Here is a 107,461-nt window from a genome sequence, read left to right on the forward strand (position 1 = left end):
CCATCTACCCCAATAAGACATTCCCTCAACCTAGAGACCATCTGTGTCCTTCACCACCATCAGGACCCCCGGGCAGTACTCAGCTTCTCTTGAGTGTTTCACTGAATATCTCCAGAGACTACTGTTCGTAACTTCCTGATTTTTCTCCTTATGTTTTTTTCCCTCTTCTCTAGCCCTCAGAGGTAGTGTTTAAGGATTATTTAAATGTCTAAAGTAGCACTGTTTGGAATGGAGAATAGTACTAGGCAAGGAAAGGAACCCTGGGTTCTGTTCTCATTCACTGCTCATTTTACGCAATTTACTTGCATACATCACTTCCCCTCTCTAAGCCAAATTCTGGGATCAAGGAAGATGACCTTTGCCATTATCTAGGCCCTTCCAGCTCTGATGTTCTGTGATGCCAAAAGAGGATGAAGCTAACTGAGCATCACAGCCTGGTATAGTTCAGGATTCATGGCAAACCTTAAAACATAAATCCTGTTTATCAAGGAGAAAAGATTGAGAGCTTGAAGAGGGTAGGAGGGCCACAACATTCCCAGGGACCCACAAATGTCCAGATGCTTCTTGCAGTCACAGCATTGTATAAGAAGACCCACTTAGGAACAGCAGCCCTGGAGCTAGTGTAGCGTTCCTACACTACAGGAATGGGGTCAGGGTGGTTTTTCAGTTCCTAGATCGTTGGGTAAGCCTTGGGGGTTGTCTAGTCCCAATTAGTCCCCTCCACTCCCAGATGTCCTCAAGCAGATTGGGACTTCTAAGGTTAGATTGGGCGCATTGGGATGCCTTGGCCTCTCAGTTGCTTCACTCACTGAAGCCATGTATACCTGTGGCCTGTGCCCCAAACTACCTGCCATTAGAGTTTACCAACTGCACCCCAGGTCTGGCTTGTGACAAGTCACTCTGCCTTCCTTTCCAGGTGCGGGTGCTTCCATATCCATTTACCCACCATCAGCAATTTGAAAGGACCATCCAGACCCCTATAGGATCTACATGGAACACCCAGAGGGCCTTCCAAAAGCTGACTATGCCCAAAGTTGTCACCAAGCCAGGGCACATCATTAAGCCTATAAAAGCAGAGGATGTGGGCTACCGGTCTTCCTCAAGGTCGGACCTCTCTGTTGTACAGAGAAATCCAAAACAACTCACTGTACGTCACAAAAAACAGCTGAAGAAAAACTCTATAGATTGAGTTCCTGGAGGAATGATGTCTTGGTGCCCAGAACTAGGAGCCCCAACTGCTCCTCCATTATCCCAGTTTTACTCCAAGCTGCAGGATCAATTCCAAGACTGGCTTAGCACACTGTGAGTGTAGTTGAGCTGTATTTTAGAAATAAATGCATTTTTATCTATTTAACTGGAGTGTATTCTGTGTTGTCACACGTCAGACAAGACACCTTTGGGTGCTCCCCATTGCATTTTTCCAGCCACACTTGTTAGGGAAGCCTCATTTTCTCACCAAGGATTATATAGTTAGTCCTAAAACAAAGTGGAGAGAAGTTACCATAGCCTATGACCTTAAATATATTATCAGACACAATCCACTATAAATAACCAATTGGAAGACTCAGGGGTAGTAAATACTGTATACTCTTAACCTCTGAACCTAAATACAGCATGCACAAACCGTCCGATGGGATTGTGTCCTGCACTGGCCCTAGGGTGGTGCTGAAGCTGGCTTCAACTTTAGTCACTACTATTGTTTCTTTCCATGAAAGAGCCTCCAGGCTTGCAGGGGTTGCGTCTAGAGTAGTTTGCACTTTTGCCATTCTTAAGATGGTGAGTCTTTACCTTACCCTACAGATGAGGTAGATGAGCTTCCAGAAATAAAGCTCTATTCCTTTACTTCCTAAGACCAACCTCTCACTGCAACTGCTATATGGCAATTCACATGGGCTTCTCAAGTCTGAGGAGGCTGCCTGTCTTTAGTTGACAAATACATACATGGCAAGAGTCCCTGCAAACAAGATTGCTAACAAGGAATTGGAGAAAACTTTCTCTGATTCCAAAAGGACATAACCACTACTGTGCTACACCTCCCAGCTTGGATGTGGGTCTCCCCTGCCCTTTTAGAGCAAGATGGGGGTGAATTTTTGCATGTCTACAGACCCCTCCGAGAATTTGATGGGAGTTATGAACTCACCTCAGAAAAATGCACACACATGTATACCATTTTACATACAATTTGAGGAACTTTACAGACATTTGGAATCCCTGGGCTAATAGTTCTGCAACTCCACCGGTTTTACAATCCTCCCCCAAACCGGCATGACCCTGTCGTCCAAGCACACAACTCTCCAGATCAGTTCCAAAATGTTTAGACCTCAAAGGTAACTAATCCCGGGGCGCCTGGGTGGCGCAGTCGGTTAAGCGTCCGACTTCAGCCAGGTCACGATCTCGCAGTCCGGGAGTTCGAGCCCCGCGTCAGGCTCTGGGCTGATGGCTCAGAGCCTGGAGCCTGTTTCTGATTCTGTGTCTCCCTCTCTCTCTGCCCCTCCCCCGTTCATGCTCTGTCTCTCTCTGTCCCAAAAATGAATAAACGTTGAAAAAAAAAAAAAAAGGTAACTAATCCCAGTGCCTTTATTTTATAGTGTGAAAGAATGCAGAGTATCCGGTGTTTCACATTAATGACTGAGTAGGCAGTAGGAACCTAGGCTAACTTAGAAGCCAAAAGCCACACCATAAATTTCTATGAAATGTCCAGGGGTAGCTGTGGGCCGTCACTTCCATTGCTTATCCCCTCAAGGGCCAGCCTGGGGCTGGGAAGGGAAATGAATACGTCGATCGGGTTTAGAGCCCAGGGGGATATTTTTAAGTTAGTTATCCATTGGTTTGAGATTATCTGTGATCCACTTGCTGGTTGACGCTTAAGTAGCCAGTGGGGGCATGAGGGACCTGTGCCCACTCCTGCCTCCGTTTACGAGACCATAACCCTACGTTCACTCTTTTGCACACAAAGCTACCACCTCTGTCCCAGCCACCCCCCAAATTGAAGCGCCCAATCAAGTGCCCCCCAGTAAACGGCCAATCCTCATCTACTTTCCCGGGACCCTCCTCAGTTCCGTGTACGGCCCGCGGCCCGGGAGTGATGCAAGCGACCCCATCGTTGAAAGGGGACGGCAGGCGCTGGAACGTGCTATAAACGACGCCCACTCCCAGCCTTTCAAGCCCCCAAACGGATTCGATTGTTGTTTCGTGGGGCTTTTTTTTTTCTTTTCTTCCTCCGAACCTCCGAAGTGTTCTCCCTTCCCATTGGCCAAAGCTGCCCCTTGACGCCACCCTGGCCTTGTTCGCTGATTGGTCCATTCTGGATGTGCCCAAGCCTTTTTCCCAGGGTGTGGCGCCCCCCCCCCGCCCCCAACAGGGTTCTGACCCCTGGCTCCTCCCTTTCCCCCCCCAAGCCCCCCTCTCCGTTCCGAATGGTACCGCCCTGGCTCGGCTCCGCCACGGCCCAGGCCGCTGCCCTTAGGGCCCCCGGACGGGGCGGGGCACGCTGGGGACGGGCAGAGGGCGGTGGTGGCGCCTTCCTGCCGAGCCCGAGGCCGCCCCCGCCACCCTTCTCCTGCCCTCGTACGTCCCACTTTCCCCTGGGCAGTTTTCGTCCTGCCTTGGGAGCCCCGTCCCGTCTGTGCGGGTCCCCCACCGTGGTCTTTTGGTCATCCCTATCAGCAGCGTTAAATCCCTGCCCTCCGCGCTCCACACACGCCCATCCGCCTCCACCCTCGGGTTCTCGCAGCACTCCCTTTCCCTGCGTCTTCTCACCCTTCCCCTCCTGAGCCTGCCGAAGACACGGCCCCCCTTCCTCGAGGACTGTCCATCCCCAGGATCCCCCTCCCTGTGTGTGGCCGTTCCTCCCAACGGCCTCCCCTTCGTGGCCTCCCCTCCCCTTCGTGGCCAGCGTGGTGGAGCACTCCCAGCCCACCCCCCTTTCTCCGTACCCCCGCACTCCCTTCTTATGTTGTCCCTTCACGTCCCCCTCTAAGTCCCTCCCACACCATGCCCACCCCGCAGTCGTACCCCTCCCTGCGAGGCGTCCCCCGGCGCCCCTCCCCTATCCCCGCTTGTCTATGCCCCTCCCACCCTCCCCGTCCTTTTGTCTCCTCTTTGGTCTCTAAGTCCCCCGCCCCTCCCTCACTCCCGCCCTCGCTCCCCGCGAGCACGCTCTTATCTTCCCCAGGTCCCAGCGCCCCGCCCCCTGGCCGCGCCCCGCCGGCCCCCTCCCTCCCGCGGCCCCATCTCCGCCCTCCGCGCTCCGCCCTCCCCCCCGCGGCTCTGGCCCGCCAGCCCGGCCGACCTCCCGGGTTCCCGGCTCGCTCCTCCCGCCACCGCCGCTCCCCGACCCACCCTTCCCGGGCCGGCGGCTCGCGCTCCCGCGCGCTCCCCCCCTCCCGCACACGCGCTCCCTCCGTCCCGCCCCGCCTCGCTCGCTCGCTCGCCCAGGCCGTGCAGCGGCCCCGGCCCGGAGCTGCACGCAGCCCGCCCTCGGGGGAGCCTCGGCGCTCCGGGACCACGGGCACCTCAGGGGGAGGCGCATGACCCAGGAGTGCGGACCCGGGCCGGGTCGCCCCTGCCCAACCCGGCCCTCGGAAGCCGCCAGGGACGCAGGCGCCCGTCGGAAGTGTTTGGGCGACGGGCGGGCCGCGGCGCCTCCCGCAGCCCAGGCCTGGCTGGAGCGCCAGGGGAGACACCACGACCGGACCGCCCGGGATGGCCTTACCCGAGCCTGTTCCCGGCTCCCTCCTCCCTAAACCTGTGTCATCCACGCGCCGCACGCGCACCTGGGACTCGAAGCTAGAGGGACGGGGGTGGGGGAGCCACCCCGAAAATTCCACGAGGCACCCAAGCTGCGGGCTGTGAGGCCCGGCGAGGCAAGGGCCAGTGACACGCCAGGCCACCCAGGCAGAAAGGGCGCCTCGGCCCTCGCCTCCTGGCCCGGGTCTCCCCACCACGACGCACAGAGCGACGTGGCCTCTGGCCCTTTGTACTGACCGGTGCGTGGACGACTGGAATAAACCCTCAATACGGGGTTGGGGACACGGCTCAGGTGCACAGAAAACCCAGCCATATGCCGATAGGCACTTTTAAAAAATGTCTGTTCGATGATGTCCTAGTTGACCATGTTTCCTCGCCTGAGCCTCTTCTCCCCAGCCCTCACTTACTCTTAGCTATTTACCCACCAGACTAGAAGCTCTTTGAAGGGGGCCCTGTTAGTGGCTGGGGCTCAATCAATGGATCCCTTGTGATGGGCGGACAAGTGTATGTATTTGTTAACCCGCCCGCCTTTGGGATCTGTGTCATTATTGTGTGCCTTAAGGTTGTAAACTTGGGAGGGCCTGAACCGGGTAGGGATTACTAGCTCGTGCCAGGCACAGCATGATGCCCAAAGAGATGGGCCATGAATGTTTTTTGACTGATGGAGTTAATTATGCAGGAGGCAGATGCTTACCTCCTCCTGGTCCCCAGAACTCCCGGTTCCAGAGCTGGATGTCCTGAGCAGGGAAGAAACTAAGGAGCTTCCTTAGCTCATTCCCAATCTGACACTGATTTGCTGGGGCCAGATCCGGTTGCACTCACCATCAGAACACACTAGGTGATGTGACTTTCCAGTACTTAGGAATGAGTTTTCAGGGAGCCATGAAGTCTCCACTTTAACCCCCATCAGTTTGCAACTGGATCTGGGAGGAAGAAAGTAGCGCGTTTTTTCTCAGTGTGAAGCTAGCTGTCTCATATAAGGATCAAACCTGTAGCTCTTCATCCATTTACCGCAAGGTCAAGCTGAACCCCAATCTGCCAGAGGAAGAAGGCTGCAAACAACTGGACACGATCAACAGCATTTCGCTGCAGGGGAGGAAGGACAGTGGAAGTGCTCCTTCCTCCCGTTTGTGGATGCAAGATCCAGCCTGTACTTTCCAGTGACTCATTTGTAACCTGGTCACTTCATTCAGTGAAGCTCCCTGCCCGCCTCACACCCTGTCCCCAGACAGACAGGTCCTCTCTTTCCTCGGCCCTACACTGTCTTCACCCAAGCCAGCCTGCTCTGAATGGACATGGTCAGTGATCCAAGCAGAAACTGAAACAGTAACAATTGGACAGTGTCAAGAGACTCGGGCAGAGATGCCTCTGAGCGCCCGGCCTCCTCCTCTGCCTTGGCACAGATGTTCTTATTGTCCTGGAAAGGAATAGGAAATTCCCTCCCCAAGCGTGGAAAGGGGGGGGTGCTCCAGGGTTTAGTCCCCAAGAACAGACTTGACCGCCCCAGCCCAGCCTCTCTGCCTCCTAATTATTCAGAATAGGACTGTCACCATTGCTCTTCCTCATCCTAGTCAAGGCTGGCTCCCTGGGCCATTTGTCCCCCTCACCAAGGAGATTAAGGGGAGTGGGACTAGAGCTGCCGGAGGAGATTACTAAAATCTCCGTGGCTCTCTTTAGGGACCGTTAGCACATCAAAATACATATTTGGAAAATGCTCACAATTAACACTGGGAAAAAAACCAGTAAACACAGTGTCACTTTGCCAGGCTTAACAGTTTTGTTTTGTTTTGTTTTGTTTAAATGCTAATGGCCTCAAATGGGGAGCAGCATCCATCAGTTAAATAAACAAGCCATTAGACTGAGCCTAGAAGTGTCAACACATGACTAATCTACTAATTGTGAGCTAGTGAGGAGTGAGGCAGCAAAGCATGCTGGAGACTGTGGAGTAGGCAGCTGAAACACACAGTATGCGGCTTTTAGAGCCAATGAGACCTGAGTTTGAATCCTACCTCCACCACTTGTTAGCTGTGTGGCCTTCTGTTTCTTACTCTGTACAGTGGGGACAATAGCAATACCTACATCATAGGGCTGTTGGGGGGATGAACTGAGATACTAACAATCTAAGTTCTTGGTACTAAGCCTGCCACATTGTAAGTGTCCAATACCTGTTAGCTATTATTGATAATAATAAAGCACCTAGCAAATGGTAGACATTTAAAAAAATGTCGGCAATAAAGATGAAAAAGAAATCACTTATGGTTGCTAGATATTAGCCATAAAAGGTGAACGAGGACCCCCAGTGGGAACCCTGGTGTCTGTCCCCACACTCTCCCAAATATACCTGGCAAAGGGATACTTTTGGTTGGTTAATTCCAACTTTCAAGGCCATCCCTTTAACCTGGGAATAGCCCCAGCCTTAAAGATCACTGTCCTCTCCCAGGTTTGCTGAATTCTGGGGACTTCTCTCCTGACATCTGCCAAAGAAGCCTGGGTTAGGCTGGCCCTTGCAGGTGAAGACCAGCCTGACAGCATCCTGGGCATCCTTCCCCAGCCAGACAGACCTGTCCTGTAAAGAGTATTCTAGATCATTCTTGCTTGTCTCTGTCCTGTTGTGTGTGGCGACAGGTGCAATTCACAGTATTGAGAGGGGCCATAGTGAGGAGGAAGGAGGGCAGACAGGGGTACACAAGGCCCCCAAGAAAAATAACTGTGACCTAGACAAAGATGTTGGTCTTTGCTTCCTTGCCCCACCCTCTCCTTTTGAAGCCCATTGTCTTCCCTGTCACCAGCCAAGAAGGTCTGTCCTCAGCCAAATGGAGTTTCCCTCTTCACTGATGCTCCCCTCTCCCCTCATCCCTTAGTTTCTTCTGGAGAGTCTTGCTCTCCATCTGAAAGATTGGTAAGTACTAGTTTAGGTAATTCTCTCTACACAGGTAGAGAGTTAAGCTAACAGTGACTTAACATGCCACCTCCTCCCCAGGTCCTCTAGTTACATAGCGCCCTCTTTAACTTAAAAAAAAAAAAAAAAGTCCTCAAGGTGCCTAGAAAAAAATGAAAACAGATCACAGGGGATTTCTAGGCCTTAGACAGGCTGAGGTGGCATGGGAAGGAGAAAGCTTTCACCCTTCACTGTCCATTATGCTGTTTTGCCTGCTTGTATGGTCTTTTTTTTTTAAAGATTTCTTGTAATTTTAATTTTAATTTTTTAAGTTTATTTATTTTTGAGAGAGCACTCACCTGAGCGAGGGAGGGGCAGACAAAGAGGGAGACAGAGAATCCCAAGCAGGCTCTGCACTGTCAGCGGAGAGCCTGATGTGGGGCTTGAACCCACAAACCTTTGTGATTATGATGAGCAGAAATCAAGTCTGACACTTAGCTGACTGACCCCCGCCCCCCCGCCTGCTTGTTATGTTCTACCTTGAACTCAGGCCACCAAGCAGACTAACCAGACCCCACCAGGCACTTTTCTCCCCAGGTCTCCACCTGGAGCACCCCCCACCCAACCCCAGCAACACCGTTAGTTCTCCAGCTCCATTCTCCATCATCCACATCTCCCAGCTGAGGCCTGAACGAGGCCCCTTCCCTGCTCTGCACTTAACTAGCAAGGAGCAGATTAACTTGATCAGTTAAGCCCTCTCCACGACTGCTAATTGAGTGCTAAGGAGTTAAATGTGTTCTCCCTCCTGCCACACCCAACCGGACCCCATTTCTCAACGCACACCAGTCACGTTCTGTTCCAGAGTCTGTGCTATTGGCAACTGTTCTCTGAGCCTGGGCCACTGTAACCAGGCCCCCCACCCTGTTCTCAGCAAATCCAATTCTCTCTCTCAGAGGACCGACTGCACTGCCCCTGCCGCCAGGAAGTGGCCCACAATGCTGCAGGTGAGGTCACCTTGCCCTCCAGCCTGGGTTTACTGTACTTCATAGTCCTCTTTGAGGGCCTCCTTGCACATTCTGCCTGACCTAAAAATTAGGTGCTGGCTTGCTTCTCTCCTATGAGATAAATGTAACCTTCTCATGGACAAGAAGTACTTCTGTTACCTTTTATAGTTTGTTTGGATTTCAGACCTACACTAAGAAATGGGTCCTCCAATGAACCCCCATCACCTGGATTCCACAGCTGTCAAGCTTTTGCCACATTTGCTTCTGCTTCATGTCTGTGTCCCCCTCCCATCCAAACAGTGCCTAGCACTGCCTTGAACAGCACTTTCAACAAAGGAGCTGGGACTTGTGTGGAGGTGGAGATTGAGGCTTGCAGGGCAGGCTCCTGGGGATGACATGGGCTGGGGGAGAGGGCAACGAAGTTAAAAAGCTGTCCATGCTCCAGTACCCGTAATGAGCCAGGCGCTCTACAGTTTATCTCATTTCACCCTCTCCACAACCTTATGGGGTAGGTACTACTATCCCCATTTTACAGATGAGGAAAGGAGGCTCAAAGAGGTGAAGGGGCCCCCCAGATGCGCAGTGACAGAGCTGGGATTTGAATCCAAGTCCTGTGCCATCCTCACTGTGCCATGCAGTCTGCCTCAAAGAGTGCCAAATGGGCTGCCACCTGCTCTGCTTCAGTTGTACAGAGTACAAGACATGCTTTGTGTGTGCCCTTACAGAGTAGTGTGCATGCACACACGCACGCAAACCCACGCAGCGGGCATGTTCACAGTAACATTGTAAAATAAAATAACACACTGAGTTTTATCTGTGAGATCAGTCTGCTCATTTTAGAAGTTACCCCTTAGCCCTGCAAGTATGGAGGGGGAAGTGGGAGGGGGCAGAGGGCTGAGCCGTGTGTGTGTGTGTGTGTGTGTGTGTGTGTGTGTGTGTGTGTGTTTAGCCCAGGGGCTGAGGGAATTGGGGAAACCTCCCCCACAGTCTCAGTCTCCTGGGGCCATATCATTCTGAAAAGGGAAACAAAGTCTCTTTCCTCTCTCCCACCAGTACAGTACATTCTCTTCAGATCTCCACAATGACCTTGCAACCAACACCCTCCTCTTCACCCATGCTGCCTCCCTCAACAAACATTGCTCTTTGCAGCCTTTGTTCTTTTGCACAACCCCTCACCCCACACGGATGGCTTCACGGTGTTCCTCCAGCCTGGGCTACCCTCCCCACCACTCTCCAAACCTAAATTCTCCAAGTCAAGATTCAATACTCACCTCCTCCTAGAAGCCTTCCCTGATTCCAACCACCTCTCATCAACTTTTTCATCTGATCTTTTTACCTGAATCTCGAAGTTCTGCGCTCCAGCCTTGTTCTCTAGTTGTTTCTTGTCAGCTGTTTCCTTGACCACACTGTAAGCCCTCTAAGCTCACAGTTTCAGCTACAGAAAAATAAAGTCTTTCAAGAAAGACATGTGGTCAGCTTCCTTTTTCTTCCCATGGTCTTCTTGCTTCCTCCATGTTGTTGCTTGGGTTTCCCGCTTTGCTGCCACTGGCATCTCTTCTACAAAGATAATGAGGTAAAAAGGAGATTCAGATGTTTACCCTGATCTTTCCTTTTTATTTTTTCATTCTTGTCTTTCATTTGCTCAGGTGGGCAGAGGGCTAACTGCGGTCTGAAAAGCCTTAAGCCACAGAAAATTCACCCTGAAGCTACTAAGTTTGCAGGTCTTTTTTTCTAAGCATTTGTGGGAGGGAAAACAAAATCTATTGGGCATGTTAATGCCTGCAACACTACCTCCCACTTCCCTCCTCTATATCTACTTCACCTTCCCCTGTCTCCATTTCCTTACCCCCTTCCTGCAAAAACAAAAACAAAAATACAAAAAACCACAGACAAAACAAAACAAAAACAACCTCCACCACACAGACACTATTACAGCTAGAAAGAGACAGCACACTTTCCAGATTTTAGGAGAACAGCGCATGGAGGTATTGGAGGACAACGTTCTACAGGCTCTGCGATGGGGCCACCTCATGCCACCAAAGGAATGCTTTCCACTTAGCAAATTGCTGGGCACTGAGGGGTCACCTCAATCTTTGAGCAGTGACTGTTGGGATAGGCTCTCCTGCCAGGCCAGGGAGGATTGAGAGGCAAGGATTGAGCCCCCTTCCCCCCACCAATTTAAGCAGGGGGCTGAGCAGTGTCCTGGCCCTTAAAAAGGTCTAGGCTAAATGCCCAGCCTTCCAGTGCCTGTCAGTAAAGTCACCAAAACTTACTGTAACTCTCTTATAGTTACCTCTGCTTCCCTCCCAGCTGAGCCTGGAACCAGAGATGCTGCAGGAACATTGTGCTCACTTCTGTCTTGTGCATTCTCATATATCCCAAAGTTATGCTGCCCCATTGTACAGATGCGGGGGGGTGGAGGGGGCTGAGGCACTGAGGGAGAGACATGACTGGTCCAATTATCTCGCAGGAAGGGAAATTCCTTTCTAGCTTTGCTGACCTCTTTATCCCTGGGGGAGTCTCTGTCACCTCCGCTAGGGTTCCTAGCACTGAGGAGTTATGACAGAGCTTCCCGGAATGGAGGTGAAGAGGGATGGTCCATTCCTTTCTGTCACTCCAGTTCCTTTAACCGGGCGTCCTGGGTCGCATCTTCTTTTCCCTCGATCTTTTCTGGCGCTCCTCCATGGCTCTCAACACGCCCCGCCCCTGCGCCCCCGCCCGTTTCCCAAAGGCCTTTCAAGAACCGCCCAGTGCAAGGCCACTCCCTCCCTCGGCTAAGTTGGGGACCCAGCGAAAGGCCTCTGGGCTTTGCCCTTCTGATCCAGCCTGTTGAGAGCCCCAAATAGCCACATGGACTAGTGAGAGAGCTATTCTCAAGAGAAGCCAGTCTCTCCTCAAGTTAGAATGCAAGCTCTAAGCATCCTCCCTTGGAGCCACGGACTTGCCCTTGCCCTTCTAGTTGAAAGGTACCTACCTGCCTGCCTATAAGCAAGTGCCTTCCTTGACCCTTCGGGGGAGGAGCTTGTACTGATTCACATATATTCTGCATATGTCCCCCTTTGGAACATACAGATTTGTATGATCGAGGATGGAGGGGTAAGGTGGGGGAAAGGCTCATTGTACAACACAGATGAGAATTCATGCTCTGGACTGTGTGTGGAGTTAAGGAGTGTGTTGGATTAACCCCGAGAGGGTTCAGCCTGTGGCCAGGGTGAGAACCAGGATTAGAAGTCAGGGCAGTTGTCTCATCTTTGAGGCATCCTTTTCAAGAATGTCCAGTCCTTGTCAGGAGCTGGATTTAACTGGGATCCCTTGTTCTAAGAGGCAGTGAAAGGTCCCTAGAGTTGGCGTGGTGTCAAGCAAGTCACTTCCCCTCTTTGATCCTCAATCAGTTTTAATCTCCAAGGTTCCATCTACTTCTGAGAATGTACTACTCTGGGTCTGTGGGAACATTTAAAAAGTTGTTCTGTTGGTCTTGTAGTGTTAAAAATAAGACAATGTAAAGGAAAGGAATGTGAAAACATGCAAAGTACAAAAAGAAATGAAATACTACTTTTTCTCCATTAAAAATATCAAAGTATCACATGCTCATTGTAGAAATTTTAAAAATACAGAAAACTATAAAGATCATAAAAATCATTTGTAATCCCACCACATAATTTACCATCATTAACATTCCAGTCTTTTATTTGTATTTATTATATATTTTAAATAAGAATGGAAGTATGCTGTATATAACTGATCTGTAAATTGCATTTTCCAAATAACATGTATATTTCATTTTTAAATGTCAGTAAATATCTTTGAAAACATGATTTTTTGGGAGCACCTGGGTGGCTCAGTCAGTTGAGCGGCTGAATTTTTTTCGTTTAATGTTTATCTATTTTTGAGAGGGGGAGAGAGAGAGAGAGAGAGAGAGAGAAAGTGAGAGGTGGGGAGGGGCAGAGAGAGAGGGAGACCTAGAATTCGAAGCAGGCTCCAGGCTCTGAGCTGTCAGCACAGAGCCCATCACGGGGCTTGAACTCACAAACCGTGAGATTATGACCTGTGCTGAAGTCAGATGCTTAACCGACTGAGCCAACCAGTAGCCCTGTGACTAACTCTTGATTTTGGTTCAGGTCGTGATCTTCAGGTTCGGTTCATGGGATTGAGCCCCATGATGGGCTCTGTGCTGTCAGTGTGGAGCCCGCTTGGGATTCTCTTTCCCTCTCTCTCTCTCTCTCTCTCTGCTCCTCTCCTCTCCCAAAATAAATAAATAAAAACTTTAAAAAAAAACATGATTTTTAGAGACTCCATACTATTATTCCATTCAACAAATGTGCCATAATTTATTGCCCTATCATTTGTTGGGTATTTAGATTGTTTACCCTTTTTCTGTTATTATAAATGTATAAATGTAATTCCTTGTGAACACCCTTTGTGAATATCTGATTTTAGGAATAACTGGATCAAGATGTATGCATATTAAAATTTTATGATGGAAACTTTTAAACATACACAAAAATAGAATAGTATAACAGACTCCCATATACCCATCTCTTAGTTTCAATAATTATCAACTAATGGCTAATCTTGTTTCACATACACCCTTACTCATTTCTTCATACCAATGGATTATTTTTGAAGCAAATCCTGGACATCATGTAATTTTAGTATATGTATTTTAAATATTTTGACATAGTGCAAATTGACTTATTAAAATCTTTTTTAATGTTTATTTTTAAGAGAGAGAGAGAGTGTGTGTGTGTGTGTGTGTGTGTGTGTGTGAGCGCATGCAAGGGGCAGAGAGAGAGGGAGACACAGAATCCAAAGCAGGCTCCAGGCTCTGAGCTGTCAGCACAGAGCCTGTCACGGGGCTCAAACCCACGAACCATGAGATCATGACCTGACCCAAAGTCGGACGCTTAACCGACTGAGCCACCCAGGCGCCCCTGACCTATTAAAAGATTTTACTAGTCTGCACTCCAACCAGAGTATTCACACCAGCTTTATCCATAATATACCAGTCACCACACACTGGAAACAACCCAAATGATTATCACCAGGTGAATGAATTTTTAAATATGGTATATTTATTACAACAGAACACCCCCCAGTTGTGGAAAGGAACAAACTACTGATACACGCAACAATATGGATAAATCTCAAAAACGTGATGCTAAGTGAGAGAAAGCAGACCAAAATACTACATAGTGTATAGCCCTATTATATTAACGTCTAGAAGATACAAATGAAACCATAATGACAGAAAGCAGATCAATGGTTACCTGGGGACAAAGGTGGAAGAAGAGATGGACTATACAAGAGAATGAGCATAGTTTTGGGGGTGATAGGTATGTTCTATATCTTAATTGTGGTAGTGGTTTCATGGCAGTATTTATATATCAAAACTCATTAAATTGTACCATTTAAATGAATGTGGCTAATTATCCCTCAATAAAGCTGATTCCCTAAACTGACAGAATATTGCTGAAATAAATAAATAAATAAATAAATAAATAAATAAATAAATAAATATTATTAAAATAAGTAAAAATGTATGCATATATTTGCCACCTTGATGAGTAAAAAAAGTACATGTTGAGGGCACTTGGCTGACTCAGTCAGTAGAGCATGTGACTCTTGATCTTGCGGTTGGGAGTTTGAGCCCTACATGGGGTATAGAGATTATTTAAGAAATTGTATCTTGGTATCTCAATATTTGATTTGTGCTTCTTTAGTGATATTGAATATTTTTCCTAGTTCAATGGCCATTAGTATTTCTTGTTTTGTGAATTGCCAATTTCTGTCCATTGCCTAGTTTTCTTTTTTTTTTTTTTCCAACGGTTTTTATTTATTTTTTGGGACAGAGAGAGACAGAGCATGAACGGGGGAGGGGCAGAGAGAGAGGGAGACACAGAATCGGAAACAGGCTCCAGGCTCTGAGCCATCAGCCCAGAGCCCGACGCGGGGCTCGAACTCACGGACCGCGAGATCGTGACCTGGCTGAAGTCGGACGCTTAACCGACTGCGCCGCCCAGGCGCCCCTTCTTTTTTTTTTAAAAAAATTTTTTTTTCATTGCCTAGTTTTCTAATGAGATTTTGTTCTTTATCTTGTGGATATGTAAGACTACTTTGTATATCAAAGCTACTACAATTTTGTCATATATTGCAAATACTCCTTGTCATTAGTCCTTGTAATTTTCCTTAGGGTGTTTTTTTTTAATAAACGGAAGTTTAGGAGCACTTGGGTGACTCAGTCGGTTAAGCATCCGACTTTGGCTCATGATCTCGCAGTTTGTGGGTTTGAGCCCCACGTTGGGCTCTGTGCTGACAGTTCAGAGCCTGGAGCCTGCTTCAGATTCTGTCTCCCTCTCTCTCTGCCCCCCCCCCCCCCCCACTGACACTCTGTCTCTCTTTCTCTCAAAAATAAATAAATATTTAAATTTTTTTTTAAAACTTAAAAAAAAATAGAAGTGTTTCTTTCTTAAGCCAAATAGGGAAAGGCAAATATCATATGATCTCTCTTATATGTGGAATCTAAAAACAAAACAAAACAGGCTTGTAGATACCAAGATCAGTGGGTGCCAGAGGTGGGGAGTCAGGGGTAGGAAAAATGAGTGAAAGGGATTAAAATGCAGAAGTTTTACACTTTTACATAGCCAAATCTATATTTTTGTGTCCTTTATTGTTTATTTTTTTAATGTTTATTTATTTATTTTGAGAAAGAGAGAGCAGGCACACATGTGCCTGCAAAAGCCGGGTAGGGACAAAGAGAGAGAATCCCAAGCAGGCTCCAGGCTGTCAGCACTGAGCCTGATGTGGGGCTCGGGACTCAATCTCACAAACCGAACCATGAGATCATGATCTGGGCCGAAATCAAGAGTCGGATGCTTAACCAACTGAGCCCCTGAGGCACCTCTGTTTCTTGATTTATCTTTATGCCTAGAAAGACTTTCCCTGCTCTCAAGATCACAGAAATATTCACTTATTTTCTTGTAGGTTGCTTATGGTCTTACTGTTTGTCATTCTTGACCACTCTGGAGCATAGTGGATAAACCAAGTTCCCACCCTGGGACCACATCTCAGCTCTACCCCTTATTTACTAGCTGTGTGACCAAGGGCGTCTTCAGATTCCTTCTGTATAAAGTGGAGACAAATAATAGTTTCCAACTTGCAGCATTGTTTTCAGGATTAAATGAAATAATGTATGCAAAGCAGTTGGCCCAACATCTAGCACATAGCTAGTATTCAAGAAACATTAGCGACTGTAATTGGACATTTTTGGTTTGGGTTGCTCAGTATCCAAACAGCCTGATGATTTGAAGCAAATCTCCAGAGACACAGAAGGTAGATAGATATTCCCTCTCCCTATCTGCTGGCGGCTAAGGTAGTGGGGATGTGGCCTGTCAGATGCTGTCACTCCCTTTGCATTTTGGTACTTCAGCATTATAGCACTGCAGGGGAGAGCAGCAATGATTCCTGAAGGTCTCAGCAGCCAGGCCTCCAGAAGAGCAGCGGCAGGTCTCTGGAGGGGACCACACACTTTCAGCATCCTGAGCAAGGCAGTCCTGTGGCAAGATCCTGACTGTGCCTGCTTCCCTTGGTTCCTACCATTTTCCTGAGGCTGGTTCTTTACACTTCCACTCACAGTGAAATCTCCAATAGCCTTCCAACAAAGTCCTTTTCTGCTTCAGTTGCAATTGGATTCTATGGTTTGCAACCAAGAACCTGATTAGGTTACTAGGATTTAGCTCTGGAATTTACTTTGGCGGATGGCATGAGGTGCTAACTTTTCCCCCAAATAATCAGCTATCCACAAATCATTCATTAAATAACCCCTTCCTTCCCCACTGATCTGAAAGGGGTGATATTTTCTATTGAATGAGCTCTTGCCCTCAGGACTGTCCTATTAACTAGAATCCACACCTCTCCTAGAACCCCAAAGGGTTTTCTATTCTTTTCTCCCCAAGAAAAGTGTTATGTTCTAGAACCCCAGACTGCCTGCTTGATACTGAACCCTCTGGACACATAAAGATCTCCCTGTCTTGAAGCTGGAGGGCTGTGTTTGGAAACATGGTTGCTGACTTTAGGTCTCCCCACAGCAAGCCATGTATTTGACAAGTTTGGCTCAGATTTGGAGAAACTCAAAAGGGTTAGAGGGATTTCCCTAATGAAAAAAAAATGGCCCAAGACAAACACCCATTCTCCCCCAACCCCCCCTCCCTGGCTCACTGTTCTGTAATTATTCACACCTGCAGCAAGACTGAGGCAAGAAGGGGACCTATCAACCTTCCTCCAGACACTGGAGCTTGATCTAGCCCTCTGGAGGCCCTGCAGTGGCTACAGTGTTTGCCTTCTAGCCTACTTTCTTTGTGACATCAAAACTGAATTTGCAGGGCAGTGGCGGTGCCACCTCTGGCCTGAAAGGTAGAAACAGGACTGGCATCCAGAGAGTCCTTGAGGAACCTCCAGCCCAGGCTTAGGGGGCAGGGTAGGGAGTAGGGAGAGGCAAAGATGCTGAAGGGAGAGAGGAGGAGTCCTCTGAGGCAGTGGTTGTGTCATTACAACAGGGTACCTACCACAAGGTCTGAGAACGTCTTGGCTGCCAATGAGTGTATGGTAGGGCACAAATGCCCAAGTGAAAGGACCAAGGCCAAGCAATGTCTCAGGAAATAACTGGATCTGAATGGGAGTGGATCTGAATGGGAGGGGGATGGGAAACGTGTGGTTCCATGATGAATTATATTCAGTAAATACCTAGTATTTCAAGGGTGGTGATATGTAAAGGATAAAGGAGACAGTAGGCTGGAAAGCTCTGGTTCTTTATTTGTTGTCCAGCTTTACCGAGACACAACTGACAACCTGGGAGCTTTTAGAAAGGAGCAGGAATCTACACAAAGAACTATTATGTGACCACTAAAATGACGTTTTCAGGGAACTTTTTTAATAATATGAGAAAATTCTTGTTATAATTTTAAGTAAAACTGCAAAGCCAAGGTATAAAATGGTATATACTGAGTTGAATCGCAAACTGCATGGAAAAAAATATGCGTTTAAAAAAACCCGGAGGGAAATGCACCCAAAGTGTTAGCAGCATTTGATTGTGTTTTTTAAAGTTTATTTATTTACTTTGAGAGAGAGAGAGAGAGAGAGAGAGAGAGAGAGAAAGAGAGAGAGAGAGAACATGAGCAGGAGAGGGGCAGAGAGAGAATCCCAAGCAGGATCAGTACTATCGGTGCTGAGCCCGACGTGGGGCTTGATCCCACAAACCGTGAGATCATGACCTGAGCCAAAATCAAGATTTAGATGCTTAACTGACTGAGCCACCCAGGTGCCCCAGTATTTGATTGTTTTAGATGGTAGTTATGTAACACTACTAGATACCAGCAAAATATTAAGAGCCTATTATGTACCAGCTTCTGTCTTGGCATTTTACTTACTTAAATTATCACACACCTCTGCACAAGAACCCTGTGTAGCAACTCCTTCCACTTTACAGGGTAGAAAAGTGAGGCTTCCAGAGGCCAACTAGCTAAAATCCACACAGCTCAGAAGTCGCATAATTAAAAATTATTGATTAAAAATTATGTTTCTGCTCTTCTCTGTTTTCCAAAGTTTTGACAATGAACATTTGATTTCTACCTTTTCCCAACTGTCCCTTTCTTCATTTAATTAATCCTTCTTAGATCAGGAATAAAAGGTAGCATTCTCACCTGCTCCTCAGAATTTGTGATCTCTTTCTCAGTAGAGCAGGAGCTCCTGGTGGGGAGGGTCTCAGTCCCCAGCCCTGAGTTGGGAGGGGCACCTGGTCGTGCCCAATAGATATTTGTGGAATAAAAGACTGAATAAAGAAGTAAATGCGTAACAGTCACAAACAAGTTAATTGTGATGATGTTAATTCCTTGTATATACAGGGTGCCTGGGGAGGGTTCAGCCTTTTCACTAGAATGTTAAGGAGGGTGTCATTATGTCTACAGTCTTCTTATGAGGCTTGGGTCCCCTTGCCTTGAGAAGCCCAGCCAGCCATATCTCAAGTGATATCCCTAGCCTTGGGGACTCCACATACTGTGCCTGCCATCCAAGGCTTATTGCTATCATGTCCCTCCCCACACTAAAATACTCCTTTGTTTGCGGGACCCCAACTCCTAGCAGGCTGGAGGGGAGAGAGATTTAAGGTCAGGGAGATCCTGGAATCTTAGAGCACCCTGGTAACCCTTGTAGATAACAGAGAGTTGACTGTGTTTTGCAAGCTAAAAAGGGTAACAGACAAAGGAATTCGCATGATTAATATGCCAATAAGAAAGGACCAGGATGGCCAAACACCTGATGGGCTTCCGGGGACTTGGAATCTAGATTCAGAATCCCTGCTCAGTGACACCAATGGTGAGGCCTAGCACATGATGAGAGGGAAGGGTAGGACTAAGGCAAATCTCTGGGTGCCCCTGTTCTATACTCACCAAGTCGATGGCCATCTCCTATCCCTGTGGGGCAGGGGGACAGAGAACAGGATAATGACTTCATTTCCTCCTGGCCTGAGCTTCCCCAGTGGAAAAAGTGTACTGAGGAAAGTTTTCATTGAACTGGTAGCACTTTGGAAAATTATAGCCAATTCCCAGTAATCAGCACCAACAAGGGGCCAGCAGTAGAGCCTGCAACTAGATAAAGAAAAATAGCAATGTTTACAATTCAATTTGTTTTAAAACAACAGATTTACCTTTATAATTATGAACCAGTGCACGTTCCTGCTAGAAGGCACTGACTGGCCTGTGTTCCAGCCTTTCTGCTCAGAATAATGCCTCCACCTGCACCTCTATCCCCCAGAATCAAGAGCTCTCCTCAGCCCTCCAGGCCTTGTTCAAATCCCACTTCCTCCAAGAGGCCTTGGAGTTCTTCAGTCATTTCTCTTTCCTCCATACTCCCTCTAGCACTTTCCTAGCACTGGATAGAGCCCCTTTCACAGCCATTTCTGTCTGTGACCTTCTCTCCCTCCAGAACAGAAGCTTTCAGATGTGCTGTCCATCTCAGCAGCCCCCTGGACCTAGCACAGTGTCTGGCACAGTGGGCTCCTAGCCTTTGCCACATTTGTTCCTATCCAATGGAATGGACTCACCGACTTGGGGGTTGGGGCAACTCTAAGGTCTGGGAGAATCCGGATTCCCAGGGCCCTAGGGAGCCCCTGCAGCTAACAGGGAGTTGTCCTTATTTTGTAAGCTAGAAAGGAGTGTGCACCAGGCCTAATTATAGCTGGTTTTGTCGTTCCAGGAGTGGGTTAGCGTCAAACCTAGCTGCATGGGTAGAGTGAGCCCAGCAACAAGGGGCCCCTTTGCCTGGAGCACAGGGTCTCCGGTCCCTATTCAGTCACTGGGCCCCCAAGTGTGTGACCAGAGAGTTGAGGCTGGGGAGGAGAGGGGAAAGGGGGGTGGTGGCTGGGCCGCACCGCCCTCCTCCCTCCCGCTCCTCCTTTCTCTCACGTTCCCCACCGGCCTCCCTCTCAGGCTCTTTGTCTGTCGGTCGGTCTGTCTGTCAGCTTTCACTAGCGCTGGCTCTCCGGAGCGCTCTCTCTCGCTCTCGCTCTCTCGCTCTCTCTCCTCGGTTCACGTGACCGCCTGTTCTCAACGGCTCCGATCACCTCTTCCTGAGGCTGCACCTTTCGGTTGGTAACAGGAGACACTCGGGTGTTGGGGGCAGGATGGGTTTCCTTCCTCCGCTTTTTCCTCCTCGCCTTCTCCGGCAGCTCCGGCCGCTCCTCTTGGCTCGGCCTCTGGCCCGCCACCCCTCCACCCCTCCAGCCTCTCCCAGCCCCCACAGTGCTCGCTCCCTGTCCCCTCCCCGCCCCCCCGCGCGGGGCCTCCCTCCTCCCCCACTGCCAGCCCTCTTTGGGGAGGGGGCTTCGGCGCGGGGGACAGACAAAAGGGCCCAGACGGACTTGGGGGCACCCTACTGCAGCTCCCCACCACGTGGCCCCCTCCCTCCGGGGACGGGTGCATCTCCCCCTTCCCCTCTCCAACCAGAGGTCGGGGAGTTCGCACCCCCCCCCACGCCCGCCCCGCACCATCCTTTCCAGGCCTGGTTCGCGCCAATCTCTCGGCCGGCCGCCGGTGCTGAGCCTCCGGGCGCCTCGGATACCAAGGAATGCGCCGGTCGCGGATTGGGGAGACGCTCAAAGGACGGAGGCAGCTCTCTCGGTTCCCAGGCTAGGGAACGGGCAGCCTGAGCGGGGAGACTCGGGCCCCGCCGTTGGCAGGTTCCTGGCCTGTGAGGATGCTGAGGTCTCCCAACCTAAGGGAGCTTGAGTTTCATGGGAGAAACAAACTCTTCGCAGTATAAACTCAATAAAAAAGGACGAATCTAAAAGTGTGACAAAAATGCCATGCAAGAGCAGGGCTGGACCGTCATCTCCGTGAACTTCTGGCGAACTACATCGTGTTTCCCTGCCCATCTTGTTCAGCATTTAGCACTTAGCACTTAGCCCAGCACTGTTGCTCCCCATCCTACCAACCCCCACTGCCAAAATTTGGATTTAAAAGCGAACTCTCTCGCATCCCACACCAGGATAAAAATTTAAACAAAGGCCATTTAACATGGAAGTTATCTAGTAAATCAGACAAAACATTTTCAAAGCTGTCTCACTGTAAATGCACACTTAGCTAGCGGCTTGAGCCATGGTACTAGCCTGGCCCTAAATACCATGAGTGTGCATTTTAGACCCTCTGGAGGGATAGTTGTCCTGAGCCTTCCAGTTGACCACTTAAAACCAGTTTAGTCAATAAAACTAAATCCCCTTGGGGATATTGCCTGTGGGCAGAGCCCCACTTGCTGCACTTTAGGCATATCCTAAGTCAATCCCAATAACAAATTACCCAAATGCTGGGAGAGGATGGGTGCCAGAAGGAATTCTATCTTTCCAGGATTTTAGGGACAGACTTGAGCTGAGAAATGCCCCAGGCTTGATTGGTACCAAGCAGAATGGTACTTGCTTGCAATAAAACCTACTAAGAATGGTCACCACAGCTACAATTTATTGAGCACTTACAAAGTGCCAAGTACATGGTAGGCATCATATTTAATCCCAATAACAGTCTCATGTGGTAGACAGTATAATTATCCCAGTTTAACAGATAAGGAAACTATGGCTCAGAGAAGGTAACTTGAAGAGATCACACACTTAGTGGCAGAGTTGGATTTGGAATCCAGGTCTGGCCGATGCTCAAGTCGAGGCCCTTAACCACTAGACTGTCCCACCTCTTTCCCAGAAGGAGTGATTCTCAAACTCTCCCAAAAGGGACAAGGACAATTAGTGGCCAGGGCACAATCTCACTGAAATTCACTATTTGCCAAAATGCAGGTCAACAGGGGCCCAAAGTCATCCTGCTGGAATTGTAAATGCCACAGCCTCCCAAATACAAGTCTATATCCTAGATTTCTATCAGAGAATCCCAAGGACCTGTCCTATCTGCCCATCCCACAGAAATCCTCCCACTTCCGGTTTCTGTCTTTCCTGGGTAGTGGTGAGATTTGCAGGATGCCAGGCTAAGAGTGATCTTCTTGGAGGCAGTGTTATGCGGGGTGGGGGTGGGCTGGATAATGGACTCCCACTGCCCTACCCCCAGTCCTCCCTGGAGGGAGGACAAATAGGCCCATTGATTCGAAACTCTCCCAGAGGGCATTAGAGTAATGACTCTGGACTGTGTGATGCCTACACCCCCGTTGACCTCCTGACTGACCCCTGCCCTGGGAGGTTCCAAAGGCCACAAATCTCTGTTGCTTGTGGGCCATGTGGTTTGTGGCTGTTTGTAGTTTGGGAAGGGAGGGGGAAATGACAGGGGTAGGGGACACTGCTTCTCACTGTGCTGGGCTTCCCAAGAGAACTAGCAAGGGGCGGGCAGGGCCCCTTCCAAACCCTGCCAAGACACACTGCAACTACTGATACGGCTCCATCATTTATTTTTGAAAGCAGCAGGGCTCTTGGCTCATTTGCATAAATGTTTGCACTGCCTGCTATATTTTGGTTCAGGAGAAGGGCACCAGGGCACAGAACATCACATACATAACAGCTTTGTAACTGAGCCGCTTGAGCCTGCCCTGGCTAGGTGAGCTAACAAGCCAGCCCAGGATGGCCCTTCACCTTCTGTGCCCACTTTTGAAAGCCCCTCTAACTGCAGAATCCAGCACCACTGGTATGTAGCAATAGAAAGATCTTGCCCCAAAGGGGTATTTCTAAACCAGGTGTCTAACTAAGTGCATGGGTGGATAAGGAAAATTTTGACTTGAAAAGGGCCAGAGTCTGGACTCCTGATTTTTATTATTCAGCAAACACACACACACACACACACACACACACACACACACACAAACCTTATTGAGTGTCTCCTATGTGCCAGGCACTTTACTAGGCACTGAGATAACATGTATTAAGACCCTGTCTCCATCACTGACGTACTCATAGTCTAGCATGGGTGACAGAAATATTAACAGCCTGGTTTGGTGTACCATCAGAGGGAGGATAAGAGAAGGCTGCTAAGGTACCACTCAGCTAGCAGTGGGAAGGGAGTCTGCAGGGCCTTGGTGGGGGGTGTGAGTGCTTAATCAGAGTTTTAAGCATCAATCCCACCACCAACCACCACCACCATCTCCAAACTGTGTTTTAACCTCTATTACTAACTCCATGTGTGAGCTCAGCAAATGTTTAAGCTCTCTGGGCTGCCTCGGTTTCTTCATCTTCAAAATGGGAGCCATAATATGAAGCCAGCCCCTGTGTGTCCTGTGTGCCCTACTATCCACCTTGCTTGGTCCTATATCAAACATCGACCCCAGAGTGAGGACGTAACTGTCTCCTCAAGACGCATGCAAACTTGTGGCAGAGCCGGGAAGAGTGGGGAATATTGAGAGGTGGTGGGAATGAGAGATGCGGTTGCGTAAAGGGGATGAGGCCCCAGTGGAAGATGCGGGTAGAGGTGGGGGTTGACCTTCTATTCTGAGGTAACCATCTTTATTTATCCAACCGTCTTTCCACACCCGCTCCTCTCCCCTGCCGTCTTGAAGTGGGAACAGCACTGGGGGAGGAAGCGGGCTGTTGGGGAGAAGGCACCTCAGGAATCGGAGTCAGGTGTCACCTGCTCGCCCCCCCCTCTCCGCCCCATGTAGTCCATCTTGAGGACGGAGGCACTGAGGGACCCGTTGTCCGTCCCGATCTCCACCCCTCAGGGATTGGGATCGCCTTAGTTTCTCTCTGGAGTCGAGCATTTGCCCGCACTTTTTTTTTTTTTTTTTAATCCTCAACGTGGCCCACCTTTGCGGTGGAGGTCACCAGTTTCGTTAAGTTTTCTCCCCGCTGAGTGAAGAAGGGCTTCCTTCTAACTCATCCTAAAAGACTCCCTTAGAGCTTCAGGAGGGCGCAAGAGCTCGGGGCCGGCCGGGGCCGCGCCGGCCGCGCTGCCCCTCCAGGACTTCCTGCACTCCGCGCCGCGAGGTCGGCTAGAACTTCGGCCTCCGACGAAGGCAACTCCGCTTCCCTTGAAAATGCAGAAACTCCCGGCCCACACCCCCGCCCCTCGGGCCGCCTCCTCCCTCTTCCCCCGCCGCCCCCGCCCCGGCGAAGGCTCCGCCCCGAGCCCTCGGCGTGGGGGCCTCCCTGCCACCTGCCCGCTGCCCATCCCACATGCAAAGCGTGACCGCCGGGGAAGGAAGCCGAGCGCGCGCCCACACTGGCCCTGAGCCGCCGCGGCGACAGCGAACAGCTCTCGCCTACTCCGTCCGTCTGCGCTTACCCAGCATGCACTTCCAGGCCCCGAGCTATCTCGGAGCTGCAGCCCCGGGGTCAGAGCGGCCGGAAGAAACAGGAAGTTTGGGACGGTCCTAGTCGTGGGGCCGGGAGTCCTAAACGGCAGGCCCTTAACTCCGCGCAGCCTCTCCCTTCCCCCGCCCCTCCCTCTGGCGCACTTCCCTGGGGTCCGTTTCGGGGGCTGGCCTGAACTCCAAAAATCCAGATGTGTTTGGGGGTCATTCAAGGCACACTCCCAGGGTTCCCTTCGCTGTAGCATCTCCGGGCTTTATGGATCCAGGGGTGGGACGGAGGGAGTGCTCCCGCCCTGGTGGGGTGGTAGGCCCCGAGGGTGGTTCGCCTTCTGCCCGAGGAGAGGGAGAAAGACGCTAGATTGGGTAGAGGTGGAGGTCTGGAGGTTAGACACCCCTGGCCATCTCTTGGGCAGGTAGGGCAGAGGGAGAACCTGGTGCCCAGCCCGGGGTTATTGTCTCCCCTGCCTCTGCTAGAACTGCCCTCTGCTCTAATCTGCTCTCCACACTGACTAAGGCTACCCCATTATCCTCAGCAACCCTCTCATTACCGGGCACTGCTGTTCACCAGGGGCGCCCGGCAAGGGAGAACGAGTGTGTAATGCAGCCCCTACCGGGGGCAGAAAACGCAAAGGGCATGCCCTGCAGAAGGTGATCTCCTTCCTTACTCCCCTTTGGCCAGGTAGGAAGGACTGAATTCTCAGTTCTCTTGACCTCCCTCTTGCTGTCCATCCCCACCCCAACAGGAGCTAAACCCGTGCCACAGGCAACCTCAGCTAGCCCAATCAAGCCTCTCTTGGCCTATAGCTGATAAGGGTATAGGTCAGGGTGGATTCCAGTGGGCCATGTGGATCTTAGTATGTCAGGTTGTGCAGACATCTTCCTAGATTTCCTGAGAGAAAGGGGTAGAGGAGAACAGGCTGAATATTTTGGAAGTAGGAAGGTGAAGGGGAAAGCTCACAAGCTGTGGAGCGTGCAACTGTCCCAGACAGTTTTACCCCCAGGCAGAATTAATTGGCCTTTCTTCTACTCTCCCACAGCACAGTACGATTCATACCTCTATTATCACATTGCATTGTAATTACTTGTTTACATGTTTCTCCCCCTTGCTAGATGGTGAGCTCCTGGAGGGCAGAAACTATGCCTTATTTATCTCTGCAGCTCCCTGCACAGATCCTAGCTCACAAAAGGGCTGTTGAATAAATGAACTAGAAATGGAAGAGATTCAATTAGATGACCTCCAGGATCTCGTTCAGCTCTAATATTCTGTGATGCAATTTAAACATGCACCCATAGATGCACTTGCACATGTGTAAACACACACACAGAGCAAGCAGACAAACACCATCATACCACAGTCCCAGTGTCAGTGTAAGACCACTCCTTGGAAAGCGAACAGATGTTACATGATGCCAAGTAACTGGCCTTTTGAAAATTGAATCTCCAAACCTAAACATCTGAAGTGTCGACAGCCAACGTCACAACTGGTTTGGCTGATTTTTTTTTCACTGCCCTGACTTTTTAGGCGGCCACAACCCTGCGTGTAGAAACAGTGAACACTCGGGCTGAGAGGGCCCTCCAAGATGCTCTGGTACAACGCTCTTCATTTTACAGATGAGAAGGTCCAATGTCACACAGGAGCAAAAATGTCAGTCCCGCATTCTCGCCACTTGGAGCATGCACATGTATGACACATGTTTGTATGCAGACAACTGACTGGATCTGCACAAGTGGCTGCTGACATGCATAGACGTGGGTGCATGTGCCACGAAACTATACCCGGGCACACCCTCCCCCAACATTCACCTAGCAAATGCGGATGGCCCCACCCCCATGAGGCTGCCGGTCTGGGAAGGGAGGGCAGGGGTCACCCTGGGCCTGGGCAGCCCTTGCCAGAGCAGGAAAGGGATGGAGAAGCCTACAGGTTTGCAGCTGTCATTTAACGTGCTCAACTCGCCCAGCTCCCCTCGGCTCTCCTCCGTCTGCAGAGGGCGAGGAGAGGAGACATTCCGGGCTCATTCCAGCGAGCCGTGTGCATGCTGCAGGCGTGGTATGTGAGTAAGCGGCTCGCTTCCAGCTGCTGCCTTACACTTCGAGGGCTGACAGGCAACCCCCTCCCCCCAAACAAAACTCGTTACCCACCGCTGGCCTCTCTTCACATGGGCATGATTAAGGCAACCGGGACCGTTCAAGCTCTTCTCAAAAGGAGAGAAATTATGGCTTTTTCTCCACCTCGCCTGGCCGCCTTTCCCCAGGGACTCTCCTCTCAGACCCACCTCTAACTAGAAGCCGAGGCAGACTTAACCCCCCACCTGCCTCTGATAGCCTCATTACAGCATGCTACTTTACCACTCTCCTGGAGAGTTTGCACCCTAATCATTGGTGCCTACTCGTTTTTCACCCATCAGGGTCCTCCCTCCCACCTCCACCCCACTTAACAAGAGCATCATCCCTCCCTTGCCTTCATAGAGTGTTTCATAGCTTTCAAAGCGCTTTCCCATATGTGTCTTACTTTACCTTTACCACAACCTTGTAAGTCAAGTATTAGTAGCTTCATTTTACACACCAGGAGACTGAAGCTCAGAGAAGATAAACAAGCTGACCAAGGTCACACAGCTAATACCACAATCTCCATCTTTGACTACAGAGTGCACACTTTGACTCGCCCAGTTGATGTGTGACTCGCCAAAGGGAGGGAGCCACCTGTCTGCTTCTTTTGTACCTCCATTCTACCTGCTGGAGGACTGGCTCTGTACACAATGGGCACTCCAAGACCTGGGTAGACAGACCAATGATACAAACAGCAAATCTTGGGATCTCCAGGAAGGGAGAGGCATTTACAAATTCTGGTGTTGTGTACCACCAGAGTCTTTTCAGCAGCTCCCACCCCTAATGTCTTCTCTCCGTCCTAACTTGCTCAGAGAGAGCAGTGCCAAGCCAAAAGAGGAGATCGTCCCTATGGGTGTAGACCCCAACTCTCCCCTCCCCCTCTCCTTTGGGGCTTGGGAGTGTTCAGATCTCATGAATAAAGCTAATATTGGAACTAGTCATATAACAGTCAGAGAGGGACTGTTCTCTGGATCCTCCTTTGCAGGGACGCACTGTGCCAATAGAATGCCCTGAGGCCCCGGCCCTTTCGGGCTGGCTGGCTCGAACTGAAGGCACCCCCCTTCCTTTATGAGTCTCAGCTGATTTCCCTTGAGAGCCGCCCTGCTCCGCAACCCCCCCCCCACCACCAATCGGACTCCCTCACTGTACCTGGGCCCCGCCCCTACTGTCCTCAAGGGGCGTGGCCGGCCCTAGGGCAAGCTGGGGCAGGAAGTGGTTGCAATTACATACTCCCGACCCCGCACTGGCTGCCACTGCCTGAGCGACAGTGCTAATTCGACTTGCCCCAAATGTCAGTGTAAGGGCTGGAAGAGGGCTCAGCCAGGGGCTCCTGGGCTGGAATGAAGCTCCTTTCCTGATGCAAAGAGGTTTCCAAGGCTGGACAAAGCTGGAAGATTCAACTGTCTGCGGTCACAACCAGGGATACAGGGAGGAGGGGGTCGTGGGTCTTCATCCCCAGCCCAGCATGGCAGCCACTCAGCACCACCATCCCCTTTTAACCTGGCCACTAGCTAAAAGCAGCTTTTCCCTGCTGTTTGCCTCCCCTCAGCCCCTGCTCAAGATTGCCAGGACAGACAGCCCTGACCCTTCCTACCAAAGAGGACAGGCTTTGATCTACTGCTGCAAACCACCAGAACACAGTGGCTTTATACCCACTATTACTCCTGAGTTTCTCAGGCGCTCTCATCTGGGGCCAGCACTGGGCCAGGCGGAGGGTGTGACTGGTGTGGCCATCGCTATGGACGAAGTACCTAGTAGAAAAAGGGATAGGGGAGTTTGAGAATGTTAGGCTGGGGTGGCTTGAGAATCTCTGGGGTGGCCTTTCACGGAAAGCATCTTCAGCTCAGAAAATTGGGGCTACACTAGAGGAATGGGGTAGATGGGGGTTCAGTGAATAGGCTGGAGGAATGAAGAGTATATGGAGGTACAGAGGGTAATGGGGATGAGTGAAGTAGTTAGGTTAAAAAAAAAAAAAAGGCCTACAGACCCAGTGGATACGACCCAGTGGGCTCCTCTTGCCCTTCACTAGGATCTTCTCCCACAAGCACCAGGTTCCTTTGGTATGTCTACACTCTGCAAAGCCCGTACTTAGCAGTTGCCTCCCCTGCTTCAAAGCCCCATTTCACATCGTACTAAAAGCTCCACTCCTTTCCTTATTCTATTAAAAGTCTCCCCTTCTGCAGGGCCTGCCCAATCTGCTGAGGTGGGTTGGTGCTCACTTTGGGGTTGCCCAAAGAGGAAAGTCTTCTCTCCTCAGGGCACCAATTCTGGCAGAAGTCAAAGGCTTGGGAGACTACTGATCGGTAGCCCTTTTCCCTGGGTTTCCAGGTTCTCAGGAGTCTGGGAAGCTGAGTCATAGGCAACTTCAGGCTCCACAGACAGCACAGCAAGAGAAAGAGGGAGGAGAAAAAGAAAAAAGGTGCAAAAAACAAACCAGGGGGCAGGACTCTTAGCCCTGCCTTTGTCTTGTTTCACTCACAGCTGGTGATCACAATCAGAAGATGGTCTTTGGATATGAGATGATGACAGGACATAGGATCAAATCAAGGAATAGGGATGGAAGTGTTTTGTAAACTATTAAGTTTTATACAGATGTGATTACCATTATTATTACTATGGGATATACCATTATTATTACTATGTATTACAAATTTTTATTTTGCTCTCGTGGATCTGGTTTATTCAATACTCTCCTTAATAGAGGTATGTGACACAGACCGGTTAACCTTGGAGCTTTTGAGGCCCTGAGTAAAGCATCGTGTGTGTGTGTGTGTGTGTGTGAGAGAGAGAGAGAGAGAGAGAGGGAGAAAGGGAAATGGACAGGAGTGATTAGGTGGAACCCCTTCCCTCAACATTTGTCCCTTGGCTATAATGAACAAGAAGAGACTGGAAGGGGAGTCCTCATGAATCATATGGCCAGAGAGGTCTAGGAGACAAGTCTTGTTTGTTTCTGTACCCTCAATACTCAGAACAAGCGGGGGGGGGGGGGAGGAGCTCAAGCATCCAACATCTGCTCATCTAATGACTGATGGAAGGAAATGAGGGAGGGGTGATCCAAACCTTCTGCCTCCTTTGCTGCCACAACAGTGCCAACCACGTGCAAATGCATCTCAGCTTCTTTCAGCCGCAGGAGTCCCATCCCACCAGCCGTGTCCCCTAAGTGCTGGTAAATCCTTGCAAGTCTGTAGCAGCAAGTCACTGTACCCTTGATGTCTCTGCCACAACAACAGAGTGTTGTGGCCTGGTGTTCAGAGACCCAGCACACAGCCAAGGCCACTCGCACCACATGTGTCATTGCTATTTGCTTCTTCACAAGGCCTCCCAGACTCTTGCAAAGCCTCAGGACTATTCTGAACATCAATCAACAAACAAATGGGGTCGTGGATGGGGAGGCACTTTGTGACCTGCAAAGCCCCACATGAATGTAAGGGATTATTGCACTGTATTGCAAAAAGAACATTCTGATTCTCTGATGGTTGTGGTTATTTGGATTCTGGCAAACAGAGTTTGCTGCATTATAAAAAGTGTGTATTGGGGGTGGGGGTATCTGCACATGTTCGTGTTCAGTGATAAGACTCATAGGTAGAAAGCTACCTGGCCAAATGGCACAAAGGGTCATTTAGATCATGTGAAGCCAGTATGGCTAAGTTAATAAGAATTTTCTGGCTCTCTATCTTTTTCAATATGCTTTTATATAGGTGTTCTCATCAGATTCTCCCTACAACACTATGCCACTGTTAAGTTCCTCTGACTTGAGTTCAGTAGAATAAAGCACACAGTGAGCTCAGAGGAATCTACTTTTGAGACTTGCAGGCTCTGAGAACTTTGCCTGAGAGAAATTTTCAGGCAGAGAAAAACACGGTCTGTGTAGGTTCTGGCAGGCCACTCCAGACACATGCCAACCTCGCTCCATTCTCTGTCCCCACACACAGCAGCTCTACAATGCCTCCATAATGACCTCCAGACCAACAAGAAGGTTCTCTTTCAGTCATTCACTCAACAAACATGTTTTGAGTGCTTTCTCATCTGTGCCAGGCCTTCTGCTAGGCCCTGGGGCTACAAAAATGAAGAAGCCTTCATCTCTCACCATTCCTCTCTCACCTCTCTAGCAACATGTTTTGTGGAATCTTTTTCCCTTCAAGGTTCTCCTTGATGTTCATTTTACTCTGCCGAGAGAAATCAGGGCTAATGGTTTTGAATCTAGTCTGGTTGTTTAATCTCTGATGGGTTAATGAAGGACGCCTTTAGAGGGGGAGGTGCTCAGGACATCAAATGAGGCTCTCAGACATGGAGCAAAGGTGTCACAAACTCCAGAAAAGACACGAACCTAATCGCACCCCCCCCCCCCCCCGCCACACACACACACTCAAAAAGTCAGGAGAAAAATCCTGCAATCAGTGTTGTGTGGGAATAGCATTCTTACCTCAGGTTCTGTCAGAGCAGATGCTTTGGATCTAGAAGGCCTCCCTGGCAAGTCCAACTTATGCTGTCACTTTGCAGGGGGCAGCTAAAGGGTTGTCTGTGTTTTTAATGTTTGTTTTTGAGAGAGAGACAGAGAGACAGAGTGGGGGAGGGGCAGAGAGGAGAGGGAGACACAGAATTCGAAGCAGGCTCCAGGCTCTGAGCTGTCAGCACCGAGCCCTACGAGATCTACGCGGAGATCAAACCCACAAACCGTGAGATCATGACCTGAGCCGAAGTCGGACACTCAACCGGCTGAGCCACCCAGGCGCTCTGCTATAGGGCTGTCTTACTTGTCCTCGGTATATGGCCTGGCCCTGTGTATCCTTGCTGGGAAAACCCTGGTTAGTTAACTAGTACATTCAAGTAGAATGACTTCCTGGATTTTGGAATTTTCTAGTTTACTGAAAGGTTAAGCTCCAGCTCCTTTCTTATTTAGCTTGTTGGTGTGGAAAAACTTTCTAACATGCATGAGCCCGCTTTCTAGATTGTCAGTAGAGTCCTCTGAGCAACTTGATGGAATCTCTCTGTTGACTGGGGCACCTTGCAAGGATTTATCATCGATGGATCCCAAACCAGGGTCTCCAAACCCATAAAAGCCTGGGAGAGAGTCTATGAATTGTGTATTTCATAAAGTTAAGTGAAACATACATCACAAAGCTGCAGAGGTTAACTACAACATGAAGTGTTTTTGGCTTTAGCTGGAATTGAATGACTTCAGTATGACTATCTCGGGCTGATCAGAAGTTCTGGCAAAGTTTTATTTGTCTCTGATACATTTTTAATTTTTTAAGTTTATTAATTTAAGTAATCTCTACACCTAACATGGGGCTAGAACTCATGATCCTGAGATCAAGAGTTGCATGCCCTTCCGACTGAGCCAGCCAGGCACCCCATAACTGATATATTTTCAAATGACAAATTATTACTTGAAAATACATCTTGTTTAAGCAGATAAGTGTTTTGAACACAGAGGGTTAAGAGCACCAACTCTGGAACCAGACTGCCTGGATTCAGATACTAACTTCAAAAATTATTAGCTAAGAATGTATAAACAAATTGTGGTATATCCATATGATGGAATATTATTCAGCCATAAAAAGGAATGAACTACTGATACATGTTATAATGTGGATGAACCTCAAAAACATTATGTCGGGGTGCCTGGCTGACTCAAGGAAGTACAGCATGTGACTCTTGTTCTCAGGGTTATGAGTTGAAGCTCTGTGTTGGGTGTGGAGCCTACTTAAAAACAAACAAACAAACAAACAAACAAAAACATTGTGCTAAGTGAAAGAAGCCAGAAACAAAAAGCTACAGATCATATGATTTCACTTAAATGAAATATCTGGAATAGGTGAATCCATAGAAACAGAAAGCAGATAGGAATTTTCTCTGGCAAGAGGCTGGGTAGGGAGGAAAGAGGAGCAGCTGCTTAACAGGTATGGAGTTTCATTTTCGGGTGATGAAAATGTTTTAGAACCAGGTAGAGGTGGTGTTTGCACCCAGCTTTGAATGTACTAAATGAGAGTGAAGTTTACACTTTAAAATGCTTAATTTATATTACCTGAACCTGACCTCAATTAAAGAAACTTAGTTGCTGGGCAACTTTGGGCAAGTCACTGAACCTCTCTGTACCTCAATTTCTTCATCTGTGAAAGGGGAAAATAATAGTAATTACCTTATGATATTGTTATGAGTATTACATGAGTTACTATTTGTAAAATCCTCAGAACAATGTCTGGTACATTCTAAGCAATGTATAACTATGTTTAATGGGGTCCATGAGGGGAAAGAAATAATAAAACCCTTGGTAGCAAAAAGTTTGGGGATCTCTGGTGAAGATGAAAATGGAAAAGTGCTCAATGTATTTCAAGGTGTAGCCCAAGAGCCCTCTAGTTTCTAATTCTCAGTAGACATTGTTAGAAATTCAGAGTATGAGGCACCACCCCAGACCTATTCAGTAAGACCCTGGGTGGGAGGGTGCTTTGAAATTTGAATTTTAAACAAGCTCCCCCCAGTGATTCTTATGTATATTAAACTTTGAGAAAATTTGGTGTGAGAGGTTAGGCCGAATGGGTATGGAAGGTGGAACACTGTTCCCTGGATTTTTTAAAAATCTAAATCCCATGTCTCTATTTTTAAATCATCTTGTGACTTTCTTCCCAAGATGGACAATTCTTCCCCTAGAGCCCCTTGCACTTTAATAAGCAAGAACAGACACACAAGGATACATATAAACACACAATAACAATGTATTTTTACCAAGTTATCTATAGCAGCAAAACTATGTTGGAAGTGCTATGCTGGGCTGTGTGGAGGACACAGTAAAATGTGGCCCTTGGCTTCCAGATGCTGACGAATTCTAAGAGACAAGATGGCTCCTCAAAAGGCTGGGGCATCATGTGAGTGGTGGGTCTGAGAAGTGGTGAGTATGTGGGGACTGGGGGGTTGGGAAACTGAATGCTGGGCTGTACTTGAGGGGATTCATGCCCCCATTGAATGCCTACTGTCAATCAATCCCAAAGTCTTCATGGAGTGCTGTCTGCTTTAACACTGCCAGGCATTGTGGGAGATTCTGCTTTCTATGGCAAAGTGCCTGCCCTCAGATGGGGAGGTACTAAGTCACAGAGCACAGAAAATCACTAAGTGCTAAGCAGTACTTACCTGCGGGGCCAAGAATTCACAGGCAAAGGATTCAGAGAAAGCTTTGTGGAGCAGGGCTTGAAGGCTTTAGCAGGTGGAACAGGACTCAGGTGTAAGCTCATGGAGAAGAGGGAGCATAGTGATGTGTAAATTAGGTAGGGCATCTCAGTCCCATGCCAACATCTTTAAGCCTACACAGAGGTACCACCACAGCCAGAGGATGAGAAATTGGGTGAGCACCCACTGAATGTGGGCCACTGAACTGGGCACCATTCTCAATACTCTTTAGCCTCTTTGGGGGAAGAGATAACAGTTTTGCTTAAAGGTCTTGCTAAATTTTATTCTTTTCCCCTTGCCAAAAATACACCTTTCTTTTCATTATGTTTGAGTTGTGCTTTTATTCCCATGCTTGAATTAAGCAGGTGTTCCCAAGTTATGAACTCTAAAAACTCCTCACGCTAAAAAAACAAAAACAAAAACAAAAACAAAAACAAAAAAAACAGCAATGGGGCACCTGGGTGGTTCAGTGGGTTAGGGTCATGATCTCACAGTTTATGGGTTCTAGCCCCGCGTTGGGCTCTGTGCTGACAGCTCAGAACCTGGAGCCTGATTCGGATTCTGTATCTCCCTCTGTCTCTCTATGCCCCTCCCCTGCTTGTGCTCTGTCTCTCTCTCTCAAAAATAAATAAACATTAAAAAAAAAAACCAGCAACTACTATGGGGCATCTACTAGGTGCCAGGCACTGTTCTAAGTGCTTAACATACAAGAACTCCATTGATGTTTGTAACATTTTCAGGAAGTATTTATTAGTCTCCATTTTACAAATGAGAAAAGTGAGGCTCAGACAAAAATCAAGGATCTAAGTTGATATCGCTAGTAAGTGAAGGAGCCAGGATTGAAACCATGTCTGTATAACTTTAGAGACAGTGTATATCCATCCACTAAGCGGGAAGACAAAGACTAAAGGAGGCTAAAACTTAAAACCAAGTCTTTAATTGGCAGGAAGGGAAGCCAGGTATGGGCTTCAATTTCCCCACTATGAGATAAAGGGATTAGATTATTAGATCATCCATTCATTCATTTACTTAACAAATACTTGTAGAGGGGAATCTGGGTGGTTCAGTTGGTTAAGCATCTGACTCTTGATTTTGGCTCAGGTCATGATCTCAGGGTTCATGGGATTGTGGGATCGAGCTCCATATGGGGCTCTGTGCTGACAGTGTGGAGCCTACTTGGAATTCTCTCTCTCCTTCTTCCTCTACCCCTCCCCTGCTTGGTCGATCTCTCTCTCTCTCTCAAAAATAAATAAACATAAAAAAACCCAAATACTTGTAGAAAGCCTACTCCATGCCATGGTAGGGGATATTGCCGGGGGGGGGCACAGAGAGAAAGGAGGCTGTAATACACAGTTGGGAAATACTGGGTTCCTTCATCCAAGGAAGTGGACATCCAGTTGGAGAGACAGGCAGGGTGTGGAAGTGCTAAACAAAGGGCCAAGCTCAGTGTGGTGGGGGAAACCTCTGAGGAGCTGTTAACTTCAATGGGGAGGGAGTGGGGGTTCAGGGAAAGTGGCATGAAAGAGCCAGCTTGAGTAATGGTTGAGTGGGATTTCAACAAGCCCAGAAGGGCCTAGAAAATGCTGAAGGAGCAGTGGAGGAAGCGCTTGTCTTGTCCCAAGAATGGTAGAGGTCTGGTTTGGTGAGAACAGAGGCTTTGTGAGGGACCTGGAAGGGAAGGAGGCTGGAACCAGTTCATGGAGGACCCTGGAAGCTAGGTGAAGGCTTATACACTTGATTTTGTTGGCAGTGGACCGCGACAGCCAGTTTTTCAGGAGGGCAGATGATTTCTTAGAGTTTCTTCCACCTCTAACACTGTCTGTATGATTAAGAACCTTGTTAAGTGCCTGGGGGTCTTAGGGAAGCAAGGAGGCTTGACCTCGAAAGGCCTCTGGGGTGATTTTAGCCCCCTTCCTCATTTTGCCCCTTTGGCTATAAAATCCAGAAAGGCTGTTAGTTGTTTACAGAGTTAAGTTTAACCAGACACACTGTCTCCCCAAGTAGACCCAGGGCTCTTAGAGGGCAGAGAACAGGCCTTCCTCAGCATGCAGTGGGCTGTGGGAATGCATCTCCAGCAGTAACCTGCTGTAATAGGTTTTGTGTGCTTGAGATATATGAAGAGCAAACAGGAGCAATGAATTCTCCCCCATGGCCCCTCCCAGAACGTAAAGGGAAACATTGTAGAGCACATAGTGTATGTAACTCATGGTCAGCCCTGTCAGCCTTAGTACCAGCCTCACTCTTTCCCAAATTTGCAAGGCTCTTTCGGTACCCTTCTCTCCCCTAGTCTGCTTTCAACTGAGGTGGCTTAAAATGAATGCTTTGGCAGTCCTGAGATTCTGACTTCCAAACCTGGCTTCACCTTCAACTGACTGGGGGTCAGGGGATGGAGGGAGGACTGGAAGCCTCAAATTTGCTTCACTCTGACACTCTGAAGATCTAAAGCACTGAAATGGTTGTCCTTGTTGTTGTCATTGCTGTCGTAGTCTTTGTTGTCACAAGAGTGGGCTGTTTTACCAGAGAGATAAGGAAGGCCTCTGATTTTGGAACAAAGCAGAAAATTGAAGCAATTATCCTCTGAATTAAGTCAGAGGTTGGTTTAAGGCTTCAATTAGCTGGGGAGCCCCAAATGCCCTATTTTGTCCGGTCAGCTTCAGGAGGGCAGAGCCCAGGCAGATGTCACCCCTAGGTCTCTGTGCTTGGGAGGCTGGTGATGCTGACACTGATGATGGTAACACTTGCCTGAGTCCAGTAGTTTATGGTGCACAAAATTCTTTCCCATCCATCATCTCATTTGATACTCTGGGGTGTGCTTGTGAGAGAGTAAGACAGGTGCACTGATTTCTATAGTTTGGAGTTGGAAGGAAGACCCAAAACACAGTACCTGGAATTGGGCTGGCACTACTTGAATGTTAGGGCTCTCCTGAGGTCCCCCTGCTAGCCATCGACAAGACAGAACTAGGATCTGGTTCTTAGAACTCTCCAAACAATCCTCTTTCCAATACACCAAGCTGGCTCTCTGAGAGTCCAGGCCTAGGCCAGGAGCTGTTATTGATGGAAGAAACAATTATTTAAAACTCTGCCTGAAAAGGAACATTTTGGCATTAAAGGGAGGTGCTATATACTATATTGAAAAGAACTCTAGGGGCGCCTGGGTGGCGCAGTCGGTTAAGCGTCCGACTTCAGCCAGGTCACGATCTCGCGGTCCGTGAGTTCGAGCCCCGCGTCAGGCTCTGGGCTGATGGCTCAGAGCCTGGAGCCTGTTTCGGATTCTGTGTCTCCCTCTCTCTCTGCCCCTCCCCCGTTCATGCTCTGTCTCTCTCTGTCCCAAAAATAAATAAACGTTGAAAAAAAAAATTTAGAAAAGAACTCTGGACGTGGAGTCAGGATTACTGGAGTTGAGTCCTGGTTCAGGAATTCACTAGCCATGTGACCTTGAGCAAGTCACTCATAGATGCCCATAGACTCAGTTTCCTCAATTACAAAATCGAGGGTTGTAGTGAGAAACAAATGAAATAACACAAGTGAAAGGTCTTGGTAGACACTCTGACATTGTACAAAGGTATTATTATTATTATGATTATGTTGTGGTTCTAGCCTCATATAAAATAATCATTAATCTCTACATTCTTTACAAGGTTTCCCACAGCTCTCTCTACCCTGCTCCTTGATTTCCCATCACCTCCTGTAGGGCAGGAAGCGTGGCCCCCAACAGGAAAGGGCTCAGAGAAGCTAGAGCTGCAGCCAGGAAATAACCATCTTGCCCCAACCTTCATTTCACCAGATAAATGATGCAGCCAAATGGTGAGATACAGACGAGTGGGAACAGAGGTGTCCAGAATCCATTTCAGCCTCTGACCAAAGAGCAAAGTAGCCCCAAGGCCCTAAGGCCCTTAATAGAAGTGGAAATCTAGTAATTACCAGATAAATTAAAATCAGTGAAGACAGCCAATTTAAATCAAAGCAGAATTGGTGGAGCCTGCTTTATCAGGCCCAATAGAGGTGATCCCCCACAACTTAATAAAGCCTTTTGAATTCATAGGTTGATTAGTTTAAAGAAATCATTTCCAAATTTTCACTTTCCCTTGGTGCAACTTCGGCCAAACACTTTTTAAAATGTGTGTGTGTGTGGGGGGGATGCACAGGAGGATGGGAATGGCCAAATAAAACAGCTAGTGAAGAAGTTCCCAAAGCAAAGTAAAATGGCAAGTGTTATGTCCACACTGCTGGCAGTAGATTTTGAGGTCGGTGAGGACAAGCAGGAGGGGTCATAGAACACCAGGCCTCAGACAACAGCAAAGCCACTGCTACCTTAGTTGCTTGTCCTCCTCCGCAATAGTCCTCCTTTAAACCAGGTGAGGGAGACATACCAGGCAAGTCTCACCTGCCATCTCTAAAGTCTTTCCACTGGAGAGAAGACACCCCATAGCTTAGAGATGGAACCTCTGGGCCTGGGACAAAGAAGGGGGGCAGGGAGGAGGAAGACATTAATCCCTCAGGGCTTCCTTCTAGTTCAAATGACTCTCTGGCTTCCTTAGTATGGATAAATATATAATAAATAATATCAATACATCTGAACATAAAGATTTTTTTTTTCAAATTCCTGCTATTCATTTCACATTCCGTGTTTACAAAGCCCTGAACCCTCCAGGAACTGCTGGGCACCTCCCCTAATACCCTTTAGGCTGAGGCGATGCCTTTGAAGTCCCAACCGCGGGCTCAGGGTTGGAGCTGCTAAGAAACACCCTAAGACTGAAAGCAAGTCTGCCGGCAGCTTCAGCTTCTTCGCAAGCTGCTCTCCTCGGAGTTAATGTAAAGTCATCAGAGTTCCAATGTGGACCGCAGGCTTCTCAGCCCTTCAGTTCTGGGGATGGCCTGGGATGTAAACACATACGAGGACTTATTCCTTTGGCCAGGCGGGGAGTCGTTAGGGTAAAGGGTAAGGGTCAAGGGGATTCGGTTTGGTGACTGAGGGGCCCGGGAAGTGGGGGGGGGCGGGGGCGGGCAGAAACGGAGTTTTCCTCGAGCCAGGTTTTCAGCCCCAAGTTGTGCAGGCTTCCCTCTTTACAGATCTTTCGTCCCCCTCCTCCTTCCTCCCTAGGGCCTCTCGCTCCTTCTACCCCCCCCACCCCCGCCCCAGGATGCCTCCACTCCCGGGCTAGGGGCTGCCTTTTGAGGGTGGTCTCGGGGATGTGCGGCACGGGCGGTTGCCACGAAGGGTGGGCCGCCCAGGAGACGCGAGGCGAGGCTGCGAGCCCCGGCATTTTCCCTTCCCAGCACCTGTCCCATTTGGGCGCCCGGGCTAGGGCTGGGGCTGGGGCTGCGCCCGCGGGCGGCCTCGGTGCCCGAGCGTCAGAGCCTTGCACCGAGGTCGCCTGGGTTAGGGAAGTGGGGGGCCGGGAAAGGGGCGGGGCGTTTGGCGAGGGCGTCCCCCCCCCGCATGTAAGACCCCACGCCCCCCCTCCCAACACGGAGGCTAAACGGAGAGAGAGAGAGTCATACATAAAGCACGAGTGAAAACGCTCACTCTCCGACCCCGAGCGGCGTTGCTCGCCCCCCCTTCCTGGAGCCGGGGGCTGGCCGGGGAAGGTGGCTCCGTTCTTCCCCCGTGGCCAGTGCGGGGTCTGCGGCTGCCGGGAGAGGTTCCGGCTTCCCCGGGGCTGGCAGGGGGAGCCCCGAGAACTGCAGGCCCGCCCCCCCTTCCTCCTCCTCCTTCCCCTCCTCCCCCACGTGTCCTCCCGGAGCCCAGCGGCCTGATCCCAGCACCCCCCCCCCCCCGCCACCTCCCTCCTCCTCTAGCTTCGCCCGCTTCCCCGGCGGCGTGGAGAAGAGCAAAGTTGCGACAGCGGCCGAGGGGCTCTGCCCAGGTGAAGGGGGCGCCGCGGGGGGTGGGGGATGGCGCGGCCCTGCGGCGGGGGCGGAGGGAAGATAAAGAAACTTGCTTTCCGCGGCCCCCACCCCGCGCGGGTTCGGATCTTGCGTGGACTGAGCCCTCGTGGCGAGACGCGGCAACACCGCTGGGACCGAGGCCGGCACCGGGACCCAGACCCGGACCTCGCGCCTGGGCCGGCTCGGCGGGCACAGGCAGCGGGCCAGGCCGGCACCCAGGCAAGGGCGGGGTGGGTGGCTGTACACCGGACCGAACCGGAGACTCTGGTGGCCTGGGCGCGGGCCGAACCCGGACCGGGCCGAGTTGGGTGGCGAAGTAGGACGTGGATTCGGGGGCGGGGCGCGGCAGGAGGGGGAAACCAGGCCCCGCCGGACTGGCCTGGGCGTGGGGGCGGGGGGCGAGTTCGGGGCACTTGCTGGGCTCGGGACCGAGCGGTAGGGCGGGGCGGCGCTAGGGGCTGGGCCGGACCCGCGGGGAGAGGGTGAGGGGGGGAACCGGGGGTGGAGTAGGGGCGTGGAGTTGCGAGCGGGGTCTGGCCTCGGCCGGGGGCGAAGGTAGATCGGCGGGGCCGCCAGCGGAGGGAGGGAGGCCGCGGCAGCGCGGCGGCGGCGAAGGCCAGCTTCCGCGGAGTTTGTGCCCCGGCTTCCCGGGCTCCGGCCGCCTCACGCGCACAAATGGGGCTAGGGGACGGACTGGTAAGCAACTGCGAGTGTTAGACGGTGTTCGGCGGCGATTCCGGGAAAAGCTAGGAAAGGCACCTTCTGCAATTATGCCGCACCCCCCACCCACCTCTTAGCATCTGGATTTTGCTCTCAGGGGGCCGCGGACCCTCCCCGCCACAACCCTTTCACTCTCCAGCACTCCCACCGCCTCCCCCCCTTCCTAGGCCATCTGACTCTCCTAGGGGTATGTGTTTGGGGGCTGGAGGACGGTGAGGGGGGCGGCGGTATACTCTCCCTCCCACGGCAGAAGCCTAGTTCGTATCTTATTCTTACATGTAGCGTTGCTTCGAGTCATGTGGACATTGGGGTTTAGATAATCTAACTCCATTCTTCCACCCCAAGCGATTTGATGGCTTTTAAGGAAAGGGAGGAATCCCTGGATTTCCACGCCTAGGACGAGGTTTGAGGATTGAGATTCACCCCCAGCTCACTTCCACTCCCAACCCCTCTTTCCTTGTAAGCCATTTCCACGGGGATCCGAACTTTGGGGGGCGGTATTAACGTGCTTCTCTATCTCTACACAGGGTCGGCGTGGCCAAGGACGGCTAGTCTCTGAGGGAAAGTAGCCACCAGTCCAACTCGGGTCGCCCCCACTATTACTTCGGTGAAGGGGGCAACGCTAAGGAGATACTGGTGGGCAGGGACCCAGTATAAGGGAGGGGGCTGGGTAGTCGCCCCCGGAGGGACTCCATTTCTAGTAAGGTAGGGAGAAGCGAGCTCGGGCTTCAGGGGAGGGGCTCTGGGGAGGGAGATGGGGGGGTGGCGACGACGGGGGGGGGCGGGAAGAAGGGGGGAGTCACGCCCTGCTAGCAAGGGGAGCCTCCCTCAGGCCCCTGGGAGAAGGGGACTGAATGTATCCGTTCTGTGATGCCCAGCAGGGGAGGTCTGGGGTCTCTGGATTTGCACACTGGATCGGGCACCAGTGGCCTGAGAAAGTCAGGTCGGGGCATATGGTGGAGAGCGTTGGGGGAAAGAGACAGAAACCCCTGGCTTTGGCGCCCTGATCTTTTCCCTTCCTCAACCTTCCCATTTGAGGGGCGTTGAGGGCGGGGGGGGGGCGTGGGGCTCTTGCAGCCCCTAGGATTGAGCGCCTCCGCCTCTCCTGGGAGTCTAGCTTTTTGCCCGGCTTGCTGCAGCCACTGCTGCTGCCTCCCTCTCCGGAATCCGCTTGGTCCTCGGAGCGATCCCCTCCTCCTCCCCTCCCCTCCCAGTGTCACCGGGGCTGCTTGGCTCTGCCCCCTTCGCCGCCGCTTGCTCCCTGCTTTCGTCCCTCCCTCTCTTGCTCGCTCCCTCCCTTCGCCTCCACCTCCCCATTCCTCCCCCCCCGGCGGGTGGCATTCTGGGAGTTGTAGTCCGGTGGAGCGGCGGCTGGCGCCGCCCGCGAACCCCGCCGGACTCCACTTCCCGTCGAGCCCTGCGACCGGCACCCACCCCACCAGGCTTCGCTCGCACACACAGACACACACACACACCGCTCTCCCCCTCACTCTTTCGCTCGCCGCGGCTGCTGCCAGTGTGTGGCTCTGTCTCTCCTCCGCTTTGCCGAGCCCTCCCTTCTTCCTCTCAGTTCCTAGAGTCCGACCGCCGCCGCCGCGGAGAGAGAGGAGAAGGAGGTCGGTGGCAATAAGGGGCGGAGGGGGGGCACCAGATCGGGGCAGTATTAGGCGGGTGGCGGCTCAGAGTGGGTAAGAGGGAGCCCGGGTGGCGGCCTGAGCCTCCCCGCGGAGCCGACCCGGGAACAGGTGCGTCTTTTTTTTCTCTCCCCCAACCCCTCCACCCCTTTTGACTCCCCGGCTTTCTCGTATCCCCCCACCCGCTTCTTTCTATCCTAAGCGTTTTCCCAACCCTGTCCCTTCATCGCCCCACGGCCGCTCTGCTTGCCCCCCGGGGGCGCCGTCCTCTTCGTGTCCCCGGACGTAGCGCTCCCTGGAGCTCGCTCTGTCCTCGCCCCTCCCTTCGGGACAGCTCCCCTCCACTTCCCACCTTCGTACCCCATCGCTGCCCTACCCTACCCCCTCCTCACCCCCTTCTCCCTTAGCCAGGTGAGACTTGTTCGCCACGATCTGAGAGTCTTCTTCCTGGCTGGGCGGGGGTCTCCATGGAAACGGGGGTCGGGTTGATCCTGGGGGGGGGGACCATGGGAATTACCCCACTCCTCGGAAAGGGAGGTGGAGGCTACCGTCTTGTTAACTACCTGGCCCTAACCGCCCCCCCTCCAATTCAAGGATCCAATGATTCCAAGGGAGACTGGCCAGGAGGGCAGGGCGAGAAAGGGCTTGTTTTGGGGGGGGGGTGGCTGTCCGTGATGAAGTCTTGAAGAGACCTGGAGAAAATACCCTCCAACCTCAGAGGGGAGGTGCGACGGTTGCTCTTCAGGGCTGCTTTCTCCCCGGTGTTGGGGTGCGGGAACCATAGGGTAAGGGGTACCCCCTAGGTGGCGGCGGGGCCTGGGTTCGGGAGTGGGAGTGCTGTGATGGGGGCAGGGGCAATTATCCGAGTCCCTGGAAAAAAGGCGGGGGATGACTTCGGAGCGCCCTGGCTCCGCTGCCCTCGCTCTAGGGGCGGGGGCCGCCGGGCCGGGCGCGGCGGGGAGGGGGCTTAAATTGAAGGTGGATGAGATGGGGGCAATTCATACTAGCCCCGGCAAGCCATGGGGAGATCCGGCGTGCAAGCTCTACACCCGCTTCGCGCCAGGCCTGGAGGCAAGGGGTCTGAGAGCGAAGCCGAGGGGTGGAAGGAGGGAGGCTCCGGTTACGGGGCCGGGTTTCGGGATCAGGGGCAATCCCCCAGCCCTTGAAGGAGGGAGAGGGATGGCTGCGAACCTCAGGGCTCCCCCACCCCGAGTCCTAAGGGGCGTGAGGAACAGACAGCAGGCCCAGCGGAGCTGGATTCGAGCGGATCGCGGCTGGGGAGTGGGGGGGGCTTAGTGGTGGGCTTCGGGGGGAGCAGTCCGGCGGCGGGGCGGGCGGGCGGGGCGTGGGGCTCCGGCGGGCGGCGGGGCGGGGCCGGGGCGGCGCTGCTGCCGCCGCCGCCGCTGCCGCCGCCGCTGCTGCTTCTGCTGGGGCCGCCGCAGCCGTTGCTGCCGCCGCCGCCGCCGCTTCTGGGCGGGGAACAGAGGCCAAAGGGAGTCCCGTGCAGGGGCAGAGGGCGCAGGCGGTGCGTGGTGGGGAGGGGGCCGTCCTGGGGGCGGGGGCAGGCGGGGGGTGGAGCCCCCGACGGGGGGCGGTACGAGCCCGGACGACGACGACGAAGAGCCCCGGGGGCCGGGTGCATGGAGGACGAGGTGCTGGGAGAAGGAAGGGGGGGTGGGTCCCGCGACGGGCCTCGTGGGCTTGGCTCCTCGATGTTCTGCTTCGGGACAGAGTCCTGCAGGGGCGCCCAGAGGCCCGGGTAGGGACAGGGAGGTGAATTGGACGGTGGAGGGGGCCCTCCTCGCCGGGGTCCCGCCGAGGGGAAGGCTGGGCCAGAGGGACGTCCGGGGTAAGTCTGGGAGGAGCCGACCGCACCTCGGCTGGGGATTTCGTGTTATGGAGGGGCGGGAGGTTGTTGTAGGGAAAGATGTGGTAGAGGGGAAAGGAAGAGGGAAGCACACTGCAAACCCGGGAGGCCAACAGCCCAGGCCATGGAGGTGCCCTTCTATTCCGCCTGCACCTCCCCCCTCCCCCAGTGGAAGCACTGTTTTTGTTTTATTGTTTTGAAATTTTCAGTGTTGGCTGTAGGAAGCTGTCGATGTGGTGGTGATACTTATTCATTCTTGGTGTCTTCTAGAGTAGATAGTAAGGACAGGCGTCACTTGGCGAGGACACGTCTTAGCCCAGGGTTTAGGGGCTGTTTACGCAAGAGTGGGAAGAGGGCCTGACAACTTCGTGCGACAGCTGAATACTCAGGGCAGTTTGGAGGTCGTTTTCATAGCGTAGAAGTGGAATGTAATTGCAGAAATCTTTGGTGAGACTTCTGGGGGTGCAGTTGTAGGTTAGCGTTACCCTGGTTGGCCGCATGGTCCGTTCAACTTAGAAGGCTATTTCTCAAAGTCACACTGCCCAACGTTGGGGAGATGAACAGGGGACGCATTTGGTGTCGGAAGTGGATTAGGTTGATAATAAAATCCCAAGGTTGGAAGGGACTTTAAAGGTCATCTCATTCTCTGTTTACCTGACCTGTCCTTGAATGTTAGGATAGGGGGAACTTTGTTTTGGGGGAGATGAAGCAGAATTTAGGGGTACTCAAATTGAATGGTGATGTCACCAGGTGGTACTGAAGAGGACAGTACACAGGAAAGAAATTTGGAGGACTCCACTGGGGATTAAATGGGATAACTCAATCCCCCAAATCACCCAGAAGCTTCAAATAGAAGCAAAAGGTTGGGAGAGCAACATGTAAAATTTTGATGGAGTATCAAAGTTAGTAGGAAGGACTGGGGGAGCTAGGAGGAGCAGGGGGCTTGATGACTCAAGTTCAGAGAATCTGAAGGTTGATAGAGTTTAGGAGGGACATGGTTGTTTTGACTAAGCCACGTGCTGTTGATAGGCAGGCTCATCTTTTGATAAGGCAACTGGAGCGGCTGCCTTTGGGATAGATGGGGAGGACAAGAGGCACAGGCCATGGGACACAGAGCCTTACTCAAATTGACTTGGAGACAGCTGGCCCTGTTACTAGCTATGCAGCAAGGGTAGGATTCTTTATGTTCTGGCTCTGAGAATCATTAATGGAGGAAGGGGTTAAGGAGGACTGTTTCTTTAGAATAGACCATAAGGAAAAGACAGCAAATTATTGGGATAGGGCAGAGGAAAGCTAAGTCCCTGGAAAGTTCTGTGGTTGGAGTCTGGATTGGGCAGGGTGGAGGGGAGTTCCAGAGGAAATGGTGGCTGCACCAAGGGCACTTGGAGATCTGGCTGTTTTGATTACTGAGAGCTGGTAGGACATCCGACTCTCAGTGGCCTAGACTTTTTTGGGAAGCAAAGGGTTTCCTCCAGGGGTCTGTTTGCCTTATTCCTGCTGCAGTTCACTACATAGGAAAAAAATGTTTAGCACAGGTGGCAGAAAATCTCACATGATGAGTCTGGATTATGGGTTTCAGAGAGGGACTTCTTTTAGGGGAGCAGAATTATGGGAGAAAAAGACTTGAATACCAGAAAGAAGGAAGGCAAAAACAAAAGTCAGGAAGAGGGTTGTTTAGGCAGTGGAGGGGGGAAAAATGATCATTGCTGGTTTCAGGTCAGGGTCAACTAAGGAAAAAGTGGAACCTTGAAATCTCCAGGCTAATGTTTTCCAAAGTAAAGTTTGAAGAACCCTTAAGACTATTTACACTTCCATACTAGAATCACTAGGTTTGGTGCAAGAGATAGGACCATCTTGAGTAAAAATAGGGTTGGAGAGAAACTGGCATGTAGGAAGAAAATACACATATTTACCCATAGGGAAATAGAGAATTTAGAGATAGTATATAGGGTAAAAAAATGCAGGATGTGAAAGAGGGTGGAATAACGAGGCAAAGGAGGAAGGTGTTTACTCAGATGTCATCTGGAACTAGTGTCAGAGAAGGTAAAAAATTGCCTTTGATAGCCATTGCCCTGGGAGGGCCCAGGAAGCAGAGGTTAGCTGAGATCCAGGGCTTACAAGTCTAAGCATTAGTTGTAAAATTAAGGCTAAAATAAAGATACTGAATGGGGGAAGGAATTCATAGACCTAAGTAGAATGGCCTTGAAAGAAGGAGAAAGTGGGAATACACCAGTTTTTCCAGTCTGCAAGTGGGAGGAATCCTAGATATAGGGAGGTGAATTATGGAAATTCCAGAGTGAAACAGGATAAAGAACAGTGGCCTTAGAGCCTTGGGCCAGAATTGGAGGGTGGGGTGGGGGCATGGAGGAGAGGCACTAATCATGGGTTGGACATCTGGACTGGTTCATTGATTCTAGGCTGAGAGCTCCATTTGAGATGGAATAGAATGGCCACAGTGGGGTAGAGAGCTGTTTTCCAGCGTTAGCCAGCATCTGGGATTGAGAGAGGAGGAGTTCATGTAAGTTGGGTGGGAAAGTGAACACTAACAGAGAGAGGGCTGGGGAAAGTGGAAATTGTTGGGGTAAAACAGACGGGAAAGGGGAGAAGCCACTGAGAATTACATAAGGGGGGAAGGAAGACCCTAGACCTTTGAGTTTTCAAAAGGAAAGGAAATTTCTTAATGCTGGAGCTCCAGTTAGGTGTGAGTCTATGCTTGGCAGAGGGTTTAGCATCAGGATGGCCAAAGAGGGGGGTAATAAGAAGTAATCTACCTCTTGGCCACTAGGATGCTAGTACAGTATTTTATGTAGTCTCACATACTAACTAGGCTTTATTAATGTCAGTTTTGGAATGGTTATCTTTAAAGTAATGTAGAAACTGTTCTTTTTCTAAATTGTACCCTTTCCACTGTTCATAACTTGAAAGCAGTATTTTATGATGAAAACTTTCTTTGGTGAACTGAAGTTGAAATCTGGTCAAGAGTAAAATTTAACTCTGTTTCTATTCCCATAATTCAAATGTGCTGTTCTGTTTCCCTCTTTTTCTTTTTTAAGCAGAAGCCACCCTTTCCCCATAAAACATTAAAACATGGATAATTGTTTGTAAAGTGGCTGCAGGCTGCACGTCAAGGTCATAGTTTCCCTGGTCAGTGAATTGTGATGAATTTGAAGAGTGATGATTTATTATTTGTAAAATGTGATAATTTTCAGATTTACTCGTGGAGAGTATGTGAGGCAGGATACGTCTTCATTTGGATTTTAAGAAGATCTTAAGTTTAGCGTCTGTGAAGAATTGAGAGTACTGAGGGGCAGCAAAGCTTTGTGTTTCAGGCTTCTTTACCGACTGTCAGCTAAGAAACAAAATTTGGTTACCTCATTGCTAAGGTATGTCTAGAAATCTTAGTGTTAGTGCCATTTAAGGGTATAGTCAAGTTTTGTTATAATGTTGGTGTCTGGGGACAAGAAAAACAAGCAGACTTTCATTTTTCCAAGTTCTATGGAAAAGTGCACTGTACGTGACTCTGATCCCCAGGATGAGTCAATGCACTCTATACCTGATCCATGAGATGATTAGGTGTCTCATGATGACAGGTCTTTACTCAGTTTAACTTGGTCGCACCTTGTGTAGGTTAGTATCTTGCAGTGGTTCTCAAACTTTGGTGTGTCTCAGAATTAGCTGGAGGGCTTTGGAGACATACTGCCTTAAGTTAGAGTCCTTGCTCTTCTACTTCCTGGCTGTGTGGTAGAAGCAAACTACTGAACTTTCTTGAGCCTCAGTGTTTTCATCTATAAAATGGAGATGATAATCCCAGTCTCACAGGGCTATGAGGATTGCACAAGATGATATATACATGGCAGACCAGCTCCATAGCAGGAGTCCAGTAAATGGCATCCATTATTACATTATGATCTAGTTTTGCTTGTTCAATGGAGTCCTATGACCTTTTATATTTCTCTATGCCACATGGTGGCAAAATAAAAACTATCCACGGCTCCTGAGCACTCCCACGTATCTTGATTCTCTGTGCTCTTTCTCCATATTCCTGTTGTATTAGTACATGTTTAGCATTTACAATGTGGTAGGAAGGAATAACTTGGCTCACCACTGCATTATTGCATCCACCTTTGAGGTGGAAGGTGGCAGTTTCTCCAACAGCTGTGCTGTAACACTGCTCACTCAGGATTTTAGGGCAGAAACTGAAGAGTCTATATCTAGTTGAAACTTCAGGGGACATTTTGGGCCACGACCCAAACCTAGTTTACTAGGGTGACATTTTAAAAAACGATTGCTTTCTGAAAAGGGCTGCTGTGTTTAATTACAACTGGTTGGGCTTTCCAGATGTCTCTAACATCTGGAAGTTCTATAAAGGCTGGTAGATAGAGCCTGGCTCTCGCATGGCTCTATGACAAGGATGTTCATCAGCAATTGGATGGGAGAAAGCATGTCTCGAATACCTCAGGTATCACCAGACCAAACTTCTGAACACCAAAAAAAAAGGGGGGGGGGCTGTAAAATAGAGATCCTTTCTGCAGCCAGAGTGGACTTTGATGCCAACAGTCAGCTATGCCAATATAAGGAGAGAGTAATAGCTGGCCAATTTAAAACAGTAGATCAGGGGGCGCCTGGGTGGCGCAGTCGGTTAAGCGTCCGACTTCAGCCAGGTCACGATCTCGCGGTCCGTGAGTTTGAGCCCCGCGTCGGGCTCTGGGCTGATGGCTCAGAGCCTGGAGCCTGTTTCCGCTTCTGTGTCTCCCTCTCTCTCTGCCCCTCCCCTGTTCATGCTCTGTCTCTCTCTGTCCCAAAAATAAATAAACGTTGAAAAAAAAAATTTTTAAAAAAAAAAAAAAAAAAAAATAAAACAGTAGATCAGTTAACAAATTAATAATTTCTTTTTTGGCTTGGAAATGTATTATTAATCTCTACCTGCCCCCGCCCCCCAGTAGATTTACCTTCCTATTTATATTTTGCTTCAGCAGATATTAAAAGGAGTTGTTCCCTGAGTACACACATACTGTAAGTAGCAGTAGGCAGTCCATAAGTTGGCTGGGTTTAAAAATTAGCTGTGGCTAAACTACACTCAAATAATTGGAAGTTGACTTTGTTGTTTTGCCCTGGCCCCATTTTATTTCTGATTGTCTTTATTGTGGAAGTAAAGAAAAGACAGAAGAGAAAGGCTGGTAGATAGAGCCTGGGTAGATAGAGTCTTCCTTTGTAAGAGACCAAAGGAAGTAAAAGGCATCCACAGACCCAGTGCTTTTTATGCGGGATTCTTGGTTTCCATATGACCTAGAGAGGATTTTAGTTTTTCCCAGTAGTTTATTTACTGAGCACATATTGTATGCCTTGTATCATGCTCGACACTATTGGGAGTGGATGTTAAAAGAAGTAGAAAATATCCTTTCTAGCCTTGGGGAGCCGATAGCATATATACACTCTATATGTGTACCTTTGAATGAGTAATGTATATATATGTGTATATAGATATACACGTGTACACTCTATATGTATACCTTTGAACGACTAATTTATTTTATTATTTTTTAAGTTTATTTAAGAGAGAGAGCACGAGCAGGGAGGGGCAGAGAGAGAGGGAGAGAGAGAGAATCCTAAGCAGGCTCCGCACTGTCATTATGTAGCCCAATGCCAGGCTCAAACTCACGAACTGTGAGATCATGATCTGAGCTGAAGCGCAAGAGTCAGGCGTTCAACTGACTGAGCCACCCAGGGGACCCTGAATGAGTAATTTATGTAAAATGAGTTGAACCCCTAGTCTGGAATGAGAGAATAGAAAAAATAGTGTGGTAATGGCCTTTCCAAATATTTGTGTGAGAGGTCCAAGACACTTAAAAAAAAGGCACAAGTTTAGTGAGGAGGAAACCTCTTTAGATGAAAAATTCCATATCATGAATGCAGTATACCGAAATGGAGACACCCAAGGGCCACTCTCACAGTCCATAGCATGGAAGACACAGAAGCATCATGAAAGGGATTCAGATCTCAGATTACAATGATTCAACTTTGGAGTGTGAAAGACACACCAAATATTCACATGGTTCTGCTGAAGACCAAGACGGAGGAAAGTCAACTCTTATTTTTGATCTAGAGGAAATAAGTGCTTTTAAAAAAAAGACCCTAGTGGGGCGCCTGGGTGGCGCAGTCGGTTAAGCGTCCGACTTCAGCCAGGTCACGATCTCGCGGTCCGTGAGTTCGAGCCCCGCGTCGGGCTCTGGGCTGATGGCTCAGAGCCTGGAGCCTGTTTCCGATTCTGTGTCTCCCTCTCTCTCTGCCCCTCCCCCGTTCATGCTCTGTCTCTCTCTGTCCCAAAAATAAATAAACGTTGAAAAAAAAAAAAGACCCTAGTTACTTACCATGCCATTTTGAGGTGGCTCTGCATTTTGAAAAGGACTGATTAATTTCATGATGATCGCTTAGGCTTTCTAGATATTGGTGACATTTAGAAGTTGTATAAAATCTTGTGACTAGATCCTAGGTTTAGTATAAAGCTATGATGAGGTGTTTTCCTTAAATGGAGTAAAAGTATTTTCCTGCAGCAGGAGATGCAAGTACTATTTGAATAACAGGAAAAAAGTATGGTAGTGGATAGAAAAGCTAAATGGACTGGTGGTATGAAAATGTGAGAGATTAAAACTTTTGCTTTTGCCTCCTTCATTGTTGGAATTGATTACCTTTGGTCCTGTTAAGTGCTTTTGTGCTATTCTCAATTTTATTTCATTATTATTTTTTTTTAAGTAAGCTCTACACCCAACATGGGGCTTGAACTCATGACCCTGAGATCCAGAGTTGCACGCTCTACCAACTGAGCCAGCCAGGCACCTCCTGTTCTCAGTTTTAAGTAGGGACTCCTTTATTTCTATTTTGCAGATGGCATAATAAGTGTACCTAATGAGGTACCTGAGATGGCTAACAAATAGGGGCTGAAAATGCTCTCCCAAATACACCCCCGCCAATTTAGGCTGTAGATACTAGACTATATCACTCTTCAAGGGTGTTGCTGCTGTGTGAATAGATGACTCTGAATGGATTTTGGCAGTTTTTAAACATCAAGTTTCTGACTGAGTGTAGATCCAGCACTAGTGGGGAGATTAAGAATGGTATGGTTTGGATTGGAAAGGGTTTGGGTGGTAATATTCACTGAAGAGCCCCAGGGAGATTGGAAGCCCTGGTCACTCCATCCAAAGGTCTAGCCTACCAAGATGATTGCTTTGTAGGTAACTACATTCATTTGAATGAGTAAGCTCTCATGTGTTTAACAGGTAGTTAAAATTCTTTTGTATCCAGTCTCATAAATGTTTATAGGCCAGGGTTTTAAATGTGGAGGTACCAAGGTGTCTATGAAGGTGTCCATGCTATAGCCATGTGCAGGCAACTACTTAGTCTTCTCGCTAAATACAGGAATTAATGTATCTGAGAACACGATGCAATGTCTCCTATAAGACTTATCCCTTGGGGTACAACCAGTAGAAATATTTGGGTAGAAAAAACCCTCAGGGTAACTAGAGAGTGCTACAATGGATTAGTCAGGCAGAAGGCTGGGATGAACAGTACAAAGGGCCCCTTCCTCCTTTCAGTTGCCCAGCAGATTATTTCCAGTTGATTTTGCGTGTGTGTGTGTGGGGGGGGTGTGGGTGTGTGGTAGCATGTAGTGATAGAGGAGCCTGTTTGCATGAAGGGAAGCAAAGTAAAGTGATTGGGGCTTGTATAAGGGACTCTTGAGTTTCAGGGAAGGGGATATTTGGTTAATGGTACAGAAGGTGAGGGGATATGGATATTAGAGGGAAAGCCTGTGGAGAATATTAGAACACCTTTATATGGGAAATCCTTAGATTAGGACAATTTGTACTGGGAGAACTTCCTCATTAGGGGGTGAGGTTTGGGATATATGATTAGATGGGGATATAGGAGTTGAGGGTGCATGGTCAGGTGCGGCTCAGGCCTAGGGTTTGGATTCTGGAGCCAGAAGGGTGTGTGGGCCAGGGTTAGGTAAGATCTCATGATCCCTTTTACAGCTCCATCCTGGCCCTGGAAATGTCATGGCAAAATTCTGGCTTCCACGCTGAAATATTCCATGCTGGTCACTGGCCCCAAATCTATCTTTTTCTAGACCTCCATGGTGGGGCCCCTTAGGGCCAGGGCCCTGGCTAGGGTTAAGGTTAGGTCCCTGGAGGCAACAGGGGCTGAACCTCCAGCAGCTCAGTGGTCTCCCCAGAGGGCTGAGTGGAGGGGAGGACTGAGTGGAAGGCATGTGGAAGAAGGCAGAGAGCAACAAGGAAGGTAAGATCTGTGGTAGGGGCTCCATATCTAAAAGCCAGGTAAAGTTATCTTTGTTGAGTATGTGTACACTTTCCTACTGAAAACTGATTTTGTGGGGTGCCTGGGTGGCTCAGTCGGTTAAGTGTCTGACTTTGGCTTAGGTCATGATCTCATGGTCTGTGAGTTCAAGCCCCGCATCAGGCTGTCTGCTTATCCAGTGCAGAGCCTGCTTTGGATCTTCTGTCTCTCTGTTTCTCTGCCCCCTCCCCTGCTCACATGCTCTCTAGCTCTCTCAAAAATAAATAAACATTAAAAAAAACACACACTGATTTTGAGACCTTTTGACCTCTTTCTGAAGGCATTTCAGTGGTTAGGTGGGAGTCCTGGCCTCTTCCCCTTGGCCCATTGGATGTCTCTTGGAAATCCTTGGGGTTGTTTTAGGTGCTGCTTTTCCCAAAGTGGGGTAATGGGCTGGCCTCTCCTTTGATTCCATGAAGTTTGAATGTGAGTATCTCTGACTTATGGGAGCTTTACCCAGAACTCTACATTTCTGTTGGAGGAATAGGTCCCAAAGTTGGTTTTCTTTACACATTAGTCATCACTGGCCCAACCCTCCTTCTTAAACTGTCTACTGGCCACGCCTATCCTCTTGAGGACAGATTCAGGGCCAGGCTTCAAGAAGAATATTTTCCGGCTCTTTCATTTCTTAAAATCATAATTGCTTCCAGGTCACCAGACAATGTGAACCAAAAGAAGCCTGGGAGAGTACTACCAGATTTAGTTTAAGTGAGACCTTCTTAATCTTGAACTTCTAATTTATTGGCTAGATAGTAAGAGTCCAACCATGAACAAATGGGAAAGGTTTCATGCTATGTGTAAAGGGCCTGGTTGTATCCTGTATGTTGTTCTGCACATAAGGGGTCTTTGGCCACAAAGGAAGCTACATGATTCTGAGGAACTTGTTCACTGGACAAACACCCTGTCTGGCCATTTTCAAGGTTAATGTTTTACCAAGGTAAAAGACATTTTGTCAGACAGATGCTGTATTACCTCCTTTCGTGTCCTTCTCTTCCTCATATGCACAATGACCATACTTTTGCTTGTAGTTGTTGTGAAATCTGCTTGTTTTGGCATCTTCATTTCAAAACAGAACAGAAAATGTCTACCCAATCTGTAAAATCTTCTTTGAGATTTTAGTGCTGCCTATCCCCCGTTACCAGCTCCCCCTAACCCTGACTTGGATTATAATTTGATGTTCTTTCCCTTTTGATAACATATTCTCTCTAAACTTTTTAAAATGTCTGTGTTAAGTGCTTCCCCACAGTGTTTCAGTTTGGCCCATGATGGTGAAATATTTCAGGTTCCCCTATTTCATTTTTTCTTTTGGTTGTTTTATTCTGTGGGCCTCTCTGTTATGCCTTTCACACCTGCCCTTGTCTTCTGGCGGTTATTTTTTTCTTTTGAATTTTTGGTGGGGGGAAAGCACTCTGCCTCATTATGGTTTGTCTTCTACTACCTGCTTGCCCTCAGCTTAGCTGCTATTTTCACCATTTTAAAGTTATTGTTCTATTAGTCCATTTTCTCTTTGGTTTCCCCTGTTTTGTAATGTAGTGATTATGTCTGACTGCCTCTTCTCTGCTGTCCACTTGCTGGATTCATGCCCTTGGATCTTGGTCAGCCCTCCTTAAGTGTGCATCGGTATGCCTGCTTAATCAAAACATTGTATTTATTTATTTTTTCAGCCCCACTATCACTTTGGGTTGGCAGAGCATGTGCTCTTCTTTGTTCTCACTCTGAATTGGATGTGTCTTTTGAGTTTTCCCCCCCAAAGTAGGGATTGCTCACTGTGGTCCCACTGCCTTGCAGGCAGTGACCGGCATTTGATTCTGGGGCCATGCAGCTGTTCATTTCTTAACAATTACATGGTTGCGGTATCTGGGAAAATCCTTTGAGGTATTTCATATCCTTGTGCCTGTGCTTCCCGGGTCACATCGGGATTACCAGGTTTCTTCCAAGTTCCTTTTAGGAACTTTGCCTTTAGCCTTTGATGTGATGGTTCCCATCACAGAGAGCAAGACACACAGATTGAGAATGCACACCACACACGAATGCAGGCTTTGTAAGCAAAAGCAAGTCGGTACACAAGTGTGTATGCCAGCGGAACCTACCAAGGGTGGTGTGTGTAAGGTTTTTCTGTTTTGCTCACCTCTCTTGAAAAGCAGTGTACGGTGGAGTGGTTACTAATTTGATTGGACATGGTAATGATGAAACGACACCCTGGGCCTACCAGATCAGAATCTCCAGGGCTGAGACTAATGAATCTGTATTTTGAACAAGCTCTTTGGTGATTCCGACTTGGGAAACATTGGTGTACGTTGGCCATCTGGACTCCTCCGGTCCTGTGGACATTGACGCCATCAGTGCCTCTTTGGAAGTTCCCTTTGCTTACTCTCTGGCTCCGGAGGACCAATTTTGCCTTCTTGTGTAGACCACTTAGCTCACTGCCCTCTTGCCCTTGCTTTCTGCCTCTCCCCTCCCCTCCTCCGCAAAGGCTACAGTTAATAGCAGCGGTAGGCCTTACGTAGGAAGAGGGGCTGAGGAATTCATAACAGAAGAGTGGGAAGCCAACTGTTAAGCAAATATTCTATCTTCTGGATCTCATGAAAATAGGGGTGCCTTTAGGTAGTCCTAAAATGTGTGATATTATCTGGTAATTATTTTGGTTTTTTCTTGGTTTTCTTGTTGTTGTTATTTTTGCTTTGAGGGGTCTAAAAACTCCTTTATCTAGGTGATGATATTTTATGTGTTGTGTTTTCAAATGCCAGGCCTCATTCTCCCCTCTGATTTCTGTCCCAGGCACTACAAACTACTAATCCCCTCTAAATAGAACAAAAATAAACCCAAGAGTGAAAAAGCAGTGGTGACTTGACTTATATCTGCTGCCTACAGATATTCAGATAGGCACTAAACTCAAACTTTGTGTTAAAATTCATCTTGTGGCAAGTGTAACCCCTTTCATTGCCTGATTTATTCTAATGCTTCATAGGGAGAAAAGATTTTTAAAAAGTACCTGGTGTGTCAGTCAACGGGCTGAGCTGTTGTTTCTTAAACTGGGATATTCCAAGTTAGTCTAAGAAAAAGTCACAACTTGATTGACCAGGATGTTCAGGGATGGGATGGGATCCTGGTGAACTGATATGAAGCAGACAGTCCATCCATTTGTCTTACCCCTTGTTGAAATCTTTCTAAAATCATGCGTTAACCCACATAGCTGTCTTAGGAATGTTAAGGATAGTTTTTAGAAAAAGGTAAAATCATGAGTCTTATATAGATGTAAAAATGAACATGTGTTAAAGATTTTATTTTACTCATTAATCAGCCAGGGAACCAGACAGATGTTCTAGCTGGTTCAGATAAAAAGTCCAAAAGCACAAATTTATATGGAGTAAAGGAATTGAATTGCAAATGGAGGCAAAACTGGTTTTTCCACAATGGGGAGGGAAGTCACTCCAAACTCTATGGGACAATACAGAGTTTGCATATCCATCAGTTACCTGCAATTTACAGAGGGGCAAAACAACTCAAAGACAATGGACTATGCTGGAATCATGCTGCTGCAAACGACGTGCTATAGGTAACGCATAGTGTTTTCACTGAAGTCCAGCCTTCTTTCCTATAGTAACTAAGCACAAGGGACACTTTTGGGGGGGGGTTGATTTTCCTTGTAATTTCTCAAGGTCATCACCTCAATTCTCCTCCAGGATTCACTTCCATATAACACTCATTTACTGAAGTACTTACTATACGTAAGACATTGCAGAGGAACCAGAGACAGAAAAGAGGATATTTCTTACCTTAAGTAGCTTGATTGGTGGGGGAGACAGACATGCCATACCCCCAAATAACCACACTGCAGAGAAGAGTAAGAATCAGTGCTGTGGGAGAGGTAGGAATACGTTTGAGGAGAACCAGAGAGGGAAGGGTTAACTGACCAGGGGCTGGGGCTTGGGAGATGACATGATGACATTTAAGCCAGGCTTTGAGGGGTGACACAGAGAGGAGGAGGGGCACAGGAGAGGCCATTGCAGGGTGAGGAAGCAGCAAAGTCCTGAAACTGGATGGTCTGTTCAGGGAAGGGTCAGGAGCTGGGACAGCGAGGCAGCAGGGAAACAGCAGGATGTGGCCAAAGAGGAGACCAGAGGAGGTTTGAGGCCAGGTCTTGGAGGGCCCGGAATGCTGTGCTAAGAAATTTGGGCTTGATTCTGAAGACAGGAAAGCTATTGAAAGCTTTTGAGGAGGGCGGGGGCAACATGATCGAACTGGTGCTTCAGAAGATGAATTGATTGTAGAATCAAGAAATTGGAGGCAGAGGGACCAGTTAAGGGGCTATTGTAATATTCTGGGTGAGAGATGATAGAGGGCCTGAATCAGGGTGGTGGCAAGAGGGGCAGGAGAGGATGGAGATGGCATTATTAAGGCTTGATTCCTGATTGGCTGTGGGCAGCCGGGGGTGGGGGGGGAGAGGAGTTGAAGACGACACTGCTGAAATTTCCAGGCTGGGGGATAGTGGTGCCATTAACTAAGATAGGAAACACGCTGGGCGTGGGGGGTGGGGAGCAGGTTTATGGGAACAGATAATGAGTTCGGTTTGAGACACATTGAGTTTGAGGGGCTCGGTGGACATCCAATTAACAGCAAGTTGCTGGCAGCTGGAAATTCTGGTCTGGGTCTAAGGAGAGAGGTCAGGGATAGAGATACAGATTTGGGAGTCTTTGGTGCAGGAAGGGGAGAATTGCAACTGGGGGAGCTCAGGAGCTAGAGAGGAGAAGGAGCAGGGTACACACACACACACACACACACACACACACACACACACACACAGGTGGAGTGGGGGAGAACCAAGGAGAGCCAGACTGAGCTAGAGAGATAGAAAGAGACATAAGAGAGATAGAGGGAGACAGATGGGGGGGGGACTGAAGGCTGAGGTGAGGACAAAGAGTAGAAGGGAGGGGGATGCAGGGGGAGGGAGGAAGGGAAGGAGGAGGAGAGGGAGAAGAGAGGGGATCCCAAGGGAGAAATGAGGATGAGGGGAGAAAGGAGGAAGGTGGAGGAGTGCAGATTGTGCCAAGAGAGATTGGAAAGGGGAAAGAGAAGCAGGGAAGAGGTAAAGAGAGAGACAGATGGGAGAATAACAGGGGGAAGAGGGAGGTGAGGATGAGTAATAGAGGGGAATAGGAAAGAGAAATTGAGAGGGAATGGAGAAGAGAGAGAGAGAAGGGGGTAGGGAGAGAGAGAGGGAAGGAAGGGGAAGAGATGGGGGCTCCCAGGGGTGAGGAGAGACCAGGCAAGATGAGGGCTGGGTTTCTGGGGTGGGTAGAGAGAGAGAAGAGCCTGGAGAAGCCATCAGGCACTGGGTCAGGAAAGCCAAGAGTGGGGCAAGTACAAAGAAAGCAAGGGCAGAAGTATCCTGCGCCACAGACATGGGGAGGGTGAGGACCAGGATGAGAATGGGAGGCTGTGGCTCTGCTGTCCTTGTACTGCCTGTCTCCCTTGCTTGGAGACTCTGCTGTACCAGCCACCTGGCCTCCTGGCTCTTTCTTGATCTTATCATGTAGCCTTCTGCCCTAGGACCTTTGCATAGATTGTTCCCTCTGCCTGGAATGCTCTTCCCCCAGATATCCACATGGCTCACCCCTTTGCTTCCTTCAGGATGTTTAAATGTCTCCTCAGCAAGACATATGCTGATTACCCACTTACAGAGTGTAGCCCATTCTGCGCCCCCCCCCCCGCCCCACCTCTGTCACCATGGCCCTTAGCTTGTGTTATATACCACCTTATACTATAACAGGAATCATTTCACATGTGTATTGTCCATTTAATCCCACTAGAATACACATTTCATGAAGGCAGTGATTTTGGTGTTGTTAGGTAATTGTTGAATCCCCAGTACCGAGGACAGTGCTGGCATACAGTAGGAGCTCAATAAATATTTGTTGAATGGATAAGTGCTATTGTGTTGAATGTGGACAGTCTCTGAAAATTATATAAAGAATTAATGAAACAAATCCCTGATGTGACTGTATTTTAGTGATTTACTTCTTGGCAAAGTGGAGAACAGAAAATTCTGATCACTGGAGGGTTCTGTTCAGTTGAGCTTTGATGAAGAAGACTTTAGCTAATAAGTTAATTCAAGAGTTTAAGGGTCTTAAGACAAGCTCATTGGGTAAACATAAACCTCTTTTTCTTGATGCCTCATTTTCTCTAGAAGGGTGAATTGGCTGTGCAGTGGTTGTCAACAGCGACAGCTGGACGTTAGCTGCTGAAGGGGGTGGTAGGTCATGGGGATGACAAGACCTATAGAAAGGGACAAGGACAGAAATGTGTGGCTTTTTCATGGACCGTTGTTTTTTGTTTGTTTACTTGTTTGTGGCCAGAGTACAAGGGGTATTGCATCTGATTTTTAGGGAACTTTAAACCAGCTTAGATATACGTGTTATATCTGTATAACTCCCAAGTCGAAATCAGAATAGAGTATTTTTGAAGGGCTTATAAAGAAAGCGTGTGCTTCCTCTGGAGAACTTAAATTGGTACATCACTCAAATACTTCAGTACCCGTGGATTTAGAGAGGTTTGAGAAAAAGATCCCCAGTAGTCTTTCAACGCATTGTTCATATATGGGAACAACCCTCTAATTGCAGTTGGTTGGGCTAAATGTGTGTGAAAAAATATACTGTCATCTCGTTTGTCTGGAATAGATTGAATTTCCTTGAACACTCAGGCATATCTGTCTTTAAGATAATTTAAAAATCACTCTAGGTGATTAACAGCATCCTCGTCTCCATCCTGAAGCCTATGGATTCCTGGAAAGCTGGTGCACCCTCATCCCCATTTGGACCTTAATTTTCCTTAGCAGGCTGCCTTGTGGGAAAGACTGCTTTAATGTTTTGGTACCATAATGGCCTTTATTTAAATGTTTCCTTGTTAAAGGTGGTTAAAGCAGCTGTCCCTGTTACGAGTTTTGATTTTTCGGAGTTCTTTTTTCCCAGGGGGAGCGGCCACAGCAGGTCCTATCTGGTGGTGAGTGGCTGTCATGATCTCGACAGCACCACTCTACAGCGGCGTGCACAACTGGACCAGTTCTGACCGGATTCGCATGTGTGGCATCAACGAGGAGAGGTGAGGAGGCTGGGAAGGTAGCTGTTGCTGGCTTCCAGTGAGCGGTACCTACTCACCAGAGGGACAGCTGCAGCACTCCCTGGGAGGGACCCTGGGGAAGAGGCTTTGGTTGCTAATTTTCCTGAGATGGGATGGGGCTGGGACTGTGTCAGTGGCCTGCCTTGCCATGACGTTCCTGTTCAGATGAAGGTGAGGAGGCCAGCAGATGACCTTTGTCCAACTAACATTTGTCTACTCATTAAGAACTGTCAGATTGTGGAGTGAGGGGAAGCTCAGACGATTGCAATTTTTATTTGCTGCATCCATGTTCGGTGCTCAAGGATACGCATAAGATATTTTTGGTCCTTGATCTAAGCCTGGAAGAAAGACAGTTTTATTATTCAGCTGTATACTGGGAACTGTTAGTGGGTATTCTGGTGATCAGCGCTTTCCTGCCTCATGAGGCTAATGATGATTCTCAGTGAGATCCTTATGAAGTATCTCAGGAAGATCAAACGGCTTAATGTAGTTGTCATATGAAATTGAGAATTGGTGATACGTGTTTGTCTTAAATTTTCTGTTCACCAAAATGTTTGGTTGACCAAACTATGCCCTTTACTGATCACTCTCCATTGGAAGGACACTCAAAATGGCCTTCAGATTTTATATTTGACTTTTGTGACCCTGGGACAAAGACAGAGACGTGTGATAGTTGCAGTGCCTCTCTCATTTTTAGAAAAGCCAGGCTTGCTGGTGTTTAGCTGTTGTTTCAATCCATCAACTGTTTAAATCCAAATACATCAGGGGCTCCTGGGTGGCTCAGTCGGTTAAGCGACCGACTTCGGCTCAGGTCATGATCTCACAGTCTGTGAGTTCGAGCCCCACGTCGGGCTCTGTGCTGACAGCTCAGAACCTGGAGCCTGCTTCGGATTCTGTGTCTCCCTCTCTCTCTGACCCTCCCTTGTTCATGCTCTGTCTCTCTCTGTCTCAAAAATAAATAAACATTAAAAAAATAAATAAATCCAAATGCATCAGATCAATCCCCTAGAATAAAGAACAATATGGCTTTTCCTAGGATTCAAATCTGGTGTCTCCTTGGGTAAATCTTGGGAGTGTGTGCAATGGGTGTGTGTGCATGTGGGGGAATGTTGGTAATTTCGAAGGGTAAAGGAATGGACGTCTTTGTGTGTATCTTCTTTTTTCTTCTGCTCTTAACAGAACTATATACTTGTCTTAGGTTCAGGTTAGGAGAATAGACCTTTTTATTTTTTTTTAAAGCCATTAGTGCCTAATAGTTTAATGTTCTCTATGCTGAGGAACAAGTTAGAGATGGACTTAAAAGTAATTTAATTTTAGAATATAAGTCAGGACTAAGGAAAATAAGACAAAATCCCTCTCAGATCTGCATTAGAAAGATATTTTCCTTTGGGTGTGAAGTATGTCCTTAGATACTTACTAAGAGATGAACTGGGGGAAGGAGGGTGGTGGTATCGATTTGTATAAGCATTCACTGGCAACTCGTTATAAGTAGTTGAGCCTTGGAGGCAGAGATTTGGACTAGAGCCTTTAAAAAATCAGTGGACAAGTTACCTTGCTTCACTGTCCATGCTAAATCCCTGCTGAGAAAGGAACAGGAAGTGAGTCCCAAACCTGACTTTCCCTCTTTATGGACCTTTCTTGGGATGTCACATTACCAAATATGCCTAGTGGTTAAGATGACCTTTTAAGCATTGTCACTTCTGATCTCATCTACCCTTTACTGTCACCTTCCTCTACAGTCTAGGCCATGCTACAGCTGATTTCCAAAATGGTATCCCACCTTATTTAAAAATCATCTTCCTCAGCCCTTTACAAATGGTAGCACTTAGAAATTTTGGGTGTAAAGCTGCACATGGGGGCTAACTCTTAAAATTGTTTGAGAAACCTGACCAGCTTCATCAGATGCAGTTGAGGACTGTGAGAACAGGGGCAGAGCCCTTCTGGGAGCCCCAGACGGCTGACTCTAGTCAAACCTCTGGCTGACTCTCTGTTTTCTTGGTCGCTTGCTTTCTGTCTTGTATCCATTCATTCCTTCATTCAACAAACATTTATTAAATTCAGCAAGAGCAAACCAACAGTCATGGGACACTGATGGTGAGTGCTATAGAGAGGCATGTACAGGTCCTGTGGGAGTCTAGATGCAAGAATGGCAGACTTCCTGGGGGAATAAGGGAGGGCTTCCCAGAGGCAGTGACATCTGGGCAGGGGCTTGAGGGATGAGTAGGAGTTTGAGGTGAGGGTTGATATTTCCCACATGGTGTGTTTCAGGAAGACCCTGGCTGGAATGCAGGTGGTCTTGGGGTGTGCTGGGACTCAGGCAGGGAAAGTCTGCAGGGGATAGAATCTAAGGGGCCTGATGTGTATGGTGTGGTCAGGGCCCAGTGGGAACTGAAAAAGATCTGGTTGGACAGTGGTGCTAGCCCTTAATAGTTAGGAAAACAGCCCTGAAAGGTTATGGCCATTTCTGGTTTAAGTTCAACAGAGCCTTAAGCACAATCGCCCAGGGACATCTCTGTTGGGAAGAAATGGTGGGATTGATTTTCAGTCCTGATTGAAGCCTGCTTTGACCCCTGCCCCCTCCTCCCTGCTGCCTGTACTCTCCTAACCTTGCCTGGTTGACCCACTTCTCTTTGTGCACCCCTCCCCTGCAAGCTATTCCTGTCCCAGGCTCTTCTCTTCATGGAGCGATTTAATGTTTGCTTAGCTTTGCACACCCCTCTCCTCTGAGGATTTGAAACGTGGCCACACAACATTTTCCCAGAGCCTCAGGGACTGGTACTCAGGCATGGATATGGCTGGAGTGGCCAGGACTGCTGCTTCTACTGCCGCTGCCACTCCCAGAGTCTCTGGGCTTGCAGGCTGGCTCTGCTGGTGTCTGGTGGCTGTCTTTGAGGGGGGTTCCTGCATTCAAGGTGATTTTATTCGGGGGTGGGAGTCCAGCAAGGGCAGGGGTTGATATGCAGCTAGATCCCCTTTGTTTGGTTGGGAGCCCCTGCAGGTGGGGTCCCCAGCCCCTCAGGTGGGGTTGGCAAGGGGGAGGGCAATGCTGCTTGTTTCCCTTTGCCACCGTCCTCCTTCTAAAACCATCACTGGCCAGTTCAGTTGGAATATGCTTCTCCCTGGCCCAAGGCTGGGAGTATAGGCCTTGCTTTTCTGGTCTCCCAGGAGCTGATGTCAAAGTATGTTTTCCCTTTCCCCCAGGGCCCCCTTCCTCCCCTTCCTCGAGACCCCTGACTGCATCTCCAGCCCTTGCCTGTCCTTACACTCATTTCTGTTTGTCACCAGCAGTCATTGCCAGCAGTGGAACCCTCCCACTTCTGCCAGCCTAGTTACGTTTTAATGGGACCAGACAGACATTTCCCCCTGGTTAGCCCCTTCTGGAGCCCTGAAACAATGGGAAGAGGACTGTGGTGATCTCCCTTGCCTTTTTAGCTTCTCTTGTCCCAGGTACAATTTTGGAGTCCATCACCAGTGCCCTGTTCCAGTGAGAGGGAGGGAGTTAGCAGGACCCTCCCCATTTTTGTGGGGGTTGGCTACAGGCTCCCTGACTGTCCTAGGCTAGGGTGGCTGGTGAGGCAGATGCTGGCTTCTTCCTGGGCTGTTGGAGAGCTGAGGGCAAAGACGCAAGGTGGCCCACCTCCCCAGAGGCACACAGACCATTCCTGTGCTTTTCCCCATTGGAGCTGTGCCATAGCACTTCTGTTGGAGCTTTATTCTTGCACCCAGACCTTCCACTCAGCCACTCACCTGGGCTCTTGCCCCATTAGTGTCTTCCCTAGGGCAGAGAGTGACTCTCCTCAAAAAACTAAATTTCTAGTGGGTATTTGTCCTGTCTTGAACTTCACCTTGTAGTCTTAAGTTTATTTTAAGAGAGAAAGAGAAGCCCAATCAGGCTTCTTGCTGTCAGCTCAGAGCCCACTGTGGGGCTTGATCTCATGAACCATGACATCATGATCCGAGCCGAAACCAAGAGTCAGATGCTTAACTGACTGAGCCACCCACGTGCCCCTATTTTCTAAGATTCTTACTCAAAATCTACAGAAGACTTTTTGAGTAGATTGGAGTTCAGTTAGGTTTTTCTCCTTTGGGACTGAGCTCTCTGGTGTTCAGTCCTTTCCTTTGCAATATACCAACTTGAATTTGGAGTCTGTGGCCTTGCAGGCCACCCTTTGGGATGAGAGTGGATGAAGGAGGAGTGGGGAGCTGGCAGGCATGGCGTGCAGGCAAGGATAGAAATGTAGGAGGGCAGGCGCTGGCTGGAGTTTGGTGGTGCTTTAGAAAAGGGGAAGAGATGCCCCAGAGGGAAAGAAGTCATGCCCTTGAAATGCCCCTCAGCACCCAGTGACCTGGTGGCCTCGAATCAGTATCATTACGCGCCCTAATAAATGTGTATCTGCTCTAGGCAACCCCATCGGGTGAATAGGTGATGATTCAAATTTAGAACATGACACACAATGGAGGTGGTTATTTGTTTTAGAAAAGGATTACCCTTATGATACCAGCAGCCAACTTCCCTTATAGACTTAAAATAAGAGTGTACTTAAGAGAAAACTGGTTTGCATGCCTTTTGAGATCTTCTGTGATTCATCTCTCCCCTTTTGGCAATGCCCAGTACGTGCCGGACGATCACCTTGATGGGTAAGCTCTGGGGACAAAGCAAAGGTGCTGGGCTGTCCTCCACACTCCTGGTGAGAGCCCCAGAAAAAAAGGATACATAGCCCAAAGAGGGGAGTCTAGTCAGATTGGGCTCGTTTACAAGAATTTGCAAAGCTGGGCATGCAGGCTCCGGCTTGTGACTTCAACCCCTCCAGTTGCTTGTAATGTCCTCCCAGCCACCAAGAGAAGTAGGACAGGAAGGTTTTATGGGAACCCAGGCAGGCAGGAGGTGTTCTGCCGAAGGTGGTGTTGGCCCAAAGGCTAGGCCTCATGGCTCTTCTCTGGTTGTGTCTCCCATGCTAGAAGAGCACCTCTTTCTGATGAGGAGTCCACGACAGGTGACTGCCAGCGGTTTGGATCTCAGGAGTTTTGTGTCAGCAGCAGTTTTTCCAAGGTAAGGGGCCATGTGAAGCCACATGTCGCCCGCCAAAGGGCGGAGCCAAACTGCCCCGGGCAACGTGCCCAGTCTGCCATCCCAAGAAGGGGGGCAGGAAGGAACAGGGTATTTCCCAGGACTTGCCGTATGTGAGACAGAAATTGGCCAGCTGCTCTTTGCCTCTGCCGAGACCCGGTTGGTCGAGTTGCAAAGAGGACCAGCAGTCGCTTCTCCCGGGCCTCGGGACACTTGCGCCATCCGCAGAGAGCTAGCTAAGACGGGCACGCTGCTCTGTCGTTGCAGGTGGAGCTCACAGCAGTTGGAAGTGGCAGCAATGCCCGGGGGGCAGACCCAGATGGCAATGCAGCAGAAAAACTTGGGCACAAGTCAGAAGACAAGCCTGACGACCCCCAGCCAAAAATGGACTATGCTGGGAGCGTGGCGGAGGCTGAGGGCCTATTGGTGCCACTGAGCAGCCCCGGAGACGGGCTCAAGCTTACCACTCCCGACAGTGCCGACGCTGCCAACAGCAGGGCTGACTGCTCCTGGGCTCCCCTCGGCACCCAAATGAGCAAACAAACAGACTGCTCAGCAGCTGGGGTGAAGGCTTTGGACTCTCGGCACGGTGTTGGGGAGAAGAATACTTTCATTCTGGCAACTCTGGGGACTGGAGTCCCTGTGGAGGGAACCCTGCCTCTGGTCCCCACTAACTTTAGTCCGCTGCCAGCCCCCATCTGCCCCCCCGCTCCCAGTTCAGCTTCCGTCCCCCCGTCTGTTCCAGATCCATTCCAGGTTCCCCTCTCCGTCCCCACCCCGGTGCCCCACTCTGGGCTTGTTCCCGTCCAGGTCGCCACCTCAGTTCCAGCCCCATCCCCTCCCTTAGCACCAGTCCCAGCTCTGGCTCCAGCGCCGCCGTCGGTGCCCACACTCATCTCTGATTCGAACCCCCTTTCAGTTTCAGCCTCTGTCTTGGTGCCTGTGCCAGCTTCTGCTCCCCCCTCAGGTCCAGTCCCCCTGTCGGCTCCAGCCCCTACCCCCCTCTCGGTCCCAGTTTCGGCTCCTCCCTTGGCTCTGATCCAGGCCCCTGTGCCCCCATCAGCTCCAACCCTCGTCCTCACGCCTGTCCCCACTCCAGTTCTGGCCCCCATGCCGGCGTCCACACCTCCGGCAGCTCCCGCCCCTCCGTCGGTGCCGATGCCCACCCCAACCCCATCTTCTGGCCCACCCTCCACCCCCACCCTCATCCCTGCCTTTGCTCCCACGCCAGTGCCTGCGCCCACCCCAGCCCCAATATTCACTCCAGCCCCCACGCCCATGCCGGCCGCCACACCGGCTGCCATTCCCACCTCTGCACCAATCCCAGCCTCCTTTAGTTTGAGCCGAGTATGTTTTCCTGCAGCTCAGGCACCAGCTATGCAAAAAGTACCCCTGTCCTTTCAGCCAGGGACAGTACTGACCCCGAGCCAGCCGCTGGTATATATCCCACCTCCGAGCTGTGGGCAGCCGCTCAGTATGGCCACACTGCCAACCACTCTGGGAGTCTCCTCCACTCTCACACTCCCTGTCCTGCCTTCATACCTTCAGGACAGGTGTCTCCCTGGTGTGCTGGCCTCCCCAGAGCTACGGTCTTACCCATATGCATTTTCTGTTGCCCGGCCTCTGACTTCAGATTCCAAGCTGGTCTCTCTGGAGGTGAACAGGCTTCCCTGTGCTTCCCCATCCAGCAGCACCAGCACCCAATCTGCACCCGATGGGGTCCCCGGGCCTTTGGCAGATACTTCCCTCTCTACTGCTTCTGCCAAGGTGCTTCCAACCCCACAGCCTTTGCTGCCAGCCCCCAGCGTGAGCTCAGCCCCGCCACATCCTGCCAAGATGACAGGTGGTGCTGAGCAGCAAACAGAAGGGACTTCCGTCACCTTCTCTCCCCTCAAGTCACCTCCACAGCTGGAGCGAGAGATGGCATCTCCACCTGAGTGCAGTGAGATGCCCCTCGACCTCTCCTCCAAGTCCAACCGCCAGAAGCTTCCATTGCCCAACCAACGCAAGACACCTCCCATGCCCGTATTGACCCCTGTGCACACCAGCAGCAAGGCCCTCCTCTCCACAGTTTTGTCTAGGTCTCAGCGCACAACCCAGGCTGCCGGTAGCAATGTCACTTCCTGCCTGGGCTCTACTTCCTCGCCCTTTGTCATCTTTCCTGACATCGTGAGGAACGGGGACCCAAGCACCTGGGTGAAGAACTCGACTGCGCTGATCAGCACCATTCCTGGCACCTATGTGGGAGTGGCCAACCCAGTGCCTGCATCCCTGCTGCTGAACAAAGACCCTAACTTGGGCCTCAACCGAGACCCCCGCCATCTCCCCAAGCAGGAGCCCATCTCCATCATTGATCAAGGAGAACCCAAGAGCACTGGTGCCCCCTGTGGCAAGAAGGGCAGCCAGGCTGGGACTGAGGGACAGTCAAGCACAGTCAAACGTTACACGCCAGCCCGCATTGCCCCCGGGCTGCCGGGGTGCCAAACCAAGGAGCTCTCTCTGTGGAAGCCCACAGGGCCAGCAAATATTTACCCACGGTGTTCAGTTAATGGGAAACCCACCAGCACCCAGGTCCTGCCTGTTGGCTGGTCACCATACCACCAAACGTCTCTGCTTTCCATTGGCATTTCCAGTGCCGGGCAGCTGACGCCCAGTCAGGGGGTGCCCATCAGGCCCACCAGCGTTGTTTCTGAGTTTTCTGGTGTGTCACCTCTCAGCCCCAGTGAAGCTGTGCATGGACTTCCAGAGGGGCAGCCACGGCCTGGAGGCCCCTTTGCTCCAGAGCAGGACACTGGCACAAAGAACAAAACTTGCCGGATTGCTGCCAAGCCTTACGAAGAACAAGTCAACCCTGTCCTCCTGACTCTCAGCCCTCAGACAGGGACCTTGGCACTGTCTGTCCAGCCTAGCAGTGGGGACATAAAAGTGAATCAGGGGCCTGAGGAATCTGAGAGCCACCTCTGTCCTGACAGCACTCCTAAGATGGAAGGTCCCCAGGGGGCTTGTGGCCTGAAGCTGGCAGGAGATACGAAGCCTAAAAACCAAGTGCTGGCCACCTACATGTCCCACGAGCTGGTCCTGGCCACCCCCCAGAACCTGCACAAGATGCCCGAGCTGCCTTTGCTACCTCATGACAGCCGCCCCAAGGAGCTCATCATGGATGTGGTCCCGAGCAGCAAGAGGGGCTCCGGCACAGAGCTTTCACAGCTTGGAAGTCAGGTGGACCTGGGGCGGGTGAAAATGGAGAAGGTGGATGGTGACGTCGTCTTCAATTTAGCCACCTGCTTCCGCACCGATGGCCTCCCAGCAGCTCCCCAGAGGGGCCAAGCTGAAGTTCGGAATAAGGCTGGGCAGGCTCGAGTGAAACAGGAAAGCGTGGGTGTCTTTGCCTGCAAGAACAAGTGGCAGCCAGACTCAGTGGTGACCGATGGGGTGACTGAATCTCTGCCGCCCAAGAAGATGAAGTTTGGCAAAGAGAAGGATGCTGAGGAGCAGCAGCCACAAACCAAGGTCATAGTCCGGAGTTCCCATGGACCCAAGGTGAGTTCTGGGCTGAGGTCGAGGGCAGGGCCGGGACACCAGAGGTCTGCTTTGTCCTGCAGATGTCAGCCTCCCATGGCAGTGTTCTTGAGAAGCTCTGTGAACTGAAGGCTTGTGTAAAGGCTTGGAAGGCTTGTGTAAAGTGAATAATGACCTGCTGTCCCCTTTCTAAGTCACACTTTCCATATATGGTGTTTTAGTGTCAGGAGGGGCTGGCTTGTATTTTATAGGATGTGGGAAATGATTTGGTCCCCGAGGCCAGGGAAGCCATTGTCCCACATGAGGTTGGAGAGCAGGAGAAGGGATTGATGACGGAAATCAATTGATAACAGGCTCTTCCACACATAACCATTCTTCCTTTTCCTTTTCTGAAATGACTGCTGGCCTTGAGAACTAGAGATTCTCAAGGGGAGGGAAGGGGCCTTGGACAGAGTTGTTCTCTGCACCGCTGGGGGTGCCTGCTTAGGATTAGGCTGGGAGTTTTGTGGCGCCGGAGCCAATTCCAATTCAGCTTCTGGGCTCATCTGCCAGTTTCCTACCTGCCCAGTGCTTGGTGGGAGGGGCAGCTTCAGGTTTCAACCCATCGGGAATGTGCTTTGCAAGGCAGGTGGGTGTCTGCTTCTGGGTTCTTCATGGTGGCAGGGTTCTAGGCAAAAAGATGGGTCAAGACGATTCCATTTCAATCCAGTGGTACTCCAGAGGGGATCCAAAGGCTGCTGGTGATCCAGGGAAATTCTTGAAGCACTTGAAGATAAGGCTTCTCAAAAATATGGAGCAATTTAAGGGTGCCTGGCTGGCTCAGTCAGAAGACCATGTGACTCTCGATTTCAGGATCAGGAGTTCGAGCTCCACGTTGGATGTACAGATTATTTAAATAAATAAATAAACTTTTTAAAAAATATGGAGTGATTTCAAGTTATGTTAAGAAGCCTTCAAACTGAATGTTGATACACACTAATGAACAGACTTCTAGCCAGAGTGCCATTAATTTGGGTTTGTGGCAGAAGCTCTTAGTCTTTTTTGGACCATAAAGCATTTTGAGAAGCTGCTAAGACCCTGTTCACAGAAAATGACCTCGGAATTTTGCCAGTAATTTCAAGTTCTTGGACCCATCCCCTCCACAAAGCCAGCCCATGGGCTCTAAATTAAGAACCCCAGGGATAGAGCTTAGGTGGGTTTCTCAGTGACTTCACAACCACTTCTGTGTGGCAAACACGCCAAGTAGGAACACAGGTCATGACATAGTAGAGCATATGTATAGCATTTACTCAGATAGCTGTGATTTGCCCTTGGTAGTAATAAGAAGAAGAATTTAGGGACACCTGGGTAGCTTAGTCGGTTAAGTGTCCAACTCTTGATTTTGGCTCAGGTCATGATCTCACAGTTGGTGAGATCGAGACCTATGTCAGACTCCACACAGAGTACAGATCCCGCTTGGGATTCTTCCTCTCCCTTTCTCTGTGCCCCTCCCCTACTCATGTGTGTGTGCTTGCTCGCTCTCTTTCTCTCTCTCTCTGTCTCTCTCAAAGTAAATAAATAAAAGTTTAAAAAAGAACATTAGGGGTACCTGGGTGGCTTAGTTGGTTAAATGTCTTGACTTCAGCTCAGGTCATGATCTCACAGCTTGTGAGTTCCAGCCCCACGTCTGGCTCTGTGTGCTGACAGCTCAAGAACCTGGAGTCTGCTTCAGGTTCTGTGTCTCTCTTTCTCTCTCTGCCCCTTTCTCTCTCTCTCTCTCCCTCTCTCTCTCTCTCTCTCTCTCTCTCTCTCAAAAATAAATAAACATTAAAATATTTTAAAATGTTATTAAAAAAAGAACAGTAATTCTTGTCATTATATGTACTATACACAACAATACCAAATGCTTTCTACAGATGTCATCTAACTTAGTCCTTACAATAACCCTATGAGGTGAATGCTATACTCAATTTACAGATAGGAACATGAAGGAAACAGACTGAATGGGTAAGTTACCCAAAGTGACACAGCTACTAATTGGTAGAGCTAGAACTCAAACTCCAGTCATTGGCTCCAAAGTTCATGTTCATCTTCAGCTCTGCCATACTATCTTCTCTCCTTATGTGTAACTGTTTCACTAACCATTGGCAAGTGTTTGTTGAGTGATTGCTACATGCCAGTCCCTCCCAGGCACTGAGCTACATCTTCAGGAGGGTTGTGCAGCCTTTTGGTGAGGAGTATAGTTTCTGGAACCAGGCACAGTGCCCGAGTTTAAGTCTTGGTCCTACTTTTCCCTAACTATGTGGTTTCAGTCAAATGACTTAATTTCTCTGGCCCTCAGTTTCTTCATCTGTACAATGAGACAATAATAGTATGTCCTCATAGGGCTGTGTAAAGATTAAATGAGGTGATGTTCTGAAATATCCAGAATAGGCAAATTTATAGGGACAGAAAGTAGAATAGTGGTTGTCTAAGGTTGGAGGAGATGGGGAAATGGGTATGGGGTTTCCATTTGGGGTAATGAAAAAGTTCTGGAACTAGGTGATGGTTACATGACTCTGTGACTACTAAAAACCATTGAATTGTAAACTTAATCAAATGAATTGTATGATGTATCTGAATAAATTACCTGTCAATAATGTTGTTGTTAAAAAAAAAGAGTAAATGAGGTGATATATTTGAATGCTTAGAACAGTGCCTAGCACATAGTAAGTAAGTGTTCAGTAAGTGTTTGTGGATACTATATTGTTATTGTTAGTATTACCAACAAAATAGATACGGCTCCTGCTCTCATGGAGCTTATGTCTTGCAAGAGACCTGATGACAGGCTGGCACTGCCCCTGACTATATTAGATGAATACTTCATTGGGCCCACTGACAGATACCCAGGACAGAGAATAAAGTTACAAGATCCAGGGGCTTGTAGCAGCCCTTAGCAGCTTCCTATAATGATTTATGAAACTTCCACTTTGAGGGGAGAGTAAATAACTCAGATCTTTATTTTCTTGTCTTCCATTTTCCTGAAAAAGAAACTGTTGATAAGCAAAGTAAGATCAGGGCTTAATTCAAAACAGCCCCTGTCAGGGTATGGCTGAGAATCAGAATAGTGTCCTGTCTCCTATACCACCTGCCCTAGGGCCTCATGGAATTCTGAAGGGCTGGCTGAATCATCAGCAAAGGAAGAGTTCTGCTTCATCTGGTGCTGGGTGTATTTTATTGTTTTCTCATCCTTTGGAAAATTCTTTGGAAAACCTTTCAAAACTCTGTTAACCAGAGCATTCATCTTACACGGTCTCCCCATCCACCCAATTTTTTGCCTAAGTTGGAGCATGCAGTGTGTTTTTACTCTCAGTGCTGCCCTTGCAGAACTTACAGACAGAAATCCTTTCTAGATGTTCTGTTTTACTTGTTTTTGTCTGTCTTAGGAAATAAAAGTTAATGGTCTGCACTTGAAAGAGCCAGCTAAAAATGATATTCAGAAATAAATAGGACATGTTCAGATTTATGTGCATTTAACTTTATTCCCCCTGACTTAAAGTGATCTTTCTCTGGCCATTCCTAAAGGTGAGATTTTAAGCCAACAGTTCCCCATCTTTCTCTTTCCTCCCCAGTTCTTTTTTTGTCCTAGCACATTGGTTTGTAGGAACTAGCAGCAAGCAAAAGGGGGAAACTGAGACTTGACTTTTTAGCTCAGCCCTCTGCTGAGTAAGAAGCAGGGGTAGTTCGCTGGGTAGTAGGAGTCCCTGGAATTTGATGGGGAATGGTGACTCCCTGATGCTGGAGAATTGAGACACCCCCCAGCACCGCAGAAATTGTTCTATTGATAAGACATCTGCCATCCGCATAGCTGGAGCTATACAGTAATAACCTTCTAGAAGGTGGCATGTGAGTCGGCTTGGGGGAAAACAACCCTTCCTTTCTTCCTAGGGCCTGCTTTCGTTGTTGAAACGTTTTGCTTATTCCGCACTCCCTGGATGCTAGAATACTGGAAATCCCTACCTTGCCCTATTTCTTGTTTGGTGGCATGGAGAGACCTCAAAGCTTATGAGGATATGTGGCTCTGTTAGGCTGAGAGAGTCCTTGCGCTGTGTAAGCACGACCATTGTGCCTATCGGAGAGAGCGGGCTGAGCAGAAACAGTGGAGGACATGAGCAGGGAGGGAGAAGAGCAAGAGCTGCTGTGGAGAGGCCCAGGTGGGAGCCAAGAGCCCTAGGCCCCAGTCCCAGTTCCACCACTTTCTCACTGCAGGCACAAATAAGCTAATTTGTAGATTTGCCTGCTAAGTGGCAGTCACACCTGGGTCTGTGTGTTGCCCTGGACAAATTCGTGTAACGTCTTGTCTTGGAGCCTCAGTTTCCTTGTCTGTTCAATGGGGATGATATTAGCTTCTCAGTTTGGGGTTGTCAGGAAAATCAGATCAAATAACAGAGAAGAGAACATTTTGAGATTTTGAAAGTGCTGCAGAGTGTAAAGTGGCATTATTAATACTGCCTCGGCCTTTTCATTGTCTTCCATAAGTATGGGGAGATTTGAATTGCTCCTGTGTCATGCCTTTCTTCTTGTCTTCGTTGAGTCTATTTTCTGGTATTAATTTACACATGGAAATAGACCATTTTTCTTGAGTCGGCCTGGGCTAAGAAATTGTTTTCAGTTGTTGGTAATAGTACCATTCACATTGAAGTTATTTGACCAATGTAGTCAGTCACCCATCTTGCCGAAGAGGCATTTTTGTTTTCTGCCCGTCTCTATTGCAGTTTGGATGGACCTCACTTTTTTGCACCTTTCAAACTGACTTCAGGTGTTAATCCTGCTTATGAATGCACACTCTGTAGACCTGTAAATACGATGGGGTGTGGATATCTATGGAGATTAGCTAGGGCACTGGATTCAGTCCAGAAAAGCCTCTGTAGCCCACTGTGGAAGGCAGCAGGCGGCCCCTTCCCCTGGCCCCCACCTGGGCAGCTCATGTCCATGTGTCCAATGGGGCACAGGACTTCCCATTGGGAAAGCTTTCTTAAGAAGCGAAACTGACCTCAGACCTGACTCTCTCTGCCTTTCCACAGTGCCGGAAGCCGCCTAGTGACCCCCAGGAACCCACCAAGAAGAGCCCCAGGGGGGCTTCAGATTCAGGAAAAGAGCACAATAGAGTCAGGGTAAAGCACAAGCACCGGAAGCCAACAAAGCCGGATTCCCAGTCTCCAGGAAAACGAGCTGATGGCCATGAGGAAGGTAGGCTCCACAGGTCCTGGCCCCCTGGGCTGAACTGCAGAGGGCTCCCTGGGGCAGGTCGGTGGTGGGGGGCGGGGGTGGCGGATGGCTCTGGACTGCCCGGGAAAGTCCAGGGAAAGACTCCCTTGCTATGGAAGGGTGATGTAATTTACGCCTCTGAAATCAGAGGCAAGGGCGAAGGGAAAAGGGGCTTATTCTATTCCCCCTGGTGACTAGAATAAGGTACACTCTGAGGACCAAAGAAGTTGGTTTTCAGACAGACAAAAGTCAGTCATACAATAGAGTAGCCAACCCATTACTCTGCAACAGGTCTAGGCTTAGAGAAGAAATGGGGTTCATGAAGATTGAGACCGAAACAGCTGGAGGGAGGTTCATTACACCTTTTTCCTCTACCTTTGGCATATTTGAAAACTCCCATTATACAAATTTTAAAATTAATACCTAGCTAGCTAGCCAGAAGGGTTTATGGAAATCCTAAACCCTTTACTTAGGGACACACAGGATGTTTGGAGTATGGAAGCAGGTACTTGACTTGTACGCTCTGCCACTTCTAGTTTCTTGGTGCCCTCATGAGAGAGAGCTGCCCAAGTAGTGCCACGGGCAGTAGCATGTTTCCATGGCCTTGCCTGTCTGACATGACCGCCTCTTCCTAGTCTGTTCTTCTATAGGAGTGTTCCTTTGTCCACTGTTCCCTGCTCCCATCTTCCTGCCTCGCTCAGTCCTCTAAGATCCATTGAGGTTGCCCTTCTCTGGCACCTGCTCCAGCTCACTATAACTTCGTGGAGGTATAGCAGCCCCGTAGTCATGCAGGCAGGCAGACCTTCAACTTTCTGGCATGCTGGCAAATCGATTCTGTATACAGCCTTTTTTGGTGTCAGCAAAAATGACCCAACTCCCAGTTTTCAGAAACCACTGGGAAGTGCTCCTTCTCTAAGGATGTACATAGGTGATAGCATAAGGGGAGCTAACAAATGTGACCAGGAAAAACACACGACCCCCCCACCTTGATTTTTCATCTGAGCCCCTCAGGGGTGCTTTCAGTACTTTGACTCTGATTGTGATATTTCTGCCTTCTCCCCTGAAACCACACATCACTCCAGGTTCCTTGGAGAAGAAAGCAAAGAGCAGTTTCCGTGACTTCATCCCCGTTGTTCTGAGCACACGGACGCGCAGTCAGTCTGGTGAGTGAGTCTGAAGCCGTGGCCCATATTGGCATTTCTCTGAAAAAAGAGGTAGAAATCTGGTGGAGTGATTTCACCACTGGCCCAGGTGGAGAGTTGGGAATTTGGTTCACTGTGCTAAGATGCCCTGCTCCTTGCAGGGACAAGAAAGCCCAGGGTGGGGAGGGGGAGCATTGCCCACGATTTTAGGACCGTTTGCTTAGCTTTTCCAAATGGGATTTGACATCTCTGTTGGCAGCCGATGATGGAAAGAGGAAAGGCCTGTGTTGCTCAGGAAGACTGACCCACTCCACGCTTGGGCCTCTCATGATTAGTGGAGCCAGTCTCAGGCACGGACATAGAACCTTTGGGCTTATTGCTCTATGCGACAGGCGTCAACAAAATTGGAAATGGTCATTGAGTTATCAGGGCCGGTAGAATCACATTTGGTCCCTGAATTTGTATTCAGCGTCTAAAAGAAGATAGCTGTTTCTAACTACCACTGTTGTCTGCTAGCCTCCATGTTGGTTCGTAGCCCTGGAAGTGGTTGCCCCGGTTCACCCATATTTCCATGCAAAGTGGATAGAATGGGAAAGCAGGGCACAGTGTAAACTCATCTATCTGACATTCTATTAACTGGCACTCAGCACATGGAGAACGCAGTGATAATTGGGGCCCATAATGACGGCCTGGAGGCCTCGCAAAATCCTGAAGTGTCTTCTGAATCATCAAAGAGTGATTACATTATGCCCAGTCCCGTTTTACTGTTAAACACATTGTACTGTATTTGATTCTTTGGAAATTGGTGATCTCTGTGTGATCTCTATGGTGATTCTGTATTAACCAGAATATTAGATTAACCAGAACACTTCGTTCCCTGCCTGGTCTGTATATGGAAAGTTTGCTGGATATTTGCTGTCTTTGAGCGGTCTGCCTGACTTGAAGCTTTGGTTAAGGGCTGCTTTCTTTGCCTCAAACCATTTCTTTCTTCTGCTCACCTCGCTTGTGTTTGGGGATTGTCGAGTTAATAGCGAGTCTTTGGGAGAAAGATGATGGTGTCTCAGCTGTTTCTGAAGAAGATCGTCAGATCTGCTGTTGTGCTAAAACCAGGCCAATTTAGGGTTATACTTTTGTTGTTAGTAAAGTTGAAGGAAGGAGTGGGGATGAAAATGGTCTCTCACCAAAGGGGGTGGGGTGGGGGATGGCAGGAAAGGTACTCTCATGCTGGGGTGGTCAGGGATGAACCTGCTCAGTGGTGAGGAAGAGCTGCAGTGGGGAGGGGGGTGGGCAGGGAGAGAGCTCCACCCCTGTACTCTTGGCCACTCAATAGGAGGTGGGGTCAATGTAAGGGAAGAGGGCCTGGCTGAGGAGTACCTGGGCGGGACTAACCCAGGCTGTGTCACAGGAAAGGGACTCCTTGCTTTGCTTTTCCTGAGACTCTTCTTTTGTGATGATTCTGCTTATCCAGGGTGGCTCTGTCAGAGAGATTGGTGGTCACATAGCGGGCAGGGGCGGGGGTGCCATGCCGATCTGCCCTCCCTTACCCGTCACTGAACCCTAATTTCCCAAAGGGCAGGGACCTGTGGCCCCCTCCTGCTCCTCACCTAATGCTTGGTGCCTTGTAAGCACGAAGTTAAGAGTTTGTGCAATGAATTAAAGTCACAGCAACATGGATGAGGAAGGGCGTGTGTTTTGGATACTCGATATTTGTGTGGTATGTTGGACTCTGTAAAGTGCTTATGGGTGAATTATCTCATTTGAGCCTCAAAACAGTCCTTTGAGGCCAGTAAGGCAAAGAACAGTGTCCCCGTTTTATAGAGAAGGAAACAGAAGTGAATGAACTTTCCCAGAGCACACAGCTAATAACTGGCAGAGACTGAACTTGAACCCAGACCTTCAAGCTTCTAATCCAGGGCACTTGCTTCGACACCATACTCTTTGTCCTTTGAAGAGGTACCTGACCGTCCTCTGTACATCCCGTCCACAGGAAGCATCTGTAGCTCCTTTGCTGGTATGGCAGACAGTGACATGGGAAGCCAGGAGGTCTTCCCCACAGAGGAGGAAGAAGATGTGACCCCCACCCCAGCTAAGCGTCGAAAGGTGAGAAAGACCCAACGGGACACCCAGTATCGCAGCCACCATGCCCAGGACAAGACTCTCCTGAGCCAGGGCCGCCGGCACCTGTGGCGAGCCCGAGAAATGCCCTGGAGGACAGAGGCTGCCCGGCAAATGTGGGACACCAATGAGGAGGAGGAGGAAGATGAGGAGGAAGGCCTGGTGAAGAGGAAGAAGCGGAGACGACAGAAGAGCCGAAAATATCAGACTGGGGAGTACCTGACAGAGCAAGAAGAAGAGCAGCGGCGAAAAGGGAGAGCAGGTAAGGCTGGCTGGGGGCTGCTGCCCCAGTCAGCTGCTGTCACTCGTCCCCAAACCACAGTGACTTTGGCTTCTGGGGACCCTCAGGCATCCTGGGTGTTCCCACATCTGCATTCTCTTCGCCAGCCAAAAGCCTCTGCACCCCTAGAAACCTGGTGCTATGAGCTCCAGCTGCCAGAGGGGGTCACTCAACTCCAGTCCCCAGGTTTTGGCTTGGAGTTAAGATTGAATGAGTTTGGACTGACCTGCAGGTGAGCAGAGGGCATGAAGGCCCGGGCCCTCCAATTTCGTGTAAAAGTCTGAACCTGTGGGCAAGGCCACAGTGGCATCCTTGGCATGGGACAAGTTGAACCAGGGAGTTCCTGATTGGCTTGAGGGAGCTGGGTCTTGGGAGGCTGGGTTCTCCCTCCTAGAATCCTGGGTTCAAGAAGAAAGAGGCATTCATTAGCTGCCTTTCCTGGGATACCTTCAGCCCCTTCACTAAAAAGAAGTACAAAGTTTCCTCAACTTAACAGAAGAACTTCAAGTAGAAGCGGGCACAACATTGCTTTCTCAATTAAAGCTACAAAGGTTATTAAGAGGCAGAGTGAAGCTTTGAGGTGACCTGAGGTGGCATCATTTTTGTTGGACCTGAGTTGGAAAAGCAGGCAGCCCAAGGAGAAAACCAGGCTCTCGTTGGCTACGTCACATGCTATAATATGTAATCATGGACTGTCACCAAGGCTAATATCAGTATGTTCTGCTAAGTACTGTTGCGGCCTATTTCTTTTTTCTTTTTTTTTTTTTTTGCAGGAGTTATGGGTGGGGGTGGGGGGTGGGCCCATTTCTGTAGTGGATTTCCAGATGAGCAAGAAGCATATCTCTGGGTTCCATAAGAACATGTCTGTCTCTCACTGTCTTTCTCTGACTTCTGCCCTTGAAGCAACAACTGATTGTCTCTGATAAGGTATTTATCCTGAGCCACTAGGAAACATCTACAGTCTCCCTGTTAGTGAACACTGAATACCTGCATTGTGACGGGCAGTAGATTCTGGGTTTACTGTAATGCAAAGGAGGCCAGCAGTCATTTCCGGCTCTGTTTAAGGAGAGATATATACGGTACCATCCCTACACTTCAGAGAGCAGTTGAGCTAATTTTCCTCAACTATGTGAGAGAGTGGTGATAATTTCCCCCTTTTCTTGCTGGAGCCGTAAGGAATTGGTCAAGAAAGAGGTGTCAAACCGTTGGTCTCAGCCGCTTGTGTTAGGATGAAGAAGAGCTTTTGTATCACCCAGTCTTCTCAGAGCTGGTTTCCTAGAAGATTGGGTGCTTCTTATGGAACCTACTGGCTTTGGAATCAGAAGGACCTTTGAGGTGATCTGGTCCCATTTTCCACTCAAAGCAGAGATCTCTCTAGCACTGTTGACAATAGCCCTTACTTAAACACCTCTGGGAGTATGAAGAACACCACTTAGCAATGCATCTTATTTGATTTGGGGGCAGCTTTAGTTGTTGGAAAGTAGGTCATTCTCCCTCCATGCATGTGTCTAAGGGTGTTGAATTGAGGCTCTTGGCTTTGACATATGGTTTGGTTACCTTCCTCCAGATCCAATGGTGACCTCTTCAGGAAGGGATTGCCTGGCAAATGTCTCTCTTCTCTGGAAAGCTCTGATTCCTCCTATTACTACCTTTCAGGTTGACATCAGAGAGTCAGGCAGAGGCCAAACTAGACAGGTCTCCTTACTTTTGTCTGAGTCTCATGACCTTCCCTTTTGTTCTGGACTTGGGTATCTCCCATCTTGACCTTCAGAGGGGATAGGAAGAGCCACTTCCACTCACACACCTGCTACTTCCATTCTCCGTTTCTTTCCTGCTACTGTGAGTTTCTTGCCCCACTACAACTGAATAAACTCCAGAGCCCTCCCTGCCCTGGGTAAATGGGTTAAGGGGCTGCTGCTTTTCCTGTGGCAGTAAATGCTATAATATGGCTTCCCCATGTTTTTTGAGGTCCTCCCTCATCAGGCACCATTCTCTTCCTTCCTCTTTTGCCTCAGCCCGGGCTTGTGGCATCAAAAGCCCTGGTTTAGAATGTTCTGGTTGGAATTGCCATTAGAAGCCATCTAACACCACAGTTCTTGGACAGGTGTGGGGACCCACTGGTGGCTCGGGGCTAGTTGGGAGAAAGGGGTAGTATGATAGCTGGCCTTCTAAGAGCCGTGCATCATCTATATGAGCAATTCCTCATGCTCTAGTGATGGCTCCCACATCTGGATTTGCCCTTGGTAATGTCACATGTGAGAGCACATGCCAGGGTCAAGGGAGACGAGTTAAGAACTCTTGGATCTTGCTCAACCCCCTTGTTTCACAAATTGGAGAAACTGAGGCTGCAGCTATTCATTTCCCAGACGTACTGATCTTTTGTCATGTACTGGGCATGGCGGTCAGTCCTGTGGGGGAAATAAAGAACACATGGGCATGGCCCTCCCTAAAGAGCTTGCACTGAAATAATATGATAAGGACGCCTCACTCTTTATAATGCCTTTCAAAGGGGTTTTGCCTATGTTACTTCATTTAATTCTCCCACCAGCCCTCTGATGTGGAATATATTTTCTCTATTTTATGGACATAGAAACTGAGGCTCTGGGAGGTTGTGACTTGCCTCCAGCCAATTACACAGCTAGTGGTCAAGCCACATAACACTAATATTAGTTAAGAGGTAAGGGTAGACCCAATCTATACCCCCTATACATGGGCATTAGGACAGACCTATAGGGTGAGGCTGTTGTCAATGAAGTTCCCAGTGCCTCTCAGGGATCGGTGCTCTGGATCTGGAAAGAGCTGTCAAAATCACAACCACACTTAAAAAAATTTTTTTTAACATTTATTCATTTTTTTGAGAGGCAGAGTGAGATACAGAGTATGAGCAGGGATGGGGCAGAGAGAGAGGGAGACACAGAATCTGAAGCAGGCTCCAAGCTCTGAGCTGTCAGCACAGAACCCGATGCAGGGCTTGAACTCACAAACTGTGAGATCATGACCTGAGCTTAAGTCGAATGCCCAACTGACTGAGCCACCCAGGTGCCCCACACTTTTTTTTTAAATGTTTATTCATCTTTGAAAGAGAGGGAAAAAGGCTGAGTGGGGGAGGGTCAGAGAGAGAGAGAGAGACAGAGGATCTGAAGCGGGCTCTGCGCTGAGACCAGAAAGCTCGATGTGGGGCTCGAACTCATGAACCGCAAGATTATGGCCTGAGCAGAAGTCAGATGCTTGACTGACTGAGCCACCCAGGTGCCCCACAACACTTTTTGAAGCTAGAAAGTACTTTATTTAGTGAGCTGTGGCTAGAATTAGAGATGCCGCCCAGGGTGTTCCAGTGACTTGATTTCCAGCCAGGGAAGACAGCAGGTTTCTGCGACTGCCCACCAACTAAGTAGGCCTATGGCACCTTCTGGTTCCAGGGAGTTTCTGTGGCTTTGATCTTTGTGTCCTCAGAGGGTGACCAATCAGGCCATCAGGTGGATGAGCTGAAGCTATGAAGGGAGACGGCTCCATTTACTCCCTACCCGGGTGTGCTTCATAGTAGCTTAAGCAGAGCTGCTAAATTTGCTTTCATACTGGAATGGAGAAGGAGACAAAGAGGATGGGGGAGAAGCTGAAAAGAAAGTTGGAATTTGCTCTAGGCTATGGGCGAAATCCTTTTAAAATTACCCTCATAGTGAGTACAGCCAGATGGGCCGCCCCCTACTGGCAGGGCTAGGAGTCGTCACCTGCTTGGAGAGGGGAGACTCCGATGTTGAAGTATGGTGTCCATTTGAGAAGCATTTAGTGGAATCATCAGCACCACAGTATCAGATACTGGTAGCTGATAGTTATACAACTTTGCACTGAGATTCTAACCCCCAAAGCCTCTGATTCATCTTAGAGGAAGGCATTGCTTTTATGTGTTCCATTTCCCTGACATCCATTCTTTCCTGTTTCTTGCCTTCAGATTTAAAGGCCCGTAAGCAGAAGACTTCCTCCCAAAGTTCGGAGCACCGCCTCAGAAACAGGAACCTTCTCTTGCCCAGCAAAGCCCAGGGGATCTCGGATTCACCAAATGGTTTCCTCCCGAATAACCTGGAGGAGCCAGCCTGCCTTGAGAATTCAGAAAAGCCATCAGGAAAACGAAAGTGCAAAACCAAGCACATGGCGAATGTCTCAGAAGAGGCAAAGGTGCGTTGGCAGCGAGGGGAGTTGGGGTGAGGGGAGCAGGCTAAGGCGGCAGACTTTCCACAGGCTCCTTGATGAATGGTCCTCTGAGTGAGTGAGTGGATGGAAAGGACCAAATTAACCCATATTTATTCCAGTATTTTGAACTAGTCCTAGAAGAATTGGGGGTTGCATTTGAAAAATGGGAACTAGGGGCTCAGTTGGTTAAGTGTCCAACTTCAGGTCATGATCTCACTGTTGGTGGGTTTGAGCCCCGCGTTGGGCTCCGTGCTGTCGGCTCAGAGCCTGGAGCCTGCTTCGGATTCTGTGTCTCCCCCTCTCTCTGTCTCTCTCTCTCTCTCTCTCAAAAATAAATAAACATTAGAAAAAAGAAAAATGGGAACTAAAGTTATAGCTAACAATAAGAGACTGCAAACTCTCAGGTTTGGCTCATGATGGCTTTTCTTCAACAATCCTTGGATCTCCTTTGAGTTAAGGAAGAGTTGAAGAATATGGCAGGATGTTAGCCTGAATAGCTTGTTAATATCCAATCAAGAAGCTTTTGTCTGGGCTTAACTCACTTGAAACCAATCAGAGAGCTTTCTGAATCAATCAAGGTAGAAAACAACTTTAGAAGCAAGGATGTTGATATCTAGACAAAGGTTCCTTGAGGGTCGGGCTGAAGGAGCTCTAGCTGCCCTTCCCCACACCCAGCTCCCCATTTTGTTTGCTTCTTGGGCACTCACCAATCAGTAACCGGGCCAGCATTCTAGAACCCCTGTTCAGAGTTGACATTTTTTTTTGGTCTGATGTTCACAGCATTGGTTTTGAGTTCCACACTGTACCATTCGAAAAAAAATCACGTGGTCCTCGGTTCTCGGTGAGCTTTACATTTGAGAGAAGTGAAGGTCCAGGTTCAAATGTATACCCATAATATGTATTTGTCATTGGCAACCAAAAAAAGGGTCATATTGGGCTTGTTTGGTGGTTGTGACTTTAACAGCTCTTTCCAGCTTCATTCAGGGATCCCTGAGTGGCACTGACAGAAGGCGGGAGACCCAGGGGCTCATCTTCCCCTCCTTTCCCCTTCCCTCTCCCTCTCCTGGAATCTGGTTCCAGCTCAGACAAGGTACTCAAGCCTATTTCCTCATCTTTAAATTGGAGATGATACTCCATGTCCTTTCCATCTCACAAGGGTGCTTGGGGGAACAAAGGAGACAACTGATGTAAAAGGCTTTGATAACTGTAAAGTGCTCTTTGAGGTTGGTATACATCCTCAAGCTTCAGGTCGAGGCAGGGATAAGAGGACAGAGGCACAGATTGGCAAGGTAGCAGTGACCATTCCCTCAGACCCCCAGAGGGGGCGGGGTAGGGGAAGGAATAAAGAAGTCTGGTCTGTGCTGAGTGCTATTCACGTGGTCGTCCTTAATTCCCACAGCGACTATTAGAGGTAGGCACTGTTGTCTTCATCTTATGGTGAGGACACTAAGGCTCAGGAAGGTTAAAGGCCTTCCAGGAGGTTACTCAGTGGTCATGAGTGACAAAGTTGGGATGTGAAGCAGGCCTGACTGCCGTGGCTCTTTCCATATGCCTCCACCCTGTGAATGGGTGGCTTCAGTCTGTACCCAGGAGACACCGGGGGAGGGGGTGGCCAGGCAGGGATACACTGCAACCCTGAGCAGCTCTGGTGAAAAGTGGGCATCCCCCTCCTCTTCCCTGCTCCTCCCCAGACACTCAGATGGCCCTGTCCCACACAAAGGTGACCAGCCACCTGACGGTCAGCAGCACATGCTGATACTTGTGCCTGGTTATTCTGCCTGGCAGTGTCTGCAGCAGTGTCCCTCCCAGAGAGGTTTTGCCCCTTCACAGGGCCTCCCTTTCTCCCTCCCGCCTTTCTTTCTCTCCCAGTCACCACCACCTGCTCTGATTACCCCCATGGCATGGTGCTTTGTAGTGAGAAGCAAGGCAGGGGGAGGGCGGAGGATGCGCCTGCAACACTAAAGCTGGGGTATTGGCCAAAGGCTTCTTCCCACAGGAGCTCCAAGCCAGGGAGGGGGAGGGGGCCCCCATTTGTTCTTGCTCCCCCCCGCTCAGGCAGCCTCCCTGGTCTCTGGCAGCTCTTGCCCCCAGAAGGAGAGTCACCCTTTGGCTCCTGGCTAGGCACTTTACCCAGAATCCTCCAGTATTGCTATTACATACCTCTACCCTCGTGGCCGTAGAGCAACACTCTCCACTCATAGCCAGTGCCTTCCTGCTAATGACTGTACCTCTCTGCCCTTTTAGGATAGGGATGGATAGCAGCTCTGGTTGTCTCAGGATTTATCGGAGGAAACAAATGCCCTGGGCTCTGGTCTTTTCCCTGCTGCCATTCCTTTCCTGGCTTCAGGATTTTCTAGGCAACTTTTCTGTGTGCCCAGGGCCCTGTACATAGCTGGCTTGAATCTAGTCAACAAATGTCTGTTGTGATGATGTGTCCAACCCTGACTTAAGTGCTGTAAGGAACAAAAGAGAAGATGACAATATGAACCCTGCCACCAAGCAACTTAAAACCTAGCAAGGGAGGCCAGACTTGTCCATGAAACAGTGGAAGGAGGTTAAAAGTCAAGCATTAGGCACCAGATTATTTGTTTCAGGCTAGGTGTTCTGGGTGTGCAGAGAAAGAAAGCTAGAGTAATGTAGAATGTTTTAGAAGACATAGGATTTCAGTGAGACCTTGATAATGCTCTGAGGGATTTGGCTAAGTGGTATGTATTAGTTATCTCTGGTGGTGTAACAGATTACCCTAAAACTTTGCAGCTCAACACAACAATAAATGTCCCACAGCTTCTGGGGGTCAAGAATTCATGAGCAGCTTAGCTGGGCCTGGCTTGGGGTCTCCCACAAGGTTGTAGTCAAGGTGTCAGCCAGGGGTCCATTACCCTGAAGGCTTGACTGGGGCTGGAGGGTCTACTTCCAGGGTCACCCCCTCACACGGCTGGCAAATTGATGCTGGTTGTTGGCAGAAGGCCTCCTTTCCTTGCCCCATGGGCTTATCCAAAGGACTGCTTGAGTGTCCTCATGACACGGTGGCTGCTTTCCCCCAGAACAAGTGATCCAAAAGAGAGCAAGGCTGAAGCCACATTGTCTTTTAGGAAGTAGCCTTGGAAGTTACACACCATCATCTGCAATCTCCTATTGGCTACGTAGAACAGCCCTGTCCAATGCAGGAGGGGGCTACGTATGAGCACAAACATCAGGAGGGATCATCAGGGGCCATCTTAGAATCTGATGAGGGCAAAGTCTGCCCTTCGGTTGCCCAGTGAGGCATATCCCTCCCACATACAAGGTGTACCCATGTCTCCCAAGGCCCCCCAAAGTCTTGTCCAAATATGACATCAGTTCCCAGTTAAAGTGTTTTTAAAATTTATTTATTTTGAGAGATAGCAGGGGAGGGGCAGGGAGACAGAGAGAGACAATTCTGAGCAGGTTCCACGTGGTCAGCAAAGAGCCCAATGTGGGGCTCAATCTCATGAACTGTGAGATCATGACCTGAGCTGAGATCAAGAGCCAGACGCTGAACCGACTAGCCACCCAGGCATCCCAGCATCAGCTCCCAGTTTAGAATCTCATCATCCAACTTAGGTTCAGGTGCAAATGAGGCTCCATGGGTCTGGTTCCTGAGTACAGTTCCTTGAACACATTTCCTCCCCATGTGAAGACCCCACAAGGGAGAAAGGGAGGCTCAGAGAGGTTGGGCCTTCACGCAGGTCTTGGCACTAGTAGGTGGCAGAGCCAAAACCCAGGTCTGTTTCACTCTTACGCCCGAGTGCTTTCCACCACCCAGGCTGAGCATGAATGTGATCTTGGGACTTGGTATGGAGGAAGGTGGAAAGAGGCTGGGGAAGGTTTGAAGGCAGGTTTTTGCAATAAGAGTGAAGGCCTTGGCCATTGTGCTTCCTCAGTCAAAGAAGTCTCCACTTCTCTTTACTCTCAGTTTGCTTCTGCTTATTTAGAAGTGGGACTTGTAAAAACCTCAACAAAGGGGGCTTGAGGCAGGTGAAGAGGGCATGCAGAGTGCTTGATGGAAGCTGGGATATATCCCCTCAATCTCTGATTTCTGAGCCCTTGGTCAATCATTGGTTTATGTGGTTGAGTATTTGAGCCCCTCAGCATCTGCACACTGGGTAGGAACTGGTGGGAGCCTGTGCTGATCTGGAACTGCATCTCTGGTTTCCAGGGCAAAGGTCGTTGGAGCCAGCAGAAGACGCGATCTCCCAAATCTCCCACCCCAGTGAAACCCACCGAACCATGCACACCCTCTAAGTCCCGAAGTGCCGGCCCAGAGGAGGCCTCCGAGTCACCTACAGCCCGGCAGATCCCCCCAGAGGCACGTCGGCTCATAGTGAACAAGAATGCAGGCGAGACCCTCCTGCAGCGGGCAGCACGTCTTGGCTATAAGGTAGGGAGCTCCCTGGCAGCAGGATGCCACTGCCCGAGCATCTGTGAAGAAACTTCTCCCCATTGGCTCTTCTGTGGCCTGGGCAGGGCTTTGTTTGGGGTTTCAACTTTGACTGGACTCCTTCTACTGCCCAGATGGCCTCTGGGGCCAGCTAGCAAGGTGTGTGGGAATGAAAGCTCATTTGAATATCAATTGGGAATGAAAATAATTGAAATGGTAACACAATATTGATAATCCAACACATTCCTAGGCCAGAAATGGGATTTTGATGTCTTGAATTTCCCTTTGTGCTGGTTCCCCGACTCAGAGAGAAACAGGGGTGATCATTGCTCATTCTTCATATTCTCCCTCGGCCCCCACTTTGGCTCCCAGTAGTGGAGAAGGCAGTAGTGTATGGGGGGGGGCAGGGCTGGGTTTCCCTACCATACACTACTTCCCTGTGGGTTGGAAAGGAAGCTGGCATTTATTGAGCACCACTTTTGTCCTATTAACAGCTCTGATTTCTTCATATCATTTCATCTCACTGTTAACCTATAGAGGTAGGTTTTATTAGCCCCATTCTACACGTGAGAACATCAAGGCTTAGCAATGCGAAATGATGTGTCCCTTACTACTTCATGTGTATGAGCCTGAATTCTCACCACGGTCTTTTTGATGCCCAAGTACCAGGGTAGGGTGGAAGCCTGACTCAGTGACCATAATTAAATTTTGTTGGACGTTTTTGTTGATACGAACTTCTTGACCACGTATCTTTGCCCACCACACCAATTGTTTCCTCAGGATTTGCTCTTAAGGGTGGAGCTGCTGGGTTATAGAGTAGACCCTGATTTTTTTTTAAGGCTTCCAATACCTACAACTGACGCATTTAAAGACAGCTGCACTCCCAGCCAGGCTGGTCAGCACAGGGGAACTGCCTTGAGAGTGCCCATCTTTCTTGAGTACCTAGTGTGGGGGCTGAGTTAGGTGCTAAGGGAGATCTAAGGAAAAAAAGATGACCAACTCCTGTCCTCAAGTTTAACCTTGTACCTGGGGCCAAACTAGCAAATAGGAAACCATGGGAGAACTGACCAGGGCAGGAGCAGGCTGGGCAGCCTGTTGTGGGAGGGAGGGAGGAGAAGTCTGAGGCCTGGGAGAAGAGGTGAACGTCTGCACTGGTGAGGAGGGTATGGGGCCTTGTGCTCTTCTGGGTACGGCCAGCCTGATAGTTCCTATATCCAAGGGACAGCACCTCCAACACAGGCACACGGTCACTCACGTTCGCTCGCTTACTCACTCACTTCTAGTCAGCCAGCCTGCAAGCTAGCTGTCAGTCGGGATGCCTGGGTGGACCATGTTGCCAGGACCTGCCAGAGGGCTGATGATAGGCCACTGGTAGCCACTCTTCCCCTCAGAAGAAGGGTTGCCTCTCCCCTCCCCCTCAGCGTATTCACCAGATTCATCCCAGACTAGCTGGGATGCTTCCATTCCTGGAGTCCCGCCTCTGGTCCTGTCTTGTAGCCCAGGGACGCTGCTCATTACTACGTGAATAAATGACTACGCTGGATTATACTCGGAGCAATCCTGATTTGAGGGGAGGGTAGAACTGAGTGCCCCAGCATAAACATCCAGGGCTAGTACTTAAAACAATTAAAGCCAGCATCCAGAGATAGTATTTAAACCAATTCTTCTTCCTTGTTCTCGAATCACTACCAGAGGCTGTGCTTGCCACCACGTGTCTCATTTCTGTGGTCTGGTGCTGTCTTGCAAAGCCCCAAACTAGGGAACCAGTGCTCAGGGACTTGAGGCCTGAGAGTTCGACCTCATGGTGGGCAGTGAGCCTCTCTCAGGACCTCACCCCAACAACCCACACCAAGATGAGTGAGTATCATTGGTCATAAGAAATGTCTCCCCGCTGCTAAGAAAATAGCCCAGAGCCGAGGCCGTGGAAATGGACCTCAGGACTGACTTGGGTGACAAACGATTTTGAGACTTGTCTGTTAGTCCCCGGAATAAGACTTACTCTCCCGACATTTGGAGAGCTTTGAAGCTAACTGGAGTGATGTCAAGAATTAGGCCTCTCTTTGCTCATGGAGCTCTCCCTGTCCCCACAGGACGTTGTTCTCTACTGCCTCCAGAAAGACAGTGAGGACGTGAATCACCGCGACAACGCTGGCTACACGGCCCTGCATGAGGCCTGCTCCAGGGGCTGGACGGACATCCTGAACATCCTGTTGGAGCACGGGGCTAATGTGAACTGCAGCGCGCAGGATGGCACGAGGCAAGAAGGCCGTTCCCCGCCCCCCACCTCCACCCCCAGCTCAGCCCCTCACTCAGAAGAGCTTGCTACAGCCTGGACTTTCACAGCAGGCTACACCAGGCTATACGTAGCAGAGAGGTCTTGTTAGGAGGTGTTTTGGGAAGAAGGCTGCAGACTGCAGAGGGGCAGGAGTGCCCACTAGGGCAGGAGTGGATGAGTTCCTGGCTGGCCCATCCACGTTGGTGACTAAGGGCAGGTTGGGGTCATCTAGGGATCATCCCATCAAGTGCAGCTTTACCAGGAACACCACTCGGGCGTCCCTCAAATCCTCCTGGTGGCGCATCTATCTCAGGCAGCATCTTGGGCTCTAGGAACTGGGAGGCTGACCTTAGGGTGACATCCCAGATTTGATTCTTGACTTGATGTCTGTACACTTGAAAAAAAAAGATACCTGCTGGGTCTTAAAGAAATTGCACCCATTCCCCTCTATCAGAGGGCCTACTTCCTGGGCAACATCGAGACATGAGCTGCATATCAAGTAGGGAGACTTGGGTCAGAGGATGCAGGCTCTGATTGGCCACTACCTGGTGCGTGGAGCCACTCTACTCATTCCTGCTCCAGGGTGGTCATCCAGATCTTTCTGTTCATACCCTCAGCATCTGCTTTAAGATTATCCTTGGTCGGTTTCCTGTTCTCTCCCAAACTCAAGAGCTACCAGTGAAGCTACTTGGTACCCTAGGGACTGTCCCAAAATGTAGGGGGAACCTTGGAGAGAAAAATGGGGGGTGGGGAGAAAGAGGCACAGAGAGAGGAGAAGGACATAGGGAGATATGATGAGGGGTGCAGGCTAGAGGTGGTTCCTCTGCCCTAAGTCTTGCCCACATTATCCTAGGGTCATCTTATTTTATTTTCCCCTGATGAAGTAGTCTGAGGCCTAGACACCCAGGCTCCCACTTGGGCCCTGTTGTCCTCACCCTGTGTCATCTCTGCAGGCCAGTTCATGATGCGGTGGTCAATGACAACCTGGAGACCATCTGGCTCTTGCTGTCTTATGGGGCCGACCCCACACTGGCCACCTACTCGGGACAGACAGCCATGAAGCTGGCCAGCAGTGACACCATGAAGCGTTTTCTCAGCGGTAAGCACAGCCCAGGCTTGAAGCCATCACCCTTGGGGCTAGCCTCCAATTCCTAAACTCCTGAGGAGGTATTCTTCATCTCTCTCCATCTCAACTCCCATGAGAGGTGTCAGCCCTCTGCAGGCTTTCCTTGAAGTGTCTCTGAAATCTCTATGCACTTGAAAAAGCCTAAAGGTCCACTTCCTCTTGTTCCGGTACTATGAGTGTCCATATCGCATGCATCCTCTTCGGGGCCGTGGTAGTCCACAGGGACCTGCTTCCTAGCTAGGCATGTGAGGTAGGCCTCCTTGTGAGGCAGCAGCTCCACTGGGGGCAAAGTGTGTTGACCCATGTTTTGAACAGGATGTTAGTTACTAAGAAATGACACTTAGCATTTTGCTTTTGTTCTTGCACTTTCTCCTTGTTGGTGATCACAGTGGAACCTTCAGGACCCCTCCTAATGCTGTATTTCTCACAGCCCCTGCCTTTGGTAACTGATGTTCCCTCTGTACCCCCCTGTACCTTTTTCTTCCTCTGTCACCTGACCCCTCTGGAAGAGTGTCTGGTATTCAGGCCCATGACAAGGGCCACAAGCCAACATGCATTTATGTTCTCATTAGTGGACAGCCATGGTTTGTCTGCAATTAGGTAGCTCTACCAAGTTGGGCAGTGGGGAGGACAGAAGTAGGTACGTCTAGTGTGGGCATGCTCACTGGGAATCTCCTCAGACTTGACCTCTGGATGAAGGAACTCCGCCTCCTTGGTGACATCACAGCTCGGCCCTTGCTCTAGCAGTTTCTTCTTCACACTGCCAGAGTGCCCAACAGAAGGAGCCGCTGGCAGTGTCTCACTGACCCTCTGTGGAGGCTTCATTGTTTGTGCTTGAACCTCTTTCAGACTGGGATCCTATGGGACAAAGGGTTTGCTCAAGGCCACTGACTCTCACCCGGGCTGTGGCCCTAGATAGTCCTGAATCCCCACCTCCCCAAATACAGTTCTGGGCTCCCAACCAGGAGATCATTTATTTATTGAACAAAGGTTAACTAGGTAGCTGATGATGGAGGAAGAAACAAAGGAATGTGAACTAAAGGTCCCAATGGAAGGAGGACTAGGTGGGAAGCACCACCTTGATACAAATAAAAGCTAAGGGAGAAGTGATGGAAAGCCGTGGAGGGAGGCCTTGACTCCTTCCTGCTCAGCCATCCTTCATTGGGCCCCCAGTAAAGCCGCCAAACCCTGCAGTCATTGGTCACTGTGTACAGGCTTCAGGCCTCTCAGTGGGACCCAGCCCCCTCTAGCCAGGTGGCAGGACTGCCTTTTCCCTCCCCCCAGCTCTGGGGCTGTCCCAAGCCACTGTCTGTGAAGGGCAGAGCAGTTTGGGGTTGCTCATTCAGTCATTTGTCCCGGACTAGTGATGACTCTTGTTCACTTTGGCTGCACCATCTTGGGGGCTCAGGGCCCCTTCTCACATATCATGTGCCACATGCACTGTCTTAGATACACACACACATGCTGTCTGCACTCCAGCTGATTCCCAGGGGAAGCTGGCACAGATGAACATCCAGAACTTCTCAACATGATAAAAGCACTGCATGAAGCTCTGTCTCTGACCAACAGGTTTAATCCAGGGCCTCTCTGTGCTAGAGACTGCCCTCTGGCGGGTCTTGGGACCCTCTGGATCCAAATAAAGTCATCTCTGACCACCTCAATAAGCGGACAAACTCCTTTCTTCCCCGACCCTTTCTCCAAAATCCCAAAGGAATTCGAATGTTGAGACCATTTTCAGTAACTAAAAATTTAGAAACAAACCCATTTTTATCTCTTCCCATTTCTGTTAGCTAATCCCAGCTACTAGCCAGCCTCTTTTTAAAATTTTTTAACGTTTATTCATTTTTTGAGAGACAGAGCATGAGTGGGGGAGGGGCAGAGAGCGAGAGGGAGACACAGAATCTGAAGCAAGCTCCAGGCTCTGAACTGACAGCACAGAGCCTGACGTGGGGCTCGAACTCATAAACTGTGAGATTATGACCTGAGCCTAAGTCGGACGCTTAACCAACTGAGCCACTCAGGGGCCCCTACTAGCCAGCCTTTTGATGCCTCCTTAAACTAACCTGAATGCCAGCTCATGTTGCAGAGTCAAGAGAAGACTTTACTTTTTTTTTTATAAAGATTTTATTTTTAAGTAATTGCTACAACCAACATGGGGCTCAAACTCACAAACCTGAGATCAATGGTCGCATGCTCCACCAACTGGGACAGCCAGGCGCCCCATGAGAAGACTTCTCTTAATTCTGACACTTGATAGCATGTCCAAGCCAAACACCTTCATGCAGATCTTGACATTGTTTCTCAACCTCTTAGGCACAGAGCTACAGTTTCATCATGGGGGCCAGAACTGAACTGAACGGAGTGTTAGAACAGGGCCACCTCTTTGCCATGCAAATGCCAAGTGATGCTCAGACGCAGATCTCTTTCTGGCTGTTTGAGAAAGTGCTAGCAGCACCTGGCCCTAGCCCCAGGGAGGCAGACACTGGCAGGAGTCAGCAGGCTCCTGAGAGAGGGAACTTGGGCCCAGAGGTTGTTTTGGGGAGATGAGAAGACAATACTCAGTTTTTTTTTTTAATTGAGGTGAAAATCACCTAATATAACCATTTGGGAGTGAATGATTCAGTGGCACTTAGCATATTGACAATATTATGTAACTATCATCAGGGGCTTAATTCCTTGAAACTGAGTATTTCTCTTTTGTATTAATCCCAGCCATCCCCCCCACCCACACCAGATGTCACAGAAGCACTGGACAGGGTGGTCTAGTGGCTGGAGGAAGCGCCATGGGCTGAGAAGTGTGGGAAGCATTTCCCTCACTGCCCACCGCCCCAGCCCCTAAATCTGGATGCGTTTGGGTGGACTTCTAGATGTATTTTTTTTTTAACTTTGCCTGTCGGGCAGAGGTATTTAAAAAGCTTTTTGCTTTTCATCCCCAAACATTTGCCTGACCAGACTCTCTGTAGATTAATTGTCTTCTCCCTCCCCTGGTGGATATCCCACTGGGCAGAAAATGAAGGCGAATCCCTGTAGGGTGCAAAGGGCTCCATTTTCTGCAGGTGGAAACGATGAGCGAGAGCCTCACTGTTGCTCCTGGTGTGGAGCTTCCTTCTCTTTGTGCAAGGCTCCTGTTCTGGAAAAGTCTGGGAACCAAACCCTCTTTTAAATATACAAAGGAATGTCACTATTTACAGATATCCTGTAGTGAATCCTTTTGCAATGCAGAAGATGCTGGTAATTCATCTGGGTTGTAAATGTGGATTTTTCTATATTGAGTTGGCTTAAAGTGAGGCCCGTTTCTCCAGAGATCATGAAGGATACAGTGGCACCCCTTCTTCCATTCATCCATCCATGTATTTATTGAGCCCTGTTAGGTTTCAGGTACAGTGCTGGGTACTGGAGGTCAAAACGCAAACCTTTTCTCCCTTGTCCTTGGGCTTGGGGCACCAAGCCATGCAACTGTCCAAGAAGCCTTTGGAAGACCTCCTCCTTGGACCAAATTACAGGCAGGCATGTGACTGATTTGCCTTTGACCCTTTGAAGAAAAGAATAATACCCAGGCTAGTCAAGGGAAAACAGATTCGTTTTCATCTGTCAGAAAGTATGTGGGGGCCGAGGGGAGTTGCAGCAGTTTGGTTTTGGGGCATCCGAGGAAGGATCAGGACTGCTTTTTCTTCCACTGATGAAAGGGTTAGCAGTTTACCACCCGAGGTCACTGAATCACAGGTTTTTGTTTTTCCTGCCTGAGACCTCTGCCATATGACCCCATGTCGAAGACCACTTGTTGTTTTTTTTCCTCTCCTTTCATGTCCCTCGGCTAGTGACTTGGTTGGAGGACATGGGGAGTGGTATGACAGGACCCTGAGAAAGAGAGAAACTCTGATTGCCAGGGTGACCGCTCACCTTGGGTACTTAAAAATTTTCTTTTATTGAGGCAAAATTCACATAACATAAAACCAGCCATTTAGAAGGGAACAATTCAGTGGCGTTTAGTGTAGTCACAATGTTGTACAACCACTGCCTCTGTCTAGTTCCAAAACCTTTTCATCACCCCCAAAATGAAACCCCAAATCCATTAAGCATTTGCTCTCTATTTCCCCCCTTCCCCCAGCCCCTGGCAAACACCCATGTACTTACTGTCTCCATGGCCCTGCCCATTCTGGATATCACATATAAATGGAATGATACAGCATGGGGCCTCTTGTGTCTGACTTTTCTCACTTGGCATTGTGTTTTTCAAGGTCCATCCATGTGGTACTATGTTTCAGTACTTTCTTCCTTTTTCTTAAAGTTAATTTATTTAACTTGAGAGAGAGAGAGAGAGTGTGTGTGTGTACCCGCGCAGGGCAGGCAGAGAGGGAGGGAGGGAGAGAGGGAGAATCCCAAACAGGCTCCACGTTGTCAGCACGAAGCCCGATGCAGGGCTTGAACCCATGAACCATGAGATCATGACCTGAGCTTAAATCAAGAGTCAGAAGCTTAACCAGCTGAGCCACCCTGGCACCCTGTACTTCCTTCCTTTTTGAGGCTAAAGGGTATGCCATTGTATGGATCTACCCCATTTTCCTTATGCCTTCATTGGTTCATGGGCCATTTGGGTTGTGTCCACCTTTTGGCCGTTGTGACCAGTGCTGCTATGAACACGTGTGTACAGGCATCTGCTTGAGTACCAGTCTTCAGTTCTTGTGGATATATACCCAGGGGCAGGATTGCGGGGTTGAGGGCACTTTTTGGTGGAAAGGAGAAGACTAAAGGACTGAAAGTTATAGGAGGGGCGGGGGACAGTCAAGGGAGAGAAATGTCCCTCTCTGTCCCAATTGTACATTAAGGCCTATGAGGAAACATGACCAGAAGGCACACCATCAAGCAACCGTGGGAGCTTCTTCTGGCGTGCAGCTCATGGGCCTGCCCAGAGGATTGTACCTTTGCTCGTGCCAATGCACACTGGGCTGCCTCAGAAAGGCATATTCACCTGAGAATGACAAAGATTTGCTGTCAGTGAGGAGAATTAGTGGAATGTTCTGGGGGCTCTGAAGGCAGTCCCTAGAGAGGAGCCCCAAGAATGTGGTGAACTAGGGCTTTGATGGAATCCTCATGTGATCTCCTGGGGAGACGACAGTCCTTGGAGCACGGGTGTTTCCTCATGCCAGTTAAGCAGGCTTTAGGTCTTGCCTTATAGTAATTCCTCCTTCCCTCCCTGTCTTCTCCATATATTTATTTGCTCTTACTATGTGCCAGGCACCTGGTCTCAGGCCATGGGGAGACAATGATGAACAAGACAGACATATATATTCCCTGCCTCTTGGAGACTTATGATCTCATGCCTCCATCTCCCAGGACACCTAGCACAAGGCCAGGCACAGAATAGGCACCTACCTAACTGACAGATGCTTTCTAAAGAAACTCCTTCCAACTCTCAGGGGGCAGGGGCCCAGAAGAGCACAGAAACTGGCAGTCATGACCTCAAGACTTTTTTGTGGAGTACATAAAAAAGATCTAATGTGCGTGACTAAAGGTTTTCCACTGTAGCTGCTCAGCCATTATTTTGAAAGCTCTCTCTGGCTGCCTTTTCCTACCGGAAGAAACCCTTCATCTCGTAGAAGGTTGCTAAAAAGTTACTTCTTTCAGTAGCTCACAACAGCTAATAGGCATTTTTGCTGATAGACTGTACGACCCAAAAGGAAAGTATATTGGAGTGCAGTGGTGCATTTCATCAGGGGGGATTGGCTTCGTGCCTTTAGGAGTGGCCGCCAGCTTCCTCCTGGGATTTGGTTTCCAGAGGGCTCCCTCACATCACCTGTGCCCTTTGGACTCTCTCCTGTACTTTTGCCTGGGTGTCACCTAAGCGCTGGTAGCAACGATTATAGAGCTAAATCAGCTTGCCAACTGTGCTGGGCCATGTGCCCACAGATGCCACAGTTGAATTTGTCATGAAAATCTCCTTTTATACATGTGTGGCTGAGAGGTGAAGCAGTTCTACTAGGTGATGCTTAGCTAGGAGACAAGGAGGCAGAGGGGTGACCTGACGTCTAGCTTCCTATCAAATAAGCAAAAGGTGGTTTAAATTTTTTTTAATTTTTTTTAACGTTTATATATTTTTGAGACAGAGAGAGACAGAACATGAACGGGGGAGGGTCAGAGAGAGAGGGAGACACAGAATCTGAAACAGGCTCCAGGCTCTGAGCAGTCAGCACAGAGCCTGATGCGGGGCTCGAACTCATAGACCGCGAGATCATGACCTGAGCCGAAGTCGGCTGCTTAACCGACTGAGCCACCCAGGCGCCCCTAAATTTTTTTTTATTGTGGCAAAATACTTACAGCATAAAATTTACTATTTTAACCTTTTAATTGTCTTGTTTTTATTTTATTTTATTTTATTTTATAATATTTATTTTTGAGATAGAGAGACAGACAGCGAGTGAGGGAGGGGCAGAGAGAGAAGGAGACACAGAATCTGAAAGCAGGATCCAGGCTCCACACTGTCAGCACAGAGCTGGACACAGGGCTCGAACTCCCAAACTGTGAGATCATACCTGAGTTGAAGTCAGACGTTTAACCAACTGAGCCACCCAGGTGCCCCTTAACCCATTTAAAAATTTTTTATTTTGAGAACGAGAGAGCAAGTGGGGGAGGGGCAGAGAGAGAGGGAGAGAGAGAATACAAGCAGGCTCCATACTGTTGGGACAGAGCCTGACCTGGGGCTCTATCTCACAAACTGTGAGATCATGACCTGAGCTGAAATCAAGAGTCAGATGCTTAACGGACTGAGCCACCCAGGTGCTCCCTACTCTTTCAACCATTTAAAAAGTGTACAGTGAAGTGACATTGAGTGCATTCAGAATGTTGTGCAACCATCACCACTACTGAGTTTCGGAACTTCTTCATCACACCGAAAGGAAACGTTGCCCATTAGGCAGTCACTTCCTGTTCCCTCCCAACTACCCATGTGCTCTTTGTCTCTAGATTTGCCTGTTCTCGATATCTTATATACATGGAATTATACAGTATATGGCCTTCTGCGTCTGGCTTCTTTCATTTAGTATAATGTCTTTAGGGTTCATTCATGTTGTAGCATATGTCAGTACTTTGTTTCTTTTTATAACTGAATAATGTTCCATTATATGGATGGACCACGTTTTGTTTATGCCTTCATCAGCTTAACAGCATTTGGATTGTTTCCACTTTTTTGGCTATTGTGAGTAGACCTGCTATGCACATTCCTTTGTGTATAAGTTTCTGTTTGAACACCAGTTTTCAATTCTTTGGGGGTATACACCTACGAGTGGAAGCAAAAGGTTTTTATGAGGGTACACGTGGCCCTCTCCCCCATGTTTTTCAAAGATGAAGGAATTCTGCTGCCTTATCTTACTTTGAATTGGAGAGATCCTGATTGGCTGTATGAACATCGTGACCTGCAGGGAATTGAAATCTTGGGACAGGTCTGAGATTGTTCTGGGAGAGTCCATTCCCTATACCATTAAAAGCAGGGATCCCAGATCTAAATGCCTTCAGGCTGATCATGTAAGAGAGCAGAGCAGGCTGGGTGGGGACTGTTGAACAGGAGAACGCACATGTCGCCTCTCCCTCCAGCCAACTGTTGACATGCAGGAATGTGGGATGCCGTGTTGCCAGATTTTCTGATATTTTTTTTTCAAGAAAAGTTGGAAATCCAGATATTTAGGTGAAATCTCTAAATTTTAAAATGTTCAATATTTTTTTTTTTTTTGGTTTAAAACACTGGGCCAAACCCCAAGTCGTCAGTGGGCTAGATTTGGGTCCTGGCTGTTGGTTGGCAACCTCTGACTGACAGCAGGAAACATATCTCTCCCTGTTAGCCCCCAGACCCTCTTGTGTTCCTTCCTTCCCTTCTCCCATTCTCCTGGCCCCATATAGATGTACTTTGTTTCTAGGCCCTCCTCCAGCCCACCCTCCTTGTCTCACTGCCTTCTCTTCTTTCATCAGATCACCTCTCAGATCTTCAGGGCCGGGCAGAGGGTGACCCTGGTGTGTCCTGGGACTTCTACAGCAGTTCTGTGTTGGGTAAGCTTTGAGTCGGGTTCCTCCCATGCTTGTCTGTGGCCCAGAGATGGGGGATTGCTTTGGGTTTCACGGATTCTTCTCAAAGACGGGGGTGAGAAGGGAGGCTGCCTTTCTGCACCTGTTAGTAACTTACAGAACCTTACACACCCTTTCAACCCGAACACTAGCCCATGCTCCCCCTAGACTCAGAATACATTGGCCTAAACCAGGGATGCCACAAAGCCACCCCTCATTTGCCCTCCACCACTTATGCCCTGGCTATTGTTTTTATTCTCTCTCTTCCAAGTGCCTTTCTCCTCCCTTGCTTCGTCCTAACCCTGCCACAAGCCCCTGTGTTGCACTGTCATCTCTTCCGGCATTGTTCACACTCAAGAGAGACCCAGCCCCTCACCTGGCCATGATCATTCTCTCCCTGCCCTACTCCCACCACGCACAGTTTCAGAGACAGCTGCTGCCTCCCAGGCCCTTAGCCTCTGACCCAAGCTTTTCTCTCTAGGAAGCGTCTCTCTCTGTGGCAGTCAGCTAGCACTCATTCCTGGGGCCGGGGCTGCAGGTTGGGGGAGGTGTCCACCCCTAAGCTTTGGGGAAGCTGGAGCTTTGGAGAAGGTTGGGATGGAATGAAATATGCCACACCCAGACACGTAGCTGGGGATGGGAACTGACTGAGTGGCCCCTCGGGGCTCCTGAGAGCCCCACAGGCATGGCAGGTGTTTCTACCCTGCCTTTGACTGCTGGTAGTGTCATCGGGCTCCATTTCCAAAGGCCGAGAGGCTGGTCCTTTACAGCATCTGGCTGTTTTCCAGCTGAAAGGTGGAGTATAATGAATTTCTGGCCAGAAACTACTGTCTTCCAGGGACAGAACTTTCACATGCCCTCCCAAGGATGGGAGCCATGGGATCAGCAAAACTTGGCCCCAACTGGGGGTCTTTGAACTTGTTGCTTATGTCCTAATCACCCACCTCTGTGCCTCTTTATCTTGTTGAAACATTTTTTTTTCTTCAGTTTTGTGCACGTAGCTAAGTCCTCATATCCCATGTGCTATCCTTACAGAAGAAAAAGATGGCTTTGCCTGTGACCTCCTCCATAACCCTCCTGGGAACTCTGATCAAGAAGGAGATGATGTGGAAGAGGATGACTTTATGTTTGAGCTCTCAGACAAGCCTCTTCTCCCTTGCTACAACCTCCAAGTGTCAGTGTCCCGCGGGTAAGTGTCTAAGAGCTACAGGGACTGAGTGCCAGGATCCTGGCAACCCCTAGCCTGCCTCCTTGGGAATGGGGGAGTTCTCCAGAAGGAAGCAGAGACCTGAAGAGCATATGCTGGAGCTTAGGAAACCTGACATATGACCAAGGCCAGCCTGACTTTCCAGCCCTGATTAGTTACATTCAGAACAGAGGCTGTAAGCTCTAGGTATATTGACTATATGTATTTCCCAAACCCAAAATCTAGATTCAAAGAATCTAGATTCACTCTCTAAAGAATTGCTCTGCTGTTCCTGGGTGTGAGAGATGATCTGGGAGATGTCTGAGCTGATGAACTATTAGAGTCTCTGGAACATTTCTGTGGTTTCTGGGAACAGCCAGACAGAATATTTGAAATTGAGATTCTTGGAAAAGCCGGGACATATGTTTGCCATAGCTAAGGGGCTGCTGGGGTCCTTAAGTAATCCACAGGCTGCTTTCTTGTAGCCTTAATGTTGGCGAGATGATGGCCTCAGTGCTGTCATCTCAGATCACTGTGTGTATTGTTAGCAGGCATCACCTGTTTTTGGAGACTAGAATATACTTGATGCTTACCATTAGACCGAACCCAGTTAAATCTTGATTTGAGGGTTCAGAAGGGGCAGCCTGGAGGCCATGGTCCTTTTTGGCTCTTACGGATGGCAGTGTGTGGCAGTGCTGCTCAGGAGGATGCAGAATGAATTGTCTTTTTATTATCAGCCTCCACCATTAGGTGTTTTCTTCCTCTTTTCCAATATGTTTGCAGATACTTTTAAGGGTACTTGTTCTTTGATACCTATTTTGGAAACATTAGACCCTGTCTTTCTAAAAAAGTGAAGGCACATGAAGTGCACATGGTCGAGAGAGGGATGCACAATGGATTAGGAGCCCTTCAAGTGAGTCCCTCAAGTTGACTACTCTAACCATTCACCACCCAGCCATGGTTTCTTTGCATCCCTTCCCCCAGGGGCTGATAAGAATAAAAATAGCCTATATGATGACACTGGTTGGGATCAAGTTTCAGGGGCTTTTGGTCCTTATTCTTTTGGGCATCAGCTGATCCCAGAGGGTGGGGCCAGGCCTCTGAGATATAGTATTGCACAGTTAATTAATTCCTCCAGAGTATTCAGCACCTCCTTCTCTGAAACAGGATCTTGGGCTCCAGGCAGTAGAAGGACCAGGCTAGTGTGCATCAGGTGTAGACAGAACACAGAGCAACTGAGAGCCACGTGCCACTCAGCCACCCGAGCAGCAGGCAGGTTTTCAGTTGAGAACTTGGTATGGGCAAAGCTGGTTTTCCTGACATTACATCCTTCTGTGCCTCTTCTGAATCTGCCCTTGCCCACCACTGCAGCACACTGTGAAATGAATGTTCTTCAAGAAGTAGGAAGGGTGTAGAATGATGACCCACCGAAGTGCCTTCGAGTCATCAAAGCAAAGCTGAATTCTGACCACCAAGTGTTAATGTTCTGAGGGGTCTTTTCCATTCTTTGAAAGTGATGGTTCAAGGGAATGGTGTCTGTAGTCCCTTCCTCTGAACCTAGAGCATTCCATTTCCTGATGGTGTGAGAAAAGGGGTTAGTGTCACAGGGAAGAGTGTTGCATTATAGGGAGAAGGACTGTGGGTCTGGGTAGAAGTGGTAGGTGTTGTACAGAACACTCAGTTCTTTTTATTAAAGTTTATTTTGAGAGAGAAAGTGTGAGCAAGCAGGCGAGGGGCAGAGAGAGAGAATCCCACGCAGGCTCCGTACCCTCAGCACAGAGCCAGATGCAGTGCTTGAACCCACGAACCACAAGACCATGACCCAAGCCAAAACCAAGTGCCAGTCACCCAACCAACCGAGCCACCCAGGTGCCCCAAAAGAAAACACTCAATTCTATAAACGTGTCTTCAGCAGGCATACCAGTCAAACCCTGAGGGCCAGAATACAGCCTTCAAAGAATCTCCAGTCTAGAGGAGGAGGCAGACAAGTATACAATTAGTTCTAATAAAAGACAATATGTCCAAAGTGGATTTATTATTATAAAAATTTAATGCAGTTCAGAAAGGTGTCAAGTGAATAATAGAAGTTCTAGTCCACCCTGAGCTCCCATTCCTGTGTCACAGAGAAAACCACAGTTTACATTTCTTTTGTATCCTTTCTGAAATGGGTCATGTTCTAAGTATTATAAAAGGGGTATGAACCAAGCGCCATGCCACTGTGGAAGATGGGATGAACAGGCAGTTTTGTGAAATGGGAACAACCCATTTCACAGGTGAGATGGCGCCTGAGCTGGGCCTGAGAGGAGGGGAAGATGGAGGGCAAGGCACAAGCAGAGGCACGAGACAGACAAGTTCAGAAAGTGGGGCTTGTCCTTCAGCAAATGTCTGGCACTTGGTGGGGTGTGGGGTACACTGTGTGTGTGAGTGTGTGTGTGTTATTAGGAGAGGTTGGGCTGAAGAGTTGAATAGGGTCATGTTTGAAAGGTCTTGCCATAATATCATGGTAATGAATGTGGAGGTTTCTTTGCTGGAGGTACCTGGGATCCATGGAAAGCAGTTTAGGGAGTGAGAAGGCCAGATTTTCTTTTTTAGAAAAGGGGTAGTAACGGATGCAGTGAGGGTAGGTGGGGGTGCAGCAGGGAGACTCTTAGCTGGGGGGAGACCAGTTAGGAGGCTGACACAAATGCTGCTGGTAGGACAGGGCAATGGCCAGGATGGACAGCCTTGGAGACAGGACCATCATCAGGGGAATGCAGTGTCTCTTCCTGGTTTAGTTGAAGCAAGCGCATGGCCCGTGATCGGCCTCCCCGGCACCCCTCCCAGCTGTCCCCAGGCTGCCGCCCAGGCCAGTCGGGTGTGCTCAGCAGAGTCAGACTGGCTGTAACGTGAGCTCTGGCCCTGCAGAAACGATGGTGCTGCCGCTGGAGAAAAAACTTGTCTAATGCATTCCAGAGCCAAAGAGAAATGCCTTTTAGATTACCCACAGTTTAGGCCTTTCTCCACGGCTCCCCGTCTGTTGGGGAAGGTCTTGGAGAACGAAGAGGCACGGGAAACAGGAGTGAGAACAGGAAAGGGAAACCAGACGGGGTAGCAGGGCTCAGTAGAGGAAAGAACTGGTCCCAGCAGATGGTTAATTCCAGGTCACGGGGTGTGGGGAAGGCCTGGGGATGCCTGCTAAGAGTTTTGGGTTCTGGAAGGTCCCTTTCCTTCCTGCTCCCACTATTTTAAAAGGAAGAGGTAGTCACGGGTTGAATGCTCACAACTGAGCTGAAAGCTGGTTCAGCCAGTGTAGGCTAGCACAGGAGATTTTTGCCTCAGTGACACCCAGGGAGCCTATGGTTTAGTTTGGGGGTGGGGGACAGGTAGCCAAACTGGCAGCTTTCCTGGGCCTTCCAGAGTATTCCTGGCACCCCACTGGTTCCCCCCAGGCCTCTTCCATAACTCCTACTCTTGCCTCTTCCAGGCCCTGCAACTGGTTCCTCTTTACCGATGTCCTGAAGAGGCTGAAGCTTTCCTCCAGGATCTTTCAGGCTCGGTTCCCGCACTTTGAAATTGCCACCTTGCCCAAGGCCGAGTTCTACCGGCAGGTGGCCTCCAGTCAGCTTCTGACCCCAGCCGAGAGGCCCGGAGGCATGGACGACAGATCTGCCCCAGGCTCCTCTGAGACTGTGGAGCTGGTGCGGTATGAGCCAGAGCTACTTCGGCTCCTGGGGTCTGAGGTGGAGTTCCAGCCGTGGAACAGTTGACCGGGAAAACAGCCCCTCCCTTTTCTTCTTTCTCCTCCCAAGTTCACCCTTCCCCACTTCCCATGTCTTTCCCCCACCGAGCACCAGACTGCAGAATGAGGCAATAATACGGACCAACAAGAAGCCGCCTTATCAATGCCAGCATTAGTGACTGGATTTTTTTTTCTGGTTATAATTAGTTCTCATCTCCCTGTCATCGTCATTGTTGTTGTGGTTGGTGATGGGGGTGGAAAGTTGAATTCCACGTCTGAGGGCAAGAGGTCCCGGGGATGGTGGGAGGTGGTGCCAGGGTCCCTTGGGGTGTGGCCTCAGCCTGTCCGGAGGAGAAATGAGAAAAGGCCAAATCTCTGAGCGCCCCCTCCGTTCCCCTGTGTTCTTCTGTCTTCCATAGTATTTATTTTATTAGTATTTAATTTGTATTGTTTCATTGGTTTCTGATAAGTCTGTATCACTGTGACGATTTGAGACAACTTGTTGTATTGAGGGACTTTCTTCACCTCCTTTCTTTGTCTTTCTTGATAAGCTCTGGAGCTGCCCCCTCCCTCTGACAGTTACTCCCAGGTTTGTTTTCACCCCACTGGGGAGGGGGCAGGTGGGGCAGGGGGCCGAGGACCCGTGACTGATGAAGGTGGCTGGTGCTGGCCTGGGGCTGGGGGGATTGAGGATAATCCTGAGGCTTTGGTGCTCCCCCCCCCCATTTTTTAATTGTTTTACCACCTGCCCTTCACAGCAGCCCTGTCTCGAGATTAGGGAGGTTTCTGGGGAGGGGTGGATTGTGAGGGCGAGGGGCTAGTGAGTCCCTCTACTTGGGGAGAGTCAAGAATGGGAGTGAAAGCTAAGGTCACCCCTCCTCACACTTCCTTCACTGCTCCCCTCAGAGTGCACAACATGGGCTTGTTCCCACGTCTCCTCCGCCCACCCCCGCACCTCCATCCACCCCACCCCTTTCTGCCTTTGCCCCTTCTGGATGCTGAGCCTCTCAGCTCCCAGCCCTTGCCTATCACCTCTCCCCTTCCCAGATTCAGCACCCACTTTCTCTCTCCTCCCTGCTTCTCCCTCTGCCCCCCATTCTCCTTTGGAATCTGCAGAGGGCTCTGGGATTGATGGCCAGATGTGAGATCCAGGCCTCAGCTGTTTCCTAGGTGAGGGCAGGAGGCTGGGCTCAACTCCCACCTCGCCTCAGGACCTGGGGCTGAGTGTGGGGCCCCTGCCAGGCCTCCCTCCTGGCCTCCAGCACTGGGTTTGTTGAAGGAGAGAGAGGGAGAGAGGGGAGGAGCTTGGGCTGTTTCCCTGTCCCTTCCCCCCTCTGTGGCATTGTCTTTCCTACTCTTGTTCTTATTTTTCTACCAATTGCTATTTTTTCCAAACAATCCTTGTAGAGAGTATGTACCATCTAAAGGCAGGAGGGCCTGGCTATGGCCAGCTGATTGGAGATGGTACAGTTTTATTGTACAGGTGCTAAAACAACAACAACAAAAGAAGAAAATGGAAAAAAAAAAGACAAAAAAAAATGGCAAAAAAAAAAAAAAAGCCAGTTTGAGGATGGGACAATCTGTTCTCTGGAGACTCCTGACCCATGTGGGAGATTGGTGGTTATTTTCTTTGTATTGTGTTTGTTCTTTGTTCCCAGGGGGAAGTTCAAGGCCCCCTTCTGTAGGACTGCTCCCCACCCCCACCATACTGCCCAGTTGGTTTTGAACAGTTGTTCTCCCTTTAAAAAAAAAAAATATATATATATACATATATATATATATATATATATATATATATATATATAAAGTTGAGGGGTTTGGGGTTTTAATTTTTTGGTTTTGTGGGGGTTCATGGTATTGTGTGGTTTATTTTATGTTTGCCTTTACCTTTTTGCATTTGGGTGTGTATTCTGGCTGCCCTTTATGTTTCATTTTAAGCAACTGGCTGTGGAGTCAAAAACACTTGCATACTGAAAACCTGCGTCAGGGCTTCTGTCTCCTGTCTTTACTCTTCTCCCCATACTGGTTTTTCTGTGGTTAAAGCAGATGGTGTCCTGATGAAGTCAATGGGAAAGCCCTGATCCTGCCTTGCAGTTTGGATACAAGTGAGGACAAGGTGGAGGGGCTAGAGAACATTTGGGTCACTGGGGCAAGATCTGGAAAGAAAAGGCAAGGTAGGGGCACATCCTGGGCTGCAGGAGCTGTGGAGAGAATGGAATATCTGCATCAGTTTAGGTGTGTGTGGGTGTGGGTGTGGGTGTGGGCACACGTGTGTGCATGCACCTTGTTTGCTATAGGAGTAGCAGTGCTGGAAGGAGAGCCCTCTTAGGCGGCTCAAGGAAATCACCTGCCTGCTGGCTCTCTTGCCCTGGGCCACCCACATCCACATCTGACTGCACAGTCTTATCACTGCCCTCACTGTTGTGCCCCTGGCCTCCCACCCCTGGGCCGCCCACATGGTGCAGGCAGTCCACACTTCCGGTTTCCTAAGACCCAGCTACTATGGAGGCAAGATGCCCGTCCTGCATTTTACACCTTTTCTTCCCACTTCTGAAAAACAGTGGTAGAAGCTCCTAGTTCCTTTTGCCTGCTGGCTTCAGAACGTACCTGTTACTGTTTGAGGGGAAGTGGATGTTTGACAGGCCTGGGAGGTCTCCCTGTGTAAGTCTCTGGAGAACCCTGTCAGTGTACAAGTGAGGGTATTTGTGGGTCTGGCCAACTGGAGTCTAGCCACCCTCAAGAGCGAACTATGAGCTGCTCTTTGCGCCAGCCCCAGGAGCATGCTTCAACTCGGGTCTTTCTGCCCAGGTGGAGGAACATCCATCCCTTGGAGCCACAGCATTAATCTTCCTCATTGGCCTTTGCTTACCCACTTTCTGATCTAGAGGCCTGTAGACTACTTGCTTTCTCAGGTTCCTAAACAACCCCATAGCAGTACTGAATTTAGGTCAATCCTCTGTTTGGAACTTGGAGTGAAGAAATCAGACAAGTCAATAGGTCACAAAAGCTATGTGGTGAGTGCAAGGATTCAGCTCAAAGGGCAAGGGCACTGGGGTGGTTGGAAGGACTTACTGGGAGAGAGGGTGCCCAATTGACACTTAAGTAGAAAAATAGGAGTTAGGGGTGTCAGGGAAGCATCTCTGAACTGAGGGGACAATCCGAGCAAAGGCTTGGAGACAAATGAGAGTAGTATGTGCAGGAAACTATAAGCCACTTCAGTGTCACTGCAGCTGGAAGGGACAGATGGGGAAGGAGGGAGCAGGAGCCCTGCCAGGCATGCCAACGGGCACGGCTTGGACTTTCGCCCTAGATGATGGGAACCACAGGAAAACTTTAAACTGGGTAGTGATAGAGGGTTTTTTTTTTTTTCGTATTAATGGTAAAAATGTGTTGGAGGTGGGCCACAGAGAAAGAAAGTAATCGCTTGAGATTCAGGTGAAAGCAGGAAGGGAGAGTGGTGAGGGTACTATAAGAATTTCTATTGAAGGCAGGAGGGAGATGCCATGGGTAGAGTCAGAATGACTCCAAAGAGAGGGCGCCTGACTGATGGCGTCTGACTTCAGCTCAGGTCATGATCTCATGGTTGGTGAGTTGGAGCCTCACGTGGGGCTCTGCACTCACAGTGCAGAACCTGCTTGGGATTCTGTCTCTCTCCCTCTTTCTCTGTCCCTGCCACACACTCTCTCTCTCAAAATAAATAAGTAAAGTTTATTAAAAAAAAAAAAGAATGACCCCAAATAAATAGGTGAGGGTCCTTTGGGGAGCCATGGACATCCCTGCGCTTCTGGGTTTGGGTGTGTGGGTGAACACACCCCTTTATTTCCCTGCAGAAAGGAGGCAAGTTAAAAGCAAAACCAAAAAGTTCCTTGTTCTCTTGCCTTTGGGCTCCTTTCCACACACCTTTCCCAGATAGGGCTCACTGCCCTTCAGCCAGAGTTGGAAGACCAAGGCAGGAGGTATGGGTTGTGATATGAAGCCTGCATCCCTGCTCCAGATTGGGGTGATCTAATCCTTCCAGTGCGGCCTAGGGGAAGGAGCCAGCTCCACCACTTGCCACCTAGGCTGACCTTGGGTGAGAACCTAATCTTTCTGACTCTTCATCGTTCCGTCTGCCAAATAGGGCTCAATTTACCCACGAAGGAAGAGAATCATACTGAGTAAACACGGCTGTTTAGCTGAAGTTAGTTCCTCCTACGTGTCGTGGGCCAACAGTTAATGATGGTTTTACCAGAATGTTCCTCTTTGGGGTGCAGGGTTAAAAGGAGGCCCTGTTCAAGTCTCCGTATTTCCGGAGAAAGGGCCATCCGCTATCCGCACATCCCTATTTGGGTCGGAGGGGGGCCACTTGGGCAGTAAACTGCCCCTTCCACATTCTAACCTTTAACAGGAAGCTTGTTGAGTGTTTTATTGTGTCCAGCCTGCCAAGACGTGTGTGTGTGTGTGTGTGTGTGTGTGTGTGTGTTTTAGGGAGAATGGGGTCTGCCCCAAGGGCAGCCTGCTTAGCTGCCATGGGGAGGTGCCGAGCTCGGGCCTCCTGGACCCCGCAATGGGCAGCCCAGGACTCCACGTGTTCCCCTAGACTCCGGGTTTACACCGCGAGGGGAGCGAGCGCGCCGCAGCGTCGGGCAGCTGGGTGCGGACGCCTCCCCGGCCCGGCACCGGCCCTGCGGGAGCCCAGGCTCACACCACAGCGGGCGGTCCGGGGCGCTCCGCAGGCAAACGGATGCCGCGGGCGCCTCGATCGCTCTCCGATTTCAAGGTGGAAAGCGGCGCCTCGTGGACGTGCAGCTATAGGCAGGCCGCGGTGGGGAGGCGGGCCAGGCCGGACACCCCCGCGGCGAAGAGCGGAGGCGGAGGCTCCCTCCCTAAGCCGGGGAAGAGCGGCGGCCCGCGCGCCGGGACGGGTCCGCCGCATGCTCACCTGCTGGTCCGGGAGGCTGGGTGAGGGGGGTCGGAGGGGGCGGGGCCAGGGCGCGACAGGCCAATGGGGAGAGGGCATTCAGGCCACCGCTAAATTCTCCCCGGAAAGTAGAGGGGTGGAGTGCAGGGGGGAATTCTAAGTTCCCGAGCAATGGAAGGCCTTGGTGGGGCCCGGAGCCGCTCAGGGACAGTTGGGGGCTCAGAGTCAGGACAGAGGGACGGGAGGGCGCCGGCCCCACCCTGGCCACCTCCCCCTTCCCGGGCTCTCCCGGGTCCTCAGCCCGCCATCGCCAGCTCGAGAGCTCCACCTACTGGACGTTGGTCCCCACGTCCGGCACGCCAGGGGCTGAGACTCTCGAAGGCTGAGACCGTCTTGGCTTCTCAGCCCTGGGAGCGAGCGGTGGGAGGGAGATGAGCTCACTCACCTCGGGTCCAGCAGCTTTGGAAGCAGAGACCTCTTTAAAAATACGTTATGGGGGGAACGCCTGGGTGGCTCAGGTCATGCTCTCGTGGTGCGTGGGTTCGAGCCCCGCCTCAGGCTCCGTACAGACAGTGCAGAGCCTGCTTGTGATTATCTCTCCCCTTGCCCCTCCCGCACTTTTTTCTCTCTTTTTCTCTCTCTCTCAAAATAAACTTTAAAAATAAAAACAGGGGCGCCTGGATGGCTCAGTCAGTTAAGCGGCCTTCGGCTCAGGTCATGATCTCCCGGTTCTGAGTTCGAGCCCCGCCCCGTGGGGCTCTGTGCTGACTGTCCAGAGCCTGGAGCCTGCTTCGGCTTCTGTGTTTCCGTCTCTATCTGCCCCTCCCCTGCTCATGCTGTCTCTGTCCCTCTCTCTCTCTGTCAAAAATAAATTTAAAAACATTTTTAAAACTTTAAAAATAAAATAAAATAATAAAAATACATTACTGAGGACGCCTGGGGGCTCAGTCCGTTGAGCATCTGAGTCTTGATTTTGGGGCAGGTCGTGATCCCAGGGTGTGGGATCTAGCCCGG

General features: G+C 49.6%; 2 protein-coding genes and 1 non-coding gene across 6 annotated transcripts in view; 2 read left to right on the forward strand and 1 right to left on the reverse strand.

The window, feature by feature from the left end:
* UTP14A (UTP14A small subunit processome component) overlaps positions 1–1,354 on the forward strand; it is a 19,278-nt gene extending 17,924 nt beyond the window's left edge. Inside the window, exon 15 of the mRNA XM_047082080.1 lies at positions 917–1,354. Within this exon, the coding sequence (XP_046938036.1) occupies positions 917–1,189 (273 nt within the window). The 3' untranslated portion in view covers positions 1,190–1,354. The remainder of the gene's footprint in view (positions 1–916) is intronic.
* Positions 1,355–39,477: 38,123 nt separating this feature from the next.
* On the forward strand, positions 39,478–101,983 carry BCORL1 (BCL6 corepressor like 1). 4 transcript variants are annotated; one of them, XM_047081938.1, is made up of 14 exons: positions 39,478–39,545; positions 59,106–59,235; positions 64,213–64,303; positions 64,589–67,861; positions 72,883–73,048; positions 74,149–74,229; positions 76,196–76,585; positions 80,553–80,776; positions 84,969–85,190; positions 87,281–87,447; positions 88,419–88,564; positions 96,551–96,628; positions 97,679–97,832; positions 101,293–101,983. In XM_047081938.1, the coding sequence occupies exons 2-14, from the start codon at positions 59,150–59,152 to the stop codon at positions 101,573–101,575; spliced, it is 5,361 nt and encodes a 1,786-aa protein (XP_046937894.1). In that variant the 5' UTR covers positions 39,478–39,545; positions 59,106–59,149; the 3' UTR covers positions 101,576–101,983. The 4 variants fall into 4 exon arrangements, with proteins under 4 accessions (XP_046937894.1, XP_046937896.1, XP_046937893.1 ...); XM_047081937.1 differs by lacking the exon at positions 39,478–39,545 and adding an exon at positions 41,726–41,903; XM_047081939.1 differs by lacking the exon at positions 39,478–39,545 and adding an exon at positions 43,584–43,770.
* Positions 50,548–50,620, reverse strand: TRNAQ-CUG (transfer RNA glutamine (anticodon CUG)). The gene has a single exon. It is a non-coding gene; the product is annotated as a tRNA-Gln (tRNA).
* Positions 101,984–107,461: the final 5,478 nt, after the last annotated feature.

The sequence above is a fragment of the Lynx rufus genome, unplaced genomic scaffold (assembly GCF_022079265.1).
Source record: "Lynx rufus isolate CCGP_SWC_20201006 ecotype Redwood Valley unplaced genomic scaffold, mLynRuf1.p SCAF_19, whole genome shotgun sequence".
NCBI lineage: Eukaryota > Metazoa > Chordata > Mammalia > Carnivora > Felidae > Lynx > Lynx rufus.

Excerpts from the sequence above, each read along its gene's own strand:
- BCORL1 (XM_047081938.1), top strand. The coding sequence starts at position 59,150 with ATGATCTCGACAGCACCACTCTACAGCGGCGTGCACAACTGGACCAGT. Across the intron at positions 64,304-64,588 it reads TCAGCAGCAGTTTTTCCAAG|GTGGAGCTCACAGCAGTTGG; the intron begins GTAAGGGGCCAT and ends CTGTCGTTGCAG. Across the intron at positions 73,049-74,148 it reads AGCTGATGGCCATGAGGAAG|GTTCCTTGGAGAAGAAAGCA; the intron begins GTAGGCTCCACA and ends ACATCACTCCAG.